The sequence below is a fragment of the Carassius gibelio genome, chromosome B10 (genome assembly GCF_023724105.1).
Source record: "Carassius gibelio isolate Cgi1373 ecotype wild population from Czech Republic chromosome B10, carGib1.2-hapl.c, whole genome shotgun sequence".
Lineage (NCBI taxonomy): Eukaryota > Metazoa > Chordata > Actinopteri > Cypriniformes > Cyprinidae > Carassius > Carassius gibelio.
In genome coordinates this window covers 17,304,274-17,417,843 of record NC_068405.1, presented here as the reverse complement: position 1 = coordinate 17,417,843, position 113,570 = coordinate 17,304,274, and the positions used below count along the sequence as shown (strand labels likewise).

General features: G+C 37.0%; 5 protein-coding genes across 6 annotated transcripts; all 5 read right to left on the bottom strand.

The window, feature by feature from the left end:
• Window positions 1-33,878: 33,878 nt before the first annotated feature.
• On the bottom strand, window positions 33,879-44,438 carry wnt11 (wingless-type MMTV integration site family, member 11). 2 transcript variants are annotated; one of them, XM_052566667.1, is made up of 6 exons: window positions 44,220-44,438; window positions 42,560-42,770; window positions 41,232-41,458; window positions 39,767-40,044; window positions 39,204-39,496; window positions 33,879-35,159 (listed from the first exon to the last, which is right to left on the bottom strand). In XM_052566667.1, exons 2-6 carry the CDS (start codon window positions 42,640-42,642, stop codon window positions 34,985-34,987), a joined length of 1,056 nt encoding a protein of 351 aa, XP_052422627.1. In that variant the 5' UTR covers window positions 42,643-42,770; window positions 44,220-44,438; the 3' UTR covers window positions 33,879-34,984. The 2 variants fall into 2 exon arrangements, with proteins under 2 accessions (XP_052422627.1, XP_052422628.1); XM_052566668.1 differs by having other exon boundaries at window positions 42,560-42,773; window positions 44,220-44,426.
• Window positions 44,439-53,787: 9,349 nt separating this feature from the next.
• si:dkey-250d21.1 (uncharacterized) lies at window positions 53,788-68,822 on the bottom strand. The gene is made up of 14 exons (XM_052566550.1): window positions 68,528-68,822; window positions 67,821-67,941; window positions 67,001-67,108; window positions 66,393-66,429; window positions 64,418-66,270; window positions 64,259-64,286; window positions 62,390-64,158; window positions 62,251-62,299; window positions 61,898-61,941; window positions 61,715-61,763; window positions 59,732-61,596; window positions 59,571-59,607; window positions 59,404-59,487; window positions 53,788-59,325 (listed from the first exon to the last, which is right to left on the bottom strand). The coding sequence occupies exons 1-14, from the start codon at window positions 68,626-68,628 to the stop codon at window positions 54,506-54,508; spliced, it is 10,965 nt and encodes a 3,654-aa protein (XP_052422510.1). The 5' UTR covers window positions 68,629-68,822; the 3' UTR covers window positions 53,788-54,505.
• A 669-nt stretch (window positions 68,823-69,491) lies between these two features.
• On the bottom strand, window positions 69,492-73,373 carry thap12a (THAP domain containing 12a). The gene is made up of 5 exons (XM_052566549.1): window positions 73,085-73,373; window positions 72,449-72,569; window positions 72,017-72,097; window positions 71,836-71,875; window positions 69,492-71,581 (listed from the first exon to the last, which is right to left on the bottom strand). The coding sequence occupies exons 1-5, from the start codon at window positions 73,171-73,173 to the stop codon at window positions 69,684-69,686; spliced, it is 2,229 nt and encodes a 742-aa protein (XP_052422509.1). The 5' UTR covers window positions 73,174-73,373; the 3' UTR covers window positions 69,492-69,683.
• Window positions 73,374-73,751: 378 nt separating this feature from the next.
• Window positions 73,752-77,950, bottom strand: si:ch211-266i6.3 (cytoskeleton-associated protein 2). The gene is made up of 7 exons (XM_052568162.1): window positions 77,747-77,950; window positions 77,309-77,378; window positions 76,356-77,170; window positions 75,397-75,736; window positions 75,233-75,293; window positions 74,807-75,116; window positions 73,752-74,720 (listed from the first exon to the last, which is right to left on the bottom strand). Exons 2-7 carry the CDS (start codon window positions 77,327-77,329, stop codon window positions 74,432-74,434), a joined length of 1,836 nt encoding a protein of 611 aa, XP_052424122.1. The 5' UTR covers window positions 77,330-77,378; window positions 77,747-77,950; the 3' UTR covers window positions 73,752-74,431.
• A 2,448-nt stretch (window positions 77,951-80,398) lies between these two features.
• On the bottom strand, window positions 80,399-105,624 carry lhfpl6 (LHFPL tetraspan subfamily member 6). The gene is made up of 4 exons (XM_052568226.1): window positions 105,416-105,624; window positions 104,188-104,692; window positions 81,259-81,357; window positions 80,399-81,112 (listed from the first exon to the last, which is right to left on the bottom strand). Exons 2-4 carry the CDS (start codon window positions 104,573-104,575, stop codon window positions 80,994-80,996), a joined length of 606 nt encoding a protein of 201 aa, XP_052424186.1. The 5' UTR covers window positions 104,576-104,692; window positions 105,416-105,624; the 3' UTR covers window positions 80,399-80,993.
• Window positions 105,625-113,570: the final 7,946 nt, after the last annotated feature.

The following is a 113,570-nucleotide window of genomic DNA, read 5'->3' as shown; positions in this document are numbered from 1 at the left end:
TCCGATTGCTTCAGAGGAGAGAGGGAGATGCTCGGTCGCTGGTTTAAATCATAGCTGGCGTTAACCAAATTCCTTGAGTCCCTCATGACCATTAAACTGAGGGAAAGTAATAACTCTTTGATCCCAAACTGTTGCCAGACACTTCTTCATCATGCCCTCGTTCATGAATCTCACATTTTACCATGCGTCAGGGACGCGACAGTAAACCGATCCACCAAACTCAAGGTTCTGACTCGGCCAAGCCATTTCAACTGCTACAGCACAACACGCTCTCACCAGTTTCTTTGAGCTGTGGTATCTCTAGTTTGCAGTTTGTGAAATTGGACTGTTTTACGTATTGGAGAATAATGGAGGAAGTAATACATAGTTATGGTCATGGCAATGATCATTCAGGAACCCTGTTTCCTTTATAGCTGTCTCTCCACAGTCTCTACAAGTAACCTAATTAGTCTCAAGTTTCATGTCTTTGAATCTAAACTGATATCTGTTATCTCTGTAGGTTGTTAGTTCAGTATTAACACAAAAGACTGATGCTGTGGCTGGGAGCTAACATGCAAGATTTGATCATGCTGTGATGTTGCAATGCCAATTCTGAAATAAAATTGAAGAATGTTTGAATAGCAATAATTAGAATTCTTTAATCAAAGTATTATGTAGATGATTGTTGGTTTTGAGCAGTTCAAGAAAGTTCAATATTGTAATAGCTTTTGGTTCATATAAATGTTTCTTTTACAAGTACATTGGAAACAGCCCATACTGTATAATTGTTGTCTATTGAAATATATTTTAAAATGACATTCATTTCTGTAATGACAAAGCTGAATTTTTGAGCAGCCACTACTTCAGTCTTAAGTGTCACATGATCCTTCAGAAATCATTCTAATATGCTGATTTTAGACACAAGAGTAACTTCTTGTTAACATTGATGTCAAAAACATTTGTGTTAATTAATACGTTTTGTGGAAACTGATATATATATATTTTTTAAGGATTCTTTGATTAATAGAAAGTTCAAAAGAAATTGTAACAATGTCTTTACTATCACCGATCAGTTAAATGGGTAACACTTTACTTACAGCCTTTATGTATAATGCATTAATTATGCTTTGTAATACACCTTACAATGCATTGTACAATCGAATGAGTAATTGTAACCACAGTTAATACATTGTAACATTTATCAATTCATCGTTACACTATGTATTTTAAATTTGGTTATAATTATAAGATATATATAGTGTATTACAAAGGCTTTAAGTGTTACCAATAAATTTATTTTTTTCCTGAATAAGTGTGTGTAATCTGTCAAATATTCAGTAGTATTATATCTAAAAAAATATTATATTGAAAAAAAAAATGAATGAATTCAAATTCACATCTCTGCTTAGTATTGCAGGACACTTTGGGGAGTTTTGTTGGTAAAGCTGACGACGAAGTCAGACTTCAAAGCACATCTCTGGAAAGTCTGTTTTTTGGAGGTATGTGAAGGCACTGAGTGGTTTGCAAGGGTTTCTGGGTTTTTCTTCCAGAGGAAATGGCCATACCGTGCTGGGATGTGTCTTTCAGGTGGCTTGTATGAGTGGCGGTGAGGCCTTCTCTACCTCTCCCATGAGTATTTTTCTGCTTGCGAGCCGAGAGGCCCCACTACACAGAAAACATATTAGACAGGCAAGTCCCAAAAGTCACCCCCCGCCCAACTTCTCTTCCTCTCTCTCTTTCATTCCTAACTTCTTTTACACCATCACTCTCTGTCTGTCTTCTCTCCTGAGAGTTATTTATACAAGGTGTGATGTTATTGGGGCTGTTACCCGAGCCACCCCGACACACTCCTTTAAAAACACAAAAAGTGATAGAGATGCAGCACTCTTTGTCGTCACTTAGAGGCTGACCTTTGACCCATGCTCAGAACCGACTGTTTTCCACACTAATGCAACCCTGCTTTTAATATGGCTTGTTAAAATGCCTTCTTTTTTAACTTTCCCCCAAATTTTGACATCCCTATTTTCCTCCTTTGCAGAAAGAGGTATCAGCTAACACCTGCCAATGGCTTTGCAGAAACTGCTGCAGGAAAGAGAGAAGGTCACACGCTCATCAGATTCTGACCTCACAGAGACACTGAGACAATCCAGACCTGTTAGGGATGAATAATGAGAAAATCATTTCCTTTTCTTACAGACCAAAAAAAAAAAAATTATATGATGCTTTCCGTCTGCACAGAAAAACAGTACCTTTCAGTATATGTATGTTATTCTGATTTCTTTTAATTGTATTGTCCATTTGACACAATAATAAGTGGATATGCATTCTCTGAACAAATGTATTTTCTCAGTTTTCTTCAAATCGACATTAATCGAGATTTAGCTGCAGTTTTTTTAAGTTTTAGAGATTTAGCTGTTTTTTTAAAGTTATTATATCAGTAATTTTTATTACTATAATTATTACACATTTTATTCTTATAAGTAAATTTTATTTCAGTTTCAGTTTGAATAATTTTAGTATATCAAGTTAAAAAATTTTCTTTATATATATTGTGTTATCTGTGCTGTTTCGTAATAAATGGTATTTTGTTAAAGTAATCATTATAGAGATAGTTTTTTCTTTTAGGCCTACTGTAACTAAGGCAAAACCTTTTGTTGAATAAATATGCAGAAGGTAAGAGCAAGTTCTTTAGCAATGCTTGAAAAGAAGGTCTTTTTATTTTGAGTTTAGCTGTTTCTCTTCATCTGGATCCTACTGCAAAATGTGAAAGTAAGTTAAATGTGAAAATAACACTTAAAATACATTCATTAAGTTACAAATCAATTTTAGGAGGTATATGATTAAAACTTGAATTTAAAAGTGTGGTTTGAATATTGATGTTCAAGTAAAAATGAACACATTTCACATAACCACTTACCTTAATTTCATTTTAAAAATGATAAAATGGTATAATGAAATTAAACTATTCAGTCAAAGTCAGCCATTAAGACGTCATGTTGTTTAAAATAAAGTCATAGAATTTCTTGCACACACACATGAAATAAATTAATTAAATTCATAATTACTGTGTATGTTTGTATGGATCTTATGAGTCTATATGGCTGGCGATTCACTCGTCTGAGATTCTGAGAGGACACAGGAGGGAGAGGGGCAGTTGGGATTTAAATCATCCTGGAGGATCAGGTCAAGCCTCCCTGCTTCCCTCCCGCAGGCTCCAGAACTCTTGGAATGGGATGAATTAAGTCATTATTAATTACCCTACAAGAGCTCCATCCCATCCATAAATAATGTAGAAGAAACAGACCACCACCTACAGCACAGAAAGAGGGAAATATTCCATGCAATAATCAAAATAACCAAACAGCTTCATGCTTTCATCATCCTGTTTAGTTTTCCGATTTCCTTCATGTTTTTCCATTAATAATATCACAGTTTTTCGAACATAAAAAATACAAAGTATAAAGTGTAATCCTTGGGATCCCAGGATCCAACATAAAGTTTTCTCATTTCCATTTTATCTGTTATTTATACATACTTCAGCATACATAATGAATGTACTTAGATGCTGAAATGTATTGATAAATGCATTGATATTATGAAATGAGTCTATTGGCAATGAAGCAGCACTAGGTTTTGGAACAGAGCTTGTGTGTGCAAATAAACAAGGACACATTAACGAAAATGTTCCTGCAATTTTCTGCGTCTACTTTTGGCTCCTTCTAGCAAAACATGAGGTCGATTTATTTAAAACCATCCACCTCCATTTGATTCTGTTATAAGGCTTGGCTCCGTGATGTTCTGCATTGGTTCCTGGGCAAACAAATAACATTCCTCATTTTTTTCAGTCGAAAGCCAGAGGTTGTTCCCTATTTAAATTCCGACCTGTTTACCGAAGGCTGTTCGTTTCAATATCAATGAGAAGGCGAGAGCTGTAGAATCTAAACATTTATTCTGCTCCGAGGAAAAAACAGGCAGAGCTCAGGGGAGACAGCATTGAGTGTATCTTTATCTGTTGTGTTAGTCTGCCCAACATATCCGTGTGAACTCCATAGGGATGGCTTTTCTCAGCAGTCCAGACAATTGACAAAAGGTGGAGCACTTTCTATGTTTGTGTATGTATGTGTGTGTGTGTGTGTGTGTGTGTGAGTGGGTCTGAACCACCTGGACAATGATGCCGCTGTGGGTCTTTACTGAACGCATAAAAGGGGATCTGGTCTCCTCAAAGCTTTAGTTCTTATCTCTGTAAAACAGTAACTACACTGTGAGGTCAGAGGGGGACAAGCATCTCGCATTCCCTCAGCTCTACACAGACAATGTACTAGCACGGCCTTTATTGCCTGATCTGGCAGGTCCCAGGTTATTGTGAATTAAAGGGAGGTCTGGCAATCCATCACAGCAGACAGCTCTTTAAAACCTATAGCATTACTGTCGTGTTACTGGGTGTGAGGTGCAGCCAATCAGAGGAGAGATACAGTATGAGGAACTGATGTCAGCAAGTGTGATTGCTCTGAGGTTGGACAGCAGAAAAACAAGATGAGCGCATGTTTGCGGTGCCATCTGTGTTAAATTACCATTGTCATGATGATTTCTAGTCGCTAATTGCTAATTGGCGTAAAACTTTAAATATTTTAGCTTGAGTTATTTAGTACAGAAAAAAAAAGAGGGAAAACTATATTTCTTGTTACGTAAGCATCAAGTAACAAATGTGGAAAAAGTCTATGTTTAATTCCGCATAAACATTTAAAGACTGAGAAATATGGGGGACAAAATCAAATTAAATATTTCGTACTCGTTTTTATTTTTTAAAGCTTACACACAAAAAATTTTGTTTTCATATTAGATTTTTTGCTGGCATATCTGGGAATGATCATACAAACTTAAACAGAGACTTTTTATTAAGGATTAAACACTGATTTGTTTGTTAGTTAATCAAATATTGTTTTATGTGTACCATATTTGTTATGTTTATTCAACGAATATGGAGGGAGATCAGTATTTTAGATTAAAAGAATAAACATATAACAAACAACAAATGTGAAAAAAAAACCATCTAATTACAAAGGCATTCTTTTTATATATTTGAGCTGTCAAACAGTGATAAGAGGGTGGTTTTATAGCTTTATATTTGTAACGAAATACAAATGTTATATGTGGCGCAAAAAGAAAAGAAAAAAGAGAGAAGAAAGTGTTATGTCTACAAAATGAATCTTATAGTGAAGCACACTAAAAAGCATGCAGAAACAGATAAAAAGGCTCATTGAATTACATTGTAAAAGTGACTGTAAAAGAGTGAATTGTATGGTGGTGTCATTCAAATCAGTTGTTTTGCAAATAATTACCAGATAATTTTACTTTATAACTGCTTTTCTAACAAAAGGCCTAACCTCAAATCATAATCATGTTCTGAAATATACGGAAAAATCTGTTCATCATAAGCTTAATTCATTCCACAGATTTCCATAAAAATGAAATAAATGTTCAAAGAGTTCAACCACATAGTGAAAATTAAATGAGGACAATACTGGGCAATTAGATAAAGGCAGAGACATTTTTTATTTAAATCAAATTCGAACCACTTGTGCCCAGTAAGTTTAAGTGTTTGTAATTTGTGTTCACATGAACATTGTTTTGATGGCCTCTCTAATGGGTCAGATTCCATTCCCCGCTGCTCTGTGAAAGCTTTCAGGGCTTATCAGGAAATTATGACATGTGTTTCATACAGGAAGTACAGTAGCTCTAAATGCATTACATCATCGAGAATAACTAATTGGATGTTCAAGCCTGAGCTTTATGGTATCAACTTTATGATACACACTTATTTTCTGAATTGAAAGCCATCATTCTCATATGCTGTGACATTTCTGTGGTTTGATGAATATAAGCTTGCCAGGTTCCAAGACTTTTATTTTACAGGCTCTCCTGACTGATGGTTTTCTTGTCAGTAAGTGGTTTTTGAATGATTAGGAACAAGTTGAGAGTGAGATTTGTGTCATATTGTAACATCCAGAACATTTAAAATAAAATATTTGAAAAATATGTGTGCACGTGCAAATGGAGTCAGGAAGCAGGTCTTTCACTCTGGAGATGTTGATTGCAAGCAGTCACAGTGAAAAGTGCTGCTGGAAGGTTTTCCATAAGAAGAGAAGTTTATAAGGGAAATGGGCAGGTTGGAGTAAGTCACAGGAAAAATAAAATAAGGATTGAGTGTGTGTGTGTTCTGGTATAATATGTTTCTGTGCATTAAATCATTGCTCTGGTGCAACAATTTCTGCCTGAATGTCCTGACTGAAAAAAAAAATGGAAGAAAAAAAAGAATAAATTAAAAATAAATAAATAAAAAAGACTGATGCAATTTGATGCCAATAAAAAAAAATAGTACAAATAAAAAATGTAACAACTAAAATACACCGCTTCTTTCTGGTTGTATAACCTTTTCCTCCAGTTTTTTATTGTTTTTATTTTGTTTTGTTCCTGTGGGCCTTCATCATTCAAGCGTTCTCTGAATGGTTGCATGCTCTTGCAAAAATTTCCAATACAGTTTAGAAATGAATTCAATAAACTTCTATAGAAATTAAAAACTGGCATGTTTGTGAAATTCGAGTACCCCTATCTACCCCATCAAAGAGCTCTATGGTTTCATAGCGGCACATTCTTGCTTTGGTGATTTATTTCAGCTCTCTGTGAATCATTATCAGGCTGAGGGAAAGGGAGCTGAAGGAGCTCGATGATGAGGAAGATTTGTGTAAAGCTAAGTGAGAACAAAGAGGTTGCAGCTTGAGGTCAAAGAAAAGCATGAATGCTGTTTAGGCAAAAAAACAAACAAACAAACAAAAAAAATTATCTGCAGAACATGGGACACGTTGGATGTTTCATAATATGCAGCCACAGTTTCTTTTCTAGACAGCTTTTCTTTTATTTCAGATTGATTTTGGGGTAAATTGAGTTTAGAAGGTGGACACCAAATGTCTTATTTGACTTTAATTGGAAACCTTTTGAACTGTAGCTAAACAAGAAGGCATCTCAAGCTGTGATCTTTCTGCTCCTCTACCATAAGAACCACCCAAATATGTTTTAAATGTTCCCAGTGAAATTCCCCGAAGTGCCGGCATATTGTTTAAAAGCAATCGCTTCTAAATGGCAATTGTAAGGCCACTTTGCCTCAAATGATCACTTACACATTGTGTTATGAATTGCAGGAAAGCACAAAACACAGCCAAACAGCCTCAGGACTCTGTAATTCAATCCAATCTCCAGGCCTCCCCGACACACTCGCCTTGCCCCCCTCTTAGACTCCAGTCAGAGGAAACGGTCACATGTGAACCTCGGCAGTAAAGAGTGGCACTTGAGATTTAATCCACAGTAGCTGCTTGTATAGATTACGCTCATGGAGATAAGAACGACTCAACAGGTCTCTGCGGGCACCTGACCTGTCCCATTCCCCTGCAATAAAACCAAGCTTAGGAGCCGAGCCCCAAGGGCTTCAAAGCTCCCATCGGCCCAGGAGGCTGAGGGTCAGCAGTAGTTAGCGAGATAAAGTCCCTGGGTGGGAAGAGGCGACGGTACCTTCCTCACCAGCAAAGATGGAAGTGAAGCGAATCTATGCTGCTCTTCTAGACTGGCCACAGTGACAAAGGTACAAAGTAGAGTGAAGCTGTCTCAGGGGTCAACGGTTGGGTCGTATGTTCGCCTTGATGTATGTGACCTTTGACCTGAAGCTCTCAGGGTGGGCGGGGTTGTGTTTCAACTCCTAGGTGCATGTCCAAATTCTGACCTGAAAGAAAAGCCAGGGAATGGCAAAGAGGCTTGACTTAGGGCCTACGGTTCAAATGCTGAAGTTGACTAGACACTTCAGGGCCTCGGTAGAGCTGTAACCACCTGCCCTGGATTATTAAAGCCATTCAGCATCAACACAACACCTTTAATGGGTTTCTGGAAAATGTAGAGTAGATGAATAGGACATGAAAAAAGCACAGGCGGTGTGTTTTGAAAAATGGAGTGAGAATATTTCCTCTTGGAGCAAATAGAAGCACACACATCAGCGGCTCCTGGTTGGCTCTCAAAGTCTCTGAGAAATGACATCTGTGTTGTGGCCGTGACCTAAGCTGCTTTATTTTGCTACTTCTGTACATCTACTCTCAGATCTGTCGGTGTTTGTGGAGACTCATGTTACTGAAGCCTACGGAACCAGGCGGAGCATAGTGTACATAAATATATATCCTAAAGACACGCAGCCCCATATGGAGAAACAATATGAAAGATTTCAATATGTTTTATCCATTCACATCATCACTGGTTGGTATTAAAGTCTTTTTTCTATCATGTGCAGTATTTATTATTGAAACAGGAAGTTTGTGTGGGACTTTTTTTTTTTTACATTTACGTCAGCAGGTAATGGAAATTCGCCTAAATCTATTTTTTTTAATCTTTTTGTGAACAATTCCTCCATTTTTTTAATTCATTCTTCAGTGAAAAAAAACTGATGTATTCCAGACTTTTCTAATCATTTAGTCCACTTAAATCCCATCCGATTATTACAAGCGACTCAAGTTCCATTCAGATCTCCCTCTTTCCAATCAATAGCCAATGGTTAAAACTAAGTCTATTTTTAATTTTTGTAATAATCTGTTTTATTAAGATGCATGTTAATACAGGAAAACTTTCAGTACTTCTGTTAGATTGTGACTTAAAATAGTTGCTTTACATTTATGAACTTTTACTATTTGGTATTACTTTATTTATTTTTTATCTATTTGTTTAATAAAGCATAAATAGAGTTTAAACATCTCTTGTTTAAACTCCTCTTCTCTGCTAACAGTTTTTATTACTAACAGTTTTTTCCTTCTGTCATTCTAAAAGAAGCTCTCACCCACAAACACCTTTTAAAACGAACCCATTCTGAAAAAAGGTTCCCCGTGAATTGCACTCGGTCAAACAAACGTCATACCGGTTAACAGTAAAATGATATCATTCAGGTTGTGGTTCCAAAGTTCCTTTCCAAACCTTGTGAAAAATCTGTACGGTTGCCATGTTATACTGGGGAAAGTTTTTTTTTTACCTCAGTGATTTACGAAGGATAATTTTTACCATATTATCAGGACCCATAGATTTGGTTGCAATGATACCTTATAGTGTCATTGCAAAAAACAGCTACACTGGTTAAACAGAATTTTACTTCAAACTGTCTTCATAAAGAGAAATATTACATAGTTTAGTAGTTGGTTAAGGTTTGAGGTCTGACAGATGGTTGCTCATGGTCTCAGGCCAACGCTGGTGTTGAACATGAAAGCAGTGGCCACTGGTGGACTCTGTAGTCATGCATTCTTTTATGAGGTGGAAGTTTGACTCATTATAGCCACACAAACAATAGCAGATGAAACCCTAATGTGCTTCAGTCTGCAGTGTATTTAAGACAAGTTAATCTGACAGACATACACCAGACTCTCCACTAAAGCATTTATCATCAGCTTATGAGTTTGTTTTGATTTATTTAAACAGAACTGAAAAAAAGTACATTTACAAGTTCAGAAACTCTTTGCATTTGGTTTTTTGTTCCTTTTGCTTGAGTGTTAATAGCACTAGATCTGCATGAACCTCACAAAACCTGATGGTCATGTTCTCCAGCATGATCAGAAAAAGATCAGAAGAGAATCTGAGGTCTCTTATTTAAAAAATATCTTATTTGATTAGGGACCTAGAAATGTAAAATAGTTCTTATTCATTTTTTCCATCATAACATTTGTTTGTCTTAAATTCATCAAAATCCTAAAACGTTGTTTATTTGCAGAGCTAAATTACATTTTGAAAGTCCAGCACAGATGTTCCCTTTGCCACAATACTCATATTGTTTCAGTAGATGCAAAACCGATAGGAACTAATAAAAAGCATGAGAAATGTTGAGTTAAGAATTTTTTTTTTTTTTTTTTTTTTTTTTTTTTTTTTTTTACAAACTACAGATATAAATAATCCCATCCAGGCATAGATAAATTCTTGATACGCAACAAATAATTGATCCTCAAAAAGCAAATAATTATCTCAAGAAAGAGTGCTGTGTACTCAGTATGTTTAGAACTTAGTGCATGACAAAACAAAAGGAAAGCATGTAAGCACAGGTGCACTGCAGATCTTTTGTTTGTTCATGTTTATATACAGTTTTGGTAAAACATTTCTGCAGATCATGGCTATCCTCTAAAGTAATGGACACATTGCCTGTGGCACGATGGTCAAAACCTTGTTCAGAGAAACCAAAAAGACTCCAACAGAAAGTGAGTCAAAAGCAAACACATGTTGTTACTTTTAAGTGAAGATGTTGCAGCGGTGTGAAAGCGAAAAGCTCGGTTCATGTTTATTTTGGCCACATTGGTGTGACCCTGCCCGTGGCCTGCTGTGTACCACGGACAGCTCCAATGATGTGGCTTTACTTTGATCTGGAGCATGAGATATAGCTTATTACCTTCTAACCTGGGGACAATAATCCCCCATATGTCTCCCCCTACTGGGCTACATTGCTGGGCTTGACCTTTTGCTGTTATTCCCCAGCTCACATGATTCCTGTAACCTTTCTAGAGGACACCAGAATACGTGTCCATTTCTCTCACATCCATCTATAGCAATAAAACTAATGTTGACAGTTCTACAGGGAGAGACTAATAAACTTTTGTTGTTGCTGTGACCGCTGTATAGAAAACTGCTTCTAAATGGAATACAATACCCTTGTGCGTACTTACTAGTTGCCCTTGTCTCATCACTTTGCAAGCTGTGTTAAGAATAGCTGTTCATACACAAGGGTTGCCGTATCAGCGGCACATAATGTGATTAAAGGGATAGTCTAAACAAAAATGAATATCCGCGATTTACTCACCCTTACGTCATTTCAAACTCCATATGACTTTCTTCTGTAGAACAGAAAGGATTTTTTTGGTAATATCCAGGTGGCTTTTTACAATGAATTTGGAGAGTTCAAGCGGCAAAACAGGAGCCAAAGCACTATAAAGTGTCATAAAAGTCAGTCCATTCAACTCATGCATTAAATTTCATACCTATGTGTGATGAACAGACATTGAGAACTGGATCGGTCAACGAATCATTTAGACTGCTTTTATGAATTTAATAAACTGATTAATTGAAATGATCTGACCACAAGCAAAAAGCTGATTCATTAACAAAATCAAAACGTTGAACTCTTTTTATCAGTAAAAAGCGACTTGATTTGGTATGTTCATCATCATCATTGAAGCTGTTATCATCGGGAAGTATATACAAGAATCTGTTTGTAGCCCCAGATAGTCATCTTTTTTATTTTATTGACAAGAGTAAACGTAATCACAATTGAACTATATCGACGAAGGGATTTATTAAAACGTTGTTTTTCAAGATGTCTTGCGTGGGTTTCCATACTACAGTCATCTTCAACTCGCCTTTTCCATTTCGCGCTCACACGTTTAAAACGACTTGATGGTGAACACATATGACAGACTTGCATTTTTGGTTAACTGTTCTTTTAATGTCGAAAACATCACCCTAATTCAGCTTGGGTCTGTAATGCAATAGTTTGTGAGTGTCCTGTGAGGTTTGTAAAAGTACAAAATACAGAAGCGATCCATTAGGCAGAGAGGGACATCTGTTATGACTAGGAAAGCAACTCTCGTTATCTCTGTCCGTATCTCTATTTCTCTTTGGCTTTTTCTGTGTAATGATGTCACATGGAGAACTCTAAATAATGAAAAGTGAGCACCAGAGCTGCATTGATTTCAGTTGCTATAGAAACAGATGGGTGTTTATGCATAGTTGTGCTTCCAATAGTATGACCAGGAAAGAGAGAAATGGAGAGAGGGAGGGGGAATGAGTGTCCCTTGAGTTCTTATTCAAGAAGGTATGTCAGGCAGATGGTCGGGCTCCTTAAAGACAGACTCACCCTTCTCGAACTTCACTTTGTGTCCATATACAGTGACCTTACTGTATTGACCTTACCTTACTAGTAACACTTAAAAATCTGTCATTGCATTACATGCAAAATATTAAACCAAGCTGCATTCGCAAACGAATGATGCTAGCACTTTTCTCAGAACTAGCTTCACTTGTCTGATACATTTTTGTAACCGCCAATTCCCGAGTTGATTTGTAGTGTCTATATGAATTCAGTTCTCCTCAAGTTCACACAGGTGTCCTACAGGTGTTGTTCATTAACTATGGACATGCTTCACTAATCAGCAATCTAAATACTTTTGTCATATTTTGACTGTATGTGTCTTTTGTTGAAAGAATTACTTGAAAGTGCTTGTGCTGTTTGGTATTTTGTTGTATAATGCAATGACATTCTTAAGTGTTGTAATAGTCAAATACTTTTGGAGATCATTGTATGAAAAATGGGTCAGGAAGGACCACACAATTAATTAATTGAATGGGCTTGCACCTGCAAATAAAGATAAATAAATTGTGTATTTTTATGTATACTTTGGAGAGAGAGATGAAAGCAGATCTAACTAACCTCATTAAGGTGATGAAAGCTGTTTAATCAAAAGCCACGTTTGTTTTGTAACAGTATAAAACACTTTCAAGTTGGAATCGCACATACGAAGACCAGAGAGAGTGTGTTAGGACGGTTATGCCAGATGACCTGGGTAAAGGGGTGTTTGAAGACGGGGTTAAAAGAAGGCAAAAAATGAGGGATGAGGGACGTGGAAGAGAATCTGAAGAACAATGAAGGAATGTAAATATTTGTGGTTAATTCCACCTGTCAGAGCAGATGGATGACGTCAGACGAGGGTGTTTTACTATGTGATTCAATTTGTGACATGAAATTAATTTAACTAAATATTTTGAGGTTAATTGCAGGTAGCTTTAAACATATGTATACTATTGCTACAGACTTTGTTGCTTTTCCAGTAAAATTATGTACTGTAACACAATAACACAGGTATTGGATTCATTGATTAATAAAACAATAGTTAATACAATATATTTCTGGACAATATATTTCTGGATGTTTCACACTTGGAGTTTCATGTAAATACCGTGGTGTATGAATAAGAATTCATAATTTAATCTTAAACCAAAGTATCCATAATCCATTTTATATATAAATATATATATATATATATATATATATATATATATATATATATAAATTTAGATTATATGGATGTAAAGTTAATGAAAAGTAAAAAATAAATAAAAAATAATAATGGTCCATTAGTTAATGTTAGTTAACTACTTTAGTTAACGTAATCTAAGTGAGAACAATCCTTCTACAGCATTTATTAATCTTTATTGATGTTAATTTCAACATTTACTAATTCATTATTCAAATCAAAAGTTGTGCTTGTTAACATTAGTTAATGCACTGTGAATTAGCATGAACTAACAATGAATAACTATTTTCATTAATTAACAGTAACAAAGATAAATAAATACAGTAATAAATGTATTGTTTACTGTTTGTTCATGTTAATAAATGAATTAACTAATGGACCATTATTCTAAAGTGTTCTAAAGCCTCCAATAAACGTTGCCTCTAAGTGGTTTCAAACTTCTGTCACCTCTCTTTTGGAATCTTAGTCTGTCTTTGGTTTTCATGTTGCCACTACTTTCTTTAAATTCCAGTAAATATTTTAATTGAGATTTAAATCTGTAGCATTATTGTAAGATTGATCCCCAAATTAAACGATTTGGAAGTGTACTTTACAATGCCTTCGGAACACAGACTGAAGCATGATGATCATTGGAAATCATCAAAATCTTTGCTAAAATGGACTGATACTTCAAAGAAGCCATGATGTTTTTCATACAATTAAGATTTTCACCTATGCACCCTCATAACGAGACTGGTCCACCTCCATGAGCGACCATGTTTTTGCAACAGACATACTGCTGACCTTCGGGTGCAAAAATGTTCCAGTTTGGTCTCATTACTCCAGAAAACATTCTTCCAGAACTCCACAGCCCTATCCAGATTCATTATTGCATATTCTTGTCCAGAGCTCTTCTTAAACTCTGCATTGAAATGTTTTCCCTCCTTTCATTGTAAATTCAGGGTTTTTCTTAGTTGCCCTGATCAAATATTTTATGACATTGTGCTTTTTTCTTCAATGTCCTCAAAGGTTTTCTGGTGCAGTATATAGTAAACTTAAGAAAAAGTCCGTCATCTGTTTCTCTAGGAACTTTTAGAGTCTTGGAAATCTTTATTCAGCTTCAGACTTTCTGATGTAATAAAACCATTCATTATATTCTCTTCTTAATAGCTTTTGTGAGAGCCCTTTTGACTCAACTGTATGGGCTAAATTGAAGTACATCAGCTTAATTCTGTTTTGTTATCTAGTTTCTAATGGCTTAATTGTGTTTGAACACAATTTTGTACCTCACCATACAAATTAGTGACTTAAAGACAGCAGTGTTGAATAGGGGCTGAATAATTATGTCATAAAAAAATGTAATATGCCAGTAAACTGTTACAGATGTAATTTTTCATAAAATACTGTATCTGAACTACGTGGTTGGCTGGGTTTCTCTGTATGTAACACTACCAGTTCTGCATATTTGGAGTACAAGCCATTACATCATAACATTTTAAAGATCATGAGAAGCATAAAATCAGTCAAGTGTGTCAAAACATTTGAGCAGTAGTGTATGTGCATTAGTATATGTGTGACTTCTCAAATGTGCGTGCCTGTGAGTGTATTTGTGCATGGCTTTCCATCTCAGGGCCCCTTGCAGAGTTCTGCTCCACATTAACCCATCGATAAATCAGCTGTTACTCACTCCTGCTGTCTGGCTGCACACTGGGAGGGAGGGAGGGCAGAGGCAATGGATGTGGCATTGCTATGTCAGACATGATTACATTTCGGCTCACAAGTCAGATGGAAGTTTCTGCCCTCATATGAAGGTGTCTCATGGGTCTGATTACTACATATTAGATTATGCAAATCATAACAGTTCTCAGTTAGACTGTACAAATCAAGTATGCAATTGTTTTTTTTAGGATGATGTGTTCAGAAACTGCTAATTGTAGGCATAGATGTACATTAAAATGCATGAATTTTTTAAGCCATAGCTCTTGACTAAATTGATGCTGGGCAGGGTTTTTCGGAACTGGATTTAAACGGACATGTTATCCTGTAGATATTAACATAGTGGTTAAACGGGCGGTAAAGCTATACAGACCCATGTTTACACACAGAATTAAACTGATTTGAACTGTTTAGTTTCGGCTTCCTGACTATTACAGCCTTAAAAACCTGCATGTCCAAACTTTTCATCTATGGTGATGTATTACTGAAACACAATAATAATCCTAATGCTGCATAATGGCGATTATGCATTAATTAAATCTTTAAGGCACACTGAAATGGGACGTATGAAACTGTTTCATTGCTGTCAACCAGCAGTGAGAAAATGGGATTTCTTTTTTTTTTCTAAACGGGATGACTGATGTTCCTTTACTTTATAAGTGTATAAAAAACGTAAAAAGGCAACAGCAGACTCTATAAATTATTGAAAATGTAAGTGCTTTTTCCACAACTACTTTCTTACTCGCATTTACTGTAGTGCTAGTCAAGTATTCATTTTGGACTTTGGGCAATAGTGAAAATGAATAGTAGGTATGCCAATAAAAACATTTTTTTTGTTAAATCATTATGAAAATCATAAAAAGTCATTATGACATAAAAAGATAAGTCATAAAAAAAGATTTTTAAAAAGTCACTATTATGAGATACTAAGTGATAATTATGATTTAAAAAGTAGAATTATGTATTAACAATTACTTTTCAATTAATAGTTTTTGTGTTAATTTTGACTTATAATTTATGATAATTTTGACATTTTATCTTGTGTCAACTTTTTACCTTATTTGTCAATTTTGCCTTATCATAGTGACCTAATCACATGATTTCAACTTTTTGTGTCATGATTGTACGCTATATGTATTATATTTATGACCCTGTCATAATTTGATGTTTTATTTTATAATTCTGACCTTTTATGTTGATGTCAACTTTCTCTATCTCATTTGCCATTGAACGTGACTTAATCTAGTGACTTTTTATGTCATAATTATGATTTAGTGTCCTTTTGACATTTTATATTACAATTAGGACTTTTTTTGTCAATGTCAACTTTTTTTCTTATTAGTGACCATTTCAACTTTAGTTGCTTTATCTCATGATTTTTTTTTTTTCTGCGTCTGTCCTGTGCTGTTATATATGCTGTGGAATTAGAGCCACGGTCAGGCAGAGAAAAGGTTAGAGGGGCGCACAGGAAGTGATCCTCAAGCATAAAAAGACAGCACACACCAACCTAGTGCGCCACTGCGCTGGAAAATGCAAGCTCAGTAAAGCAAGAGAACACTGACACAAAGCCAACCAGAGGGAGGCCTGCGTGTTCGTGAAAAACATGCCAGATCTAACTCAAACAAACAGGAACTGTGGAAAAACAATAAGCAGAGAAATTGATTGCATCCTTTTTTCCTATATATTTGGAATACTGAACCCATCAAGCATTATGTGCTTGTCAAAAAGCAATAAAAATTTGAGCTTATCAAATGTAAAATAGCGTTCCTGGCCAAGTTTTGTCTCCTAGGAGAGCGTTGCTCCACAACGATGTTAAGAAAACCCACCAGGTCAGCATCTGTTGGAGCAATAGCATTAATCAGCCCACTAATGGTGCTCGGCCTGAATCGTTTGGTTGTTTAAGTTTAGATGCGAAAGAAAAATCTCTCACGACTTGCTTACATTTGTGACCACACAAACTTTGGATTGCTAAACACTGATTTACTCTCGCACGTCATGTTAAGAGTATTTATTTCTGCGTTTAGACATTATTTACATCATTCCCTATATCTCTCAGTTCGAAGGAATCTGCACGTTATTTGTAGTAATGTCTAGAAAGAAATATCCCTTTGATTTTGATCAAAGTCGGATTATAAGTTCTTTTAAAGTGCGAAGTGTTTGTTATCATACCACAACAGGAGATAATTATGATTGTTGATTACTCCTCACATTGTTTACATAGAAATCAATGCTGTTGTGCTCGGAAAAAGGCTTAAATAAATGTCTTTACCGATCCACTACACATACATCCTAAACGGATCAGAGTGAAGTGAACGGGAAAGCAAACAGAACTATCAAAATCAGCATAAAAACAAACGAAAAGGCACAAACAAACATGTGTTATCAAAACATAAACACAGACAGGACTTCAGAAGGCGCATTCCTGTTGCGGTAGATAGCACCATGTGGGAGCTATCATGGCCCCCATCAGCTCTCAGACATACTTTGCTCCTGCTGAGGATGGCACCGACTCAGCCAGGCTTATGTCGTTTGCCAGCAGTGTCATCCTCATTTCCTCATCCTGAGCCTGTTTTCTCTGCAGTGGTGCGAAAGGGAATTAGAAGCTGTGTTCTTGGACCAGTTGATGCTCTCCGAGGCACCAAAATACACTTGTACTTCACTGATCTGCAACAATATAAACTGTAGTCACAATAGTATACCTTAAATGTTGGCAAAAATGCATACAACACAGTATTTTTATGATACCCAAAGGTCAAATGTTACATAATATCATGGGTTTACAACCAAAAACACGACACGATTCCATGTCTAAAAAACCTGTGTAGCTAAACAACATAATTGGAAGAACTATTAAAATCCATCCAAGCTGTGGTTCTAGAATTCCCAGAATTTATCAAGCGGCTAATAACTCGCATGCTCTGTTTTGCTCCACAAGCTCAGAATTCCAAGAATTATCCTCAGTGTGGAACTTATTTTGCGCAGGATTCTGATTTCCTTGGAGAAATCTGAAAGGAATATATGTTTCTATTTTGTCTTAGGTCTAAGGGTTCAGGTCTATCTTTCAGTTGTTCAAATTGTTCGCTAACAACATTTGCTTATCACGCTAGGCTACAGGACTAAGCATGTTTTATAATCACTCATTTCATGTTCATTCCAGCACTGTAGAGCCAAAGCAAAGTGATTAATATAAATTTTCCTCTTGATGTTTTCATAAATGAGACTTCCAGCTTCGCCAGAACTTCTCTCGGCTTGTTAGTGTAGATGGAGAAGAAACAGCTGCCACGGAGCACCAATCATTACTCAATCTTACTGTGAGAGGCATAATTGGTTCTGACTTCATGCCAAGGTAAAGCTGGACAAGCTCCACTGACTTATTGTCTAGGTTGATTCTGTTGATGTAGACTTCTCCAAACATGGTCTCATTTCCTTGTTGTAAAGCCCCAGTCCGGTCAACCCACAGCTATGCTTAAGTCCATTACATATCACCTAATGTCTCCAGTTGAACCTTGTGCTGCGAACGTGCGATTCTTAATCTCTGCTAAATAAAATCACTGTTTGTTTTTGACAGTGATGCATGTTTCGAAATTTCTGCCAAGGTTTCTGTAATCTCTTTGCAGTCTTATACTTCTGGTCTGCTCTTTTCCATCCGTATGTCAAAAACATGTTTTAAGATACATTCTTCATATTTTAAAATATACAAAAATGTAAAAAAATATATTGCTATAAAAAAAAAGCTTCATATAAAATTTGATTTCTTTAAATATTTTGCCGACATATATATAATTCAAAGCCATTTTAGAATATATTGCGGCACTTGAAGGTTTTAATTAAATAAATGTTCTTTGAGATTTAAAACATTATGTATATATGTACTTTTAAATGATTAATTAAGCGATTCATTTTGTTTACATAATATATGTGTGTGTACTGTGTATATTTATTATCTTTATATAAATACACACACATTCATGTATATATTTAATAAAAATACATAAATACATAAATACATAAAATAATATAATATTTTATGTTTATATATTAAATATATTTCTGTTATATACATTATATGAATATAAACATATACATCAAAATGTATACATGCATGTGTCTGTATTTATATAAAGATAATAAATATACACAGTACACACACATATATTATGTAAACAAAATTAATCAATTTTGGATGCAATTAATCATTGACAGCACTAATATAGATCGATATCTATATTCAATTCAATTCAAGTTTATTTGTATAGTGCTTTTTACGATACAAATCATTACAAAGCAACTTTACAGAAAATTAAGTTTCTACAATATTTAGTAGTAGATTATAAATGATGACTGTCAGTTTGTGTGCATATGAAATGATTTTTCTGAAAATGTTCAATCAGTCAATCAGATGATGAACATTATAAATAGCAATTATTATATGATGCAATCACACTTTAGCAATATTTGTTAGTTCTGTTTGTTGATTCAGGGTTAGCATCATCTGGGGTCCTCTGAGGGTCAGCATCATCTCATCTCAGGTTTTCTGGATCCAGACTGGAGCTTGTGTATATCCTAGTTACCATGGGATGTAAATCCCGTGGCAAAACAGAAAGACAAATAGAGACATAATTAGCGTAGCTGCTGTTCCAACAAAGTAAAATTAATAAGTTTAACCCAAGCTAAAGAATAAGAATGTGTATTTGATCAGATGCAACTGCAGTCACAATTTAAGAGATGCATTATTCAAATGCTTGGCGAAAGAGATGCGTTTTTAATCTAGATTTAAACAGAGAAAGAGTGTCTGAACCCTGAACATTATCGGAACTACCAAAAGTCCAGCGTTTTGAGACCTTAGTGAGCGTGATGGATTGTAGAGTGGTATAAGGCTAGTTAGTCATGCAGGAGCTAAACCATTTAGGGCCTTATAGGTAAGTAATGATAATTTGTAACTGATACGGAACTTAATAGGTAACAAGTGCAGAGACTGTAAAATTGGGAAAATATGATCATATTTTCTTGACCTGGTAAGGACTCTAACCGCTGCATTTTAGACTACCTGTAGCTTGATTATTGAAGATGCAGGAAAAACCACCAAGAAGTGCATTACAATAGTCCAGTCTAGAGTTCATGAATGCATGAACAAGCTTTTCTACATCAGAAACAAGTAACATGTTTCGTAGCATGGCAATGTTTCTAAGATGGAAGAATGCTGTTTTTGTAACATGGGAAATATGGTTTTCAAAAGACAAGGTGCTGTCTAATATAACACCAAGATTTTTGACTGTAGAGGAAGTAACAGTACATCCATCTATTTGCAAATTGTAATCTACAAGATTCTGTGTACTGTTTTTTGGTCCAATAATGAAAATCTCTGTCGTATCTGAATTTAATAGGAGAAAATTATTGGTCATCCAATCTTTAAAATTTTTAACTTAGATAATTTAGAAGTTTCAACTGGTCTCGTTGAGATATATAGTTAGTATCATCAGCATAACAGTGGAAACTAATCCCGTATTTTCTAATAATATTACCAAGGGGCAAAATAGAAATAGAAGGGGACCTAGGACGGATCCTTGTGGCACTCCATATTTTACTATATATATATATATATATATATATATATATATATATATATATATATATATATATATATATATATATATATACACACTATAAAAAATGCCGGGTTACATTCACCCAGCGCTGGGTGAAATATGGACAAACCCAACCAATGGGCGGCAGTGGCTCAGTGTTTGTTCAATCCCCGGCCCCACCTGACCAAGTGTCGAGGTGTCCTTGAGCAAGACACCTAACCCCAGCTGCTCCCGACGAGCTGGATGGCACCTTGAATGGCTGACACCGCAGTCGGTGTGTGAATGAGTGTGTGAATGTGAGGCAAATTGTAAAAAAGCACTTTGACGGCCCAATAGCTGGGTTTTTCCATAATTTACCCAGTGCTGGGTGGATGTAACCCAGCATTTTTTAGAGTGCAGTATATACTTTTTTTTCTCTGGCAATTATGAATTTATATCCTGGAATTCTGACATTATAACTTGCAATTGCGAGTTTATATCTCACAATTCTAACTAAAAAAAAAGAGAATATTGAGATATTATTATTTTTTTTAATTCCATGACAGAAAGCTTCCATATTGGGTTGTGCTCATGTAAGGTTACAAGCAATTATTTTAGTATGATTAACATAAACTAACATTAGCTTCCTGCTGGCATAGGTATTCTGATCCCAAAAAGCAAGTTTTGACACTTTGATCCACAATGTTTGATTACTGAAAACGAGAAAAAATAGTTGCTAGTGATAAGCAATAGAAATCCCTTCAACAAAACGTGCAGGCAGTGCAGGAATGTTCGCACTTGACATTCTCTGAACCCTTTAGCTGAAATACCCTGCTCCGGTGGGGAGCATGTGACCGGCTGTGGAATGCTTCTGCCAGAAGTGAGCCATTTTAAGGGCGGCTGGGCAGGGGATTTGCCTGTAGTGCTAATCTCTATTTGGCAAGGCAGCCGGTGGACATTACATGAAAAGGACTATTGAAAAATAGATTAATGAGAGGAGCAATAAAGAGAGAGTGAGAGAGAGAATGAAAACGATTCATCATTTGTCTCGCTCTACATCAGAGAGTAATTGCACTTGGATGGAACTCTTGAACCCCCAGAAAGGGCAGAGTTTAGACAACATCAATCTACTTAGTGTAACGACAGTCAGACCTGTATACACTCCTGTTGGCCGTGTAGACAGACGCAGTCATCTTTTCTTTCGTCTAACCCCTTCTGATCTGCGCAGATGTTGTTTCCATGTTTATTTAATATCTATTCATCATTCGCGGATAGCGTTGTGATGAATGATGTTATTACATTTGTTTGCACAAACATTCCCTTGCGTTCCTTTTCAATTTGCTGTTTTATATGCATCCACATACTTTCGGTCAATGACGACTCAAAAGGTACATGTGTAGGCATATGAATTCCCACTCTAGTTCCAACCCGCCCATATTCACTGAATGCATAGTCACACTAGAGAGATTATTATTTTTTCACTGCTTGTTTTTGTTCTATATAACCATTCAGAGATTGGATTACTTAATCGCATGCATTGAAGTACAATAAAAGCTGCTGTCAGTCTATACAGCTCCACGCAGTGCATAGCAATACAGTGCAAAGGCAAATCTTTGTCCTACTGTCCTCTGAGAAGCCTAAAATTAATGACAGTATCGGTTGGAGTGCTGATGGCAAAAGCACACACTGTGCCCGGGCTTGAAACCGAGAGTAAATATTAGGACACGCGATGCAAACTGAGCAGGAAACATTGTGACTGTATAGAAGTACATGAATGTGGATTTTTGCGGTAGTGTGTACTGATGTATGGAAGCAGGAGAACCTTGACACCAAGGTGTGTTCATTCAGCTTGAGGCGGCTGCTGATTGAAGGAGGTTTTTCAGTGAATAGATCCACGGATGATTAGTGGACTGTCAAGGAGATCATTATGATGGAAAAAGGCAGCTGGCAGGTGACATTTGTGTCCTTCATATTCATACGTGCTTTTCTAAATACAAAAATCACACAAAAATCCAATAAAATGTGAAATTGTGTAATACAATTATATTAACACTTATATTATTATTATTATTTTGTACAGTAAACAATTTCAATACATTTATTTATACTTTTTCATCTAATAGAATGATTACAATTCTACAAAAAATGACTTGATTGAATGGAAAAAGAACCCTGTTTTTTATAGAATGACCAGGTTGTTATGATGAAAGGCTGGACCTGAATGGTGAGATGATCTTCATGTCTTCAGTCTGGCTTCAATCATGGTTTAAAGCTGTAGACAATGAAGCTCTCAACCTGCAACAAACATCTGATTCCTCTCTCTTCTTAAACTTTCAGAACAGCTGCTCTGTTTCTCTGACATTCTTTCATCTCTTCACTATGGCCAAGCTAGAGCAAGATGGATATTCTCTAACCCCCCTTTTCTCTGCCACACAGTCCCGAGTGAAATTAAGATGGATTACTATATATCTCATCAGTTACAGCTGTGTCATCCCGGTGAAAATAAAGATTAATACTTCAAAATTATACATCGTCTTGGGTACCTCAAAAGCCCAACCGGTTTTCATTTATCTTCTGTCATGAATTGAGATGTTGTCATTGTTCTGAAAGCACGACCACTTACATCTTTATTCACATCCAGGCAAATAAAGATGTTCTGATATTTGTTTTGGTTTTTTGTAAGGCTAGCATTTAGGTTATGAATTTCTCACGAACTTGGTCATATAATGAAGGGAAAGCAGCGAATATATACACAGCAAACTTTAAAGACTCATTTAAAATATATCCCAGGATTTCTGAAGCATATGTTGAGCTGTAAAAGTGAAAAAGTTTAAATATGAGTTTTTTTTTTATTATTGGTAATGTCATACTGTAAATCCTATATTTCTGTGTGTGTTACTTCATACATTTAAGGGCTTGAGTGTCAGGTTTAATGTATTTATTATTATTATTTTTTTGCAATAATACAAATTGACTGGTGGTGTAAGTCGAAGAGCAAAAGTAAGTGCTTTCTTTCATGCTGAAAAGTGTGTTTGGGTTTCATTTCCAAACACTCAGCTGCGTCCTTGCTTTACCATCGCCCATTTACACTGTCTCCAAATATAGACGGGTACTGAACTGGAATGCAAATAATGATTATTACAGTACAAGCAGAAGAGAGGAATGTTTAGTTGAGCCGTAGGGTGAAATCGAGGTGAAGTCAAAGGACTTTGAGGGTTTTCTCAGAACGTTAAATGGACTTCCTGCTCATATTCGGCTAAAACAGTTCAGTCCTCTCAAGGGTTTACTGGGCTACAATCTGTGCTTAGTAAGAGCAAGTTCACAACTCTGAGTCTAGAGTTAGTTCTCCCTCCAGATTTATCCACAGAGTTGTTTTAGCAGCCCAGGTGGAGGTTTAACATATTACTGTGCTATAATAAAAGACTGTAAATCAGGTTTCTGTCAGTTCTGGGTATGATATATGCTGGCTATGAATGGGGTCAACTGCCTGAGATGTGATAGACTGCTCTCGCTGTCAAAACCTAGCTCCACTCAAATGAACAGAAGAGTGATGGATCCGCTAATGTATAAATCAAATCACACGCAGGAAACTTTGACCTACAATAATAACTTACCCTGATAGATGAGTGGGGGGCTGGCGAGTCCCTTAATTATAATATGAAACGGTAAGTATATGGCTGTTTAATAATATGTCAAAATGTTTTTTGCTAGCGGGGCAGAATCCACCCTGATTCTCGATGGAGAGCCATAATCAGACCGTTCTTGAGCACTTTGGCCAATACTCTCCTGCAAGCACTCATAATCAATTGTAATGAGTTTGACTGCTGCCATTTGCTCTCAGTCAACTCTAAATACATGGAATTACTTCATCCGGGAAGAAATATATGGAAGCAATTAACGGCTACCTCTCACAATAAATTTGTGCTTTGGGAGGCTGAAGATAGATTGATGCGAACATACATGTGTGTACTTTTTAATTTTGCCCTAATCAAATGGAATCTGATGTTTTCCTTGCCTTGCAAAAACGTTAAAAATGGAACAAGATTAAAAGGCTGTATGATTTATTTACTTCACAGTGCCGTTCGGATGTCAGAGGCTGCCGAGCTTACTGTACTTGAATTAAAATCTAATTTTTATGGTTGCTCCATTTGCAGGTGCATCGCTGAATGCTTTTCGCTTCTACAGTAATTTTACCATATTAAGTTTATAAGGTATATAATGTCTGCGAGCCAAAGACTTGTATTTCTGTCAGATTGTAATGGAACAATGAAATACGAGTGAATTAAATGACCCATGTGACTAGGCTTTACTTTAATTTAATTGGCTACAAATGTATTGTTCATACTGAAAAACCAATGAATTGTGAATGAACGATTGTGCAAATTTGTTGCAAATCTAAGCCGGACTGAATTACTCAATAAAGGCAATTGCTAGTTAAGTATCTACTAGGTGACATGAATCAAACTGGACTTTGCACTCCAGCCATGTTATTTGAAACCAAAGTGGTCCTTTGGAAATTAGGAGATGGGAACAAAATGCTACAGTACAGTGAACGGCGGAGGAATTTAATATGGCACATTTACAAGAGCGCTCCTTTGCCAGATTATCAGAGCACACCCAGCTGTATATTTGATTACAGACAACAGCACAAGTCCATCACATGCTGTGTTGACATGAGAAGATGCACAGCTGACTGCAATCCCTTTTAACTGAGGTCAGATTCAAACTCCAGTTCATCCTCTCTTGTCGGATTATCGGCACTGATTTCTGGCCGGACCAAACTGTTGCAACTGCATTTGCTCCGGAGTGGTTGACCATACTTTTTTACATTGGCTGTGTTAAGCATGTGTGTTTGTCTAGTAGACAGTGGCCATAACGTGATAAGCAAAATAATCAAGACTATTTAAAAGCAGAGGATGTAGGGAAATGTGGGGAGTCTCTACGAGCAGCTGGCCCTGAAAATTAGTCTCGGCAATCACAGGGTGCAACATAAGCCAAGCGTGATTAAGTTCAATCCCATTCTAATAAAGGCACACATATGGAACCCTAGCTGGGGTTGGCAGAGGCCCCAGTCAAACAGTGCCCATTTAAAACGCTCCCAGGATCACCTCCCTTTCACCAGCCTCAGACACTAATACCCCTCACAGTGATTGTGCTGGTATTTGTTGACTCCATTATTTAGAGTAAAAACCTCTCGTTCTCACCTCAGCCGTTCAGATTTGCAGCAGTTACATAAACTTTTGTTGACTTTTCCCAAAGTGCTTAACTCCTGTTTTTAAAGTATACCTTAGTCTCCTCATTTCAGTGTTTCACCATTTAGGGGCTATTTTTGGCTGGGATGTATCACTGCCAAAGTGCCAATAGTTCATTACTTGAAACTGTGATATTTGTAACTGGGCTGAATTTATCAAAGCAATGTTTTGTTTTTTATTAATATTGTCTGTATGTCAGTTTTATGATGTTTTCATCGATAAATATAATTATTAATATTGAAATATTTCAAGTATTTTTTATTGATTTAAAAAATAATATATCATACAGTATTTTAATTTAATTTAGTTTGTAAATCAGTGTAATGGGTATCTTACTGTTTTAATGAAAAAAGTATATAATTTTGCTTTGGTTGTACTTGCAGATATATACCTGTTTTATTTAACTGAAAGTTTTAATACATATTTTATATATTTACGTGTATGTGTGTGTGTGTGTGTGTGTGTGTGTGTGTGTGTGTGTGTGTGTGTAACTTTTGATTATTGAAATTTCTTTCAAATTTGATTGAAAAATTATATAGAATATTACTTAAAACCTATACAAAGAAAGGATTTTAAGAAATCTTGGTGTGAAAGTGAAAAGTATGAGCATGAAAAGTATGAGCATGTACAGCACTCAATACTTAGTTAGGGCTCCTTTTGCCTGAATTACTGCAGCAATGCGGCGTGGCATGGAGTCGATCAGTCTGTGGCACTGCTCAGGTGTTATGAGAGACCAGGTTGATCTGATAGTGGCCTTCAGCTCTTCTGCATTGTTGGGTCTGCCATATTGCATCTTCCTCTTCACAATACCCCATAGATTTTCTATGGGGTTAAGGTCAGGCAAGTTTGCTGGCCAATTAAGAAATCTGCATTTCCATAAAGTTGGTCAGAAGCAGGCTGTATGAAGTGATCTAAAACTGGTATATGGCTGCGTTGACCTTGGACCTCAGAAAACACAGTGGACCAACACCAACAAATGACATGGCACCCCAAATCACCACTGACTGTGGAAACTTTACACTGGACCTCAAGCAACGTGGATTGTGTGCCTCTCCTCTCTTCCTACAGACTCTGGGACCCTGATTTCCAAAGGAAATGCAAAATTTACTTTCATCAGAGAACATAACTTTGGACCACTCAGCAGCAGTTCAGTCCTTTTTGTCTTTAGCCCAGGCATGATGCTTCTGACTCTGTCTGTTGTTCAAGAGTTAATTGATACAAGGAATGCGACAGCTGAAACCCATGTCTTGCATACGTCTCTGCGTAGTGGTTTTTGAAGCACTGACTCCAGCTGCAGTCCACTCTTTGTGAATCTCCCCCACATTTTTGAATGGGTTTTGTTTCACAATCCTCTCCAGGTTGCGGTTATCCCTATTGCTTGTACACTTTTTCTACCACATCTTTTCCTTCCCTTCGCCTCTCTATTAATGTGCTTGGACACAGAGCTCTGTGAACAGCCAGCCTCTTTTGCAATGAGCTTTTGTGTCTTGCCTTCCTTGTGCAAGGTGTCAATGGTCATCTTTTGGACAACTGTCAAGTCAGCAGTCTTTCCCATGATTGTGTAGCCTACAGAACTATAGTTCATTATAGTCTATAGACTGAGAGACCATTTAAAGGCATTTGCAGGTGTTTTGAGTTAATTAGCTGATTAGAGTGTGGCACCAGGTTCAATCAATATTGAACCTTTTCACAATATTATAATTTTCTGAGATATTGAATTTGGGATTTTCCTTAGTTGTCAGTTATAATAATCAAAATTAAAATAAATAAACATTTGAAATATATCAGTCTGTGTGTAATGAATGAATATAATATACAAGTTTCACTTGAATGGAATTAGTGAAATAAATAAAAAAAAATTTGATGATATTCTAATTATATAACCAGCATCTGTATACACTTTTACACATTCATTTAATTTCAAATAACAATTATATATATATATATATATATATATATATATATTAGGGGTGTAACGGTTCACAAAATTCACGGTTCGGTTCGATACGATACACTGATGTCACGGTTCGGTTCGGTTCGGTTCGGTTCGATACGTTTTAGATACAGCAAAATGTAAAAACATCTCAACTTTTCAGAATGCCGCAAGCGCACCGCGGGTCATGTGACAAGAACCAACCAATCAGCTTCATCCTTTCCCGTAACAAGGTTGAGAGCTCAGCCAAGATGAAGGAACAGCTGATCGTAGTTGTATATGGATTGCAATTTTGAAATAAATTTAGTAGCAGAGCTACTGCAAGCGATTTTTAGAGCTGCAAATCCATTTATCCTTCGCTGAAATTTCCGCGTCTCATGGAGAGAGCACGTCATTGTTGCTTAGCAAAGACAGACGCCTCATGAGCGCTTCTGCCCGAGCGCTTTGGAAAGGAGGAGAAAGACGTGCTTAGCGTTTTCCACGCGTTTTTAGGAGCGATATGTGAACGGCCCCTAAGGCGCTCGCTCACTCAGCACGCGCTGAAGGCTCGTTGCAAAATGTCTAATGCATTTAACAGACCAGAAATATAAGATCCTAAAATAACCAACAGGTCTGGTGTTTGGGTTGGATTCCCTGTAAGCTATAGTTTCTAAATGCTGCAGGGATAGTTTGCTGCGTGCATGTTTCTCCTTTTTTTCGTCTTTTCCCAGATAGTACTGACGCATATATCCCAGATATTCCCGCTGGTGTTTTTTTTTTTTTTTTTTTTTTTTTTGTATTCCCGCTGGTGTACCCTGTCATGTTGCAGATGCGACATACCGTTGTTTTTTTATCCACCACTCTCTTGCCATCACCATTATAGCTTAAAGGGAATCCAAAGTGCACCCAAACACCAGACCTGTTGGTTATTGGGGGATCTTCTCATTTCTAGTCTGTTAAACGCATTGGCTATTTTGCAACGAGCCTTCAGCGCGTACTGAGTGAGCGAGCGCCTGCTGAGTAGCCTAACATAAACATATAAGATGGTGTTTTTTTCTTCTTCGGGAGTGTCAGGGGCGTTGCCTGTTACGTTGTTTGGGTTATTGGGCTACCTTGTTGAACGCATATCATTATATTTCTATCTCTCTCTTTTTTTTTTTTTTTCCCAAATATAATTAATTACTCCAACGAACCGTTCGGTATACATAATGCGTACCGCGTACCGAACCGAAAGCGTCGTACCGAACGGTTCAATACGAATACGCGTATCGTTACACCCCTAATATATATATATATAATTATGTTTTTAAAGGGGATATATTTATTGTCACATTGGAACATTAAAATTCTTTGCATAGTAAACTCATGTGAATAACTCAAACAAACCAGTTCCAACAAAATGTCTTTATGAGAAAGCCTTGTAAATGTATAGTATAACTACATTCAATAAACAATCAAACCACTTCTTTCAACAGACTCATTTGAGTGGTGCAGACTTACAGCAGATCTTCTAGAACTTTATACATTGTCAGACTTGATCCGTGATCTAGGATCCATTAGCCTGGTTGCTCCTTCCTTGCAAATCCATGGCTACTTTTAAAGGCCCAGACCCTCTAGCAGAGACCATGGGGAAGCACGAGAATGCTTGCATCAACCTTCTCCATGGCAACATGCCTGATGCCTGTCCTGAAATTGCTGGGGGTCACAATGATGACAAAACAGTATTTAACCAAGCACATTGCTCCGGCTATTTACAAAAGGGTTGGAGGGAGGGGAGAGAGCAGCTTCACAAAAGTCCATTTACAGTACGGGTCAGTACATCTCAATACCTTTACAATTCCAGTCAAATTCTTTGTGCCCCCCCCCCCCCCCCCTCACTGACAACAAGTATCTAGCCTACACCACACACAAAAGGGCGGCCAGCGGTTTATGGTCTCCATTGACATTAACCCAACAGATTTCGGCTCCTCTCCATTAAACTGCTCTTTCTATTATCTATCTTGCCAGTAAACTTCTCCCTTTCTTCCTCCGTCATGCGGGTCATTTCGAGTGTGAAGCAATCAGAGAGCGAGAAATACGGCAACTTGCCTTTAGCAATAAATTAGTTCCTCTGTATGGCGGAACAATCGGCCTTTTCCCAAGCACCAAAAGGATTTTGCTGTTAAGAAGACATTAGCTGCCATAACAAAGGGGGTCCCGGCCTTTGGAGCCGTTCGCCTCGCATTAGCTCATCGTCCTGCTTCCGATTCAGCCTGGCTTTAAGTCAGGACACAGCAATGGGAGAAATCTCCCTGTGAGTTTGAGCTGCACGCATTATGCTCCCATCCCAGTCTAATCCTGCTTTACAGGGGTCAAAATAAGGTCAATCCTCAGAGCATCCACACAGGACATGATGCTGGGGTTTGTGCACACATCTAAAGATGCAAATCTCACACATTGAGGGGTTTAGTTTCAAAGAGAAACTTGAAGAACTGACAGAAATTGTTATTTCTTCCAGTCAGCTTGAATATCTTAAAAGTATTAACTGTTTCTGCATCATTCTGTTTCTGAGTTTTGCCATGAGGAACTAATATAAATTGAGTTACAAATTATTCATAAAGTCCAAATAGTCTTAAATTTCAGCTTGTGTATGGCAGGGCAAATTTTGGCAGAGGAAACCAATTAAATTAAACAATGAATGCATATATATATATATATATATATATATATATATAATTAAACAATGGATGATATATATATATACATGTGTGTGTGTGTGTGTGTGTGTGTATATAATTGTGGCTTGGCTGTCCCCTTTCCAAAGTGATCAGGCCAAGACTGGAGAAATAACATTCCTAAACTTCTGAATTGAATTAAACCTAATCTGCCGCAATAAAGCCATGCTATTCAAGCCAAATCAAATATATTTATTTTTGGTGATTTATGATATTTTTATAAGAAGGTACGTTATCAGTGCCTGCATATTTAGGCATACACAGTGTACATTCTCTTGCTTATTAAGAAATAAATTATGATATAAATTAGATAAAATTGTGTTTTTAGCCAAATACAAACTTTCATAAATTAAAAATGTTATAGACTGGGATACACGATAATAATATAAATAGTATATGACTATATCAATATTAGCCAATTTTATTATTGTTGAATTAGCTTATACTAGCATCATAAATAAAATCTTTTTTTTTTTTTTTTGTGAAACTTTTTAAACCATGTACTTGTCTACTTACATTATGATATTTTGATGCAAGGAAAATTCTGTGTAGATTTATGCTTTATTTTGAAAAGTTTTTTTAAACAACTGAACAAAAAGAGATCTACACAGAAAAAAAATTACTTAGAAAATTTACTCAGAAATTGAAAGTACATTTTGCAAATAATTACAAAGAAATAGCAAAATAAAAATAAAAAAAATTAATAAATAAAAATTGCACATTACTTTTTGAAATAGAAAGACTGAAATTTCCTTTTACGATATCCAATAACATTTTTTTTTTTTTTTTTTGCATTCTATTAACCGGTATTGGTTGTTAGTGTATTATGTTGTTATGTGGTTCTTGGAGTGTTGCTAGATTGTTTGAGTATGTTTTGACATATTAACTAAACAAAGTTTAATACTTTAAAAAGTATGAAGTATGAGCAATAATAAAAGTGACTGTCTGATACTATAAATCTTGTTAGCAGTGTTTGCTAAAGCAACAATGTTATTGACAACAGCCTGAAAAATAATTACTGGCTATCAGTATCTGCCAAAATTTCTATTTCCGTTTGTTTCCATTAGTTACTTACTTGTGTTAGTCTATGATTAGTATCCCACACTTCCACATCATGACAGGAAGACCTTCACACTCCTTTAATGGTGTGTGTGACAGGTACGGATACTGGCTAAACAAGTAAGTGTCAGAGAAAGAATGTGGGACCTCCACGTTCTCTGTGAAGCGTCGCCTCCATGTTTGCTATGCTCTTTTACCGGGGTACCCCATCATGGTCTTCTCACTCATCAGTTGAGAGTCACTAGTGTTGGTGATAGATCAGGCCTCTTTGACAGAGAGAGGATAGAAGCGACTAACAACCCAAACCCCCACCTCCAGCTGCCAGGACAGGGCACACAACTGACAGAGGCGTCCTTGAGTCTGTCAACAGAACTAGCTGTGGGTGCAGGGTACCCCTCCCATCTGCACAAGATGGTTATTTCCTCTTTGCCCTGCCTGCCCCCACGAACAGGCCCAAACTTAGATGCACATAGATATGCATTGCCATTCAATACCACGACTGACTTCATCCATGCTAAGTTCTTTGATTGAGCATGTGGACTTATATTGGACTTAAAGGGATAGTTCACCAAAAAATCATCATCATTTTTGTCATCACCTCATGTCATTACAAACCCTTATGAGTTTCTTTATCATGTTGAAGAATCCTGGTAATCAAACAGTTGATGGTCCCTATTGACTTATGTAGTATTTCTTTCCCTACTATGGTAGTCAATGGGGACTAACAACTGTTTGGTTCTTTACAATATCTTCTTTTGTGTTCAATATAAGAAAGAAACTTCTACAGGTTTGGAATGACATGAGGGTTAATATATGATTAAAATATATTCATTTTTGGGTAAACTAATCCTTTAAAGTCTGCGTCAGTTTCCAGCTTATTCTGGACAAGAACTGCCAACTTATTCAGGAAGAGACCATATACAGGAACTGGGATTTTTTTTTATTTTTATGAATAAATAAATAAATAAAGACAAAATACAGTGCTGCAGTCTAGTACAAACATTGAAGAAATCAAATGAAATGAATGTAGGGTTTAATAAAATGTGATGTTCATCTTGAATTAATACTGTGACACAGAAATATTGAATCTTTGCAGGGAGATTCTCAATTCTTATTATGCTTTGCATTCAGGTGCAATTTAATATATTTGTGCAGTTAAATGTAGTGTATACAATGCACAGTATAAATAATTTAGACACAGCATGTTGATGTATTATGCTATGTTATGGGGGGTTTGTAAAGACATTTTGTCATATGAGTTGGAGGTTTACAATAATGTTGAATTATGGGGGGCTTTTGGACAGTACAAGGAATGGGTTGGGTCAAGATGTTGAAGCCACGTTTCTTTCCCACAAATGCTTGTACACTAAAATCAATATTTTTCTAAGTGAAACAAAGATTACATTTTAAGAAAAATACTTTTTTAAGAAAGTACTAGAAAATAGTTTCTACATCAAATTTTGTAAATGGTTTCGAAGTTGCGCATTACAAGAGTGAACAGACAGGATACACCTATGTTTTTGGAGCCTCTAGATCTTTAGCCTGAACCCGTGTTATTAGGATAATAACCCTAATCTGCATTGAAAGTCTGGTTCAACACCGATATGGAGAACAGGATGTAATGAGCTTGCTTACTATCTGCAATTGAATTTGGGTTATGAATGACTTGAAATGTGATGTACAAGCACGTCGCTTCCTTCTCAGCGGTCCCTCTTTACAAATGATTTTCAGTTACAGGATTTTCCTCGGCATGTGTGAAAACACCAGCGTTGTTCTTGGCCCGAGAGCAGTCTCAGCATGAAAAACCCTTATGAGTCCATGACAACAGCTTGGCTAGCTAACAAGGCGAAACTGTTCTGTATACGAACTGTGCACTTTCATCATTAAAATCCTTTCAGAATATGTGCTAATCACCCCCACACTGATTTCTTGACTACCGCAAACAAACGAAACACTGTAAAACCTCCCAAGTTTAACCAGTCTGCTTTTCTGGCCGAGATTGCACTCTTATAATCTCAGTCAACATGGAGAACATGTGCTTGCCTGGTGGTGTTCATGACCTCAAAGTGTTAAAACAGAGCTAAAGCCAAGAGGCTTGTCTTAATGCTAACCTCTTGACAATCTTTCCGCTCTGGTCGTACCATAAGAAGCAATTACGAAGAAATTTGAACGTAATAGGGAACTGAGCCTGAATTGTTTTCATGTAGCGTTTCACTCTATCTACGTCATCTCTGTTGTTGTAAACCTGAATAAAAAAAACAGTCGTACTTGCAGGTCCCGGAGTAATGGACAATTAAACACTGGAAAGAGTTGAGTTCATTGTGCCAAGCACGAGGTTTTGCTAGTGCTAGCACGTTGTTATTTATTAGCCTATGGTGTCCAAACAAACACTTTCTCAGGGTTTTTGAGTTCGAGAGACCGGTTCTTGTGTGCTTTTAGTCGGAACAATAACAAGTGTGGGATGATTTATAGAAGTGTCATGTGTAATTGTGCTAAATTGTTATTTGCTCAAGACGTGGAACTTAAATTAATGACAACTATGTTTTTGCAATCAGTCTTGCTCAACATCTCGTGAAAGTCCATTTGAATTAAAAGAAAAAAGGAAGTCTTACGAGTTTAAATGGTAAAGATTTTTAATTAGTTCATAAATATTTCTTTTTTTTAATTCAGCATACAAAAATGATAGTATGTACATCCACAGATAAGTGGTTCACGACTCTTTACGGCCATAATAGGTGACCCACATATTCTGTTCACATGCTCGGAGAGGTTTGGCATTTGAAAGTCTGCATTTTTTTTACGTTGGGTAAAATTATAACAAGGCACAACACATACAGTCCAGTCCAATGTCCTTGTTGATATAGGTGGAATAAATACAGATATTCTCCCCCTAGAGTAGAAGTAACCAACCAACAGATGGAAGCCATTGTAAGTTCCTCATTGAAAAGCCACATTTGAAATTCCCTTTGCGTAATCAGCACTTTCTTTATCTCGTCAGTCTATTAAACAGTCTTAACTGGTGAAAATCAAGTACCATCTGAGCATTGAGGTCTGAATCCCTTACAACTTGGAATGTGGAATCCTCTGGAACGTCATGCGATTCCGAAGGTTCTATGAAGAGTGCTGAAAATCAATGCCAAAAACTGGGAAAATGTACCTTTTAAAAAAAATTCAAATAAACGAACCCAAGAATTGTGTAACAAAATAGACTTTTAAGATCTGGATAAAGGAGCATATGTTTTTATGTTTAAAAAAAAAAGATGAGGAATAATAATCCTCTTGAGGACGGTGAGCTGGGTGCTTTTGACAAAAACCATGTTCATTTGTGCACTAAAAAAATAAAGTCCATCTTCTGAGTTTATAAAAGTTCATAAAGCCAAAAATAAACCATGTCTTCTCAAAAGCATATAAGATGGAAACGCGTAAGACAAAAGAAAGCCTCATTGGTAACATGCTTTGGTTATTTGTGGCCAACTAAGTCATGTAGACAAAGGTTATGATCCACACCCAGGCTGAATATATCTAGAACGGAACCAAGTCTTGAAATTTTCAGCTCGTTCAACCACAAAGTCTGGGAATTTCGAATGAGAATTCTGTCCAGTTCTGTTGCAATGAGTAGAGCGCATTCCAGATCTCCTTTATATTAGTTTAGCTGAGAATAGGTACATGTGAAGGGGATCAGGACAATTGTCAGCGGTGACCGCAGAGATGGAGAGCCGACTCATTTGCACACGTATTTCTCCACTGTCCTCTCACACTTCTTGCACGTGACGTAGCAGCACCAGTGGTATTTGCAGTGGCACCGCTCCACCACTCTCTCTGAGTATGGGTTGTAGCCTCTGCCGCAGCACATCAGATCACAGCTGTCACTTCCGCTGGAGGTTTTATTGCACTGCCTGCAGAAGAAAGAGACAAAAATATCTTTATAGTACATGCTGTATCACCAACAAACATAATAAAAACATTATTGCTGTTATTGGTTTGGCAACAAAAATCACTCATAAGGAAGGCATTTTTAGGGGACTTTTACATATTATTTAAGGGACATATTCATAATGACTGACATTTCTTTTTTTACAGGCTGTCTTAAAAACAATAATAAAACACATGCAAATATGTGTAAAAAATAAGTTTATAGAAATACATTTTCCATTATTATTATTATTATTTTAAAGATAAAACATTTAATAAAACATTTTTAATCAGCAATTCATATCGAGGAATATGGTTTCTATGATTTTATAGTTTTGATAAAATAGTATATTATGTATTATAAAATGATAAAATATATAAATATATTTTACAATAAATAAAAAGTTCTAAAAAATCCATTTACATTTATTTGACATCAACACTTTTCAATAATGAAGATGTATATTTTTTATAGAAAAATCTGTGAAAATATTTTTTTTACATTTTTATTTTGTTTGTTTTTTCTTCATATTTTTGATCAAATAGTACACTTTTAACACTTTTCTATAATGAGTGACTGATCAGTTTTTATAGAAATATCTGAATAAATCTTTTCTACATGTATCTATTATAATTTTTTTATTTAAAAAATATGAAACAGCCAATTTTCTAACATTCAAAAAATTAGAATTCTTAATATTATATATATATATATATATATATATATATATATATATATATATATATATATATATATATATATATATAATTTTTTTTTTTTTATATATATATTTAAAATTCAATATTGAGCGGGAAAAAAAATATTTACGTACTAAATATGTACATGTACACACACACACATACTAATTGACTAGTCCTAATCTAAAGTACCTAATCTAAACTGTTTTGTATATGGAATTTCAAAAACATGACTTCAAAAATACATTCACACAAATAGATGACCAAGCATTTCTGTGTGACCATAAGAGAAATTACTAAACACAAGCATCTTTTCAAACCAAGGTAAACATTTAGCCCAAACACATATTAAAGCAACAGCACTAAACCTTCTTATAACTCGTTTTAAGACCCAGATGATTCGTACCCCGGGAACATTTTCTCTTGCATTTAAGTGGATCCTGCAGACACCCTCATGTACTGAAGCCTGAGGCATCTTGAGCATTGAACATCTCTGTCATAAATCACGCTCCATACACTAGGGGTCGGCCTGTGTGTAGCCCTCTCAGTGTAAGTGCATTGTTTTATAATTGTGTGGTGTTAATGCTCAGGGTGCTGAGAGACAGACAAGAGGGGATGGCTACTACAGAACGAGAGAGAGAGAGAGAGAGAGAGAGAGAGGAGAAGAATGCTGTTATTTAAAACTAAAGTAAAAGTCTCTCCCAGGTCAATGCTGAAAGGGCAGGAAGTAAGGTAAATATGCTTTAAGACTCAATGAGTATCATATGTTCGGCTGACCTGCACCAATGTAGAGATATGTAGTAAAAAGGTTTATAATTCATTAATACACCTTAAATTAAATAAGAAAAAAGTCCAAATTTAGTACATTTTGCTTCCAAACTCCTGATGTCTCTAAAATGATCAGGTTTTACCATCAGTTTAACAATTTAGCAGCTGTGAGCAGAACTTTACGTTTCATTCCAAAGTGAAAACACATTTTAAAACATCTTTTAAACAGCGCTCACTCACTTCAAGATTGTTTCTTGTTTCTTTAGCGATACCGATCATCTCTAAGCCTCGGGGATGTTGTTCTGTCTGAACTTCTAATGCGCCAATTTCATTAATAGCAGTCTTGCGGCTCACAAAGCATGTAACTTCAGATAAGATGTGTTCAGGGTTGCACTGAGCATGTCATTTGGTCTCTCCCCATCTCTCATCGCCAAATCAGATTAGAGAAGCCATCTCTGCAGGTCTAGTTAGGGTAACACTCACGACTCATTATCTTAAGACTCTTTAAATCACAAAGAGAGGATGTGCAATAATTGCAGCTTCCTGACTTCATGAGTGAATTTCAAAAAAAAAAAAAAACGGGTCACGTTTCATCACAACATTAAGTAAAAAAGAAAAACTGAAAGAAATTTTGACATTTCAATATCAAATTATGTAGTTCTATTTTCTTAATGTGCTTAATTATTATCAGAACAACAATTATAAAAAATTAAGCACATTCTCATTATAGAAAAATTATAAAAACTTAGGATTTGCAAAAAATAAAATAAAAGAAAAAAATTGTGTCTTCAGGTGTATTCAGGTAAAACACAATTTTATAGAAAAAAAAATCTGTAATTTATCTTAAATTTTTATTTATTTTTATTATTTGCCATTATATTTTATCAGCACTTTGCATATTGAAGAAATATATTTTGGTGGTCCGGAAATTTCTTGCAGAAAATCTGTGGAAATATGTTTTCTATATTTTAAATAATTAAAATATTTTGATAAAATATATTAGTAAATAATATGGAATAATATATTTTCATGAAAATTGCATTGCCATAATTTGTTTGGACATTTGACTCGTAATTAACATATCATAATTTTATATTTCCCATTACCTATATTTTTACTACAGCAGCTTTTTTATTTTAATAAAAAAAATTAATAAAAAAAAAATAATCCAATGCTTTCTCTCTTTTGCTATATATATATAAACACACAAACACACATGCACTCACATTATTATTAGCATTACAGCAATAAGAACAAATTTCCCCCATTTGGGAGTGTGCTAAGTTGTCACAAAAATAATGTCACAGTGCAAACATTTTCTTCAGGCAAAACATATTTACTTAATACTTTCTGCTGATTTGGGGGTAAAATATGACCTTGATTTCTTCACAGGGTTCATGAAATAGATTCCCCCTCGTTGTATGGTATAATTATAATAATTGACATCAAAACATAACACAATTTTCATCTGAAGACAGCAGGTGTTTTAAAGACAGGTATGAGGTGATGGGATAAACAGAGGTGCTGAACCCCTTACATACCAGAGACCACCACTAACATGTGCGACACACATTGACGTTCTCTATTGATTACAAAACACACTAAAAAGGTTATCAGCGCACTAACCTATAATACCTATAAAAACCTAAACGCTTATGATGTTCAACTGAAAAAGTCATAGACATTAATGTATTTTATTGTTTTTGAAGCTGTAGTTAGGACTGTGTATTGCTGAAAATTCATGTCATATGAACCAATAGTTCCTCAAAGCTTAGCCAAAAAAAGCAACACAGGGCACATTTAAAGTCAAACATAACAAAAGTGAGGAAGCTGAGGTTATTCCATTCTTACCTAAATCTACACCTGTGTCTTCACTGATAAAGCAATAGGAAATAAGCAGGGAGAATTCATTGTTGGCTAATCTGTGTGTGCAGAGCTGCTATCAACTGAGAGCTCTTAGCTCTGTGAATAGCAGCATTGCTCCCAGACAGACTGTGATAAGAGTAAAGAGGACACAGTCACTCTGGACATGTCAGAGACACGCGTGTACACACACACAGTCTGGCTTTAACAAGCTTTTTTTAAGGCAAAATAGTTCCACCACAGGAGGCATCTCATAGTGCCAATTAAAAAGATCTCATGACAAGATCATTATGTTTAGAGACAACCTGCCATGTTAAAATAGTTTTTAATATGTGGAACAGTTTGTTATTCTGGTCAGTGACCAATCAAAGTTAAAAACAAGGCTTTTAAAGCAAGTTAAATTTGATTGAAGTTGGTGTAAAATGTTTACAAATGTTTTCATAATCAATCATCGCTATCAATTACAGTGTTTGTTCCTACTACAAATGATTTGTGTTCATTCACATGAATGGAATATTTAATAAAAAATAATAATTAATGAAATAAAATAAATATTTGTATTTTTTTTTTGCATTAGGGCCTGTGAAAATATCGTCAGGGAATTTTTAAACCTAGCCTGTCTGGGCTAGCAAAAAAAAAAAAAGAAGTCCTTATTGTGGAGCATTTAAGTATGTAATATGTTAATTAGTTAGTCTCACCTGTCCTGAGTACCAAAAGAGCCCAACTTGTCATTCCTCATGCAATAATCCGGTGAACTCTGCAGATAAACCAGCTCATTCTCTCGGACTGGCCGGATGTCGATATCTTTGGGGACGAGTTGTTTGCGTGTGCCCATGGGCCGATGAACCACTTTAGTGGCTGACAAATACTTGGTCTTTAGGTCCATGGCGATGTCCTTCAGGTCCTGCAGGCCTCTCCAACAGGTCCGAATGGAGCAAGAACCAGAAACACCATGGCATTTGCACTTCATAACCAGAGCATCTCGCAAAGCCTGCGCAGGGGGGAAAAGTGGAATGGATTCAGATGAAGACAATTAAAATAATACCATTTTGACAGTCTATGCAGGGAATGCAACATAAGTGAATTTGAACAGCTTTTGCTCATTACACATCATGTATCAAATGAAGAAAAAAACTTTGAAATCCAATCAAACTCAAATGCAATAGCCCATTTTAATTATAAATGTGGTTTGAGTCAGACTCATGTGATTTTGGTTTTGTATTGAATTGATGCCACATGGTTTCTGTGAGGCACCGCTTACCTGTCTGCCCACTTCACTATTGTGAAGATGCATCAGCTTGTTGGCATTTGAGCCTGACTTCTTCATCTTCATGGGGGCATCAGAAAACTTGGAGCCCATGAGGAGACCATAATGCAGGTTATCAGCACAGCCGCCCCATCTGTACCCAGGCTCTGGTATTTCTCCTGGAATCGGACCGCATGAGCACAGCCTCAGGTCTCCGGATGTGCATGCCCGTGCTATAGTGTGACTTATAGCAGCTGCGGAGAGCGCATATACAAATGCAGATTCCCTCGTTCCTAAAAGACAAAAAAAAAAAAAGATTACATTTATAGTTGCTTATATAAAAAGATAACGTGAATTCTGAATACTTTGACTTTTTACCCCTACAAAAAAGCAAAGCAACATGAGAAACCCGTCAGTACACAGTATGAAAGGATAATGGCGGAGATTATCGAACTGTTCTCACAGTGCACATATGTCATGACAAGATAATAGGTGTAGAAACAAGAGAGGCTCGACTTGACCCTGTACAAGGTACATCAAAGGCCGTCTCCTTAGCGGTGCACTTACGAGAGGCAGGAGTGCTTTAACTTCTGACAAATGCGAACGGTCTGCAGGGAAGGACGTCATACAGTTCTCTAAAACTTCAACAAGATTTAGTTTGACCATCTCTGGCATTTGGATCGAACTAAAAGCTAGTAATAAAAAAAATAGGGTGGATGATTAAGCCACCCGTCAAAGTGTAGCATGCAAGTCTCACCGCCGTGTGGAAATTCAAGACGTGACGCCGCATCGTTAATCCATGGGGAAAAAAACTATCTTTTTTGGGACTATTTTATTTAATTGATTTCATATTTCTTTAATTGGTTCACAGCTGAAAATCACATCTGTGCTGCAGGGGTCGGACGCAGGGTAAAACCGTAGGCTTCAAATGACTGTGAAACCAGGAAAAAAGGCAATTCTCTGTCCATTACTGACTAACTCGCTCAATAGCATCTCTCAATGAATAGAATGGATCCTATTGTGTGTCCTCACAGTAAACGCTGCTCCTCCGTGAAGCCTCTCATCAAACGGAGCATTGAGCGAAGAGTGATGCGCAAGAATACTGCTTGCCGGAGGTTTCCGGGTGGTTAGGGGTAAGATTGCTTTTATCATGCAGCAAGGCACTTAAATTGCTGAATTGTAGCATTTACCTGGCATAGTCTGCATTAGAGTGTTTAGAGATCACTGTAGGCTGCTTTTTAAACCATTTCCCTCATAAAGAGTTAGATGGGTTCCTCAGACCTATTAAGGCCTGAATGGAAACCACACTTGGGTATAAAGAGAGGTGTGCGGTTGCCTTGAAGGGGCTGGCAATGGACGGACAGTGGCCCTTTCGTGAATTTAGGACTTGCTGTGCCTAAACAGAACATCTGTGGATAGATTTCAGAAACTTCAACTGGAAATAAATCCTCTTTGGACATGATTTTCCTCTGTATCTCACCTCGTTCCAGGTCCGGGAGGAATTTTGGAGCGTCAATGGAGGAACAGTTCCAGCGCATGTCTGTGAAGGTCTTTTGGCAGACCTTTTTAACCTCCCGTGCTGCTTGGATGATGGTTTGCATGAGTTCCAGGTTACTCCTACAGAGCTGAGCCTGAGAGGAGATGAGGCCAGGCAACATCTTGCAGTGCTGGGTCTTGTTGATGTGCTGTGTGGTCTGAGATAGCGACCTAGATGAGGAAACGCATATGTTTCAATGAACACTGGATGTCTGTGAACTGTGTGCATTGATATAAATGTCTTTTGAGTTGTAGAAATTTAATCAACTTTTAGTTAAACAGACACTTGAAATACTCATTAAAATGTTTGGTGGTGTGAAAAGTGATCAAAATATTTGTGGCAAGTCTTGAATTTAAAGTGACTAAATGAAGCATAGTCAAATAAACATGGTTAAAGCCAACTCTAAAATATTAGGAGTAACATCAACGGTTTAAATACGTTTGCGAAAGCGTTCTCGCACGCATTTAGGCTGCGGGCTAAAATCGTTCAGTGTCTCACACAAAGGCATGCAAACAACAACCCATTCCCAGAGATAATCAATCAAGATTAGACCAAAATGGAAGAAGATTATTTCTGCATCGCTTGGAAGCAAGAAAAGGCACCAAAAAGCAATTGCCAATGGAAAAAATGTTGTTTATCTGAAAAATGCTTTGGTTATAGCTAAACGTTTAGAGAATGTTCCATGTTGCTGTCGGACAATGCCAGAGGAATTTTTGCAAGCTTAACTCATAGAAGAAAATGCAAATCATACACTTTATCTTAGAAATCATCTTTAGAGATGAAAAGAAAATATTAATTTCAGTAAGACTTTGTAGTGAAACCTTTCCGAATTGAAGCATTGCTTTTTATGATTACTTCTCTTTTCCTACAATGCACACGTCTCACTATTCGTGAGAACCAACTAATGCCCGCTCTACCTTTGCCTGTTTCAGATTAGGGGCCGCCACTTTATGTTCCATGATATGCTGTGACTGACAGACCCCTGTCTTAACCTCCGCACACACACACACACACGTATACACTCTCCGTCTTTGTTATCCAGGGAACACAGGTGTTTATGGCGGCATCTGTTTTGCATTTCTTGCCATGCAATATCAAGACTGTGGATCCCAAATTGTAGATCCATTTTTTTTTTAACCAAGCAAACATCTTTTCCCAGGTTACAATTTTTTTTTTAATTGTACATGATGTGAAAAATCAGTCAGCTTGAAAAACTTCTTGAATGCATTTTAAACAGTTTTGGTATAAATAAAGAATAAAGAGCAACTCACAGCCATCTGATTCCTGTGCACTGCTGGGACAGGAGCAGGAATGTAAGGAGACAGAGCGGGAGTGAAGGGAAGGTTCGCTTCATGCTTTACAATAAGATCAAGCTCAATCAGAAGACACTGATGCAGGTGCTCGCTGACCCCAATGCTTCTTGACACACTTATAATTAACAGCCAAAATCCATGGCACTTATTCCTTATTTCCGTCCCTCTCCTGCTTGGAAAAAATTAAATCAGATTTAGATTAAATAGATCACATGCAGCAGACCCTATGTTCATGTTATACTCTGATGATTACTAATGTGCACCAGACATACTTTGAAAAAAAAAAAATATATTTTTAAATATAAAAAAGTATTAAAAAAAATATCTTTACTATTGCTTCAGTATATTTAAGTTCTGTATTGTTATTATGTTATTCTATTGCATTACTGTATCACTTTCGTTATTAAGGATTTAATATCACTTAAATAAAAAATTGTATTTATTTATTTGTATTATTATTATTTTTGGTTTTGTATCTCCTTGTGACAAGAAAACACTGAAAAAAATGCTAATTTAAAAGTGATTAGAAAAGCACAATGTTTTATTAAAAAATATCAGTGTTTTAGTACTCTGCATGCAAATTTCTGAAATATAGGTGTGGCAGTATTTTGAATGTTATCAAATGTTCTCCGATTATTCCATCTGCTGGAATAGGAGGGCAATAAACAGTTACTAGCTCCCAGTGGACAGACTGTCTGGCCTCTGGCATGATGCTTTCACATACAGACAGTGATTGTCCAGATTGCAGAGAGCTAGCATTTTTTTCTTCTTCTTTTCCTTCTGGCTATAGACCTACACCCAGAAAACTATACATTAAAAGTGCAATTACTATTACAAACGCAAATGACAATACTTATTGTACTTATTACATTTAAAATGTTTTCTGCTGTTGAACTAACCACTATAATTTCAACTGTAATAATTTCTATAATTCTATTTTCAGTCGTTTTCATCAATAACAAAATTTAATGTGCAGATTGTAACTTTTACACTACATTGATTTTACTAACAAAATTTAAGCAGCAACTAAATGTTTCTTATTTTCAGTTGTAATGCGCTCTTTTTAAGTGAACTAAATATAAACAAATACAGTGTAGTTTATAGCCTATGCATTATCTATACCCTAATTTAGATACCATCGTATGGCCAGCCATACGCAATCCAAATATTTTAATATTTCTTCAGCCCTCTTATACAGCCTATGTATAATTAAACAAATCTCCATATGATATATAAATAACAGATATATATTTAGAGATATGAGCGATTAACTTTTATTGTGTGTAGATGCAAAAGCAATAAAACAGCTGTTTCACTCTTGCAGGCTGCGATTTCTCTAATATTGCACTTTATCTTTTATCTATTGTGTTTCTTTTTCTTTTTCTTTTTTACCTCGGGAGGAAACGAGGTGATTAAAATGTAATTATTTCACTCGATATAATTAGCTGGTCTACTATGCAGATTACTTCCCTGTCAATTTACTTTAAACTGCAATAGGGATGATATTTAAAAGCTAAAACATCTTTATAAGTAAATTGAGATACGCAATCTCCAAGTTAAGAAAGGGTAAGTTAAGAAACTTTGCGCACAATAAATGGTAAAGCACTGTCATCCTTACCTTTATCAAACGGAGACTGAAGCCAAAAAAATGTCCAAAGTAATCCAAAAGTGTGTTTTATTTAAATCCAGCCAAAATTCCCTAGCCAAAGGTTTAAATGTGCGTTAATCCGTTTTTGTAAAGTCCAACTGAAAAAGCATCGTGCAACAGTCCACTGATAAAGAGATGTGTGTTGATTTTGCAGTGCGGTGTTGGTCGCGCGCTGGAATCTGCTGGACTGACGCTGCAGACGGAGCTCGAGACTATATGAGCCCGCGCGCCACTTTGATCTCGCGCTGATGTCAGGGTCCATTAGCATAACAAAGTGGTTAAGGTTTCCAAGCCAAAAAAAACGTTGAAAATATGATCAGTGACAGTCCGACATCTCTCTACTTTTGAAAAGGAATTTCAACTTTTTTTTTAAAGGCTATTTTCATTCTGGGTTAGTAGTCGAAAAGGTGCGGTTTGTGTCCCTCATGAATAGCCTATGTGTGTACAAGATGAGTTTGAAAAATCAACACAAACTCTGTTACTGTTATATTGTAGGCAATTATTATTTTTTTGTATTACCTCTTCTGTTTCCAACTTATTCCAACACACACATTTCAGTGGAAAAATATATTTGTATTTATTCTATAAATAACTTTAGATTTGGTTAGAATAAAAAAAAAACTGTTGTTTGTGTATAACTATGCTCTATTAAAATAATTTACAATTCCATAAATGCATAATGACATCATCATCCTTTCAGGATGTGAACTCAAGGACAAAGGTGTGATATTAGCACTTCATCATAGATTTTGTCAGTAGGGCATGATTTTAAATAGTTCACCCTGTCGCCATTATTTTGTACAGTAGTGATTTTTGGAGAAGTTACTTGTTCAAATATAAGCATTAAATTTCCTTTTTAATGAACTACTCATGATATCATGCCAACAGCTAGTATTATATTTTAAAAACATTAAATGGAATGGACACCCTATTACTAATTCCCTGCACTGTAATCCTCAAGAGGTTAAATTAGTGAAAAATCGAGGGAGCATCCATTTCAGGAAATAAAATCACTGAATTTGCTACAACGCTGGAAATATTGCAATTCTAGTGTTTGCATGGTCCATAAAATTAAGTAGGCTATGCAGCTGTATGCCAGAGTTTCCACATTCATGCCGTTTACAGTCCTGTACACGGCCCATACTGGCCACTCCAAAAACAAGGCAATTTTCCAAGGACGCTAATAATGATTTCAACGTGATGAATACTTCCTGATTCACGTTTCACATTAGCCACTATATGACAAAGGTTCTTCATCATTTCACACGATAAATGTTTAACCTCGAGAAATACTCCCAGTAGCCTATTGAAGTCCACATCTGAGCAAAGATATTTCCTAATTTATAAAAATGAGCTATTAAATTCTTTTGTTGTTTTTGGTCTATCAAGAAGTATAAAAGAGTCCATTAAAGGATTCATTATCATTATGGATTGCTAATAATAAATATAAATGTGTTGAGAAAATATTGTTATAGAATAAAATATAGGCCAGTATCTGTGTCTATTTATTACAGATCACACCACACACAATGGCTAATTTAATATCTTAACCATCTAGCGTAACTGTCATTTTAATACTGTCTATGGTATAATAAAAGTCAAGATGTTCTCTGGCCATGTGTTTCTCTTATTAACCTGGCTCTCTGGTCCAAAAAACGCCTCCTGCAGTGAATTCCGTAACACTCACAGAAGTTTCCCCTGTAAAACACACCACACAACCCAATTTTCAAATAACGACGCAATTAAAATACAATCATTAAGACTTTTTCCACTGTTAACGGTATCTACTGTTTTATATAAAGTGGGCAATTCCACTGATTTTGTGGTTAAGTGTTTAACAGTAGGTGTGTGAGTATGAAGTCTGAAACAAAAGAGCAAACAAAAAAACTAAAAAAACAAAAACAACAACAACAAAAAAAATCAAAGCTTAAGTGCAAAAAAAAAAAATATAATAATTACATGAAATTTATGGCAAATTGCTTGTAAAGTTCAAAACAGTGTTACAATAGTAAGGTCAAAGCAGATACTTTCCAGTAAATAAGCAATGAAAGTCTTTTTTTTTATTCTATCCATTTTTCCTACCATTTACATATTTTTTTTATAACAATTGCAAATGTTTGATCAAGGTTATACTCTGACGCTCCTCAATATCAAAAGACGCCCCATGGATGTTTCTCGCTATTTAGTTGAATCGAACTGCACAGATCCCATTTGTTCAAGGTCTTGCGTGTGTATGAACGCCAGGCGCTACTTATAATCTTGAACTGTTTTTACTTATGTGCAGTAAATCACACAGTGTAACCTTGATTGACCGACCGAATGCCTTTCTTTTCACGTCCTGGCGCATAATAAAGCATAGTGAAGGATGTCAGGAAGACAAAATGTCACACAGACTTAAATCATTCACTCTAATGAGGCCTGCGAGAGAGGCATGATATTGGAAACTGTAAGCATTACTATTTTAGTTTAATTGATTTAAGAAATAATCTAATAAACTAATCCTTCTCTCACAGCTGAAACTAAAGCAGCAAACAAAAAAAAGAAGATAAAAGAGGGCAGCATGTATATTTAGAGCGAAATTTGATACTTTTAAGAGGTACAAACCAAGAATTGCCGAAGCATGACATTTCCTTTGCCGCCAAGCTGCACCGTTTCAGCTCAATATAACGTGAAATGCCCATGGAGCTCTAATCTCGAACCAAAGCGATGGGAAAGCAAATATATGCATTGTTTCACTAAACACATCTGCCCACAGCAAATGATTTAAATATGCGGGAATGGGAATTAGCCAAACTGAGGGGGATGTGCTGGAGATAATAGACTTTGGACATGAATAAAAACCACAGGCCTTTTTTCCGAGATTCAATGCATTCTGAACATTGTGGACAGATGGAAGTATCAATAAATGGGACTTGTTTTAATGTTGAAACAAACTTATTTATGATCTGTTATGTGAGGTAAACAAAAATACACATTCATATCTTTCAGAAAGCTAATTTTGATGGGGTGTAAAGCCATAATAGCAGCATGTTTATGGAAAAACTAAGTCCTACAGCCATTTTATGAGGGATGTGAAAAGCATCTAGTAGCAGTGAGATGTGAATGGGCATGAACTCTTAATATCAGGTCAAACGGGACTGAAGACCGACCAAAAGAGCCGTGACCTCTCTAGTGTGTCTGTGTTAGAGGTTTTAACACGCAGGCTCTCAATTCCTTAATGTACCAGGATCAACACCACAGCCACTTTGATCTTCCAGCCTTCTTCTACCAGCATTGAGAGTCCTACATAGCCTTAGGCTGGTCCATAGAGGGCACAAAGGCTACTTCGGTTTATATAACTGAAATAATGCATGGAGCAGAAAAAATACATGTGCTTTGAATGAGAAAATTTCTTTTTTTTTTTACATTTCGCATTTGAAACGTTAACTTGATTTAGCAATTTTAGACATTTTTTGGTGGCTGTCCATGTGTGAAGTTTAATGCAGTTACTGAGACTAATGATTTACGTTTGCACAATGAATCATTTGCGGCAGCTGTGCCAACTGCTCAGCACTATTTGTCTTCTATCTGAGACATCATCAGACATATAGCACCATTTACCCTGACACATATTCAGATCGTTCATTCTGAGCTTGTTGAATGAGTGCAGAGACACAGTGCCCCCCGTCCCCTGACGTCTCAGGTCTCTGCCCTGCTCACAGCTGTCTCGTGTCTCAGCGACTGTCAGTGGCGCAGAGCTAGAACTGCACGGCTGCATCTGAGCTGCACATCACACTCCTGATATGTAATCACTAAGAATGCAAAGTTACAAGAACAAACAAACTTCAACCAAAGACAAAATAAATCTGTCCTAATGCCTCTTAGGTTTAAAAAATAACTTAATATTGTCATCAGCAGCAAAGATGTAATGTCTTGTGACATATTATATAATAAAACTTGTAAAAATTGTGTCTGTGTGTCTACATTCATGCACATAATATCTACATGTAAATAATCTACTACACCACTCAAATAATAAAATAACAAAAAACTTTTGTTCCAGTAAGCAATATATATTGAATTTCAGACAGGTCTAACTTGAAATAGAAAAAGTGAAAAATGTTGCTCTGTGTGAATGCAAGTCTCCAGCAACGAATGGTTGGAATCATTACCCATTTGAGGAAAAACATCTACACCGTCCAAACAGAACACAGCAACAATGTTGATTTGAAACATTGTTCAGCAGCTCTGTGTCTCCGACAAATACAGAATCCATTTGTTTGAGACACAAGAAAGGCGGCAGCGTCTGTTTGGTGGTGTCTGCTACGCCGTGATGGAGAGTCTGTCGTTGACTGGCTGTTTAAACTAGAAGGAAATGCATCATTTTGGCTGCAGCACTGTGTCCAGCCAGTTTATTTAAGCTAAGGTGGGAGAAGCTTTGTTTTGGCTGTTCTTTTGAAACCTGTTTTAATTAGGCAATCTCATAAAAACAAATCATGATTTAATAGGCAACAAAGAAAGACCTGACAAACAGCTTATGTCGGCATGCCAGTATCCTGAGGTTTTGTTTCTATTGCAAGCACGGTGGTGCTAATGTTCAAATGGCTTAAATGTAAACAAATTACTGTTTAGAAGAACATTTTAGGAAGTTTACATACACTAAACATAAAGAATGAGAACCGCTCCCCCCTTTCCCCCCACAATTAAGATTCTTACTATATGCCGAAACTAATTTAATGTTTTCAGTGCACAAAAAAATAACAGAACATGCTTTTGCGTCTGGGTTTGTGTGTTCTCAGGTGCTTTTTGCTGTGAAAACACTAGGACAGTCACACTCAGCAGGAGAACTCGGAGAGAAAACGCTCAGCGTCCAATTCAGACTGTTTAGAGAGTTTCGACCTGTACTTCAGAAAGGGGCCATTTGTTTAGGACTGGCCCTCTCTCTGCTCTTTGAAGGCGATGGTGCCTTTCATGTACCAGATGGGAGGTACTTTCAAAAACACAAGTGACTTGTCTCACTGTATGGGAACATGCACCCGTTTGTTTTCTGCTATTGGTGTCTGGTAACATTTGCTACTTCAAAGAAGTCCCTCTTGATATGGTTATATGCAAACTGATTTGGAAAATGACAAAACTTGCTACAAGCAGAAGTAGACCTTTCATGAAAGCAAATTCTATAATCATTAACAAACATGCAAGGAACTTAATGCTCTGCAGCTTGTCACTGCAGTGTTGTAGCTGTGTGGGGTTTGATCCCTCCATTTGTAAATGATAAAATAGGTGGGAAAGACAAAGCGAAGGGGAGGAACAATGAACGCTTGTTCACAAGTCAGTGTGAAACTTACAGACATGGCCTGACAGACATCGCCTTGTGTGTCCATGTTGTCCAGTCCACATTTGAAAGAGCATTATTTTCCCCTCAGTACAAGATCAAAGCCTTTACCCATCTGCCAAGGAGAATGCTGGGACAGGCGATACAGATGAGATAAAATCAGTATCACAGCGATTTTATCGGTCAGAAGAGATGCACTTGTGGTAAGAGAGTTTTCTACTGAAAACAAGATCAAAAGAAGCTGCTCATCAACAAAAGTGGGCAGGTTATAGAGGTTTATACAGATGAGATATAACCACTGTCATTGGAAATGAGACGACTGACAGAGCAGCAAGATAAAAAGCCACTGTGCAACATAAGAGCCAGAGGAATACACAACGAATACACAGGACATCATGTATGTCTAATGTATCACTACTATTTCAGAATAAAATAGTCAGTATCTATTTTAGCTGTTCACACAGTCAGTGTTTGACAACTAGATAACAACAGGGTAGACTCTTGTTATTGCCAGGAATTTTGGATCCAGTCTCCTTGTAAGATCCTGGTAGAAGATATCGATGTTGTCTGTTGTTGTTGTTATATCAAACTGCTTCACAACAACTTCCCATAAAAAGTGAGATATTCCCTTTTATTTGTAATGACAAATATTATAAACGATAAACCAAAATTAAGAAAATCAAACAACAAGGATGTGTGGCTGTTCTCTTGAAGCTACACACATGGGTTGTCACCTGTAACCTTTGTGATAGCAATTGTTTATCAGTGAAATCTTAATCAACCCATAGCTATTTTTATACCTGAGTGAAGCGCATTTGAGTTGCGTACCTCTGATCTATCTGACTATTTAAAACCTAGATAACACACACACACACACATCTCAGTCTGTGTAAGTTGGCCAAAAAAAAGGCATTACATGCATACATGCAGAAAGTGGCTATTGCATTTTATGATGTGACAACTAGTTATTATTCAGTAGGGTCCAGTTCACACATCAGGGGTTTAAAATGCATCTAGCAGATAGTGGCTAATGAATCTGAAGTCTTGCACATTGACAGGAAACAGCTTGCACTTTACTTAAGAGAAATAAGATGGATAGAAAGAGGTTGTCACTCTTGTAAATCCGTGAGTAAATGTAACCATATTAGGCACTTAAATACATAACTTACCGCAGTCTGCTGCTGTGTGAACATGGCCTATTATAATAGACTTTCACCTGACTTGCAGAGTATGTATATCAGTTTCTGAAGATTAAGAGAATTTGAACCAATGAGAGAATAGAGTTTTCTGGGTGGTAAGAGCACAGACTTGGCAAAAGTTTTGTGTCTAGATGAACACTGATCTACTAAGGCGGTGGAGATTAACAGGGCAGAAAGAGGTAACAAGTAGAACAATAGATAAACTGTACAGACACATCTGTTTTTGATCAATAGCCTTCTGTAGGATTAAAGCAAAAAGAAACCAGAGTACCAGGGTCGGTTATAAAAACTACAGACGCTCCGATCTACAAGCAAAGTAGTCGGGAGAAAAGGCTGCCAGAGTGGTAACCTAATCACTCCAAATCACAAGATAATCCTACTTGCGCTCCACTCTTACAGCAGGGCATTATTCATATCGGCAGGCACTCAGACCTCAAACTCTCATAAGCAAATTAATCAGTGAGACACATTCCTAATACTTTTGAAATAGAAAGCCATAAAGCACAAAGTTATTTCAAGAATTCTAATAGCCATATTAATCTGTCAAAGATATGCCCATTTCATTTCCAGTGCACTCAGGTTCAGTTATAAGTGTAGGGGAGATAGTCGAAACACTAAAACCACTACAGGTTAATCCATGGCATTTACATACATGAGAGCTGATGTAAAGGTCTAAATTTACATGCAGAGTACATGGACAAAAAAATAACAATATATATATTTTTAAGTGTTTACGGTACTGACCAACATATTTGACATTGGAATAACTCAAACCAAATGCGTTATTTGTAGGTGGTTCTTAGATTTTGGCTAGGGATTGCCGGCACGGAAACCTTGAAATAAAATCCTGTTAAGCCCCCTGCCTTTCTCTCAGGAGTATAGTTAAAACCATGCTGTGCATGGACGTGATTATGCACTGCCACAGATCCTACGGCATGGCCCAGCCTTGACTTCCAGCAGGAAACAAGCTCAGAAGTTCAATTAGGGCAATTCTCAGTTTGGCCAGGAGATTAGCAGGCGATATAATACAATCAAACAGAGAGTGATGAAATATATTACATACTTTTTAATCATGCATTTGAAAGAGTACATCTGATTTTAGAACAGATTATAAGATTACTGGCAATTTAGAATTTAGAAAATGCTTATAACAAAAGCTGATGGTGGGAGAGTCTCTGAAGGTTAGAGAAGACCGGAGGACTCTGACACAATCCTGTCTGCAAGCAGCACTGCCGGGCTGCCCAACCATCAGAGGAGATGGATATGTTTGCTCTGTGGATGAGCAGGGGTAACACGAAGAGATAGTTCTTTCACACTGGTCTGAGCAGACACAGTCAGACCCTTGTTCTGAGAGGAGGGAGAGGGCAGCTCTGTTTCTGCCTACAGACAGAGAATACATGAGCCCTCTACAGTGTGATCAGAGCAGAGGATGCTCCAGATGAACACACAGAGTGAAACAATGTCAGACTGAGTGCTTTTGGAGGAAAGAGAGAGGAAATGTACTAATCCCAGATAGCAGGTCACAAGAGAAAGCATATCTTGGCATTTCAGCTGCTGTTAATGGCTCCTGGGGTTTTAAGGCTCATGTTATAAGCCTGGAAAAGGTTGCCAAAAGAACAAGAATTCAGTCCTTAAAGATGGGCTAGATCTTCATAGTTGAAAGTTTAAAATAATCAAAAAAAAAAAAAAAAACATTACCTGAGCAACGGTGTCCACGAATCTGCAGTATTGCTGACAATAAGATGTATATTTTGTGCCTGGAATGATAATACACAAACTCGAGTTGTAACTCCTGTACTTAATGAAAATTTAAGGGTTTCTAAAGATAAGGATTAAATGTGAAGGTAAAATGTCGGACTTGAAACTTTTTTGACAACAATTAATATCACTAGGAATTTATAAAAATCTGGCTAGCAGATCTCACAAATAATAATTTATGGCTTGTGGAAAATGGGGAGAAAATCAAAACCACTGTGGTATGCGAAACGCATTGGTTGATGAAAGATGGACAAGGACTTGGCTTGTTAGCACACTATCGAACTCCACATAAAAAAAATCCTTTGGGAACTGACCAAACAAACAATTGTTTTGAGGATAGATGTTGCACAATATTGTCTAACCACAATTTACCATTTAACAGCAGAGCAAGATTACAGAACAACTGTATCTGCACAAAGTGACTCGATGAGATTGTTGATACTTAAAAAACAACAACAAAAACAACATACAGTTACTTAAGCTGTTGGCAAAAACTTGGAAATGCTACCCTAGGGAGCCAAGAAAGAAAAATACATAAATTCTTTGGAAAAAACTTCATGAATTCTGAACTGCTTTCTCTTGACTGCAAGTCATAGATTCATTCTGCCACAAAGTAATAAAGCAGGCCTTAATTGATTAGTAGTAATTGTGGCATTTTCTTGTTAATAGGTTTATTTTCCTGCTTTTCCAAAGACATCTACTGCCGCTCTCACAAAAAATGACCCTAAAAGGTCAAAGGCTCTAGCCCCCAAGGGTGAATCATAGGTCCAAGGTTACATAGAAATGGGAGACTGATTGCTTCTCAACACATCTTGAAATCTACTCCTGAAAACAATATTCTCTGATGGATCAGGAGTCTATGAACCAAGGGTTAAACAATGGCTGCAAATCATCGACAGGCTACAGGGGGCCAATGCTATCTTGTGAAAGGCCTGAACTCTTAAAAAAGGCATTAAATGTGAAGACATTAATAGTTACCTACCTTTAACTTAGTGGAACACTGGCAGGAAGTGGTGAACAGAAGTGGGATTCTTATATTTTTTTTGGAGGGGGGGGGGGGGGGGGTAATTAAATTATCTTCTATTATACATAACAAATCGTCTAGGTAAAACGTATATAATAAAAAAAGCTTTAAAAAAATAAAACAAGGATGAATCAGTGATTACCCACAGGTACTTGCCTAACCATAATAGGTGTAGACTGCCATCTTGTGGGCATCCTTAAATATTATGGCTTTGAGTTGAGAAGAGATTGAAATGTAAAACGCTGCTTCTTTTCAATGATTTTATTTGTTTATTTTAGTCAAATATATATGAATGCTTCCTTTGTGAGGAGGGCTTCAGGGAGAAACGTTTACAGAAAGATCCATCTAAATAAAACTGCAAACAAATTAAACATTGAAACACGCATAATGATACAGGGACAGAATGATTTTAGCTTGTGCCATGGGATGACATTGACAATATAACACAGTTATAATTCATTGTGATAAAACACAATTCTCTTTACCTCAGAATGCATTTCAGAATATTTATATGATTTGAAGTCTTTAAAAGTTCCTGAAGATATTAGGAAATTCCCCAAAAGTGTGATGTGAAAGTGTCCATCCAGACTTTTTGTGTCAAATGATTTGAAGTGTTATGTAGGGTTTTTGCATAAAGGCACGAAACAGTAAGGCCCCCCAAGGGCATCCTATTCTTTCTTTTTTTTGGCAAGACATTGGTCCCAATTGGCAGTCCTCTTTCCATGCCATTTACATAAAAGGAAAACAAACAATAAAAAAAAAAAAGACAAAACATCAATAAAACCATTGTTGATTATACTTAAGAGTGTACAGGTCTAATTCAACTAATAAAATAAGCATACTGAAACCTACAGTCAGATGTGATCTACAGTTTAGAGAATACAGTGGGACATTCTGAAGTTTCAGCAGTGTATGACATCCTATTAGAAAGCTTGTTCGGGGGCAGCTAGCTAAGCCAAGCCTACTACAGAGGGTACATCTCAGATTTCATCTTTCTCTGTGTGAAACTACTCTGCGTGCTGGAGATGGGCAAGACTGCCAGGAGCCTAAGGATAGTTGAAATGTTGGGAAAAGACTCAATGTCAGAAATTTTGAGAGTGCTGAGAACAGTGTCGGGTAGGTGCTGATGACTGGCAATACAGTCTTGCCACCTGTCCATCCATCTCTGCAGCTCATCCTGGAAGGAGTTTGGGTCAGGTAAAACATCTTGGAACACCTTGACAAACTCTGTGTCGTTGCAGCATCCCTCCACTTTGGACATGACATAAGGCACAACCTGCAAGCAGCGAACAGCAGACAGAACATCCTTGGAGAGTCCTTCCATCTCAGCAATACAGTGCTCAATGGCCCCTTTACTGATGTCCTCTCTGTAGTGCACATTTAAGGGTGGTTGTAGTGAAGGTACTTGCTTAGAAGCCAAAGCAACAGCCTCTTGAAACCAGGTTTGATGATGTGAGTCAATACTGTTCTTCATTTCACTGAAAGAGGGCAGCAGATCAGACGCTCTGTTTACAGCTTGATACACATCATAGGAATTTCCCTGAAGACTCAGCTTTATGCTTTTGGTGAGGCTCAAGATGTTTTTCATAATCACAACTGTCAATATGAAATCAAAGTTTTGGATAGCAGATAGGAAGCTCTGAGCCTGTTCTGTGTTTGCCTCATTTTCTTGGTTCTGTTTCATCTCATTCAAGCAAAAGACGATGGCCTCTAGAATTTCTGTAGTGAGTTCCAGAACTTCATGGCTCATTGCCAATTGATTGCTGCTGATCTTGGCTTTCAGCTCACTGGCCTTCCTTTTGTCCTCCTGGAACAAATGTACAACAGCATCCTCTAGTCTTACACGTCGTTGAATATCCTCAGAGAACCATATGAAGAGCTGCTCCAAGCACTCAAAACAGTGTGTTATCTCTCTCTGGGAGGACAAACTGGCTAGCAAAGATTTTGGAGTTACAAGGTTTGGGAAACTGAAAGCATGAGGGAGTCTCTGGGAAAGCAAAGCTGAAGCCTGTGTCATCTGAGAGACTGAGGCACCTGTTCTTGCCAAGGTTTGACTTCTACAGAGGGCCAAGTTCAAACCCCACTTCTCAGAAAGAGCAATGGTAAGCTTATCAACAAATGAAGTAATGTTTGTGGAAAGCGGGATAAAGGCCAGCATATTTTCACACTTGATGTCTTGTTTGTTAAGGTAGTGTATTCCTACAGAGATGTATGGTTGGCCATCGATTGCAAACTCTTCCTCAGTGACTATGGAAAAGAACTTTATGTTGCACAGTTCCTTGAGCAATTCCTCTCGAGCAACAGCATTGTGGGGGGTAAAAACTATTTTTTGTAGTCCAGTGCCATCCAGGGTAGCTACTTGGTTTGCACTATCTTCAGCCTTTACTCCATACTGGACTGTGCCTTCAGATTCTGCTGCCATGGTGTGATCAGTAATATCTTTAGGTGAAGCAGGTGTGCAATGGTCAGTAACACTTGGAGTTACAGCAGAGGACTGATCAAGGCAAATGTGCACTGCTGCATTTTCTTGGTCTGAGCAATCTGGAGCCACTGAACTGAACTGATCTGAGCCACAATCTGCAGCTTCTTTGGGCTGCTCAAGGCCAACCTGATCTATGTTGGACTGATCAATCTCATTTTGATTCCCTGGTACTATCTGATCATTTCCACCTTGACTGAGTGCCACAGACTGATCAGGTACACTTTGATTCAATGCAACTGCAAGAATAAGTTCACCTTGAGATTCTACTACAGCCTGATCATTTCCACAAGGTTCATCTGCCACAAGCTGATCATTTCCACTTTGATCCCCTGATACTATCTGACAAGTTCCACTTCCATCTTCTAACCCAAATCCACTCTGATGTTCTACTATAGGCTGGTGAGCTGCAACTTCCACAAATGTATCAGTAACAGTTTGGTCTGGTGAGGACTGATCAGTTCCACCTTGCTCTGCCGTTACAAAATGATCATTTCCAGACTCAACAACCATGAGCTCATCAGATCCACAGTCTCCCAAAACTAACTGATTAGTTCCAGCTTCACTTGATAAGACAGACTGACCAGTACCACTATGATCAACTGTTACAGAACTTTCATTTCCGGAGTCAACTACCATGAGCTGATCAGCTCCACATTGATCCCCAAATATTAACTGACTTGTTCCAACTTTGTTTGGTAATACATTTTCTGTCTGAGCGGTTTCATTTCTACCCTCAACTACAGATTGATCTGACTCAACTTGACCAACTGCTATAAACTGATCAGGTACACTTTGATCTTCTGTAACTGACTGACAGGTTACATCTTGATCTGCTGTTACAGACTGATCATTTCCAGAGTCATCATCCACCATGAGCTGATCAGATACATTTTGATCTCCTAATACTAACCGACTAGTTTCACCTTCACTTGGGAACCCAATTTCTGTCTGACCAGTTACACTTTGATCTGCTGTTACTGACTGATCATTTCCAGTGTCATCTATCATGGGGTGATCAGATACATTTTGATCTCCAGATGCTAACGTACTAGTTTCACCTTCACTTGGGAACCCAGTTTCTGTCTGACCAGTTTTATCTTGATCTTCTACTACAGAATGATCATTTTCAACTTGACCAACTACTATAAACTGTTCTGTTACACTTGGATCTCCTATTGCTGACTGACCAGTTATACTTTGATATGCTGTTACTGACTGATCATTTCCAGTGTCATCTATCATGGGGTGATCAGATACATTTTGATCTCCGGATGCTAACGTACTAGTTCCACCTTCACTTGGGAACCCAGTTTCTGTCTGACCAGTTTTATCTTGATCTTCTACTAAAGAATGATCATTTTCAAATTGATCAACTACTATGAATTGTTCTGTTACATTTGGGTCTCCTATTTCTGACTGACCAGTTACACTTTGATCTGCTGTTAAAGACTGATCATTTCCAGCACCATCTACCATAGGGTGATTAGATACATTTTGATCTCCAGATATTAACTGACTAGTTTCACCTTCACTTGAGAACCCAGTTTTTGTCTGACCAGTTTTATCTTGATCATCTACTACGGAATGAAAATTTTCCACTTGACCAACTACTATGAATTGTTCCATTACACTTGGGTCTCCTATTTCTGACTGACCAGTTACACTTTGATCTGCTGTTACAGACTGTTCAATTCCAGAGTCATCTACCATAGGGTGATCAGATACATTTTGATCTCCAGATATTAACTGACTAGTTTCACCTTCACTTGAGAACCCAGTTTTTGTCTGACCAGTTTTATCTTGATCATCTACTACGGAATTATAATTTTCAACTTGACCAACTACTATGAATTGTTCTGTTACACTTGGGTCTCCTATTTCTGAGTGACCAGTTACACTTTGATCTGGTGTTACAGACTGATCATTTCCAGCATCATCTACCATAGGGTGATCAGATAGATTTTGATCTCCAGATATTAACTGACTAGTTTCACCTTCACTTGGGATCCCAGTTTCATCTTGACCTTCTACTATGGAATTATCTTTTTCAACTTGACCAACTACTACGAATTGTTCTGTTACACTTGGGTCTCCTATTTCTGACTGACCAGTTACACTTTGATCTGACATTAGACACTGGTCTTTTCCAGAGTCAACTACCATGAGTTCATGAGATTCACTTTGATCTTCTGATATTAACTCCCCTTCATTTGCTAACCCATGTTCTGTCTGAATAGAATCTTGACTTTTCACTACTAAATTTAGAGTTTCAAATTGATCATCTGCCACAAACTGATCTTCAGTTACTGATTGACTGGTTTTATTCTGACCCGCTGCTACAGAATTTCCAGAGTTATCAACAGCCTCAAGATCATGAGATCCAATTTGTTCCACAGATACTAACTGACCAGTTTCTCTGTCATCTGCTATAACTTTTAATAACTGACAAGCTTTATCCTGAACTTTTACAATAGACTGATCAGTCTCAACTGGACTAACTTCCAACTGCTCAACTTCACACTGTTTTCCCATTGCTGGTTGGCCATTTCCACCCTGATCTTCAACTACATATGGATCATTTCCACTCACATCAATTTCCATGGGTTGATTCGTTTCGCTTTGAAGGACTGACTCTAACTTACCATTTACATTTTGATCAACTGACATGAGCTGAACAGATTCACTTGGATCCTCTGACACAAACTGACAATCTGCCAAGCCTGTTACTGTATGACAACATTCACCTTGAGCAACGATGGAGGAATCAGTATCAACTTGAGCAACTGCCATGAACTCATCAGGTACACTTTGTTCCTCTGTTGCTGTCTGCTCAGTTTCACCTGCTTCTGTGGCAACAAACTGATCAACTTCCATAGGTTGATCAGTTTCACTTTGATTAGATGATGCTGACTGAACAGTGCTAACTAGCTCTTCTTCATTGGGCTGCCCAGTTCCAATTTGATTAGTAACTATTTGATCCCCTGTTACTGGTAGACCAATTCCACACTGATCAAGTACTTCAGACCGATCATTTAGATCTTGAACAAGTGCGATTAGTTGATCACTTCTATCATGTTCTTCTGCTGTAGACTGCATAGCAGCATCTTGGACAGATTCTGTTGGCTGGTCAGGTGTGCTGGTTGTCAGAGAGCTGCAAGAAGCGATGACTTGAGCTGCAGTTGTGGCCTTGTCTGAGCTGCTAACTGTTAAAGATGATGGCTGGTCAGGAGTATTTTCTTCAGCTATTTCACTAGAGTCATTGGTTTCCACTAGAATTTCCTCTGGAGCAGCAGTTTTGACATCTAAACAAAGGATAAGACAATGTTTAATAAAAAGAGAGAATTACTTATTACTTTTATTTTTCATTTAACATTACTGACCAATTCCAGCAACATTTGCCTCTTGTGGATTATCCGAACCATTTGTATCTACAACCATCTCCTGTGGAGCCATGGCAATCACCTCTGAAAAGGGACAAGAAAGATTGTGTCAGAATAAAACACAACAGCAATTTCATTACTTTGAAAGCCCATTTGAGCTTACTTACCACCTTCCATTCTCAGGTGATTAACTCTTGACTTTACCTACATTTATGAAAAAAAAAAGGTAACACTTTTGTTTTATTAGTTGATATGTGTTGTGTTAATTTGATATTTTTGGACAATGAGAATTATTAACATTGTGTAAACACTAAGAAATGTACCACACCTGAGCAAGAAATTGATTACTTTCTGGATCAACCGCCATGCATTTCTCGATCACCTCTTCCAGGCTCTGTAGTGTCTGGCGATGCATAAGAAGCATCACTGCATCAGTCTTACTGCCCCTGTTAAAGATACCATCTCGGAGTAAGGTCCTCAAAGAGTTTAGCGTTGTCTTCATTAGATCGCACTCCATGCTAATGCTGGGCAGCACGGCCACAAGCTTAAGAAGGGTTGCAACATTTGGAAGAATTTTGGCTTCATTATGGAGCAATGTCTCAGAGATGGAGGTGGGAGGACAAACATCTTGATACTTCTCCCTCCATACCATGGCCCAGGTGTTAATGTCATCCTCCGCTGTTTCTGGCTCAGGGAGATCACTCAGGTAGAAAGTGTGCAGTTTATCTGTGGATTCTGGGAGAATAGGCAGAGGGTTGCATGTTGGCAAAAGGGACAAAACTTTCAGGGCTTTTAGGTGACTCTCTGAGAAGTTAAACTTCATTTCTTCAATCAAACCATTTAGAACTGGTAAGCTAACTGCTTCCATGTAAGATGTTTCTGGTGAATCATAGCCACTGACAGATTCTGCATATGACAGCAATCCCATGACTTTAGTTGCAAGCTCCACTGCCTCCTCAAACCAGACAGAATGCACTGCATTTAAATTGTCCAACATCTTTCTAAAAGTATCTATAATTGGCATAATTTTCTCAAGCTCACAAATGATGTCAGCAGGGTTTCCACAGCGAAACACAGTGCTGCAATTCCTTAAGGGTGCACAGGCATTCTTCAAGATCACTAGGGGGATGATAAAATCAACCTGTCTAAGAGCTGTGGACAGGGTCTGGGAATGCAGTGACATGCTATCGCTCCATGATCCACTGGAGTTGGTGCTCACAGAATCTAAGCAGTTCAGGACTCCCTCCAGCATGTCCACCAAAATATCAAAGAAGTCTTCTCTCTTCTTCCATCTGGACAGGCAGGTCTCTGGGACCTCTGCAAGTGCTTCCCGTGGGGTACTCAGCAGCCCATCCATGGTCTTGGCAAGCTCACTCTCTAATTTGGGTGACTGGTCAAAAAACTGTAATAGATCCTCAGTTGTCTCTAGAACCTTTGTAATGGATGCATTTTGTAGGCTTAAAGCCAGCCAATAGGCAAGTCCACAAGACTCACTGGGAGTGTTCACAGCTGATGGATACCTCTCTAAAAAACCCAAAGCCATCTTCCTGAGACTTTTGCTCCCCGTACCAAAGCACATGATGGACTGGCCACGGCAGCAACCCATCTGAAGTCCCCACTCATCTTCAAGTGTTGCTGAAAGAGCCTTAGCTTGCAAATCAACATCAGAGCTTTCATCAAAGGGCAGAAATCCTATAATCTCCACTTTAGGAATGCAGTCATTCACATATCTAACAAATACTGGTAGGAACTTCGCCTCACCCACTGAAATGGCTCTATCAGTGATGATGGAAAAGAAAGGGGAGTCCTGAACTTCAGTGAGGATTGTTTCTCGTATGACCTTCACAATACTTTGCAACATTTCTCCCTCTGAAAACATTGTCCCTTCCTCCTTCACCCAATGACATAAGGCAAGTTTCTGAACAACAGCATCTTGTTCAGGTTTATCAAGGTCGATCAATGAGCAGTTTCTCCTTGCAAGCATAGCTGCCTGTTTAAAGACTTCTTTGCAGTTTTTTATGTTGTCAGCTGGTTTATCAGAATGGCCATTCTCATCAGGAACCTGCTCCGCATCTTCAACATTTTCACGCTGCCCCTCAACAGCCACTTCCGTGCAACCAGCAACCACTTCTATGTTTTCAGACTGCTGCTGAGTCTCTATGCTCTCTGCTCCCTCTTTGTAGATTTCTGCTTCTAAAAGTCAGGATAAACATTATTTTAGACAACAAATACAGAATTTTTTATAAAACATATTTCATTAAAGACTCAAACATTCTGAACTCCTATGCAGACCATTCCTAAAATGACATACCACTGCCTGTTATCTCAGAATTCACCACAAGTATTTTGGAGTCTTTGTCCTGTGAATAGAAATACTACTCGTGAACAAAACTGAAAAAGTAATCAACTATCACAAGCTAATATGAATTATCAAAATTATACTATAAAAATTATTAATAACAATTATAACAATTATCATCACAACTTTACAAACCTGCTGTGCTTCCCTGTCCTCTACTTCATCCATGTGGGTGTCATCTGCAATGTTGGAAAAGTGAGCATTAAGTCAACTTTTACCCTACCTATTTTCCTAATGCATGTTACTGATCTAATTGTGAACAACATGCATGCATGTTTTTATTTTTTTATTTAACCTAAATGTTTAATTGAAATACAGTTCAATCTACTAGTTAAATAACACACTTCTCTTTGAGTACTGACTTCTTTACTTGGTGTGCTTAAATACTGCTTCCACTTTTTCCTCTTCCAAAAGACAAGAAGAAAGAAAGCATACAGACATTGATTCTTTAAAAAATAAAAAAAGCCAGCAATAAAAATATTACATACCTTCTGTTTTTATTTCAACAGTCCGTCCTAAGGTTTTGGATTCTTTGTCCTGTGAAATAAAACAGACTTTAGAAACACATCTGGAAAGCAAATTAAACATTTTAAACAAGCAACAAATTACTTAAAATCTGATCCTTACCAAGCAAATACCCTCCAGTGTCTTAGGTGTGAGCTTTAAGCACTGAGCAACCATTCGGTCTAGGTCTCTGTTAAAGTCAGTGCCCACCTGAAGAACAGCTAAACAAGGTGATCTGTCCATAAGTGGGGTGTTGCTCAAGTAGTCTTGATACATTTTGTGCCGCTTCACCTCACCACAATATTCTAAAGCTGTGCTTGGCAACACACACATTATCTTCAGCAATGTGTTGATGTTTACGAAGTACTGCATGAGGGGTAGACGCAGAGTCTGAAAAATGGTCTCTGGTATGGTTAAACTAACCACTTTTGTTTTCCACTTCACTTTCCAGCAGCTTAGCTCCGTGAAGAAGTTGTCAGGATCAGGAAGGTCACCAATATACAATGGAGGTTTTGACTTGAGCGTTTCAAAAACATAGCTCATTGTCACAGAGCACGGGACCAAGGACAATAAGTTGAGAGCCTCCTTGTGGTCATCAGAGAAATAGTCTTTCACCATGTTTATAAGGTGGTCAACTAATGGCACACTCATTGTGTCTTTATAGTATGAACCTGGCTTCAAGAGACTGTCCCTTGGAACAATCACGCTGTCAGGCACTTTAACCTGCACACCCAGGCTCTGAGCAAAACAAGAAGCTTCATCAAACCAATTCTGATGGAAAACCTTGATGTTGGTTTTCACTCTGTTAAGTGTGGCCACAATACCACTGATCTGGCTGAGCTGTGAGGCAGCACTGAAATGGTCTTTCTGTAATGCTGCACTCAGTTCCCTGGTGAAGGATGAGGCATTTTTTAGCGCAACAATTGCCACAATGAAATCAAAGTCCCTTATTAACTGAAGTAGTCTCTTGGCTCGGTTGGATACTGCCAAACTCCATCTTTGTGGTTGGCAGTTATCAATATTTTCAAGCCAATCTACCAGAGGCTCCAGAATCTGAGCGAAGACTTCATAAGAGTCGTGTTTCTCAAGCCAAGAGGAGCAGAACTTTCCTTGAAGCTCATGGATTTTCTCATAGCTCTCTCTTAGGCCTATGGCTAAGACTTGATCTAACTGTTTCTCGAGAGCAGGAATGCTGTGGAAGAATGACACTATCTCCTCTAACGTATCTATGGCTCTGATGACGGCAGCTACTGGAACTGACCTTGACCACCAGGTATTGAAAGAGTAACATGAGCAGTGTGTGCATATAGCAAGAGGATACTGCTCCTGTATTTTACATGCAAAGGCCTTGAGCTTATAGGACACTTCCCCAGAGCCAAGGTAAGCTTGACCTCTGCAGTAGCTCAAATCGAGACGCCACTCTTTGATGACAACATCAAAAAGTCGTTCGCACATGGCCTCAGTGTCATGAGTAACCTCAATAAAACCCAGAAGCTCAAGGCGCATGACATCAAAACTGTCAACAAATCTGATGAACATGGGTAAGTAGTCGGTCTCTCCCAATCTGACAACTCGGTCGATAAACAGGGAAAAGAATGAATTTCCAAGCTCTGAAAGAATCCTATCTCTTACAACATCCTCACACACTTTAAGGACTTCATTCATCTCGGATTTGGTCACATATTCTACTTCCTGATCTTGATCACCCTGAGTGTGTCTGCTTTGCCTGCCATATGCTGCTGTGACAGCGGCCTGTAATGCAGATTTTAATGCCTCTTTATCAGTTTCTGCACACTCAGGCAGTTTCTGTCTCTCAATGTCCATATTTAATGTCATCTCTCTTGGTTCTTCTGTATCTTCTTTAGAGGCGTCATTTGCACTGGTTTCAGGAACTGTTATGGGGTTGGAGTAAAATACATAAAATCAACAACTGTATTTAACATAAAGTTCAGCTCAGTTAAATTTAAAACCCAGAAAAGTTAGAAACTTTACCTGATGGTTGCACTTCCATTACATCATCCTAAAAACAAATGAGTGGATAAAAAGTTCAACATCTTGTTTAAAACATGTTTGAGTTTTTGTCATTATTCATCTCCAGAAACTAAATATAATTAAATACAAGTCAAATTTAATTAGTAACCAAAAACATACTTCATGTAATAGCTGTAGGATTTCTGGATATTTCTTTACATACGCCTCCACCATTTCCTCAATGTTGAAGTGGACATCTTGATTGACATAAACAAAGGCCATATTGCTCAGTCTCTTTTCCACTTGTACTTCTTTCATGTAGGACTGATAGCGGCCCAACACCATGTCATAATGCCCATACACATCAGATTCTGCACGGACACAAGGGATGGTGCCCAACACTCTCAACAGGCTCTGCACATTTGGGTAAAAGCCTATATCTGGGATCTTGAGGGTAGCAAACACACTGGTGGGAAGAATCCTTCGCTTGCTAGCATGTCGCCATTTCACTTCCCAACAGCCCAGCTCATCATAAAAGGAGTCAGGACGAGCCAAGTTATTCAGGTTAGCATCAGCAACTTTGTCTTTGCGGATGCTAAAATTGTGGTCAGCCATGTATGAGGGCACTAATGACAACCATCTGAGGATTCTTGCCATTTCAGTGCCTAGGACTCTTTTGACTTCATCAACAAGGTATTGTAAAACCTTCTTGCTCAGTGCTTCCCTGTAGTAATCCTCCAAAGAGGCTTGTGGTTTCTCTGCGTCATCACCATTTGTCCCCATCTCCACTGGCAGACTGACTGGCACCCCCAACTTCTTGGCTCTGCCCACTGCATCAGAGAACCATTTTCTGTGAAAAATGGCGATCTCCTGCATATGTTTGGTTAGAAGCTTCAAGGCATTAGAGATGGTGTACTGTAATGTGCTGCTGATGCTGATTATTCCCCTAAGGCTGGGGTTCAGGATGCTTACACAACACAGTGTGTTCTTCAAGACCACAAGTGTAATGATGAAATTAAAGTTCTTCAGCTTCTCTTTCAACATAAGAAGCACTACGATGGTGTCTGTGTCTACATCTGAAAGGGCACTGGTGCACATCTCTCCAATGCTGCTCAAAAGCGGCTCCAAGATATCAAGCATTGTCTGGAAAGCATCGGTGGCATATTCCCAATGGTTCTGACAAGACTCCTTCACTCTGTCCACTTCGCCTTTGATATGGCTGTACGATGCAGTGATCTTGGCATCCAGTTTCTTCGCCAGAGTTTCTGATTGCCTAATAACGGCAGCAACCTGCTCTACAGTATCAACAACATCCTGAATTGGAAGGATGGGCATGGAGCGAATCAACCACACATTGAAGGCGTAAGGCTCACTGGGTGACAAAACTACCTGTGGAAAATCCCGCAGCATCCTGCAGGAAAGATCCTTCAGTTTCTGACACATGGCACCTGATGACAGGTAAGTGAAGCCACGGCAGTGCTCCATCCGCAGGCCCCACTTGTTCCGGATCTCAGATATAAGCATAAGAAACAGAGTGTCTGAGTCAACATCGCAAGGAAGGAATCCCATGAGGTATTTCTGTGGAAAGCCTTCACCAGTGACTGAGCGGATAAACACAGGAATCTGTTCCTTGCCCTCAATGCTTACTCTATCTTGGAGAAGTATGGAAAAGAAGCGTGCAAGGCGCAAGCTATTGCGGATCTCCTCACGCATCACATCCTCACCTAAGGTGAGCACTTCTTTTTGGTCAATCTTCTCTGAACATATGGTGTTGACAGAGAGTGGCCTAGCTGGGTCATTCCCCAGTGGTTTAACAGCGTTAAGAGATGCACTGCTGGTGATGCTAAAACCAGTGAAGGCTAAAGTCTCCTTGAAGTAGTCTTTCAAAATTTCCTTCGCTTTGGAAATAGCAGGATCCTCGTTCTCTGATTCATCATGTGCATGAGGATTTTGTGTTTCGCTGTTCTCAGCTGAATCACTCTCAACTTTATCTTCTGCCTCTGGCACAGAGGGGTTTGAGTTATTGGTGTTACCTTAAAAAAGCAGAACACAAACACACTTAAAAAAAAATGCAGAGAATCTGCTGCAATTAGTTTATGTCATTACAAAGAGAAAACAGAATTTAAAAATGCTGACATGGAAATGCATTACCTACCTTTAGTTTTCTTTGTGGCAACAGGCTCCTCTCCTATCTGAAAAAATGAAAACAAAACAAAAAATCTATTATTTGTAGTCAATGAGATGGTGGAATCACATTTGCATTCAAATGATAAGTAATCAACACAGAACTCAATCCCCAAAGTATTTGTTTACCTTGTAACTTTGTATTTAACTGCATCAACTTAAAAAAAAGGCAAGTAGTTTGCTCCATTATAAGTTGATAAAAGCTTGTATTCCATAAAAATGTATTGATAAATAAGTATTTGTACTGAACATACTGATAAAACACTTTGCATTGAATATCTACTTGATGCTACTTGTGTGTCCTGGGCTAACTGTGCCACCCTTTACAAAGGAACGCTTTAAAACCAATTCAGTACAGAACAGTTAATTGTCTTCATTAGGCTATCTACAAGAATTTGGAAGACCATTCTTTAAATAATTGGCTAGAGACCACTCAATATTAAAATTTTCTTGCGTTTTGTCTTATTTTGCGATCAATTCAAATATATATTTTTTTGATATTGTTGAAAAAAAAAATGTCTCCGTCTACTGACAAAGCAAGAGCGTTTTTTAATCTTGACGTGTACATTAGATACTCACTTTCTCCCGTGTCCTTTTTCTGCTGCTAGTTTGTGCATTGTCCTGGTTGGTTGCAAAATCAAATATAGTAGGAACGGCATCATCCTTCAGAACAGATTTCTGAGAACTCTTAAATAAAAAGGAGTTTTACACATTAGTTTTACACTGTGTCATGTCGGGGAAGGGGGTAGGCTGAAATAATAGGGAATGTGTGAATGCTTTATAATTCAAATAAAATAAACATAAATTAGCCATTTACACAAAATAGAATTTAATGACATTATATGCTAGAGGCTTATGTTGCTGGAAATGGCTTGATTTTTAATCCCATAAATGAATGTAATACTGTGAAAGTACTTAATTTTCTCTTTACATTTTGACCAAAGATTTTTTTTTAAGAAAAGCAAATGGCTATTCACAAAACCTCTTATTGCATAAGACCAATCTTATTGCATTTCATTTACATCTAAAGTTTAACATAACCATCCAGTTGAGCAACTGGAACAGCATACACTTATTTTAATAAATATGATTAATTTATTAATGCATAGCTAATCTTTAGCAAAGCAAACAAACAAATAAACCGAAGAGGGGGGGGGGGGGGGGGGGGTGTTCAAACATTGGTAATTCACCAGTGTCAAAAATGGTGCAGTTTTCTGGGAGGGGGGGTGCTTGGGGACATAGTGCACATGCCAGCCTAATGGTAAACACTACACATCAATCTTAGTAAAAAAGTATAATTTCATGATTTTGTTTACTCGCATCATGATAAAATAATAATAAAAATCTCACTTTTTTTCCTTTATAAAAGAAGATGCTCACCAAAACCATGCAAACTTACTTGCTGACATATCATGGAGGTCTCAAAGTGTTTTGAGCACAATCTGTAGTTGCTGTGTAAATCTTCAGGAGTTTTGGTCTCCAGATCTGGTCTGTGGCACTTAACCACCCATTGTTTACATCTAAAAACATGAAGGTAATGTTACTGCAGTAGTACAAAAGTGATATTTTACAATTATTACAAACCTCAAAAATCTAAAATTACAGGTCTAAAACAAAGCACGCGTTTAATAAACACCACAATAAGTCTGACATCCAAATCCCACAAGAAAGCAAAAGTACAAATCAAGCCCACTAACTGAATAACGTATTCTGAGGGAATTCAATTCCTGCCATTTTGGGAAGGGCCTGATGATGGCGAACGTGTACAGGAGTCAAATGCTTACAGTAACCCCTTAAAAGTTGCAGCAATCACGTTGACAAAAATGCGATAGATAACTAATTTCATGATTGCCAATTAAAAAAAATAGGTCCTCGCAAACCAAAAAATCTTTGCGAAACCAGATTAATGGAAGCAGCAGGGGAAGCATAAGCCCACAACAAGGGTGCCATGCATTCAATGAATCATTGTAAAATGGGGCAGAAGCTAACCAGCTAACAAACGATGCTAATTTGCTCATTCTTAACTTAAATAAATACAAATCTAAATAGAAAAAAAATAGCATCGATTAAACTGCGTTTGCATTTACGCCCAAAGTATGCACTCACCGAACTGGATCCAACGGAAACCTAAAGAAGGCAACGTTGGATTGGTCCGTACTCTGCTTGCAGTTTGCTGCGGCACAGCAGTCGGGCATTTTGGACTTCATCAAAATGAACACTGCATTGCACGAATCCTTCAGCGCAAAAGGACACGCTTTGGAAGCAAAAAGCGCGCGCGCATCTACATAGAATTCACGCTATTGGGCGTTATTTCCAATCGTCGCGTGCATTCTACTGAAAATTGCTCATGGCCGAAATGTTGCTACTTTCACAGAGGAATCAACAACCAGGAAGAACACCTATATAGAGCGGAAATGGTCTAAGCTGAAAACGGATCCCCCATCCCCTCCAAAATAACTCTTATCACCGTCATTCGTTCCCCTTCTCAGGGAAATTTCCAGATTAAGTCAAAAATATGGCACAGCTGATTTTTTTTAAAAGTATGATCACAAAATGATAACTCAAATACAAATTTGTTCCCCTTCTCTACGAGGCACTAATGTTTTTTTTGTGTAACCCACGTGAACATTCGAGGTCACACCCTTTTAATAACAATTTGTTGATCATTTTTAAAGTCGTGATTTTTCATAGGAGTTTAACCCATTTAGTCCCACATACTAACACCTTACTTTGAAAGATACAATGTTTTGTTGATGTACTTTGCAACGATAAATTACAAATTCAGCTTGTGTTGATTTGATGTTAATATTTCATATAGTCATACAGCTGTATAATTTGATTTTGCTCCTATGAAATATATCATAAATCACAAATAAGTGAAGACTATTTCTATATGCTAATGATAATAGTTATGATACACTATTTAACAAAATAAAATATTTAATATCACATTATATTAAAATATTAAGAACAGAAAAAAAAATTCTCCGACTTTTTTTTTTTTTTTGTGCAGAATATGCATTTAATTGTGAAAAAATTAATTTAACAGTTTCAAGACACATTCATGGAGTTGGTCAGCAAAAGATCTTTTTAATGTTTTCAAATTCAAACTTTTATATACACCATGTCCTCAAGTGCTACTAATCTTGTATGAATGAACATAAAAAGCAAAAGTAACAAAATAATACCTGCAAAAGTAACAAACTGCTGATTGACAAGAGTCATCATACTGCAATATGTAAGACTGTGCTGCTGCCTGTAATCAATCACGATTCTCTGACGGCTCACTATCTGGATACATTTTCAAGTATTTCTCCACCATGCTGTCCAAATCATGCTTAATAGCACAGTTAATATAGAACAGAGCCATGCTCTTGTTTCTGTGATGCACAGGTGTATCTTCCAGGTACGCTGCCAGTCGTTGTTTCGCAGTGATGCATTTGTCATTTGTCAGAGCAAAGACTGGCAGATGGTACAGGACTTTCAGGAGAGCACACACATTGGGGAAGAACTTCACATCGGACAGCTGAAGCGTGTCGTAGATGGTTGATGGCAGTACTGCGTCTTTAGTGCCATGCTTCCATTTGATCTTCCAGCAGTGCAACTCAGCAGGGAAGGTGTCTGGGTTCAGCAAGTCATCTTTATAAATGTCAACACTGGTCTCCTCTGCAGTGTTGAACTTCAACTGTCCCATGATGGCAGGGACAAGTGACAAGGACTTGAGGGCCTTAAGATGATTTTCTGAGAAAAGATCAGACACCTCCTTAATCGCATGGCTGACCACTGGAAGGGTGACTTGCTCTTTATAGTAGATCTCAGGTTGGATTTCCTCACCAGACGTCGGTCGCTTTCTGAAGTACAGCCTGGGTACTTTCACTGGGATTTCAAGAGCTGCAGCCAGGTTAACCGCCTCCTCAAACCAGAACTCATGGTAGACCTCGATATTCTCGTAAACTTCATTCAGCGAATGCAGAACTGCAGTTAGACTGCTAGATGCGAAGAAGACCTCGTTCGTTTGGCCTTGCAGATTTTTACCAAAGGCTCTGGAGAAGGAAAGAGTGTTCTTCAGCACCACTAACGTCATGACAAATTCAAAATCGGCCAATGCCTCGGATATGATAAAGGCATTGTGTGCCACTTCATCGCTCCATTTGTGATCTTCATTATCATGGATGCTATCCATGCAAAGCAGGAGAGACTCCAGGAGGTCGACAGCTACTTCGAATGTATCATGCTGCTCGGTCCATTTCGAGCAACAGGCTGCTTTGAGGACATTGGCCTTTTCTTCGTTTCCCTGGTAGTAGATCGAAATAGCACTTTCCAGCTGATTTTGTAACAATGGTGACTTACTGAAAAATGCATCCAGCTTTTTCAGGGTAGACATGACGAGATGCACTCCTGTGAAGGTCATTGTGTTTGCCAGGCAGATGTTTAGAGAGCAACTGGAGCAAGGGGTGAGAACTGCTAGTGGGTGTAACTCAGCTATTCTGGCCACCACTGCTTTGACCTTCATAGCGGACACACCAGAACACAAATAGGCCTGTCCTCTGCAGAACTGCATGTCCAGGCCACATTTCTCAGTCACTTCACTAATAAGCCTCTTGGTGATAGCCTCCACATCACCTTCAAAAGGCAGAAACCCGACAAATTCTTCCCGGAGGCAGTTGGTCTTGTCCACAAAGCGTATGAACAATGGGAGGCGGCTCTCTCCTCCTATCTCAACCAGGCTGTCTACAACCAATGAGAAGAAGCGTCCTTCTTTAACTTCAGCCAACAACTCTTCACGAACGCAGTTTTCGATCACTTCCAGCATCTGCTGCAATTGAGTAGAGGAGCAATACTCAAGGTTTACGGGTGACCCCTCGAATTTCTTTCTGAGGAATTCATCACCTGCATTGATGCGGTACTCCAACAGTGCCTGGAAGTTGCTGGGAGTGAAGCTTTTGCTTCTGGGTTCTTTGTCAGAGTGCCCATGCAGAGGGATGTTCTGCATTCCCATCATCACGACAACATCAAACAAAGACTTAAGATACTCTTTATTCAGCATTTCCTCATCAATGACCTGAGGGCTGCTCTCAACCCCATCGCCATTTTTGCTCTCACTGATCTCTTTGGTTGTTGCCTCATTATTTTCTTTCGTTGGCTCACTTTGGGAGTCAGCTGAAAATACAAAAAAAAAAAAAAAAAAAAATATTTGTGTAAATTCAGTAATTGTTTTGTATAGTGGAATTCATGTAAATAAATAGAATGTGTCAAAGAGCTTTATTAAAGCTACTAAATAAAAATGCATAAAGATTACAGATTCAGCAAGCCGGGTATGTAAATAATATGTGAGACAATTATATCATGATATCTAAATATTTCTGAATCATAAAACAAATGAACAAAAAAAAAAACACACAAAAACAACTCACCTTTACTCTTCTTCGCTTCAGGGGCATCCTTGTTTTCTGTCTGTTAGAAACACACCAAATTCATCACGAAAACATTCACATTCAGTATTTACACATAATTGACATTTACCTTAAAAATGTTAAGAGACAGGTTTAATACACTTCAGTAACAACTCATCGATTAATACGGAGCAACTCTTACCTCATTATTCGACCGTTTGAGGGAAGGATTGTCAAATATGGTTGGTATCGCATTATCCTTCAGTACAGTCCTGAAAGGGCTCTGGATAATAATCAGAATAACATGCAATGCAGTATGTTAGAGATCATGTTATTTATTTATGAGAAGCAATAATGTCAGTTGTTTTACAATGCTATATTTAAATCTCTTCAACAACAATTTTAAAATCTTGTATAGTTATTGTACTTTTGCTGTTTTTTAATATTCATATTTTCACTGAAATATATATCACACTGCAAGACTAAGTGAGCAAAAACAGCACTTAAAATGCACCCTTTCCCTGATGCATAGCCAGTTTCTTATAATTTAAAGTACAATTCATATGAAGGAAAAGTACATTTAAAAATAGAATAATTACATATGAACTACACAAAAAGATTAATAACAACTTACGGTTTTGGTTATCAAGTTAGGTTCAAAGTGTCTGGCACACAGTCTGTGGTATTTGTTCAGATGGTCTGGTGTTTTGTCTCTAAGGTCTGAGCGACTGCAGTTTTCCACCCATTTCTTACACCTAGGGAACAAATATCTCATGAATGGAAGGCTGTTAGCATCTGCCATGGCACATTAAGTATTGTTATGTGGATACAGGATTATAATACTGTAACAGTGCATATTTTCTTTTTTTTTTTATGTAATATACAATGTTATTGAGTCTAGCTGCTAATACACAACATCCATAATGGGATCAATGTACGTTAGTTCATATGTCTGACATACATTTAACCAGAACTGCGTTTTATCAGACAGTTGGCCTAATAAAAACACTTTCACAATACGATTGCAAAATAAAACTGTGGTGCCTGGTAAACAACTCACGGTTAAATAACAATACTTTGTGCAGCATGTAAACATTACATATGGAGATTTTCAACTTCACATTTGATCTGCCGAGCAAGCTAACTGGCTCAATACAGCTCTGCACACAATGTCTGTAACGTACTGTAAAATAAATGCAGGTTAAACACGAATTCGTCTATCGTCTTGATGACAAAGGGTAAGTTAGGTGGGGAAACGTGTATAATTTACCTCTCTGGGTCCCGTGGAAACCTGAAGAACGCCAGCACCGAATGAGTGCTGTTCCTGGAGCAGTTTAGCGCCGCGCAGAAATTAGGCATCGTGCGTTCACTCCGAGTCGAATCTTTAAGAGCGAATCAAGTTCATTGGACTCACCGCGATGATATTCCGTTAAGAAAGTTTTAAAAATATATAGTTTTAAAGACTAATAAAGCGGGAAATTGATCGGCACTCTAGTGCTTTGTGTGGCCTGGAGGAGAAGCGCGTTGGAGTTCGTCTCCGTCCCACAATGCTTTGCTCGCCCAGAGCGAGTTCAAATTCCCAGCCAATCAGCATGCGCTTACTGGAAGAAATTGGCGGCAGTTAGGGAGGAACCTTGGATATATTAGAAAAACAATTCTGTAAGCAATATTTATTAAAGTAGTAGTTCGGCTAAGAATGATAGATATCATTTACTCACATTATTTAAAGGTTTAGTATTATATATATATATATATATATATATATATATATATATATATATATATATATATATATATACACCAAGAAGGTTAGACTGTCTCAGTCACCCTTTCATTGCATTTCTTTCCCATATACAGGAATTTTGTCATTAATCCTTAACTAGATGCATCAGACAGTAAAACCAATTTTCTGTTACACTGACACAATCAAACTGATATTTATATTGCACTGATAGATTCTTTATTAAGATGTCATACAGTCACTTGCTCAGTGATCACAATTATGTTTAAAATGCAAAGTTCATCTTGCCATTAAAAAGACATGGTCACTAGTAAGGGATTAATTAAATCCTTTGAAGAAAACAAGTCTAGTTAATTAGAAGAATTTACTTAAGGTTCAGAAAATGACACATTTAAAAGAAACACTGAACAGCTGAACAGTAGCAACAGAAAATTACAGTGAGAGAAAAGCAACACACATTCTTAGGTCTGGTCATTTTTCAAAACAAATGAACAACCAAAATCCTTTTTACATCAATGTCATTTTTTTTCACTTCAACTTCAAGGTTCACAAAATGAACAAAACAGGGTTGTTAAAATATTAGAGAAAAAAAAAAAAAAACCCACAGAGCTCTTCAAATATATATATATAAACACACACGCTGCATGAGCCTTGTTAGCATAGAAGAGAACTTTTTATAATAGTGCCTATTAATCAAATTATTGTCCTTAAGATGTTAAACCATTGCAGTTAAGAGATTATTTAGCAGTCCAAATGCAACAAACACTTAAATATTAAAATAAGCTATTTTTAATAGTGTTACTTGGAATACTTATAATCTAGGTGTTACAAATGCTCAGAAATGTCCAATTTGAAAGTGACATCAACTTATACTGCTTAACTGCATACTTTTGCCAAGTCTTCAGACTGATCAGGCAGGTCTTCCAGTAGTGCTGGGTTTTTTCTGTAGATGTAAGCATTTGCATCTGCATCTTCCATCTGCACCAGTTCAGCCAATGAGGAGACGCAAGTATCGTGGTCATTCAGCATATTTGGCAGACGAGAGGACTTACGCTGGATTCGTGTCGATCGTCTAACAGGAGTCAGAAACTTTAGGTCTTTGATGGTGCTTTTGCTTCGCGAGCCACTGCCTGGTGCTGTTTCGCAATCGATTATCTTTTTTACACTATAGGATGAGAAAACCAGATGAACACTCAAACTTCTTAGAAATGTATGTCTTTTCTACATACCGTTAAATTACTCCAAACTCACCTTTGCAGATATGGAGTCGTTTTCACATTGTATTTCACAATGGATGCCCCTGCCATCTCTGGAGTGGTGCTCTTCATCTCCTCATCACTTTCATCATCTTCACTCACAAATGGCTTCTTCTCCTTGGGTTCCTGATCATCCTTCTCATTCTTTATAATAGGTTTCTTAGTGTCTTCTGTAAGGTCACTTTCCGAGTCTTCCTCATCTCCCAGTTCCTCCTCTTTCAGAATTTCAAACACCTCATCCGTTTCCTGCTCCTCCACTTCCATTCTCTTCTCTGCCACCATGTCAGATTTGTCAGCATTTACATCTGTCGAGAATGGGCAAAAACATACAAGCAATTTATAAAAATCACATAACGACTCAAAAAAAGAATGAATTGGTGTTAATTAGCAATTCCTGAATAAAGAATATGATGGGACTCACCATCTTCACATGATGAGGGCGTCTCCATCGCCTCCAATTTATCACACAAGTTCAACACCAACTGCATATTACATATAAACAAAACAGAAATTCCGATCAATAAGCAAATATCTCTGTCAGTCTATCTATCAGTTTCACAATTAAGACTCTCTTATGGTTCTTACCGACTCCATTTTTATCTCTGGGTCGACTGGCAAATCCATATCACTGTTGTCCAGCAAGTCTAGTGTGGTATTCATAATATTACTTGATCTCCTAGAAAACACGGTTTTATTGTCAGGGACTTCGGTATCATTAGTTTGGTTGTCAGTCTTCAATGCAGCGGTTGGTTTTACGGCCTCATTCTGGGCGACAGGCTCAGACTGGGCACCAGTTGTGGCTTTGGGTCCAGTTTTAGGCTGCGGAGCTGGTTTTGGTTTTCTTGAAAAGGTTGCCGACTTTTCAGAGATCGGAGGCCTTTTCAGATTCTTTCCCTTAGATGCCAGCCACTCTGCAAGCTTTGCTCTGAAAGAGGAGTACAAATGAAACATTAGACAATCATATCAATATATTCCCTTCTATCAGCACATTGTCACACTTGTCCAGTTCAAATCAGTCAGGTTATGTTTGACTCAAGTTTCTAAAATACATAAACCAATGTTGAAAAGTCTGGTGTCTGTAAGATTTAGTTTTTTGGAAAAGTCTCAAGACTGCATTTATTTAACAAAAAATGCAATAAAACATTATTTTTTCAAAATACTACAATCTAAAACAACTTTTCTATTTTAGTCTAAGACGTAATTTATTCTTGTGTTGTCAAAGCTGATTTTTCAGTAGCATTACTCAAGTCTTCAGTGTCACATGATTTAACTTCAGAAAGCATTCTAATATGCTGGATGGATGCTCGAAAATATTTCTTGGACACATTTTCATTAATTATAACATGGTTTAAAACAGTTGTGAATAATATTATTTTTGTGGAAAGTGTGATAATTTTTTTTAACAGTATTCTTTGAAGAATAATTTTTTGTAACATAGTAAATGTCTTTGACCCTGGCTGGATAATAATTATAAACGTATTAATCAAATAATTATAATAATCTTACTGACCCCAAACTATTTGATGATAATGTATTCAACTCACCTTCTCTCTTCAGCCGTCTCTATTTGTATTTTGTACTGGCTGACTGTACTTGTGACAGGCCTGCAGACTTTCTGTTCAGTGGTGGCTGTTTTAGGTTTCTCCTCCTTCACCGTCATCTCTTTCTTCTTCGAAGCGATGGGTTTGCTGATGGCCAATCTTCCTGTAGCTAGAGGGGCTGACCTGGTAAGAGCACAAGCACCTGCTTGGGAGACAGTGCCTTGTACCTTCTGAGGAATGCGCTTATGGGAAACAGACTTCTGGACTGGTTTTTCAGTGGCATTAAGCTGGATATCAGAGACAGATTTCGGTCTAGATGACAAAGCAGAGTTTACTCTGGGTTTAGTGGATGCTGGCAGGGAAGTAACAGACTTGGACCGAACTTTTGGCAGTTCAGGTTTTGGTCTGGTCACAACGGGCTTTGAAATCACCTTCTTTTCTGTGTTCTTCACATCAGCACTGGGTTTTCTGAAACAGTCGATTTTAGACTGTATTACACGACCCTTATACGTACCAGGTTTGGACTTCTGGATGGCAGAGACAGTAGAGGGTGGTTTTTGAACTTCTTCCACAAGCTTCCTGTGTCTTACAGTTTGCTCTGTACGGAAGGCCTGGCTTAGTGTTTTACGTTTAGTAGGATCAGCATTAGTTTTGGTCTTCGGTCTAACATCCTTTTCCAGATCTTTTGTTCCAGAGTCATCCTCCTTATTCTTTGACTGAAGGGGTGCAGATCTACAATTCACCTTTTGTTTTGATATTATACTGCTGGTAACTTGTTTTTTTGGACCACAAACTGGTTTAGTGTTTTCCTTGTTGCTCTGAATAGAAAAAATAAAGGAGCAGAATTAAGCAAACTACATTTCAAGCTCACAGACACATTGTACACATCTAAATGTGAGAATTAAATATCTGAAATCTATAAAAGTCTGGTCTGCTTCACAAAATGCAATGATCACCTTTCTCACCACTGACTCCATTCTTTGTATCTCTAAAGGACAGCTCTTCAAAGATGATGATGATTTTGTCCTGCAGAACATCACATTGTTATAACATTCAAACAAGCAAAAAAAAAAGAAAAGATGTCTCACAAGTGAGCAAACTTTGCTTTATTTTGCACAAGCTGGATGTGATTTTTGGGGGACCTTTATCTTAATTTCATGTAACAACAAACACATTTTTTTTAAATATATTAAATAGAAACCGGGGTTGCAGCCAGACATACAAAAAGACCTCATGTCGAACAAGATAATTCACATCCACTTGCTTTTATATCAGTAACGTTAGTAAACGAATCCGCGAGGAGTTCCCATTAGATTAACACGCTTCAAAACTATCCGAACCATGACAATCCTCACAACGATTTGATCAAATTTGCCAAACCAGCATCTACTTACGTTAGCTACTGCTTCTTCAACCAGTCAGGTAAAACAAGTACAAATATGTGTTCAATAACTGAATTTGAAGAATAATTGTCCTCACATTCAAGCACAGCACACGCTCTTTCGAAAAAAATTTGAGTTCAGCGCGGCGAGCTGTAGGATTGGCGAAGACCGTTTGTAAGGCGCTCTAGCCTACGAATCGTATTGGCTGTTTCTAATCACGTGATTAAAATTGAGTTGGCCTCTCCCCTTTTACAGAACGCTGGGAGCAGCCTGTTTTGAACCAAAATAAAATTCCTCACATAACTGCTCACTTTACGGTTGACGAACCCAGACACCCTAAATTCCAGTTTAATGATATAATGTTTGATTTAATTTTAGATAAGCCTAGTCTTTGTAAGAACATTTTATATAATTTTTTTTTGATAGCTCTAGTCACGGTAAGAAAATTTAAATTGTGAGTTTATTTGAGAAAACAGTGTATATGAACAGCATAGTTATATATTTGATTTTGTCTGTACGAAATGTTTGAATTTATCTAAAAAATATTAATTTACTGTGATGAAAATAAAAGTAGATTAGTAAAAAAGGTATATATATATATATATATATATATATATATATATATATATATATATATGTATGTATGTATGTATGTATGTATATATATATATATATATATATATATATATATATATATATATATATATATATATATATATATGTTTTTTTTTTTTTTTTTTTTGTGCCACAGGATTCAAGTCAATGATAAGCATGTCATTGAAAATATTCTAAACTCCTCCAGCATACCTACACAATGCACGCAATTCAGAAATGTGGACCATTTCCTGTTCATTTGTTCTCTCAAAAGGCCTCACATGCGGCAAGTGCATAGCAAATTACATTCAGCCACTAGATGGCAGAAGATTCCACCGTCTTAATGCTCTAAACCAGCTTATATTAGAAACCCATTTGAACAGTATGAATATGAAATGTGCCTGCATTTCAATGTGTGATAATGAGTAAATAAGGAGCTTATAGCTGTTAGGCTAGGACTCCAACTGTGATCTCAAATTGCTTCCCTTAAATTAATACAATATTTAATTCATGAGATATTCTGCTGACTGCATCATGTGTAGTCATTTCAGCCAGTTAAATATGACATTTATTTAAATAAAGAAGGGCAACTAATTTCACCTATGTGTCTGGACTCATTTCCTATAAACCAGAGGTAAGAGGGAACAAATTAAACTGATTGGATGATCAAGCATGACTAACTTCTTGGTTATTCCATTTCATGTAGCTGAAAAGCATTGTTTTCTTATTGGTTTACAGTAAGACTCAAAATGAACATGGATATATATATAGATCAGAAACAGTTAAATGTGACTTACAGTTTCTCGTGTGAAGTAGACTTCACATATGGCACTGATGGCAACCATATGTCGCTATCAAAACATCAAGCCACAAACAAAATCAACCAATCGCTGTCCACTGTCCAATCAAAAGTTTTTTTTATTTAATTTTGCTTTAAAGCTGCAAGTTCTGATCATCAAAAATAATTTTTTTTTAAATGTTTTACTTTACGTGCAATAAATCTAGAATATATGAAAGTTTCACTTTTTGAAATATGTAAAAAATAAAAAACTTTTTCACGATATTCTAATTTTATTTCGATGCACCTGTATATACACTAATGCTAGTTGCATACTAACAGACAATTTCTCTGATGGAAAATATTATTGCTGGTGTGGTGTCAAGATAAGACTCATGAGATGGTGACTTCCCCTGCTTCTCCCTAAGGTTTACTCTGCAAATAACTACATTGCATTTAATCTAATGCAACAAGCAGAATCCTTTATGATATGAATAACCAGAATTTATAAACTAACCATCTACTCAGCTTTCACTTTCATTTGTAACAGAATTTGTCCATTTGTAAATAGTCCATCAAAATTATTGAAGTAAGAAGAATCACAGAGCAAAAGTGAGATGATCTTAACACCTACAGACAGCTTGTTTTCCCTGAAGTCTGACAGATTCGTCTTGTCTTCGCTAAAAACCTGCCAAAGCAATAAATTTGTAAAAACTCCACCATGTGTAACATTGATTTTCTGTTGCCTTGCAGTTTTCTTTAATTGGCCTGTCTTTCTCAGTTTGACAGGTTTAGCGTAATTAACGGGAAACTGTATGAACTCTGCTCCACTCAGTCAAGTGTTAAACCAGGCTGAGGTTTGATGAAATGGTGTGATTACCAGTAACAGTTCATTCTCAGGCAGACATTTGCATTTCTAAAACAAATGCAAGGTTTGCTGATAGAGCTAAATGGGAACAGCAGATCGTCAATAACTTCTGATCAGCCTTTACATTTTCCCACAGCGTGGATCCCTGCAGTTTCACATTCCAGTGGCGGATACTTCAGCACTGCACCACCCTGTCAGAAATTAACACCGGGCAATCCATCATTCCAAAAGAGAAAGATACACGCAGGTTAAAAATACACAGATCATGCAGATCACAAATGAAGTTTATGGAGTTTCTGTTAAGAGCATTTCAATAAAAGGCATTACGAAAAACAAATGCACTAATAACCCCCCCTCAAAATGAACTTTTTTTAAATACAATCCTTTAAATATAAATGTTCATATATTATATCGTCAACAAATATGAATTTTTAAATGACAGTATTTATTTACAAATGCAGTGAAATATAATGGACATTTACGCATATGTTATATAAAAATTGTAAATGGCAAACAAAGACCATATCAGACACAATATATTGTGATCTATATTATTGCAGCGGATATATGTAATGCAATAACAGGACATTAATGAAATGCATAACATAGAATAGACTATTATAATAACACAATATACCAAAACACAACAACTTAAACTACAGAATACTGTACTTACACAAACACGATAAAAAAGCAACATATAAGTGATAGTAACACAGTAGGTTTCTTCTGAACACAAAAACTCAAAAGTCAATAGGTCGTCTAACATATATTCCTTTTTAATGATACTGGCACCACTTTAAATGCAGAAGATCCCAATACAGGTCAAAGATCAGTCGTAGGAAAAATCTCAAGTGGGAACTGCGACCGAAAGGTCATCATTCAGTCATGTCTCCTTGATTTATGAAATGTGTATGGGAAGTGCACTGGATGTAGAAGCTCTCTGAACTGAAGAATGAAAGTCATGCCCATATATGTGTGTTTTTGATTTCCTCTACTGTTGTTTTTCTTCTACATTTTTAGTAAGGGTAGTGTTTCTGTTTCTTCCCTGCGAAACATGCCATCCATGTGCACAACAGCATGGCCACCACAGCTCCAGCCCCGGTGCAGTAATAAGCCCATCCAATCTCACAAGAACCTGAAAGAAACATCAACCTCAACATGTAATACTCAAAATTGGTTCTGCTCACACAATATATAATGAGAGCCACAATATATCATTAAATAGGACTTTTTAATAATATTGTATATTTAAATGGTGAACTTGTCTATATCTTAACGTACCAAGATTGAACTGGTCAGAGCTGTTGCCGCAAGTCTGTCTGACCTCTTCACTATCCCACCCTAAAGGGTACAGTGCACATCCCGATCCGATCAACAGCCCTGCAGAGAGAGAAAATGCTGTCAATACAAACAGACTTAAAAGTAAACAAGAAGAAGAACTTTATAACATGACTAAGAGCTCACATAGTTTCCCGCTGTGTGAGGGGGAGAGCATGATATCTCTTGAAAAATAGGTGATAGCCATGAAAAACAGCGCTTCATGCATTTTGTCATTGGTCTGAAAAGCTATTATTTGTTTTACTGCAAACAATGCAGGATCATTAGCTCATTTTTTTTTCTATTTGACACAGATACTTTATCACACGCAAACACAAACACACACCTCCACAGAGACGATAAAATACAAATCTTGTTTTCATCTGGGCTCAAGATCCAAACAGCTATGAAAATATGATAATAAATGCAGCAAGCAGCTTATTTATAAACGAGCTTCTAGAGAATTCTTTCATATTTTCCCTTTTATGTTCTTAGCAATTCAGCAAAAATAAACAGGCATGCAATTCCCACCAGAAACATATACCAGTTTCAATCATGGCTCCTCCTCTCCATATTCTGACCAGAATATTTCCTAATAAAAAATGACCTGCATGTGCCTTCATCAACCCTGATGCTTTGCATTATGGTTGCAAGTGTCAATGTGTCTGTATACACACACACACACACACACACACACACACACACACACACACACACACACACACACACACACACACACACACACACATACACACACACACAAATACTGTGAAAACAGTAATAATAACAGTTTTTATTTAAATGTTTTTTTCCCCCACAACCATTCGATATAATGAAATAAGTGCTAAAAAAATTTAATTGATACATTAAATTGACAGTAAAAACCTTTATAATGTCACAAAAGATTTACATGACAGAAAACAGTTCTTTTAATTTGGAACAATAGTTTACAATATCACTGTTGTTACTGTATTTTAAATGAAATAAGAGCAGCCTTGGTGAGCATAAGAGACTTGATGAAACATATTTAGCAGCTAGTGCGACCATGCTGTGTGCATACCTATGCATGTCATGTAATGTTTGGCTCTCTTTGTGTCTGGTTACAAATGATGGGTGTGTGATCTTCTCAAGTTGTCTGTGCCGACTAGTTGTTGTCTGAGATAATGAGAGGACAGAGAACTGAACACAAAGAACACTCCTACACTGCTGCCCACTATTTTTGGAATGATTTGCTTTCATTTGTACTTAGACTTTGATGCCTCAGACGTTCTTTAATATAAAAAAGCCTAGATTCCAGCATTAGTATCCCAGTTCTGTAGGACTTGCTCCTTGTCAGAACTTTCAAAACTTGTTTTTGAATTTAAAATTCTTCAACTGCCTCCTGTTACTATCCATTTAAGCAGGTCTGAAAATCCATTACATTGCATCAGGCACTTGCAAAAATGACATTCTACTTCAGAGTTCAAAACTGCAAAGGAATACAGAGGGAAAGGAAATAAGCTTTTAGTACTTCTACTTTTGTTTCTCAGAAGCAATCAGAGAAGTTATGAGTAATCGACAAGTTGATATTGGGCTAGTTATTATGTGTATTTGAGAATGTGAAAAGAATGCAGACTTGTGCAGAAATTAACTTCTGCAGATTGCAGCCATACTACTTTCACCCTGGCGCGTGGTTGAGCCCATATGGCGAGGTTTGTAAAGTTGCGAGTACAGCAGTTCTGCTTGACCAAGACAAAAATGGACCATTGCAGTACTGTGAAATGAGGTGGGCCTTTCGTCACTGAAAAGGTATGAAAAAATTGACAGTGATAAAGTGAACATGAGGGACGAAGTGCTGCACACTCCCTCTGACAAAAGTATCTCCGTGGCTTGCAGTGTGATTCTGGTAGAATGCAGCACTGCGTTTTCAAAGTCATAATACCACCAGCATAGGGAAAGTTCTTAAACTGTATGTAGCGCACAGTGTATAGTCAGCATATACTAACTAAATTGCATGCTAGTCAAAGTGTGTGTACTGTAGATTGCACAACAAAACTAGTGTGCAATAGTGAGCATTCACAACAGAAAATGTACCAAGCAACTACTGTATAATGAAAAACACTATGCAAAACAACACGTATGCACTAAATGTAGAATATACTAGATCAAAATTAGCATGCACTAGGTAGCATTCACTACAAAAAATTAAATACACATAGACTTAACTAGACAATGCCTTGCAAACCACATACACACTAATGTAGCATATAGTAGGTAGATTGCACATCAAAATTAGTATGCACTAGGTAGCATTCACAACAAAAATGTACTTCAGAACTAGACATTATAACACGTATGGACTAAACAGCAAATACTTGGTACAGTGCACAATAAAACTAGTATGCACTGGGTAGCATTCAAGGCTGAACTATAAAATATGTATTACAAAACAAGTAGGCACTAAAATGTTGCATTTACTAGGTAGAGTGTACAACAACACTACTATGCACTAGGTAGTAGTATACTTACTACACAACTATACACTAAATCATGCAAAATATTCACTAATGTAGTATATTCTACATAGAATGGCCAACAAAACTAATTTGCACTTGAAGGCCTACACTAAAAAATAAATATGCATGAAAAAAGCACTAGGTGGTGTACACTACAAAATAAATATAGATGAGAAATAAAAACCGAATATGCACTGTGCATGAAATTGCATGCACTATAAAAGCTGACTGCTAGGAGTTGTGCATATGAGTAATTTATATAACGGGAACTGAAATAAATGGTGGTCATGTGGAAACAGACTGAGCTGCACTAGAGCTCAGAATGTAAGGAACCCAAAAGGAATTTTGCTTTGACTTGGAAAAATGAATCTAAGGAACAAAGTGAAGAAAACAGCGGAAAGTTTGACTCATTAGATAATGATCTCATGAGATGTGTGTGTTTACTCCATATGAGTTTCAGTAACAGGACGAAAAGGGCATTGTGTGCAGCTGCTACATATTTGTGTGCAGCATCAATGTGAAACAGAAAAGTATGTTTGAGAGAGAGGCATAGGAGGACACAATCTAGCATAAGAGGTGTTACTTATAAGCATTTAGTCTCTAACGATTCTCATGTTGCTCACATATAGAGATCAAGCTCTAACCTGAAACCCATAATCCTGTTTTAAACCCTCATCTAAACACAATTCTCTCCCTGCATGAAAAATGGCAGGGTCTGAATTTTCAATCAGGCCACAAAAACAACTCAATCAACTTCAATCTTCTCACTCTAGTGTCACATGCTTTGCCAATACTTACGATTCCAGAACCTTGCAATGGAATGAGAAGGTTTATATCAAGTGGATTAGCATTAGTTTTTCTATTTGAAGAAAATACAGATTTGAATGTAGTATATGATGAAGAATTGGTACATTTATTAGAAATAATAAAAATAATGTTTTATTTTTATTTATTTTGTTTTTTTGTTTTTTTACAATACATTTATAATTTCTAATAAAATCCTCAACATTCTAAACGTTTAGTGCATTTTTATAAAAAAAAATGTTTTAATTTAATAACTGATGTATAATTGTACAAAGTTTTATAAAACAATAAATAAAATAAAAAATAGGAAGATACTGAATAATAAGACTAATATTAATAATAATAATAATATTATTTTTCATGAATTTCTAAACTTCTGCATTTCTAAATATCTCACCATGGATCCATATTTTGTTTGGAAAACCCTAACTTTATTTAGTAACTGATAAAGAATAAAAAAAATTATTCAAAAAACAAAATAAAAACAGTAAGCATAAAATATACACAGATAACTGACAGTATAACAGTACTGTTAAAAAAGATGAGGGGACAATGGAACAATGGAATGGTTGTTTTCTAGAGATGATACAGAGAACTGTAGTTATTGTGTAATGCAGCAGATGGTCTACTGTCAACACAGTACAGGGCTCACACAGCCTGACAACACTGCAGGAAATGAGAGCGCCAAGACACAGTCTTCAGTGGAGACAGGACAGCTGAGACGACTGTCTTATCACAAAGAGCAACACCTCTGATTGCTACTTACGCAAGCTCTCTTCAGTGAGTGCACAGATAACGCCTTCATACAGTATCTGAAGTGTTTTTCACCAGAAAAAAAAACAGAAACCACACTGTGGAGGAAGGGACAGCAGTGCAGTTGCAGCCTCCAAGAGCTTGCATAATCTGAAAGGAATGACTTAAACTTCACATTTCACTTACAATCCAAAAGATCTGCTGTCTGGAACGCGTGGGGACCAGTCACGTATGGATTCAGTAAACACTCCAGCACACACCGATAAGACGTATCTCTTAGCCTTAAAGCCGACAACGGTCTAAAAAATTCCACTTTCAGCTCCACTGCAATCAGTCATCTTATTCTCTCTGTCTAAACTGAGAAGAGAGGATATCACATCAAAGAAATATGGAAATTAGGGTCTGCAGATTTGTAGTCACTTGCCATTTCTATCACCACATTCATTTTCCATGACCCTTTAAGACTGGGCCATAGGCTTTAACAGAACCTGGAGAAAACACAGAAAATCCCATTTTAAAGTCTATTACATAATTATAAGAACCTTTAACATATAATAATAATAATAATAATAATTATTATTATTATTCAAAGAATATGATTATATAAATACACAATTATATGTATATATATATATATATATATATATATATATATATATATATATATAAATTATTAAATTATTTTTCCCCAGTTAATCAATTCAACCCTTTTGTGCAATTCTATTTCAAAAGTCCATTTCACGGCTTAAAGAGTCATCAAAAATAGTAATAATAAAATAAAATAAATAAATATCACATTATTATGCTAAATATTGTACTTAATATTATTACAATTATATATGCTTACATTTCTTTTAAATAAGTGACCAACAACATCAACACAATTCAAAATACATATAAATAAATTAATAATAATAATAATATATTATTATACAAAAATATCATGCCTAATATTTTTACTTACATTTCAACTATACCACCACCACCAACAATATCTATCTATCTATCTATCTATCTATCTATCTATCTATCTATCTATCTATCTATCTATCTATCTATCTATCTATCTATCCAATATTTCTCAAAACAAAAATACAGATTTTGTCCAATTATGCCAATTATGATCTTGAAAATTGGACTTCTGAAGTCTGTGTGAAATTTCTTCAGAAGCATACAGTCTTCAAATGTTTGATAATACCGCTATCATCGATCATGTTCTGCCCTTGCATACAGTTTGGCACCGGGTAGGCGCACATGTCAGACATCTAGCATCTCCCTTTGATGTCTGCATAAATCTGCCCCTCTTTATTAAAAAGCCCTGGTAGGCTGCGATGGCTTCTGATTGAGAACAAAACTCAGCTGGTTCTTATTCTATCTCTGAAAGCAGTCATTGCTCAGAATTGGAGTGTGCTGTCCTGACATAACCATCATTTTCATCGAATGGAGGCATTCATATGGTTCTTGTGGGTCTTACAGGCTTTGGCATTTTCTATCATAGAGCTCTTTCATGACCTAGATGTCTGGCTCCATGCCTGCATTTCTGCTCTCTTCTGCCCACCCACTTACATTCCCTCTATGCTCCTCTGAAAAATACCCATCTCCAAGGTTGGGGAGGATGAAGAATCGTGTTACGCTGGTTTAAAAATGAGCCTCTCAGCCTGATCATTTGTTAAGTGCTCAGATACTCTGGACCATATACTGGAATAGACAGCCCACTTCCGTACTGATAAATATCTCAGCTGAATTGGTGATACAGCAATATATATTTACTAGCTAACGCAAGCATCACATTTATCATTGCTCATACTTTGGGTTGAGGGCCTCAACCAGTGTTATTTTAGTATTATTATGAATTTGCCCTTAATTTTATCTTTTCAGTTTAAGGTTTAGCGATTTTGCTAATCTTACCATTAAATAGTTTTAATACCATTAATTGATGATAAACTCCAATCTTGTTGATATTATAATGGATATTTATTTAGTCTGTTTATAAAAGTTATTTCAGAAGACTTTAATGACTGCTTAAGTTTTCCAACTAATCAGCTGCAAAAACAGAATGACAATTACCAGTGCTACTGTTGTCTCTCTCAGTAGGAAGCGTCAGGTCAAAGATGTAAGGCCTTGACCGTAATGTGAGGTCTGTGAGTTTAGACAATGTCTAATTATGTTCTCATGAGCAAGCACTTCTGAGGGGTGATGATGAGGCTCCAGACTGGGTGCCATGTCAATCAGCAGAGCCTACTGAGGAACACAACTGTTTTTAAATTTTGCCTTGAGTACAATGTTCATTGCATGGAAAAAAACATAGAGACCTGTCCCTTACACCATAATCTAACCTCTAACCTTCCCATACCACTAAACCTGTCCCCAACCTTACCCATATCCCACCTCAATAGCAGCAGAAGTGTTTTGCAATACAATATGAACAAAATAAGTACAGTGTATTGATGCAAGTACATTGTAGTTAAGGCCACTTAATATAAAGTGGGAGCCTCATCTAAATGAGACACTTATGAAAATGGTGCCCTGAAGGGTTCATATGACCAACATTGGTCTCTATGTTCATGCATTCTCCCTCTCATTAACATCAGTGTGTGACATCTTGGTTGGAAGATCTGATCGCAGATGGCTCCATTACGGCAGCATATGGTAGAAGGGCATAGCCACACAGACCATCAAAGCCAACTTGAATCTGAAATTAAGGCCCCTTGAGAACGATGCAACATTTCTATTCCACACCATTGACCGAGAACTTTCTGAAGGACTTTCCCAGACCACCTACAAGCTCTTGAATAGGATAGAGGATTAAATAGGGAAAACTAAGGCATTGTTGTACTAATTTTGAGATTTAAAAAAAAAAAGTATTTCAAAAACAGGTTGTGATCCGAAGTACTTCTAGAGCCTTTCTTTCAACACCCTAATGATTTCACTAGTTTCAACATAACGTTCCAGCAGATGTTGAGTTTTGCTTTTCTTTTTAACCCTAGAGAGAAGGAGAGGTTTATTGAGTTTGGTTGAAGTCAACAATGGAAACATCTGGATGCAGTTACAACACAGTACTTTCCCACATAGAGGAGACGATGTCATCCAGGAATCAGCAGGAGAAAACGGAGAAAAAGAACCAATGGGAGGAACCTTCCCAAAAGACCCACGGTTTCTATCCATACCAGATGCTAAAATAACACTCGAAAGGTTCTGGGAAAAGGAACAGTGTTCCATTGTCCTAGAAGCAGCTCTAAAAGTGTCTCATCAAATATCAAGTGACTGAGAGCGTATGTGAGACATATTTCAAGTAAGAGCTGTTAATAACTTCCTTAAAGTTTGTATGTTTAAGGTGTAGTTCACCCAAAAATAAATTCTGGCATGATTTCACCTTCATGTCGCTAAAAACCTGTATTGTTTGTTTGTGAAATATAAAAGATATTTTAAACCCCTTGGATTTTACGGAATGAGTTGAAAAAATGAGTTGATGAACTAATAAACTAATTTTAACAGGCATCAATTATCTAACAGCAAACAAAAATATAAAAATAAAAAAAATAGCTGTACTGTTTCCAAACAGGTTTCATCTGCTGGTTTGCCAAACATATAGCTCCGCCCCAAACTCATGTCATTGGTTGAGCCAATGTTGCTGTTGTTGGGAAGGTTGTGCTGCTCAAACAAAGAATTGTTTTGAATTTGACACATAGTTGACACTTTTTGGTGGGAAATCCACCAACAAATTGCTTACTTATAGCTATCTCTATATCAAGATGGGATTTTAAAGGGATAGTTCACCCAAAAATTGTTTTACTTATCATATCGTTCCAAACCTGTAAGACCTTCATTCATTTTCAGAACGCAAATAAAGAAATTTTAATATAGCTTAATATGTGTTCCGAAGATGAACAAAGGTCTTAAGGGTTTCGAACAACATGACTGAGGAGGAGTGATTAATGACAGAATCTTTATTTTTGGGTGAACTATCCCTTAAAAAAAAAAATTATTCAACATTTAATTCAAATCAACTTCAGTATACATTAAATGAGTGCTGTCAATCAATTAAAAAAATGACTAATTAATCACACATTTTTTTTCAAAAAAATAATCATGATTAATTGTGATTTATCCTATATAACATTACAGTTTTTAAATATACTTTTATATTGCAATAATTTCACATTCAACCTTCAAATTAATGTAAAAACAACATTAAGAGAGTACATTTTTAATATTTGTTTAATTGCATATTTTCAATGATACCCACTAATACTGATTTTAAAAAATTCCCCCAAATATTTAGCCATTGACTATAGCCATTCAACATTACATTATAATTCAGAGCTATCAATTTTAACATTTATTAGACTTTAAAAAAAAATAACTTCTAATTTAAGCGAACTTAAAGCAATCTTCACATAAACCCATTGAAATAAATGTCATATTGAGCTAGGCTACATGTGCCCCTCAGCAGAAAAATACAGCAATTGAATTGAGAAACACTAAAATCTAAACTAAATACAGATTAATCCTTATTGATTTCCTCTTTTTTCTTTAATTCTTGATGAACAGACATCACAGCAGCTGGTTATTAGGTTGTTCTGGCTGCTATTTCTTTAAGAGCTGCCTCTGCTGAATGTGACGCGAATCTAACACATTGTATTTTCTCTCAACTCTCTTTACTTTTTCTGACCCTTCAGGTCTTGAAGTCTCTACTAATGATCTGACAAGTTGAATCGGGTGTATTAGTTTTACAGCAGCTGTATGGCTTAACTGACCATGACATTGCATACATTTAGTTTCTTTCGCAATTTGATATGAACTGGTACAAGCTACAGTGTGCAATACTGTATTCACACTCGTTTGGCTTACGCCTGGTGCTGAAGTGAAGTGGGAGTGCGTATCTGAAACGTCTCCCATTCTCAGTCTTTCTGAGACTGAATAAATGTACTTCTGATCAAGAAAAAAAAGAGACAGATGTAGCAGTTAGGAGTAGGGTGGCCAACCCTATAGGCTCCGCCCATGCCTTAAATAATTTGAACGCATTAAACTGAAAAAATTAATCACTTGAGTTAACAAGCTAATTTTAAAAGCACTACTTTAAATCTTTCCCACCTTTTACTTTGTTAAAATTGAATTTTAATAGCTCACATGTAAGGTTTCTGCCATGTATAAGAAGTCTGTATCATTTTAATATTTTTCTCCCTTTCAAGATGTGATTTAAAAGAGAAAATGCACTTTGATCATGGAAGAGCAGTGGAGCGGGAATCTGAAGGGTAAAAAGCAGACGGGAACGAATGGCATCAAAGAAATTATGGAAAACATGTAAAGATGTGAAATATCACTCCCAGCATCATTCCAATGAAAAATGCCAGTGTGAAGTGAGGTCCCACATTAGAAAGGGGAAGAATAATTTACACTTCATCAGAATCGGTTACCTTCTAAAAGGAGAGAAAAAGAGAATTCAAGGTCACTGCCTAAGAGACATGCATCACAAGTAGAGTCATCATCAGCTTGGACGTGAGAAAGAAAATCCCAGTTAAGCTCATAGGAAATGGATTACAGTGGGATGGATATCAAGATACCCCAATACAATTTCGCTTTCTCTTTCTCCTGTGAGAAAGAGAATATTCAAGGTTTGATACTAACATTCAAGGCTTGATATTCTGCCATAATAATAATAATAATAATAAAAGAAGTAGAAAAAGTACATAGCAATAAAGGCTACATTGGGTGCATTTTGGCCTCTAGCTTATAAAACAGTGATATAAAAGAGTGACTTTTTTTTTTTTTTTTTTGCAGAAAATGACAACATGCATAGCTACAGTAAAATAAACAGACTCAGAAACATTAAAGAAGATGAGAACATGGACTTCAAAAATACAGCAAAGGTTGGTGAGACAAACGGAATGAAAGGGGAAAAGAAAATGAATATTTAAAGGAAACAGACAATATTAAAATGAGGTATCTGGCGGTAGGGGAGTTCAACAAGGAGTGTCACAAGTTATTCTGAAGGATAATGATCTTCATAATAAATAATTAACTAGATTTTTTATCTGAGGCCACTATTCTTAGGTGATCTGGTTGGTTTTCAGAACTTTGCAGGGTGTTCTGGCTGGTTACTTATTGGTAAAATAAAATGAAATAAAATAAATTTATGAATAGAATAATTTAATTATTACTATATATATACATATTTTAAGCAGCTATATTTAAAGTAACATTCTTAAGCACAAAGTAGGGATTAGTTAGCACCACTAAAGATGTGAAATGCACACGCTTATCCTGTCAGAAAACCTTGGTTGCAAATCATGGAAGGACTGCCAACTAGGAAATTAAATCTCTGGTTTATAGTCCACTGCTCATGTGAAGAATTGGTGTGGGCGCGTGTGTGCGCAAGTAAAATCGTCCATCACAGGTCGTCCTACGCTGCCATACTATGCTGTCACATTATGCTGTGACAGCTGTACTAGGAGTTCAAAGAACAGACTATGACTTCTTGTCGTCCCCCGAGACTATGCTGCCTTCCCTTCTCAAGAACACACAAAAATAAATCAAACAAACAAAATCGCTTTTTACTACATCTCTAAGCATTTTATCAGCACAAAGAAGAATGCATGCCCTCTTACAGGTCACAAGGGCACTGGGGTCAAGAGTGATTATCTTTCTATTGATCTGCATCCCGTCACGATCAATACTGTGTCCTTTTATTCAGCTCGCGAAGGTGACCGCGACTCTTTTTATTTCCTAGTGAGTTACAACGTGCTGTAAAGCTGCAGTAAAATAGACTCTCAAGCAACTGGCAAAGAGGGAAAGTTAAATACTGCTTGTGATGCAAGTTGTTCAAAACTTTTCATTTAGTGCATGCATTTACTACACCTGACAAATAGACCAACAAGTACATTTGAGCTCCATTTTGGAAGAATAAAATTATCGTAAAGAAAAATCTTGTGGCAGTAATATTTTTATTCAGCAAGGATATGCTAAAATGATTAAAAGTGACAATAAAGATATTCATATTGTTACAAAATATTTCCATTTCAAATAACTGCAGTTCTGTTGAACTTTCGTCAAAGAATCCTAAAAAAGTTTTCAACACTGATAAAAAGAAATGTTTCTTCAGAATCAAAATGGCATATAAGAATGATTTCTGAAAGAGCATGTGACACTGAAGAATAGTAGTAATTGTCGAAAAATCTAGCTCTGACATCAGATTACATTTAATAACATATAATAAATCACAATGGAAAACAATATTACTAGGACTGTCCAGCTTCCATAAAAATGCATCTAAATTTGTTACAGTTTCAGTGGGTTGACTCATAAACCAAAAGCCAGACATAAGTCAATCACAAGGTACAAAAAAGAACATCTAAGAATATCACGTAAAACCGCCTGGTTTCACACTGAAGAACATTGTTTTTCTGATTATTCTCCACACCTCTGACTCCTCTCTGTCTCCTACTTCTTGCCTAAAGAAATCAATGTAAGTATTGCATTACTAAAGCAGTCTGTCTTTCGCAGTGATTCAAATCCAATATCAATTCCTGAGGTTGAAGGAAAACTGAAGTGAGATGTTTTTTGCATTTACTTTCTAACAATATAATTTAAGCACACTTACAAAATGGAAAATCAGTAGCTTTTAAATCATGCACAGGAGGTCTGCAGCCTGCAACAACATGAAGCCTTCTGTCATAAACCTTGCCAAAAAAAAAGAAAAACAAGTGCATAGACTGCATCAGCGTGTTAGAACACAATTATGTTGTCTATTCATTTTGTATTAATATTGCAAATAATTTATCAGTGTGGCATCTTCCAATTGAGGCATCCATAGATTTAACCCCAGTTAAGGGAGTAAAATCACTGTAACGCATGACAAATCTATCCATTTGTCCATAGTAAAGAAAATAAGTGCTTTAGGCATAAAATGTTTGTAAACCACTAAAGGAGGAAGTTCTAGCACATAAAGAAGCTTGTCTTCTCCTCATCTGACTTTCTCCACCAAGCACTTTTCAATCTATATATAACTGCACTGGGCAAATTACATCTCAATTACCAGAGCGCTATCTGTGAAGTGGCCTGCCAGGGATGAAGGGTTAGTCCTGCCAAAGCCCGTCATGTCATTGTTGACTTCTGGGCTGCCAAGTCAAATGGTCAGAACAAAGACAGAATGTTCCAAAACTCACATACTTACAATCTGGAACTCTTCATAGCAATTATGTCCATTTCTAAAAATTCTGACATCCTGTTGTGTCTATATGTGGGTGGGCAGGTGGATGTTTATGTGCAGTCCGATCAAGGCTTATTGCCAGGAAGTGCTGTCCTGTCTTATCAAAACCCAACAGTGTGAAAACAGAGATAGACCTGCACAGACTCGGACCTGCTGTTACAGATGGAATTTTCCATGGATGACTGGCTTTTTTTGGCAGCTTTTGTGATGAATCGGCTGCTGTTTGTTAAAGTCGAAATGAAAAGATGCCAGCAAAGCGTGGACACAAAAGGGACCTGTAAAATAAAATGGTAAAGTAAATTTGAAGAAAAACCTAGAGTGCTAATTTAGAGGGTCCTTGCACCACTAACAAAACAAAGCTAACCTAACTTGGTTTTTGTTTGAACACAGAGGCATGTGTCCCTCTGAAAAACATCTTCTGACTTGCTCTTCTCAAATTTTTTTGACCAAAACACAGACAGAGCCTGACTAGAATTCCATTACCGTGACGTGTGAGAAAGCAATAAAGGGTTAATGGTCTCCAGATGACCCTTTTGTTCATATTGACCCCAGCCAGGGAACGTCTTTAGGTTTAACCTCTGAAATAGGCCAACAAGGAACATTAAAGGGATATTTACACAAAAATAAAAATTCTGTCATTAATTATTCACCCTCATGTTGTTCCAAAAACATAAGACCATTGTTCATCTTGCTTCGGGAACACAAATTAAGATATTTGTTTATGAAATACAAGAGCTTTCTAACCCTGCATAGACAGCAACAGTGGTTCAACCTTAATTTTACGAAGGTACAACAGTTTGCACACAAAAAGTATTCTTGAAGCTAGTGTTGTCAAAAGACCCGGTACTTCGGTACCAAGTCGGTACTAAAAAAATTAAAATGTCACGGTACAAGGCTATGATTTCCGCAAAGCAGAAATTGCGTACGGAATCTCAAAATCCAGTAATGATGAAGAAATGTACATTGTAATATGGACAGTCTTGGAGTTTGTCAAAGTTAGCATAAATTAATCAAATCAAATCTCCTTATGGACCAGTATCTGTAGATGTTAAGCCGCAAAAGTTGGTTGAAATATGAATCCTGCATATTCTGCTCATATTCACGACAACGCGGCAAAACAACCCTCTACCTTGCGAGTAAATCACTCTAAATTTTACTCTGGGTGACTAAGTTGTGTCTATTGTTAGCCATTGGCTAATAAATTCTTTGATTTTACTCGTTAGTGTGTGAGTTCAAGGCTATTATATGATTAGCACATTTTCACTCGCTGAACACTGACTGAGCGCTTCAGAGTTCTCTCTCCATCAAGCGATCTGCTTTGCTGATAGTGCTGTTTCTCGCACATGCAAAGAGAGAAGGCGAGTGTCTTACCATGCTAAACTGACACGCTATATGTAAACTATATTATTTGTTGTATTTTCTTGTCAAAATAATGGAGTTCATTTAAATTATTAAACTTTTTCGAACAAGCAGAAGATATGTCGGTTTCTCCGGTAGTGGGCGGAGCTAAAGCGCAAATGGCAATTTCATTGACTGGTGCTAATCTATTACCATCCCTGCTTTGATTTCAGCAAATCAGTTCTACCGAACGCAGACAACGTGATTAATATTCATGAACCCAGCAGCTCATCAATCCATAGTGCATTGTATATTGTTAGTATGGTAGTAGAAATAGTAGTAGTATTATCTTTTAATAATAAGATCTATTACCTTTTTTTTTTTTTTTTTTTTTTACAGAAACCCAATATGAACAATATGCATTCATACATGGTTATCAAGTTTAGGTTCTAATCACTAAACTTCTATCATTAAATAGAGTTTAATAACATAATATAATGCTTGACTGACTGATTAGGAAGCTAAGATTTAAGAAGCTGTGCCATTTTACAAAGATAAGCTTACTGGAATCATATGTGTGTGTGTGTGTGTGTGTGTGTGTAAAATAGCATATCAGTCTGGCGAGTAAACTAAAAATGTTACTAGCCAATGGCAATTATATTGCCAATGTGTGCAGACCGAAGTGTCCGCACTGAGCTCCATCATAAACCTTGGCATTCAATCCCTAGACGTGATTGACAGTCCTGAGCTCAGCTCAAGCGGCAGGCCAGCCGCTGCTATCAGCCTCGTGCACATGATGTAAAGCCACACGCCGTTACAGACCACCACAGACTTACACGGACCATAATTCTTATTTCAATCAGCCAGAGAGTGAGGAACGAATGAAATTGCGAGAGAAAAGGACACGGAGGAAAAAAGGCCACTGCTGTGTCCAAAACTAAACTCATGAATTAATTTAGCGTCATAACAGCCAACAACAGCTGGGAATGTTTTTATGAACATAAATGCATTATTATTCCAAAAGCCTGTTCCTTATAAAATGAGACTGCAGAAAACTTTACAATGTAAGTGAGTGACTCAGCAAATTAATTAGTAATGCTGTTTAGAAGAACACAATATTTTGCTATTTAAGATTACATTAGTCAAGTTTGTAACGTCCTACATTTCCTACAAATCCAACATATTGTTCTTTGGCAAAATTTTGCATGGTTTGACAACTTTCTCAAGATTAACATGCCTCAAAGGTAGGAGATCAAGTCTTTTTTATTTTTATTTTGTTCATCACATGAAGCATATGGCTTTGGAGGACTTGCAATATATGGTGAACAAGTGATAAGATTTATGATATGTTTTGGTGCTTCGATGTCCATTTTTTCCAGAGCAGCACATTCTTCGATCTCTGTTCTTGTTCTATGTTCTATAGAAGAAAGTAAGTCATGAAGGTAAGCAACATAATTTTCCTTACATTTGTTTTGACAGCAAACGAAGCAGGCTAAAAAAGAAACCGGCTGCTGCAGAAAAAAATAATACATATTCAAACTCAAGAAAGCAGTAAACAGACTGAAAAAAATCCTCAAAGCTCTAATGGTGCCTCTGAGATACCACCTTCTGGTTGCAAGAGACTTGAAGAGAAGAAAAACTCTTCTCTACTGAGCTTCTTTCAAATGTGCCTGTGCCATCTGTGTGAATCCAAACCTTTCTTCTCTTCTGCTTTATCCTCAAAAAATCTCCCTCTGCCACACTGTTGGATCGGTCTCTGAGCTAGTAGAGAAAACCATATTTCCTCTTTTACTGTAGCCAAAGAATGTCTCTGCTGCCACAGTCGTGGACCTTAGAGGACCATCTGGAAGCCTGGAACATTCCAGCATGATTGCCCCGAGGAGAATGCAGACCTGCATTCCAATCTGAGGGAGGGAGCCGGAGAGGGACCACGCAGCGCTGGAAGTTGACTGAGCCAAGTTCGCAATGGAACCTCTCAAAGTTCTTGAACACAGAGGCTCCTTTGTTCACTTATCCATAGAAAGTTGGCTTTGTTCAAGCGTGCGCGTGCATTGCCAAAAGTTAATAACATCTAGCTCATGCCCTTCTGGATAAGAAAAACCATTGCGATAAGAAATTAAAGCGATAGTTCCCCCAAAACAAATATTCTGTCATAATATAGTTTCTCTTAGGTAATTTCAAACCGGTACAACCTGTATTCTTTCATCTGTGGAACATGAAGTGTCAGTGGGGTCTCACAAAAAACATGCATGTAAGATTGGGGTAGGTATTTTTTTGTAATGATTTAAAATTTCACCCACATTGACTCTTTCCAGTTTATTTTTGATGGATTTGTTTATCCATTGAATAAAACAGAACCATCTGTTCATGAATCAGACTGATCGGAGTAAACTCACTGATCTATTCAAAGTGCAAAGTTAACAGCTCACTGGAAGTAATGATTATGAGTGAATAATGACTAAGATTTCAGTCAATATTTGTTTTCAAGTGGAGTGTACTACTACTTAAACAACTTTAAACCATTTTGAAGCATGAAACCCACAGTTCCCATTGAATGAAATGGACTGGAAAATAAAAATCCTTCAAAATGACTTCTTTTGTGTTCTGTGGAAGACAGAAAGTCATGGGGCTTTGAACCAACATGAAGAAGTGTAAACATTGGGTCAGCCACCCCTATAACAACAGTAAAAGGCCAATTTCTCAATTTGCTGATAGTTTTGTTGGATGATGACAGAGAAAGAAGTGCTAGATGCTGTTTGAGAGGACATGGTATACGGGCAAATAGGAAAAAGTATCCGGACGCTCTTTCATGCGCTGCACACACCCACACGCTCACATATGCTATTCTGAGCATCTGAGGATTTGAACATCCACGCTCTCTTGTGAATCACTGCCTTTCTCAATTATGTGAGCTGGTTTCAAGATATGTGCCTCAAAGCCAAAATATCATACTGGATTTGAAGACTGTTTTTTTTTTTTAGCCAGTTAAGATTTAATGAATAATTCATGAATGAAGGATCTCCTTCCAGCACGTGTTCGCCTGACTCTCTCTGGTTTATCAGGCCACGCACACCCACAACGACATTCAAAACAATGGGAACGCAAATCTCTTTATATTCGACACACCATAGCAAACGCATTCTGAATCTCATCATCCACACTGTTTCATTCGTGACAGTCTCATTCGTAAAATTTATGACAAAATTACCGAATATTAATACTACTCAAAATATTTGTCATATTTAAATCACAAATTCCTTTTATCCCAACCCAAAAATCCTTTGCATAAAATTTTAGTTTCATTCCAGACTAGTGCTTAACAAAGCCAAAAATTTTGTTGAGTTGAAAATGAAGTCATGCTGCACGGCGTTTTTCTTACACACACCAGTCGTAGCCATGACCTAAATATCCTTATGGCTGTTATGAAGATTTGTTAAAGGGTGCCGATATTGCAGCCTGTTGGAAAGGTTTTGAGTCATTTCCTTATGAAGTCACGTATATCATTTCTTGTAAACCGTGAGTGTTTCTTTATAAAAGTTGAGATTGGCCAGCTGATAGTGCCTTTCCTGCTCTCACGTTGCTTTCTCTGGAATTTAAAAGTCTGCTTTGAGGATACAATCTCACCTAAATATGCCTTAAATTATGTGTGTGGGTCAAATAACAAGAGAGAATAGAAAATGGCAAGTCTCCTAAATAGAGCTGTTATTGCACATCTTGTTTAATGACCCACTTTATTTCCCAAAGTGTAAAATATGCATTAAAAATCTGCACTCTGTGATGAGAAAACACATACCAGTATTGAGACATTTCATGTCATTAAACTGCACCTTGATATCAATTTGTTATGCCAGTAGGTATATTCATTACTTTAAAACACAGTTAGCTTAATGTTTAATTTAATACATTTAAAAAACTGTTGTTGGAATTTCTGTTTTTCATTCTTTCATTACGCCATTTTCTTAGTCGAAAGGTAATAAATCACAACATCTCATCTTTCATAACATAGCTTGTTATTTCAACATGCATGGATGCACACTAGTACATCTTTCAAGAATATGCTGGAATTTAATTTACTATATATAATTATATAATACAATTTTAGATGCATTAGTATAAAAAAACTATGTCAACATTTCTCTTCAAAATAAAACAAAAAATTTGTCAAATATATTTTTCACATTAAAAATTAATTATTTACTTTAAGTACATTTAAGTACAATTTAAGTACATTTTCCCTCAGTTCTCATAACTGCAATATAAAAATACTAATCCTCAGATTATAATAATGTGTAATTTGTATATTAAATTAATTTAATCATATAAATTAATAAATGATGGAATTATTTGATAAATCTGTTACATACACTAAGAGATAGATCAATTATATTAATTATATTAATTACATAGATTCATTACAGCAAAGAAAATTTGGGGTTACATATGCTTAATAGTCATGAAAATAATATCGCAATGCAAAAAATCGTAATAGCTTTAATGCCTTTATGTAAAATAAAATGCTATTGTGCAGTAATATAACTGGCCTTGTGAGATTTCATTTAGGAAGGATAAAATGTGGATTGAAATTCAATCATAATGGGCTACACCCAATGGTGTCAAATTTACAAGACATTATCTGATAGACACAGTCATTGATTTCTGTGAAGGACAGGAACTGGCCTATTCTGTTCACTGTGTGTCACTCTCAGACTCTTTTTCTCCTATTTTCCAGCAACATTCCAAGCATTCCAAGGAGTCAACAGAATTTCTCAGACAGACGGGCAGACAGTAAAAAAAACTGAGAGTGAGACATAGTGAGAGATTTGCTCCAGTACTGGAGCCAGTAAGTCTCTTCCTGCTGCTGCAGCTGTCTCCATCAGCTGGATCCTGCCTGTCTTTCTCATTCACACCACCGTACGCCCTCTCATTTCTCCATCCGACTCTTTCCAAGCGCCCAGGGGTCGGCACGGGTCAGCTAAAACCAGAGTACACACCTTCAGCTATGTCTGTTCCCACACGACCACAAATACATGTTGCTCAAGCGCACATACGCTTCCGTTCACCACACAAATATACACAAATGAGCAGTTCTCAAAACCCGTCTGTTTCTGCAATTAGAAACTTTTCAGCGGGACTAATTCAATATTGTCAATTTAGATTTAAATGAGAGTGATTTACACAGCATGCAAACCTGACCTGTTTGACATCTGAGCTAACAGAGGGAAACTTTCACAGCTCAACAGTTATGCACGTTGTGCAGTCCACTGTAACCAGGCATTAAGTCAAGGACAACTTTAGAAAAGCTAATCATTATTGTGACACATAGGCGGCCTATTAAAGATACAAGTAAAGTGCCAAACTGTTGCAGTTTCTGAATTCAAACTTTGACAGACAACATACACATTTGTTCCAAGCTGCATTGACCCTCTGTTGGTATTCGTTGAAAGTTTACAGCTCAAGAAGCGAAAGCTTACAGTAAGACAACTGCTGCTGGATGGATTACTGAACCCTCACGTCTCAAAGCTTACTCAAGCAAACGCATACACACAGTTGTTGCCACCTGACTTATTTGTGTTCTCCTCAGGGGAAGGTTGTATAAGATTTCCCCACTGTAAGTATGACAACGTGATCTCTGGAATGAAGGGCTCACAAAAACACAGAACAATTGTGATATTCTGAGCACTGACTGAACGTGAACTGGCCTTATTTCTGTCACTTGAACAACTGAAGACAAGGAATTCACAAGTGAGTGTATACATATACATGTGAATACACAAAACTTTGAGATCTGTCAGATTTATTTGAAGTCTTATGCTCACCAAGACTGTAAGTATTCAACAAAGATACAAGACAAAACAGTTACACTGTGAAATATTATCACTATTTAAATGAACTGTTTTCTAGTTCAATAAAACTAAAAATGTAATTTGGCTTTGGGATGGCAAACTTGAATTTCCTGTGTCATTACTCCAGTATTCAGTGTCACATGATTCTTCAGAAATCATTCATTTAATACAATGTAATATATTCTGATTTGGTGATCAAGTATAAAAATATTTTTATAATGAAAGTTGAAAACAGCTTTTGTGTAAACTATGATATTAATTTACTAATGAAAAACTTTTGAACTGTAGTCGACATGTATGCAGCAGTGATGGTTTATAATGGTTCTTCAATCACCAGCTCATCAATTTGACTATTAAGAGTTCCCTAAGAGACAAAAAGAGAGCCCAAAACCAGCCTAATCATACAAGGCTTCTAGGATTCCACAGGAAGTCCTATAAGACATATACATTTGAGCTCACATCAGTTATATTTCAATTTTAGAATATTTTGTTAAATTTGAAAATGCTAAGAGCTACTAATAGTGTAAAAGTGTATTCTTTCATCTCTTTATATTATAGAAATCCTTTACACAGAATAACAAGATTCTTGCCTGCAACCACTGCAGAATTTGCAAAAAAAGTGATACAGAGTCTAGTGGGATAGTTATGGTTCAATGAATGCATTCTTTTTCATCTTCAACTGCAAAATTCATACAGGGCAGCGAATACTCAAAAGTAAAGAGAAAAAGGAGTAAGATAAAAAAAAGAGTATCAGAGAACAGACTTTTAATAGGGGCATAAGGCAATACATAAGGGACGGAAAGCTTGGGAGGAATCCAAACAGTTGATTTTTGCATTCGCAAACTGTAACAAACTCATCAGGCAATGTCATTACAGCAAAGTAAGAAATATCTCCCAGGAGCTAAGGTTGTTCTGAAAGGATGTCCTCAGTATTTTACTAATGCGATAAGAATACATTAAAGAGTAAGTGAGAAAACACCCAGATCCCACTGAATCATATCGGCAGATCTCTCAAGCGAAAAAGACTCATTTCAAGATCTTGGATTCTCATTGGCCGGAATTCTGACAGTAGCCAGATGGATCCCATAAATCCTACGGTAAATTCACTGTATGAAACACATGACTGAGCCAACTGCCTTTCAGGGGAGCGTGTGTGACGTATGCAAACATGCAACGGGTGCTGTGAAGCAAGACGTGGGTGTGAGAAGAAATCCAATAAGCTGCAGGAACCATAACATTCATTCAGAACGCACCGACAACAATATACTTCCCAAGTCTGACCTATTATCAAATAATATTCCCACCTGAAAAGGGCAAACTGAAGAAGTGATACACCAATGTGGCATCTGGCATCCATCCCAGAATTAGTAAGTCCGTAAGCGGGTCTCTATTGCCTTTACTGTATCAAGTGATAAAAACAAAGCAAAGTGACAGCCTTCTAGGACAAGGAAAAACTGCAAACAGGAAATATTCAGTTGCCCTTGAATAAAACATCACAAAGAAAGCAGGTGTGCATATCCAAGTGTGTGTGGAAAAGTAAAGAGAGGGCAAAGGAGGAGGGAATATGAAAGAGATATGTAAAAGAGAAGTGTTGCCTACGGTCCCTCAGAGAGGTCATATATAATCAACCTCTATTATTTCCCATCTCTCTGAAATGGAGCAAAGTCACTGCTCTGAGGCAGGACAAAAGAAGAGAGGGCGATGTAAGTCATAAGGGCCCGTGAGGGGCCCTCCTACCTTCATATACAGCTCATTACAAAGCCAATCGCTTCATAAGCAGCTCTGCTACTGCCTCACAAATATAAAGATCTCGAAAAAGAAAAAGAAACAAGGGATAATTTATTTATGTGTGTGTGTGTGTGTGTGTGTGTTTGTGAGAGTGAGAGAGAGAGAGAGAGAGAGAGAGAACAAGCCTGGATTTGCAATGCACGTCCTCGTTCTTGACCATTAAAAGCTTATTTGGCCAGGGCTAGTTTTCCCGGAGGAGGTCAGGTAAATTTGTGCTTCGCAGACGTTTGAACAATCTCGTTTTTCCCTCGTTCTTCTGTATAAATTACTGAGCAATTAAAATTTTGGGGGGGTCCTGGGAGAAATTGAATGCTGTCTGGAGAAGAATGTGCCTGATTATGCTATATTATTTTTCACAATGCTTCTCCTCATTTACTTTGACCTTTGGTGAATGCCGTAACTAAAGCTTAAATTTCTCGTTTCACTGCCTGGTGTGCCTTCATGATGAATTTAGACCTTTCAGCTGACTTCAGTTTGCCATCTGGGTAAAATAACAGTCAGTGGTTAAAGTACTGCTGGTATTGCATCTGATGTAAAAAAGAATGTGTAGAAATAATAGAAAGTACAATCGCAAACTAATCAGAAAGATCCCAGTAGTAGGAGCATCAGGTATGATTTTGTAATTTTTTACTCAACCTCACGTCTAGGTCAATGGGCTCCAGTGTTTTGTTGAAATAATGTTGGAGCGACAAGAGAGTGAGAAAATTATGAGAAGTTTAATTTTGGAGTGAACTATCCTTTGAATTAAATTAGTTTAATATGTAATATTAGCAAATTTTCCAAAATACGTCCACTTCCCATCCAAAATCGGTACATGATGAAATCATAGACCTTCTGTGTTAAAAACTGCAGCTCAATCACTAGTTGAAAAACCAATCCCATCTGACCAGTACTAAGGACATAAAAGGAAACTCTTGTTTGCTTTTTACAATTTGTTTAGTTGCCGAGCAAACTCGAAACTGATTTTCACCAGGTTGTAAGTTTGGTGTGTTGGCCCAAATCAACAGGCTCCTATTGTCACAGGATGACATGAATCGTAGCAACAGAATGTCAAAACAAGCACACCAGGTTTCACTAAGACGATGCGGTTGTCATCATGTGTTCCCGCTTAGGAGCTGCTAAGTACTTGCATCTGGGAAAGACGCAGAACGAAAGAGTGTTTGAGAAGTTGCAGTCTTTCACTTGACTATGCATTTACAAGCACATTCATCCATCCTTCTGACAACCCACCTGCTCATCCAACCAATAAATGCAACAAAAATTAGTAGCTGACCAATGTCAACACCAACTAACTACTGTAAAGAGTGGGGCCTATATGACGTTATTCTAAGAATATTAAACAGAATTATTTATATCATATAAGGCAATATTAGATTATTTTATAACATAATGTGTTTAATTTAATGTAATATTATTTAATTAAAAAAAAATTATTGGATGGTAATGCTCAAAACTCAAAATTAATACCAGCAGATCAGCATAGCCAGTATCAATCTATCACTACTTAAAACTATAACAATTGCCCATTCAATCATTCATCTAGCTGTCACATTTTTCATCTCTCGATCCATCTATCCACTCATTCTTCCATCCATACATCCATTCATCCAACCATTTACCCATCCACTGAATCTCCATTCAAGCTCCTTGTAATTGAACTCACCTCCCACAAACTGTATCCCTCCTGCCACTCTTCCGATGGTGCGAGAGATTAGATCGGTAACACAGCATCCCATGATTGCCGTGAGAGCCACCAGGAGCAGCAGTCCACAGCCTGTCCCCGTCACCACCGTGCAGATCCTCCACTCCAGACTCGGGATGCCCTGAAAGGAGGCATAGCGCCCACACTGCTCCAACATAACCGTACCACCACGGGCCTCATCCCTTACGGGGTAGGAACAGCGGCGGAACGTTCCAAAGGACACCGGCTTACCCATCTGTGACCCAAGCAGCCAGTATGGCATGAAAAAGCCTATGCAAGATGTGGCTGCACAAAGGAAGGACAACAGGGCCCATACCACACCTGCACATGTAAGACTAGATGCCATCATGCTCAGCTCAAACTTTCATATAGATGCAAAAGACACTGATTTCAGGTTGAGCACGCATGCAGAGCTCCAAAGCCCACCGGCCTAGATACTCCCAGCATCTTCCTGATCACCTGACACCTGAGGAAACAGTAAAAAGTGTGGGAGTGTTAGTAAAACCGTGGAACATCAGTTTTCAGCCATAAATCTGAAGTGACAAGCTCTTCAAGTTGCATAAACTGAAAGGTGTTCACTTTCTCATGAAATTTTCTATTTGAAGAAACAAAGGTGAACATTGAGAGAGTGAAAGAGAGAGAGAGAGAGAGAGAGAGAGAGAGAGAGAAACTTGTGTATAGGGGAATAATTATAATAAAAAATGACAAAAAATTGACATTATGTCAATTTTTATTATACATACTAAAAAAGCAAAAATATAATCTACATAAGATTTTACATAAAATGCATAGTAACTTTGTCACTTAGCTTTGAGGATTTTATACAAGTTCTCACATATTCTGATCAACGACAGATCTTCCATGACTTTTCCGGGCTACTAACTATGATCTCAAAAATTATTTAATAAAGAAAGATTTCTATATTTGGCTGTGTGACAAGACCTCAAAAACGGAGGTAAAAGAAGATAAAATGATAATGCACATATTACACATTTTCCCACATGCATTCATAAACATTTGTATCTAATATCTTCATGTTGTTCAAATGGAAAAGTTAGCGGACACATTGTCAGTCATCTATAAATAATCATATGGAATGTAAACAAAAGGAAACATGTATGGCGCACTGTCATGTTGAAAGTCCAAAAGTGAGTCAGAAACTGATTGAAGCATGCGATAGAGATCTTACTGTGTCGTTCACTGTGTCGATTCCACTTGATGTCAAAAACTAGAGAACATATATGACGACAAAATGCCGTGTATGCTGTCTGTTCGCTTCTATTCGGTCCTGGTTTGCGCGTCTCTGAAGTCTTTAACTCCGCCGTCTAGAGTCCACTTACTGCACGTCTCTGCCCGGGACTAAACCAGGCGTGTTAAAACCGAGTGGGAAAGAGCAAGCACCAATCTCCAGATCCTCCGCCCAGGGGCTGGTCTGATAATATACTGCGTTTCCCGAGACGACGCAAGACTCCGCCTGGCTGCCGCGAGCGCTCTCAAAGTCCCTCGTCAAAGCCAAAGTAATTTCATTTCTGTCCTCCGTGGGAGAAAGGAAAATATTTATAGAAACGGAAAACGGCGTATCCAGCAGGCATAGTAAAGAACATATAATCTTTTTTAAGACAAATACTTTGTTACAGCCTGCCTATAGCATGAGCAGCATAACTAGATAGTGACAGTAATTTCACAAATTAACGATTTCTGACATTTTAATTGACGATATGTCGATTTTGAAACATAATGAAACCTTGACAATACAATTGATAGTTTAAATAAAACGCATAATAATTATATTAAGTATGTAATTTAATTATTTCAGCGGCATTTAAGCCCTGATAGCACACTACATCTCGGAAACGTCTATTTGATATCTGCAAGACTTTGCCTATTTTCATCTGCAATGGGACGTTTTATTTTAAATGTCAAATAGACGTCTGTTATAGATGTCTTTAAGATGTTTATGCTTTAGAATGTAGGTCTAGGTAAAACTGACCTCTGAAAGATGTTTGTAGACAGCAGATATGTAACAGACATCTATAATATTTAACATTTAACAGACAGGTTGTAGGACTTGCCACTAGAGGGTGCACTATCAAAACAATAACAATGGCATGGTTTGATGCCGCTAAGAAGGAGCGTGGAATGATGGGATTTGTTGTCTTCTACCCAACCGCTGACGGCCATCAATCAGACGATATGAAAACAATTACCACTTGTTCAACAAATATCTGAAATCTGGACAAAATATATAACACTAGCGGTTTTTGAATATTTTACTGCAAATATCTTACAAATTGTACCTTTAATCCTATTGCACAAAACTGAACGATTCTCTCACAACCCTTGTTTAATCCATAAAATACTTAATGTCAAAAGCTGTGTTACTATAATAAATATTAACTAATTTTGGCGTGTTTATATTTTACAGTCCGTATCCAGACCAGATGGTAGATCAGCATGACCTCTACAGCCCTGAATGTCAGCTAGATGATCTCCAGAGACATATCCCCTCCAAAGACATCATTGGCCATCAGAACAAGACCACGAGAATCAGACAAGTCCTCTGCTCAATCTGCCCTGTGTTGCAGCATAGAATTCAACCAGGCCATTCTGTTTTCATCTGACCAGAGGAGAAGTGCTGAACTGGATGATGTCATCACTGAATTACCAATGAATTGACTTTATCTGACTTGTTATTGTCCCCTTGCATTATTGACAAACTATTTTCCTTTTTGACCCTGTAAAGCTAAGCTGCTTTGACACAATTAGTATTGCATAAATCACTATATAAATAAAGACTTAACTTAATTTTATATAATGAACACCTGGTTGATTTTTGTTTTATTTTTTACTTTTGCATCTTTTTAAAGATTGTGAACAGTAGTAATATTCGTAAATGTTTGTTTGCAGACATTTTGTTTAGAGTGTTTAGCCTTCAGAAATTGACTGAAGGTATAATTTTTGTGGAACTAATTAGCTACTTAAAAATAATTGAGACTGCTTTATTTTTTAATTTTAATTTTTATTTGCAGTTTATGCATCAGACAAAAGAAAATGCTTTAGTCTAAGAGACATTTTTGCAAACAGCTGAAAGGTAGTTTAAACCGAAGGTTTAAAAGGTAGCCTGGACTAAACGGCACATAAAAACTGATGATGCATATCAAAACGGGTCTGAAGGCAACTACGACCTTCATGATCAAACAGAGGAAAGGGTACACTGTCAGCAGCTCTTCTTGATCCATTATTATAATTTCCATCCTGCAGTGTTATTTCTCGTCAGCAGTGAGTCTCTTGTGGCATTGGCTAATGTGGCTGTAATAATGTTTTAGTATTCAATATCTTCACTGCTGTTTCATGCATTTTATTATAAACCAAAAGCAACATCAGAGATTCGCTGCATGTTAAAGCGGTCCTGACCCTGATGAGAAATGCAAATGGAGGGAGCCCATCTCTTCTTCTTTCCCTTGTGTAAAGTGATGTAGCCATAAGCAGTCATGCAGAATTCATGGGAAGCGCCTCTTACACATAAAATAACCAGATTAAAAGACCTTGATCTTTGATATGTATACTCTTTGTGGTTAAGATCTGGGAAGCAAGTGTATATCCAATGATTACCTGTCTAGTGATTACATATTTAGCTACAGTACCTGGTGGGTTACTTACAACTTCTTCTACAGCGGGAAGTATTTCTTCTATCAAAGACTACAAAGTTGAGCCAGAACTTGCATCTGAGCTGAAATCTCTCAATCAAACATTAGAGAGAGCACAATTTGAACAGTCTAGACAATCCTCTGATCTCTGTTCTAACTGTTTGTTCAAACCAGGTCTGCATAAAGCCTGTTTGAAAGACGGATCATTTAGCTTCTCAGTGGACCATGGGCATACAAAAAAAAAAAAAAAAAAAAAACCTTTAGAAAGTAAATCTCTTTTGCATCTTGAGTTTATTAAAGTATTGTTACCATATGTTGGTATACTTGATGTATTCCCGATATTACAAAATTAATTTAGTCACAAACACATTTGTGAAACTGTTCTCATTGATAATCTTAAAGGGATAGTTTTCCCAAAAATGAAAATTCTGTCATTAATAACTCACCCTCATGTCTTTCTAAACCTTCATCTTTGGAACACAAATTTAGATGTTTTTGATTAAATCAGAGAGCTTTCTGAACCTGCATAGACAGCAACACAACTATGTTCAATGCCCAGAAAGGTATTGACATCATTAAAATAGTCCATGTGACATCAGTGCTTCAACCATACTTTTATGGAGCTATGAGAATACTTTTTGTGTGCAATTAAAAAAAAAAGACTTTATTCTACAATTTCTTCTCTCACTTAAAAATCTGGAAACAGATTTTAAAGGGTTAGTTCACCTAAAAATGAAAATTATTCCATGTTTTACGCACCCTCAAAGCATCCTGTCTATGACTTTCTTCTTTCAGAAGAATCCAATCAGAGTTATATAAAAAAATTATCCTGGCTCTTCCAAGCCTTAGAATGGGAGTAGGTTAGTGTTTTTGTTCATTTGTCTAAAAGTAGTCAAATAAAGTGTGCGCATCCATAATAAAACGTGCCTCACACAGTTCTGGGGGGTGAATAAAGGCCTTTCATATTACGGATGAATGCACTTTATTTGACTACTTTTGGACTGTTGAACAAAAACACTAACCTATTCCCATTCTAATGCTTGGAAGCAACATGATAATTTTAAATATAACTCATATTGTATTCGTCTGAAAGAAGAAAGTCATATACACCTAGGATGCTTTGAGGGTGAGTAAGACATGGGCTAAATTTAATTTTTGGGTGAAATAACCCTTAAAAATCTGTTTCCAAAAAAAAATCTGTATTTGATTTTGACACTACTTAATGTGCCTATTTTCAATTTGCCATCTTTAAAACGTGTTTAACTTTACTCGTTTGCCTACTAAAATCTCACTTTTTGTAACAGCTGTCCTTTTTAAGGTATAAATGTTTTTATTAATTATTATTAATAAATTCACTGTAATTTCTTAATTATAATTAATACAATTAACATTAAAACGACAATACTAGTAAAATAAAGGTTAATTATATTAACCCAATCCATCACATGACTGGGTTTAGCTATTAGTCACAGGTTGTTGTGTAGGAAACAGTCAATAAAATGCATTTACCAGCTACTGCATATAAAGATATGACTTTAATTCATGATATTTGTGTCCTGACAGAGTTATGGCTCCATTAGCTCTTATGATTAATTAAGCACCAAATCAATTTGCAGAAGCCATATTGCTTTGCGCCTGACTGATCTGATTTTAGCTCAATATTCAGTGAACCCAGTAAGCCAGATGCCTATAACAAGTGTGAGGAGGTAGGTGCCAGACATGTGTTTAGCTCATTGGAATTCACCTGTACGTCACAGATGTATATGACAGTAATTTAGTGCCAGGCTGACATTTATTATCCTCGTAAATGACATCATATGGATATTGTTGGTGTGAACTGAGATCTCACTGATGTGTTGCCATTTGAGCTCCTTAATACGATGGCAGTTTGTGACCTGAGGGAACAAAGACGCTGTTCAAAACCCGACGATCATAATTATACATTCGCTCTCCCTCCCAAGCAATGCACAAGATGGTTATAAGCTGTCAAAACTTCATAAGAATCATGTTAAATAGTCTCACTTTGTGTGGTGTAGTTGCACAATGTTGCTTAAACTGACAAATGTGGTCCACCGAGACACCAGAACTGTTACCTGCTAATGATGAAGAATCTCACAAAAGAAGTTAATGAGATATCACCCACACATTTACCTCATTACTGTGAATACTTGATGACAGAACAGTCTCCTTTTGAGAAATTCATCACTGAGGCTGACAACCAAAGTCACTTCACAGTTATTGTCATTGTCATTCCCTTCTTCACTGAATTGAGACAAGAAGGTATTTATAACTACATGCGTTTTTACTGATCAGCTAGCTAACCGATAATGAAAAAACAAGTGTAAAAGCCCTTGCAAGTCGCATTTGCTAGCAATGTGATCATTCAAACCACCTCAGGAGGCTATATACGCAATGGAACAGCCTCAACATCTGGAAGCATGTTTGGGAGCAACAAATAAAACATGGTACATAACAGCTATTGCATTTTATATCAAAGCAATTGTGCCCTTCTAATGTTTTTAGTTTGTATGGGCTAAAATGTCGAAACACATTTATTCGGGCAAGTGTAAACGCAATGTACACACCCAATTGGATAACAATGCGGTTATTCAAATGACACATAGGCTATATTCCAAAAGGAGGAATCGTGAAGAACAAAGAGAAGATTCCTTGTTTGAGCATGATCAAAAGCTGGAAATGTGGGTAGGGCAACATAGAGTGAGAGAATGAACCACAGAAAGAGGACGACAGCTGGCTGTTATTCACCCTCCTGTAGTCTAAGCCATGAACAAATCACAAATGCTAACACAGCACTCTATAAAGGAGAAAGGGACAAAAACTCCATAACATATATTGCTCAAATTGACTTTCACACTTGAACACTGACTACGTTTACAAGCTGTTAAAATTCGGGTTATGGTCGGGTTAAGGTCACTATTTGGGTTTCTGAAACATTCGGAATAACCCGTTTACATGCGTGAGCAGAAAGAGTTACTCCTGTATACATGGAATGTGTAATCAGTCGCCAATATCCCGATGTAAACGGCGACGCACGGTTAGCGTCTGGACGTAAGACGCAATATTCGTCATTTCTGATTGTTCTTCCTGTATCCAAAGACTCAAAAGACCAAGATTCCTTGCGAATAGAACATGCGCAGAACACACATTTTGATGGGGATATGCTGAAACGCGTTTACAAGACCAAATATTCGGGTTAGAAAAGGGGTACTCCAGGTATAATATCCCGGTTTTTAAAAACCGGGATATGAGCATATCCGGGTTTTTGCCGGTGTTTACATGGCCGTGCGCGACCGGGTTATTGCTAATATCCCGGTTTTGAACGGGTTATTGGCTGCATGTAACATAGTCACTCTGTGTTTCTCCTGTAGTCTCTTTTAGCTTAGATAACTTCTGCTTGCTTCCTTATTGCGTTGTGAATATACAACGCATATTGTGAATATAATGAATAAAAATGTCAGTTTCCATATCACCACATCAATTGTCATACTTTGTAGATTTTTCAATGAAGTGTGCAATGTCTATTGTAAAAATAATGACTATTTTCAGACGGGTTTCCTCAAACCCTTTTAGTTGGCCAAAACGAACAGCCCCACTCCTAAACTCTGCTGTTGCTATTGGTTGAAACGCTTAATCTTTGAATTTCGTGCATCAAAATAAACAAATCTTTAACTCATTCATTAAATTATATTCTTTTTTCAATAGTCAAAACCCACAAACACATCGACATAAACAATCTTTGTAAATCATTCAAATGCAGCCAAGATAAATTATGATAAGTTTTAGAGTCTTTCATTAATTTGTCAAAGTGACAAATGCAAAATAAACCATTCACAAATGATCGATCACTGTTGCCTGGCTGCGCAAGCAAACAGAAAAGTTTTGATAGTGCCACGGAAAAATGGTTTACACTTTAAAAATAAAATACAAATAAACCTACAAACGCCTTATGTTTTTCTTTTTAAATTATGGAATATAAGAAAGGAATGACACACTTCAGCTCAGATGTAAGTTAACATGAGAACTGGGGTTCATTATTAAGACATCGTAATGTGTTGAGGTTGTAAACTGCAGTGACAGACACTTTTTCTGTGTGTATTGCCCTGCTGCTTTTCTCGCTGTGTTCTTTTTCAAACAGCGTGACCCAGACAGTCAGCGACATCCAGATAATGGCTGTGCCAGCAGGAGCCTGTTACGCCATCTGATCCTCTATAGTGCAGTTTGGATTATGGCTGTCATGTCTGGAAAGAAAACAATGCAGAACTTAAAATTGTATATATATGTTAGTTCTAGATGTTCTTGCACTTTAGAGGGTTTGTTCAATTGTTGTTCTACTTGTCTTCAGATCAAAGCATGTAATTACAAAGAAAGAGAAAAAAACACCACCTGATGACAAACATCAAGGTAGTGACTTGTTTGGCTTGGCCATGAACAGAGACCTGTATAATTAGGAGATGGCAACCTTGTCATTATGCCGTCTTTTATTAGATTAAATAAATCAGTCATTGTGCTCTTGCTTGTGAAGCTCCTGTTTTTTTTTTTTCCAAAGTAATTTGATGTCATTTTAGATGTTGCATTATATGTTGCACTTCAGTGGTTTGTTACTTTTTGTAATTTACATGCATTTAAAAACTTACTGAGGCCCCCTAGTGAGCCACTGCTGAAAAGAATGGTAGCCAGTGGTTTAGATTTGGTTCTGCTTCAGGCTCCAGATTTTACAGTTCATGTAAAATGGTTAGTCAACTCAAAATTCTTTATTGCACAAAAATACTCTTGCTGAAAAAGTAAAAAAGAGTTTGACTGAACACACAATTGATGCCAGCAATAATTTTTTTTTTTTCCTATTTAATCCTAATAGTTAATTGATTTTCCCAGTGTTTTTCAGAACAGTCATTTCTGGGTTGATTTGGGAAACCCAGAATTTGAGAAACTGTAATCTAGAGTATGGGATATTTATTCTATATTTTTATATAACAAAATATAATACCCCTCTCAACATATAAATGACTATTTACTGTATTATATATACACTGAAAAAAAATGGCCTAGAAACAATTTTCACTCAGAAATTGCTAGTAAATTTCAAACATTGTAACAACGAAACAGCAAGTAACACATTGAATTACTGTAAATTTGAAAGACTTGTAAAACATCCTCCAGTAATATTTATTTACAGTCTTTGAAAATATATATTTTTATTTACAGTGAATAATATAATAATAGGCCTACTTCATATCTACTAAAAGACTGGAAAGATCAAAACATTACAGCCCAAAATCATTTAAACAGCACACCAAGAATTGAAAGATTCTCTACAAAATCTTTAGCCTTGGATGCATAAATGCCCTTAGAGGATAAAGTTGAATTATATCATGTAAAATATTGTATTATATTTTTAAATTCCATCGTTGAAATATCAGCATGTCTTATTCAATTTAAGGCCACCACTTCAAAGAAGACGGGCGTATGAGAGACTCATTCTTCATCCTCCCCGTCTGTACAGGTATCACAAGGATAAATAAAAACTTTCATTTGAAAACATTAAGCCTTTTAGGGAGGTAAACATGCAGCTTGACGGACAGTTTTATTGCTTGAAGTATTTTCCATCTCAGGAAATGGCTCAGTACAATTCATGAGTCTTGTACACATCCAGGTCCATCTTTAACTTGTGCTCATGCC

Coding starts and splice junctions, on each gene's coding strand:
- thap12a (XM_052566549.1), bottom strand. CDS start 73,173: ATGCCTAATTTCTGCGCGGCGCTAAACTGCTCCAGGAACAGCACTCAT. Junction 72,570..73,084: donor TTTCCACGGGACCCAGAGAG/GTAAATTATACA, acceptor TTTGTTCCCTAG/GTGTAAGAAATGGGTGGAAA. Junction 71,876..72,016: donor TCAAACGGTCGAATAATGAG/GTAAGAGTTGCT, acceptor TGTTTCTAACAG/ACAGAAAACAAGGATGCCCC.
- si:dkey-250d21.1 (XM_052566550.1), bottom strand. CDS start 68,628: ATGAAGTCCAAAATGCCCGACTGCTGTGCCGCAGCAAACTGCAAGCAG. Junction 66,271..66,392: donor TGCCACAAAGAAAACTAAAG/GTAGGTAATGCA, acceptor TGCTTTTTTAAG/GTAACACCAATAACTCAAAC. Junction 59,488..59,570: donor TCACCTGAGAATGGAAGGTG/GTAAGTAAGCTC, acceptor GTCCCTTTTCAG/AGGTGATTGCCATGGCTCCA.
- wnt11 (XM_052566667.1), bottom strand. CDS start 42,642: ATGAAGCGAACCTTCCCTTCACTCCCGCTCTGTCTCCTTACATTCCTG. Junction 39,497..39,766: donor ATAGTGAAGTGGGCAGACAG/GTAAGCGGTGCC, acceptor CCCCCTGCGCAG/GCTTTGCGAGATGCTCTGGT. Junction 35,160..39,203: donor TCTTTTGGTACTCAGGACAG/GTGAGACTAACT, acceptor TTTCTTCTGCAG/GCAGTGCAATAAAACCTCCA.
- lhfpl6 (XM_052568226.1), bottom strand. CDS start 104,575: ATGATGGCATCTAGTCTTACATGTGCAGGTGTGGTATGGGCCCTGTTG. Junction 81,358..104,187: donor AGGGATACAGTTTGTGGGAG/GTGAGTTCAATT, acceptor CTCTCTCTGCAG/GGCTGTTGATCGGATCGGGA. Junction 81,113..81,258: donor CTCTGACCAGTTCAATCTTG/GTACGTTAAGAT, acceptor TGTTTCTTTCAG/GTTCTTGTGAGATTGGATGG.
- si:ch211-266i6.3 (XM_052568162.1), bottom strand. CDS start 77,329: ATGGAGTCAGTGGTGAGAAAG. Junction 77,171..77,308: donor TGGAGTCAGTGGTGAGAAAG/GTGATCATTGCA, acceptor TTTTCTATTCAG/AGCAACAAGGAAAACACTAA. Junction 74,721..74,806: donor ACGACTCCATATCTGCAAAG/GTGAGTTTGGAG, acceptor CTCATCCTATAG/TGTAAAAAAGATAATCGATT.